Source organism: Mauremys reevesii, unplaced genomic scaffold, assembly GCF_016161935.1.
Source record: "Mauremys reevesii isolate NIE-2019 unplaced genomic scaffold, ASM1616193v1 Contig34, whole genome shotgun sequence".
NCBI lineage: Eukaryota > Metazoa > Chordata > Testudines > Geoemydidae > Mauremys > Mauremys reevesii.
The window spans coordinates 331,090-470,562 of record NW_024100845.1 but is presented as its reverse complement, the minus strand read 5'-3'; the positions used below and the strand labels follow the sequence as shown (position 1 = coordinate 470,562).

Here is a 139,473-nt window from a genome sequence, read left to right as displayed (position 1 = left end):
AGGACCAGCCAGAGCTGTTCTGTTAGTCCCACCAGGCAGCCTTTAGAAATCTCCCAGAATGCACTGGTTCCGGGATCTTTACCAGGGAATGGGACAGTGGGGACCTACCCAGAGGGCATTGCCACGGAAAGGGTTTAGGGCAGCACTGGGGCAAATCCCAACAATTCCTTATACAAATCTGCCTCATTAGGAGGGGCCCTGAGGCATCCCCAGAATATAGGACATGCCCACGCCTGCCTGCATGGGGCCCTCCCGCACCTGAATCGATCAGCCTGCTTGGGCCCTCCCCCGCCTTTGTCAGCTTGACCCCACCTACATCATTCTGCATGGAAGTGCCACTCACACCCCTGCCCCCACCCTCACTGGTGTCCTCCTGCATCCTCGGTCTCCTCTTCCCTCTTTTTCACCGGACGAAGCCACACCCAGTGCTGGGACCCTACCAGACATGAATAGTGCTCCACAAAACTGGGACTGTGGAGCTTCCAACCAGACGAATGGCCTCCCGACGTCTCATGGGGTTTACCGTGGTGCCTAGATCAGCTCAGCCCAACCAGTGAAGTCCCAGGGCTTCAGGGCTGAAATCCCAGCCCATATTGAAACCCTGGTGGCTTCTGGGATTTGTATCACTTTGTTCATTAAACCTCAAAAACAGATTTATTGATTCACCCCCCATGTGACTCCAATGTCCTGTTATGCTCTGTACCACTCATCAATTCACAAATACCAGTAAAGCTTGGTTATAATTGAGATCTCTATCTAATTACTGAAAAGACTGAATCTGAATTGGTAACGAGTCTGATAATGACACACTCCCAGTCTGCACTGATAAGGTTTCATCTCCTTGGTGGCCCTAATGTCACAAAGTGATTAGGACCAACAGTTATCTTGGATGAAAAAACGAAAAGCTCCACACCCCTCTCAACCATTCAAATTCAAGTTCCCAAATCCTTTCTGTTTCTTCAGGAAAAAATCCAGACCCAACTGAACACTCTGAGGGCAGAGCGAGAAAAGCTGCTGGGATTGAAAGTGACTGGAGAGGGGAAAAGCCAGGAGTATCTGGTAGGTGCCTGTTGTTATGACCCAGCAGAGACTGGCAGTGGGAGGTCTGTTTGGAGGCAGATTCCTGTGTGGCCTTGGTGAACGTGGGCTTGTGCGTGTTTCTCCTTGACTATGGATTACTGGGTTAGATTGGTGCATAGACAAGCCCTAAAGTTCCATTTCAGCTGATCAGTTAATGTCTAGCTCTTGTGACTTGCCCAGAAATCCCCCCCAAGTGAACTGAATGTCCCCGTGAGGTGCTGTCCACTGGGTCTGGTCATTTCGTGCATTAACATGTTTGTTTCTTTTTTCTCCTCTGGTGTCTCTGTCAGCGTAGTGCTGAGTCCTGCCTCCTGCTGCTCTGGGTCTGAATTCCCAGAGACCATGAATGACATAATATGCTAACATGACAGACATGGAAACCTCCCTTTCAGAGATACAGGGGCTGAAGGGGAAGCTGTGAGAGAATCCTCTCCCTAGGGTAAAGTCAAATGTCAGAAATCTTAGGATTTTCAACTAAGTTTTCCCTCCTGCACACTCAGCTCTCCGTGAAAGGACCTTAGGCTCCATCCATGTCCCTGACCAGCCCTTGCCCTATTTCATACAGAAACAAACACAAACCGAAAAGCAGAAGATTGTGTCTGAATTTCAGCAACTGCGGCAGTTCCTGAAGGAACAAGAGCGACTCCTGCTGGCCCAGCTGAAGAAGCTGGATGAGGAGATTGTGAGGATGCAGAATAAAAATGTCAGTAAACTCTGCGAGCAGATTTCCCATCTCAGTGAGCTGATCAGTGAACTGGAGGGGAAGTGTCAGAAGCCAGCGAGTGAATTCCTGCAGGTGAGACAGGGAGAAACAGAGGCGCCGATTCCGTGGGTGCTTAAGGGCTAGAGCACCCATGGAAAAAAATTAGTGGACGCTTAGCACCCATTGGCAGCCAGCTCCTCCCTCTGTCCCCAGCGCCTCCTGCCCATCAATCAACTCCTCCCCTTCCCTCCCAGCGCTTCCCATCTGCCTCAGTGGTAAGAGGGAGGGTGGAGGTGTGGCATTGGGGAAGGGGCGGAGTCGGGGCAGGGCCTGGGGTTGAGCACCTCCAGGGACAATTAGAAGCTAGCACCTGTGGTTAGAACCATCCCAGATCCCCACACAGGGAAGGGAGGGCTCCTGAATCATAAGCACTGGAGCCAGCGGTCAGAGATCTGAGTGTAACTCGGCGTGTGCATTCCTGACATGTGAGTGACTATTGTTCTTTGCAGAGTTACAGACAGAGATCTTAGAGATGGAAAAGCCCCATTAGCTCAGGGAATCCATGGCCCTGGGGTCAGGGCAGGGCCTCTCTTCCCCATATTTGCAAAATCCCTTCCCTGGGATCCCCTGTGTGCATCAAATGGAACTTACAGACTTTCTTCTCTCTCTCTCTCCCTCTCCCTCCCCTCTAGGATGTCAGAAGCACCTTGAGCAGGTACGTAGCTCCCTCTCACTCCCCCTCGCACTTCACAATACTGGAAAGGGCTTAATGGTGATGTTAGCACTGCATCTCCCAGGGCTGTACAGCAAAATGTGTGGGGAAGGTCACAGTCTAGATACAAATCTCTCTGAACAACTTCATCCGGAGGTTCTCACCATTGCAGAGAAAACTCTGGGATTCTCCATTCAGTGGGAAGGACTGACCTCAAGTATTTCCCAGAGATGTCACCTCCCTGGGGGACTGGCCTCCTCAGGATAATGGAGATGGAATATGGGCCTGTCACTCCTGGGGCCCTGGTTACCATTCAGCCCAGGCCAGCAGTGGTCAAGAGTCTTTCCCGCCTGAGGACCGTTTGGAGACCTGTGTGGAATGAGCTGGGGAGGTGGGAGTTCGTGCCTCAGTCTAGTTCCTAGGGGACAGATTTCTGCAGCTGGGAGAAACAGAGGAATTCTAACTCCAGGCCCATTAGAGCAGCGACTCCCTAGCAACCACTTATAATGAGTCTCACAATGAACTGTAATCACATGAAATTGTTTCTCTATAGGTGTAAGAAGAGGAAGTTGCAGCAGCCAGAGGAGATTTCTCCTGAATTGGAAGAGCAAGTCAGTGGTTTCTCCCAGAAAACTATTGCGCTACTGGAGGCTCTGAGGAAGTTCAAAGGTACCTAGAAGGGATCTAGGAGGGGAAACAGGGATAAGTGTCTTAGACTGTGGAAAGAGAATGGCTCTGGTCAATTGGTTCATAATTACATTATGCTTCCATTTAATGTTTGGATGAGAATACCACACAGTTAGGATCCAAGACACTCAGACTGATTAATTCAACCCGTTATTTGTTCCAAAACCATGGCTTGCCATTACAATTACTGTTAAAGTAAGAAATGACAGACATACTGAAAGAAATACTGCCCAGTTACCTTCTCCTGGGGCATAGGCAGGTCATGATGCATTTCTCCTATGATGCTCCTTACAATGTCTGACATATTATACACATCCAGAGTATATATTTATTAGTTCTTTTCCAATCCCCTTTGAATTTTATTAATAGGAAGTATCCTGTATAACTCAAACACTACACATGCATGTGTGTTATGCATTGTAAGTATCTTCTAATTGGCAGGGCTTTTGCTGTCCAAGCTATTTTCAAGTTATTCGCTTTCTGATTGATTCATTACCAGTCATTACACACTGATGTGCATGGTCACTTTGACCCTTTTCTCCACATGGGATTTTTGGACTTTGCTAACTGCTCCTGGGCAGCACATTGTGGGCAGGGCCGGCTCTAACATTTTGGCGCCCCAAGCAAAAACAAGGAGCGCTGCCCCCTCCGAAAGGCCACACCGCCAAAGGCCCAGCCCCGAGCGTCACCCAAGCCCCGCCCCGAGCATTGCCCTGCCCAGTCCCCACCCTGAGCATTGCCCGCCCAAGTCCCGCCCCAAGCATCCTGTCGCCCAAGGCCCCGCCCCGAGCGTCACGTCGCCCAAGGCCCGCCCCAAGTGTTGCGCCATGCCACCCAAGTCCCGCCCCTGAGCGTCACATCACCCAAGTCCCGCCCCTGAGCGTCACATCACCCAAGTCCCGCCCCGAGCGTCACATTGCCCAAGTCCCGCCCCGAGCGTCACGTTGCCCAAGTCCCGCCCCTCAAGTGTTGCGTCGTGCCACCCAAGTCCCCGCCCCAGCCGAACACCGCCCAAGTCCCGCCCCCAACACCGCACCAAGCCTCCTAAGCCCCGCCTCCCCCCAGTGCCGCCTGGCCAAACAAAACAAAAAAACAAAAAGAAACCCCGAGTCCCGCCCCCTCCCAAGGTGCCGCCCCAAGCACGTGCTTGGTAGGCTGGTGCCTGGAGCCGGCCCTGATTGTGGGTGTCTGGTGTCTTTAAGCACATTGTGTGGTTGAAACATCTCTTTATCCCACAGAGGAACTTATGAACACATCACTTAATAACAAGGTCACTTAAGGAAACATTTCCCTTATGTCAAATACAATGATTTCTGAAAATCTTACTTCATCATATAACAGAAAAGGTTCTACCAATCCCAAAGGATCGGACACATTACGCCCCAGGTTAACAAATGTTTCAGATCTTACCCAAATACACGCTACAGCCATTTCTTGTTAATGAATCTACACTTTATTAACAAACAAAAGAGAGAGAGTATGGTTAAAAGATCAGTATACACACAGACATGAGTCTGATTCATCGAGGTTCAGATTCATAGCGGAGATGGCAAGCTTTCTAGCTGTAAAGAGTTCTTTCAGAAATAGTTCATAGTCCAGTGTCCAATATCACCTTGAGGGCGTACCAGCATAACTGGGACCTCAACCTTGTGACTCAAACTTCCCCTGATGAAACCTAAGCAGATCTGGGATGACAGAATCAGAACCCAAGGGTCTTTTCTACAATTTCATGTCTTTTGACAAGTTGGGAATTCACAAGGTTGTTGGGTCCATTGCTGGGAGATGCCTGAATGAGAGAGGAAAGAGGTTTCAGACCTTTTCACATTAAATACCTGAGAGTGTCTCCGTCTCTTTCTGTGTCATGATGAAAACACAGATCTAGGAGATCAGAGTGATGATACTGTTATACATATGAAGCCTGAAATCTGACCTCTCTTATCCTTTCCCCCTACAGACACTCTGCCGTCTGCACTGGAGAGAAAAAGAGGGGAACCACTCGGAGCACACAGACAGGGTGAGATTGCAGCCTCTTCCCAGCACTGGCCCCTCTCAGCGACCCCACCCCTGCTCCTCTTCCCCCGAGACCCTGCTCCTGGCCCAGCCAGAAACCAGAGCCGGGCTCCCACCCTGGGAACCCGAGTGGCGCTGTGGAGCCCTGCACCCTCAACCTGCCCTGGGTGGAGCACCCCGGGGAGCGGGGACATGGGACGGGGGCTGCTCTCAGGCCCCCCAGAGACCCACCCAGGACAGGTGGAGGGTCAAGGGCTCTCCCCAGCAGGCAACGCTCCCAGACTGGCCAGGGGTCAGGGCTTGGTGGGAAGAGGAGTAATGGGGCAGGGCCACAGAGTGGACGGGGCCACCAGTGGTGGGATCTCGTGCCCCACCCCCAACTTCTACCAAGGGTCCGGAACTCCTGGGGAGATCCCAAGCCAACATCACACATTCCAGGGAGCGGGGACCTGGGCTGGGGGCTGCTCTTAGGACCCCCAGAAACCCACCCAGCAGAGGTGGAGGATTAGAAGCTCTCCACAGCAGCCAAGTTCTCAGCCTGGCCAGGGGGCAGGGCCTCAGCAGGATGAGGGGGAGTGGGGCAGGGCATAGAGGGGGTGTGGCCACAGGTGGTGAGACCTCGTGCCCCCCACAGCAACTTGTACCAAGGTTGCAGAACTCGTGGGGAGATCCCAGACTGACATCACACAAACACTCCTGACACCAACCTTAGTGCTGAGTTCATGCCCACACTGATGAACAGAAACACTCGCTGAGCAGCACCTGAACAGAGCTCTCTGCCCTGAGGGCTGACACATCCCTCTGGTTTACCCTAGTGGAGAGGTCTCCCCATCGCTGTTCTCCAACATCCTGCCTTTCCTGTGGGCAGGGCTGGGATCTCCCATTGGAGCAGCTCACTGCTTCCTGGATTGGGGAGATGCTCTCCCTGTGATGCTGCCAGCTTCTCCCTTCTCTCTGGGCTGGGGATGGGGCTCCCCCACCCAATGCCACCTCCTACTCTCTGATGTTAAACGGCTCTTCCCCATTGCTGCACCTTCCTCTCTGGTCCCCAGCCTGGGAGTGGAGGCTGCATTAGGGGAGGGAACTTCCCTCTGGGGTATAAAGCTGGTACCGGCCTCCTCTGCTCCCTGCTCAAGAAAAGCTTCTGACGCCTTCCTGGCTGTGTCTGTGCCCCTGGGAATGGAGCAGCCCCAGCAGAGGCAGCAGGGAGCTGATGCTTCTGGAAGCAAATGAGAAACACACTAGGCCCTGGTCTATGCTAAGGGGGCGGCGGGGGGTTGAGCTGAGATGCTGCCCCTCCCCCATCAACTCCGCTTCCGCCTCTCGCGGTGGGGGAGAGAGCTCGGGGATCGATTCATCTTGTCTAGACTAGACTCTATAAATTGATCCCCGATAGATCGATCACTACCCTGAGGAGCTGCAGTGACATCCCTGCTCAGTCTCAGGTGCCCAGGACAGAGGCAGCTCCCTGGGATTCAGGCCTGTCCCAGCCAGGACAGGGCTGCTGGGGAATGTGAGAAATGGTCCCAGCCTCCCCCAGGGCCGAGCTCTGCCCCTAATGCTCTGATTGTCTCTCCCCAGCGAATGTGACTCTGGATCCAGACACGGCTCATCCCATCCTCGTCCTGTCTGAGGATCGGAAAAGTGTGAGATGGGTAGACGCACGACAGCGACTGCCCAACAACCCTGAGAGATTTGACTATTTGGAATGTGTGCTGGGCTGTGAGGGATTCACCTCGGGGAGACATTGCTGGGAGGTGGAGGTGGGGGATGGGCCATACTGGGCTGTGGGGGTGGCCAGAGAGTCTGTGGGGAGGAAGGGAGGGATCAGCCCTAGCCCTGAGGAGGGGATCTGGGCTGTGGAGCGATGGGGGGGTCACTTCTGGGCTCTCAGCTCCCCTGTGACCTCCCTGCCCCTGAGCCGGGCCCCCAGCAGGATCCGGGTTTGTCTGGACTGTGACCGGGGGCAGGTGACATTGTTCGATGCTGGTGACAAGGCCCCGATCTTCACTTTCCCGCCGGGCTCCGTCCCTGGGGGGAGAATCCAACCCTGGCTCTGGGTGGGGGGATCCCAGCTCAGCCTGTGTCCCTGAGACACGCAGGGGAGGGGCGGGGGAATATCTCACTGGGAGCCCGGAGATCAGCCTCTCTAGCCTCACACACCGTTGTCTCTGTGACCTCTCCCTGTGGACTTTCTATCATCCCGTCTCTATGACCCTGGAGGCTGCTGCGTGGTAGAGAAGCCAATCCCATCACTGCCCCAGGGACTGTGCAGCCTGTTTGCCACTGTCCTCTAGAGCCAGGAGAACTCTGGGGATCCTGGGTCAGACAGTGCCACTGAGACATGGGAGCGAAGTGCATACTGGGAATGGAAAAATGGGTTTCTCTAGCCAAGTAATCCTATCCCCTATGGCCTGGATGACTCCTGTCTACCCAACCTCTGGCCTCTTAGCTCTATGGCCCTTCGAAGCTCCTCCCTCTGCCCCCCCACCCCAACAGCTCCAAGTATGGGAGGACAAAAGGGGACTTGGAGCAGATGTGGGGGCTACAGAGTCATAACTGGTGGAGGGGCTGGGGGCAGAATTGATTTGAGGTTGTGGGGCAGTATTAATGTGGGGCTGGGAACAGGCATATCGGGGGGGTGGGCAGGAACACAGAATTAGTTAATTGGGATTTGGCATTTTGGGAAGAAGCTGGAAGCTCCGCACCAGCCGGGAGCCTGGGAGAAGGAGACCCAGGGACTGTGGAGTGTGCATTCATCTCAATATCCAGTAGAAATGAGTGACTAGCGTAGATACTTCCTAGGTCGATAAAAGATATTTTACCATCAATGTAGTAAATCCACCTCCAGAAGACACAGTAGTTAGAGCAACAAAGAATTCTTCCCTTGACTTATCTGCATCTACATCAGGTGTTAGATTGACCTAACTACATCACATGTGGTGTGAAAGTTTTCACAGCTCTAAGTGATGTAGCTAGGCTGACCTACCAGGTCTCAGGAAGAATATAGCTACTACAGCAGAGCTACAGCTGTGTCACTGTAGTGCCATAGTGTAGATGCATCCGGAAGTGTTTTTTCCATCGCTCTAGTTTATCCCCCTTTCTCAGAGGCTGTAGCAAGGTCACTGTTGTGTATTTGGTTGTCATGGTTTTGTTGCTATGGCAACTGAGTTAGATTATTATGGGTTAGCTCAACCGGTTTCAACCGGTTGAGGAGCTCTCTGTATATATGTAAATAAAATGGAGGTTTTGGTTAGCTGCCTGCTCTCTGGCCTCAAGTGATTGCTTCCTACACCGGCTGCCCCAAGGATATAACACTGGCGACGAGGGTGAGACTCCGGTGCTGCTCCAGTAACAGAAGGAAGTAGAAGTCAAGGTAAAGACCAAACAAAGGAAAAAAGCTGCTTCTTTGCACTGACTGTGAAAGTGAAACTAAAAATCATGGCTACTCTGACCAGGCCCCTGGAGCCTTTTGATGAGAATACAGAGCAGTGGCATGTGTATACTGAGCGTTTTGAGCTTTTTGGTATTGCAAATGACATTACAGAAGCGAAGAAGGTGCCAATATTCTTAACTGTTGTAGGGGCTAAAACCTACTCTCTGCTACGCAGCTTACTACACCCTGTTAAGCCTGAGACTAAATCTTACAGTGACATTGTGGAAATCCTGGGGTCTCATTTCTCCCCAAAACCACTGGTAATTGCTGAAAGATATAGGTTCCACAAAAGAGACCAAAAAGAAGATGAAACTGTTGTACAATTTGTAGCCATTTTAAAAAAGCTAGCAGAACACTGTGAATTTAAAGAAATGTTACATGATGCCCTGCGTGACAGGTTAGTGTGTGGCCTGTACAGTGAAGCTATACGGAAGCGCCTACTGACAGAGGCTCAGCTTACCTTACAGAAGGCTGTTGATATTGCTGTCTCCATGGAACTGGCTACAAGGGAGGCACAATACATCGGTGCACCCCCTAGGGTGCAAAAAGTGTCACAAGAACCGACCCACAAAACTGTGCAGAGTCAAGAATGTTACCGCTGTGGTAAGCCGGGTCACCAGGCATCAGAATGCTGGTGTAAGGACCTGGTGTGTCGACACTGTGGCAAAAAGGGACACATTGAGTGTGCCTGTAAACAAAAGAAAAAGAGGCCTGTGGTCTGGCCGACAAAAAGAGGAACCCTGCATACCCTAGAGCAGACTCAGGATGATCAAGGTGACACCTCATCGCAAGAGGAAGTGCCACTGCATGTTTTGTCTTTGGCAATGGGCTCACATGAATACTGGGTAACCCGTTATTGGATGGCAAACGATACGCATGGAACTGGACACCGGTGCAGCCGTCTCACTGATCTCCGAGACTGTGTATAAAGAAAAGCTACAGCATCTTCCGCTTAAGGCAACAAAAACTGTTCTGAAGACGATACGGGAGAAGCTGTGCCTATGCTGGGCACTATTGATGTTAAGGTGGAGCTCAATGGACAGGTGGCTAAATTGCCACTGTTTGTGGTGAGAGGTAACTACCCAGCCTTAATGGGTAGGTCTTGGCTTGGGAAGATTCAACTGAACTGGGCAGAAGTGCACCGGATGACTAAAGAAGAAACCAGTCTAACCCTATACTAAGGAAACATGCTGCTGTTTTTGGAGATGATTTGGGAAGTATGAAGGGAATCACTGTGACATTGAACATTAAACCTGGCAGTCCACCAAAATATCTGAAAGCCCGAACTGTGCCATATGCCATCAGGCCAAAAGTTGAAGCAGACCTGGAGCGCCTGGTCACCAATGGAGTCCTAATACCAGTTACCCATAGCTCATGGGCCACTCCTATCGCTCCAATCGTGAAGAAAGATGGCTCTCTCCGATTTGCGGTGATTTTAAAGTCACTGTCAACCCAGTGTTGTGTGCAGAGCAATACCCACTTCCCGCATCGATGACCTCTTCGCAGGCCTGGCTGGGGACAAAAGTTCAGTAAGATTGATCTGAGTCAAGCATATTTACAGATGCATCGCCGATGAAAAGTCCCAAGAGCTGTTGACTATTGTGACTCATAAGGGGCTTTATCGATACTGTCGTCTACCCTTCGAATAACATCTGCTCCGCCCTGTTCCAGAGGGCTATGGACCAGATCTTGTGTGGCTTGTCAGGAGTTCAGTGCTATCTGGATGATATCCTGGTCACTGGAAGAAATGAAGAGGATCACTTAAAGAATTTAGAGGCTACCCTACAAAGACTGGAAGAGTATGGCCTACGAGTTCGCAAAGACAAGTGTGAATTCTTCAAGCCCTCTGTTGAATATTTGGGACACATCATTGATTCTGCAGGTCTTCATAAGGCCCCTGCAAAAGTTAAAGCTATTGTGGAGGCTCCCCACCTCGAAATGTAAGCCAGCTGCGCTCGTTTCTAGGACTCCTGAACTATTATGGAAAGTTCATCTCACAGTTAGCCACACTGCTAAAACCACTTCATGAGCTCCTTGGGCAGAACAAGGCCTGGAAGTGGACTGAAGCCTGTGATGTTGCGTTTAACAAAGCTAAGGATGCATTGCTAAATTCTGAAGTTCTAACGCACTTTGATCCATCCTTACCACTGCAATTGGCCTGCGATGCCTCCCTTATGGAGTGGGAGCAGTCGTGTCACATATTATGCCTTCAGGAGAAGAGAAACCTATTGCTTTTGCTTCACGCACTCTAAGCAAAGCAGAAACTAACTACGCCCAAATCGAATGTGAGGCATTAGGAATTGTTTTGGAATTCGGAAGTTTCATCAGTACCTGTTTGGGCGAAAATTTACTCTTCTCACAGACCATCGACCTCTGACATCAATTTTGGACCTTACACAGGCATTCCCCATTAGCTGCTAGTCGTATGCAACGTTGGGCATTGTTACTTTCAGCACACACATATGAAATCAAATATCGGAAATCCACTCTACGGCAATGCAGATGGCCTCTCAAGGTTGCCTTTGCCGGTCAAACACCACGATAGTGCCCACAAGGAAATCTTCTACTTTGAACAGGTAGAGAATACACCCATCACTGCTACTCAGATAAAGAAGGCAACTCGCGTTGACCCAGTATTGTCCCACGTTATGGACCTGGTGATGCATGGAACATCTCGACAAACCTCTCCGGTCTCATCCGACCTTGTTCCCTACATGTCCAAGCGGACGGAGTTATCGGTCCAATCTGGTTGTTTGTTGTGGGGGAGACGTGTCATTATTCCACCACCACTGAGATCACAGATGTTAGAACAGCTACATTCCGGTCACTGTGGAATAGTGCGCATGAAGGAAATTGCACGAAGCTATTTTTGGTGGCCTGGACTGGACAGCGCTATTGAAGAGAAGGCAAAGCTTGTATGTCATGTCAGGGTGTGAGGAATGCACCCCAGTGGGCACCCCTACACCCATGGGACTGGCCTGAAAACCCATGGCAACGTATTCACGTTGACTTTGCTGGCCCCTTGAAGGAAGCATGTTCTTGGTGGCAATAGATGCCCATTCTAAATGGCCAGAAGTCTCTATAATGCAGTCCACTTCTGCAGAGAGTACTATCCAAAAACTACGAGGACTCTTTAGTCGCTTTGGTCTGCCAGAACAACTTGTGGCGACAACGGACGCAGTTCGTTTCTCAGGAGTTTCAAAATTTTATGAAAGCAAATGGGATACACCACATCACGTCAGCACCATATCATCCGTCCACCAACGGATTAGCTGAAAGATTTGTGCAGACAATGAAAAACGCTTTGAAATCAGCAAGGGGACATCACTCCATTCAAAAGCGACTGATACCTTTTTACTTTCCTACAGAAACACACCTCATGCTACGACCCACGCATCTCCGGCCTTTCTAATGATGGGACGACAGCTGCGCACTTGCTTTGATCTGCTGAAACCTTCTGAACCCCGACAAATTGTGCAACATCAGCAGCAATATCAAGTCATCAGACGGGCACCCAGAGCAAAAGACCGAACCTTTAGCCCGGGACAGCCAGTTTTGGCTCGGAATTATACTTCCAGAGCTAAATGGGTTCCGGCCACAGTCATCACTCAAACAGGACCTGTTTCCTACACAGTCCGGACTGCAGAGAATCTTACCTGGCGGCGACATGTAGATCAGCTGTTGCCAGGTCATGCCAGTCCTCAGGACCCATCTGCAGTTGAGGGGTCTGACTTCACCTCTTCTGGTGAGGGATCGAATCACGAGTCACCTGTTTCTGACTGTTCTCCTCCATTACTGCCGGCAGCTGAGATACCCCTTTGCCCAGCACGAGCTGATACCCACTCCTCACCTGTTCGTGCTGCGGACCCTGAGCCCCTAGTGCTTTCGGGTGCAACAACACCAGTAGTTCGCCGTAATCCACCTAGAGACAGAAGACCTCCTCATCGGCTGGATCTTTAGCTAGGGCGAACCCACGGTTATGGGGCAAAATAATCCCCAGGGTTTAGCCGGGAATGGAGGCAGTCTACCCTCCTTCTCTAGTCTAGTGTGTGTTTTATTTAGGGGATGTTCTTATTAGGGGGGGAGGAATATGTTGTGTATTTGGTTGTCATGGTTTTGTTGCTATGGCAACTGAGTTAGATTATTATGGGTTAGCTCAACCGGTTTCAACCGGTTGAGGAGCTCTCTGTATATATGTAAATAAAATGGAGGTTTTGGTTAGCTGCCTGCTCTCTGGCCTCAAGTGATTGCTTCCTACACCGGCTGCCCCAAGGATATAACAGTCACCAGCAGAATTCCATGGTTTGCAACGGGGGTTAGGTCGATCTAGCTGTGGCACTCAGAGCACACAAAGTTTCACAGCCCTGAATAACATCCCCAGGTTGATCTAAGTGTTAAGTGTAGAGCAGGCCTAAGAGGGGTTTCCCTGGAGCTGGCTGAAAACACAGGGGCTGAGGGACTGGCTGGCAGCTTGGTGTGCGTGAGGCAGAAAGCCAAGAGAACCAGTCCTGAGGGTGATCCCAGCAGGAAACTGAGTGATAGAGCTTGCTTCAGGCACAGAGTTCCCCAGAGAGGCAGACATGGAGTTCTGAGTAAAGAAACTGCTGGCTGCTGTTTGTTTGTACTGTGTTCAGCACACAGGAATGTGTGGATATTGTTTGTAAATAATAAAGATTGCACCAAAGAAATACCTGACTCCTATAATAAATTTCTCCTGCCAATGGAAGAACCTAGTAAGGCCCCAAACACTGGCAAACTGCTCAGGTCAAAGGAGCAATGGTACAACCCGAGTCAGAATCTAGACCTGTGGAGTCAAATGCGTTGGTGGGAAACATTTGCAGGGAGCTCCAGCAGCAAAGAGCCCGTGCAGAGGAGCAATTGCTGCTAACTGTGGACTTGAGCACGTCCAGATTTGTGTGCAGAGCAGTCCCCATTGTCCCTTTTCTCCGGCCTGATACTTCTCTGCCCAGAGTCAGACAAAACCCAAACATGGAGCCCTTGTTTGTATTTCCCCCCAGCAGACCCAGTTAACACAGTGATAATGAACTCGGTATTGGCCCAAGGAGACAAAATGACAGGAAGAGACTGGGGCAGCTGGAACAGGGTGGGGGACTGGGGTGGGGAATGGGTTGGATTGTTACTTTACCTTTTGTGGTTGGAGTTTTACACAATTAAAACCTAAACTCTTCTTTCTAGCTCTTAGCTCATGTTTTGAAGGGGCTTGGCTGTGACCTTTAGATTGCGATGACATAAATCTTAGAAGATTTACTATAAAATCACCCTTCAGCTCAAGGTTTGCCCCGGCGGTTCACGAAGCCCAGTTTGGGAACCACTGATCTAGGAGTTCCTTTTCAACAGTACAACAGAACCGGCTCCAGCCCCACCCACTAACCTGAGAAAATTACACACACACCTGGGCACCTCTAGAGGCAATACTTCCCCTCTCGCAACCACGGAGTCTGAGTGTAGAAAAGAAACTTTTAATGAAAGGAGAGAAATCACACGGCATTCTTTTGGGGGAAACGCTGCAAGCTGGATTAATAAACATAAAACCATGAGCAAAAAACCACCCTGAAATACATTGGGCAGTGACCTTTTGTCTCATGTTTTAATTCAAGCAACCAAAAGTTCCTTTAACATGCCCACCCCTTCTACCTCTGCAGCACTCACATTGAAGACGCAGAATGTAGAGGTGCATCTGCAGAGTTCGCCTCTCACCCTGGTGGGGGACAGGGGGTGCATCTTGCTTGGTCCACTGTCCAGGCATTTGCTCTGGCACCAGATGCCTTGCCAGCCACTCACAGCTCTACTCAGTGGTTTCCCCAGGAATTGAAATTGGGCGGGGGTTCGAATTTACAGGACGGGTGTCAGGACCAATGAGATATATAAAAGCAATATGAATAAAGTAAATGTTTTGTTAGGATGATGCAAATTTAACATAAGAATAATGCAAGTTACACCAAAACGCATAACATGTCTAGATTTCTAAAAATATATAAGTTAAAAAACATTAATTTAAATTGACTTTTGAAAAGTAAGCCATCATGGGATAAGAGGGAAGTTTTCTTATGGATCAATAACTGGTTAAAAGATCGGAAACAAAGGGTAGGAATAAATTATCAGTTTTCAGAATGGAGAGAGATAAATAGTGGTATCCTTGAGGGGTCAGTACTGGGACCAGTCCTATTCAACATATTCATCTGGAAAAATGGGTAAACAGTGAGGTGGCAAAATTTGCAGATGATACAAAACTATTCAAGATAGTTAAGTCCCAGGCAGACTGTGAAGAGTTACAAAGGGATCTCACAAAACAGGGTGACTGGGCAACAAAATGGCAAATGAAATTCAATGTTGATAAATGCAAAGTAATGCACATTGGAAAACAATCTCAACTATACATACAAAATGATGGCATCTGAATTAACTGTTACCACTAAAGAAAGAGATCTTGGAGACATTGTGGATAGTTCTCTGAAAACATCCACTCAATGTGCAGCAGCTGTCAAAAAAGCAAACAGAATGTTGGGAATCATTAAGAAAGGGATAGATACTAAGACAGAAAATATCATATTGCCTCTCTATAAATCCATGGTATGTGCACACCTTGAATAGTGTGTGCAGATCTAGTCACCCCATCCCAAAAGAGATATATTGGAATTGGAAAAGGTACAGAGATGTGCAACTAAAATGATCAGGGATATGAAACAGGAGGAGAGATTAAAATGACTGGGAATTTTCAGCTTAGAAAAGAGATGACTAAGGGGGATATGATAGAGGTCTATAAAATCTTGACTGGTGCGAAGAAAGTGAATAAGGAAATGTTATTTAATCCTTCACATAACACAAGAACTAGCAGTCACCCAATGAAATTAATAGGCAGCAGGTTTTAAAAAAACAAAAGGAAGTACTTCTTCATACAATATAAAGTCAACCCAGGGAACTCTTTGCCAGAGGATGCTGTGAAGACTAAAACTATAACAGGATTCAAAAAAGAACTAGATAAATTCCTGGAGAATAGGTCCATTAGTGACTATTCGCCAGGATGGGAGGGATGCAACACCATGCTCTGAGTGTCCCTAGCCTGTTTGCCAGAAGCTGGGAATGGGCAACAGGGGATGGTCACTTGATGATTACTTGTTGTGTTCATTCCCCCTGAAGCACCTGGCCTTGACCACTGTTGGAAGACAGGATACTGGGCTATATGGACCATTGGTCTGACCCAGTATGACCATTCTTATGTAAAAATTAATTATAATAATAAAAATGTTTAGTACAGAAACTCCCCAACATAATGACCTCTCAAGATAGCAACAATGAGATAACGACCTTGGCAAATAATGCATTTTAAAAATCTTGGCCTACTAGGAAACATATTTATATAAGCTTCCATTCCCAGTCACAAATCTAGCATTCTGGAGCAAAGTGACTAAAATATAGTCCAACAAACAAATGTTTATTTAATGTGCCCCTCGCTTATCCCTCCACGGCACCCCGCTCTCCAGTGTTGTCTTTAGTCAGTGGAGACTCAGAGTTCAGAGGTGCTTTCACATGAGTACACCTTCCAGGTGGAGGACAAGAAGGCACTTTACATGTTCCTCCAGCTGCTCACTGTTTGCTCTGGCCACGGCTGTTTGTTGTGCCACGGTTCACTCCACCGCTCTGTTGCCAATGGCCCTGCGCAATCACCTTCTGCTGCCACCTGCCACTTTGACCTCTGTGAGTTGGTCTCTTGAGGTTCCACCAGCTCTCAGTGATTTCAGCTGAGCTCTCAGTGGGGGAACCTCACTGCTAGTGCAGTCTGGGCTGTCTCTTACACAAAAACCTTGTACCCACAGGAACACTGTCCCCACAACAGGACTAAGCACTTAGACCTGATTGTCAGTGATTTCAGCTGCAGTGGTCACTTAACAGAATGTAACAGGCTGGTGTGGCTCCCCTCCTCCCCAGGGAGGGTTGAGCCCCAGACACCAGAAGGGGCGGGGCTCCAGAACAGTGAGCCCGCCCCTCAGAGGGTCAGGTGGCGAACCGGAAGCATAAAAGCCGGCCACCAGAGCTCAGTCGGAGCCCAGCCACCGTCGGGAGCAGACATGCCCGAGAGGGCTCGGGACTGGGAAGCTGCTGCAGCCCAGAGCAGTTGCCCGGACTGGCTGGAGCTTCCCCTCACTCGCTACTGGGAGGACCCGCTGGAGCTTCCCCGTGCTACCTACGAGGCGGAACCGCCGGAGACTTCACCTCTCCCTTGCTGTTACCCCGAGGAACCCCCGGAGCAGAACTGGCTGGACTTCCCCGAGGAACTGCCGGATCTACCCCCCAGCCCAGGCTGCGAGGAGCCCATGCTGTTGGACTTCCCGGGAGCAGACACCCCGGACCAGGTAGGCCCCGAGGGGGGAAATGGAAGTGGCCCGGGGGCAGCCGACCCCAGTCAGGCTGCAGATTAACCAACGCCCATGTAAGTGTGTTGCGGTCAGGATCCCCACTGACCGTCAGTGGTGGTAGCCGCTGTCTAGGGCCCCAGGCTGGGACGCAGTGGAGTGGGTGGGCCTGCGTCCCCCCTGCCACCCCACTCGCGGGTGGCAGTCTTCCCCCCTCACCCCAGTGCTCAGCCTTGCAGCAGAAGGCCTGAGCCCTAACTGTCTTTTTGTATTGTTGCTCGGCCTTGAAGAAACAGGGCAGGACCCGAGTAAGAACAACAGGCCGGTGTGGCTCCCCTCCTCCCCAGGGAGGGTTGAGCCCCGGACACCCACCTTTACACAGAACAAAAGACTATCTATGGAGCCTAATCAGCTCTCCTTTTAAACAGTGGAGAGGGACAGGTCCCCACCCTCTCTCTTGATGCCTTCAAATCATCACAGACTAAGTACAGTTCTACTGCCCCTTACTCATACAATAAAAAAAACATTTCATCCCCCATTTCCCCCACATTCAAGTGGTTTGTAACCCAACCCCAGCCAAAATCTATCACTTGGACAACACAGCTCTGTTTGCTGGATACCTAGGTAGATTAGGTGTGAATGTAAATATAATCTGGCCCTGAAGCTTTTCCCCGCAGCCCCAGCTCATCACTCGCTGTCAGGGAGAGCTCATTTAGACTTTGCTTACAAACCATCATTTGAAATTATTAGGTTGGCCAACATCACCAAAATGAACGCACTGACATCATAAAAAACAACAGCTGTATAAGGAAGCAAGGAAGCTAGTCTATGTTCATACTTTTCAAATCTATTGCATTTTTTCAGATACACATATTTTATCATACACTCTATAAGCTTTTAAAGTGTGCATTAATGTTTCAGTTTATATTCAGATTTCCAAACAGTCACTAAATTGGTATGTAACTAGCTCACCAAACTGGGGGGGGGGGGGGTTTGGGGCAATGCAGGGGGGGTTTGGGGAAATCACTGTTCCCCAGCATCCAGGTTCTTACCACCACCAGCAGCTGCCTCCAACACCTGTACGTTCACCAACCAGCCCTGAGAACTACGACCCTTACCCTCTGCACTCAACCCCCATCACCATGCAGTATAGGCATCCTGAAGTGCAGCAGTCATTGCACAGCACTCCAGACAGGACACCTGTGACCTGTACAGTTCCCCACCCCACCCCCCTGCCCTTTTAGGATACCAAAATGTTGTGTGTCTGTCAGTAAAATAATTTTTTTTTCAATAAATAAATTCTTGGCTTTGAAAACAGTCTTTATTATCGCAGAAAGTCAAAGATACTTTAGCCCAGGAAAGAAACAGGCACTGCAAATCAGCTTAGGAAACACACATTCCTACTAACATTATAACCACTGCACTTTACTCCCATGCAAGGTACCAAACATTACTGTTGCTTTTCAGCCTCAAATTCCTCCCTCAAGGCATCCCTAATCCTTGCAGCCCTGTGCTGGGCCTCTCTAGTATCCCTGCTCTCTGGCTGTGCAAATTCAGCCTCCAGGCATTGAACCTCGGAGGTCCATGCCTGACTGAATCTTTCACCCTTCCCTTGACAAATATTATGGAGGATACAGCACGCGGATATAACCGCTGAGATGCTGCTTTCCCCCAAGTCTAGTTTCCCATACAGAGATCGCCAGCTGTCAGAACTGGAGAGAAAAAGGGGAAATCCCTAGGACCATTCAGACAGGGTGAGATTTTAGGAGAAGATTGTCTTTAAATTAGGAGAAAATTCCAGTGCAAACATCTCCCTGGGATTGTAGCTAAAGTTACCAACCAAAGCGACAGTGGCCAGGACACAAAGCCCTAAAACTAGCCCATTTAGCAGTGAGGTGATCCAGGGGCACTGGAACAGGGTAGACCAGGGGCCATGGTGGTAAGGCCACTGAGCTCTGCCCATTTTTTACATGGGCACAGTTTGGGGGCAGGAGGCCACTGCAAGCCTTGAGCATGCGCGGAGTGTCACAGGCAGTGGTTGTGCAGGGCAGGGCAGGGCAGCTGATCAGCTCCTCCCCATGAGGAACAGCCCCTGCCCGCGGTGCCAGCTCCTTCACAGTGCCAGCCCCTCTCAGTGGCCCCACCCCTGCACAGGCTGGGGGAGGGGCTGACTTTAGGGTGCACAGGCTGTGCTGTGCTGGGGCCCTATGTCCTGCCCCCAGAATGGGGGTGGATTTCACCTCCCCAACCCCCCTGCACTGCATGTGCAGAGAACCCAGTTTTGGGGTGCAGTGACTGGCACTCAGGGTGTCTGACCAAGTCACTCAGAGATTGATCCAAAAGCCTTTTATGTGAGTGGGAATCTTTCCTCTCCTTTCAAGAGGCACCAGATCAGGGCGTGGGATCTTCTTGTGCCTTGGGGTCTCTGCTTGCAAAAGAATTTTATTAACACTCAGGTTATCGGCATCTCTAGGGAAGTGGCTGGTGACAGTTTCTCAGTCATTGTTTGACACCAAGTACTAAGATCCATTGTACTTTGAATTATAATTTTGATGGTTCAACCCCCAGTGAGTATCCAATCAGCATCTTCACTGACATGAGCTGTGAATATCTAAAGGACACAGCCCTGAGCACCTGCCCCTTTGCCTTTCTCACCACCGCTGGATTTCAGTGTCTGCTCCCAGGTGTCTGCCCCCCCAGACTTTCCCAGGCCCCCTCTGTCTGTCCCCAGATCCCCTCCTGCAGCCAGGCTGGACAAGTGGCCTGAGAGCCTTGGGGACAGGAGATCTCTGGTTAGCCCATCCCCTGTACAGCGCAGGAGCCCCTGCACCAGCTCCCCCACACCCACTGCCATCTGCAGAGAGCCAGGAGTCCCCGAGAGCTGGGGAGACTGTGCAGGGAAACAGAAGCAGGAGCCGCCAGGCTAAGAACAGGTGTGACGGCTGCTCTCTTGGCCAGCGCACCCTGCACTGGACCAGGGACCCCTCTGTTTGTCCCACACCCTGTGCAGTGCAGGACCCCTCTTGCCAGCTCCCCTCACACCCGCTGCCCTCGGCCATTGGGCCCCAGCCCTCACCTGGTGGGGAGGAGCTTGGTCTCAGTACAGCACTGAGTCCCTGGCCTCTCTGCTGGGACTGACAAACAGGGAGAAAATGGGGGCAGGCCTTGCTGGGTGTGGTTGTGTTACAGGGTCACCTGCCCCACTAGGGCCCAGGCTGAGATCCCAGCACATTCCACAGGCCCCTGAGCTCCCATCAGATGGACTTTCAGCCAGGGCCGGTGCAAGTAAGTTTCGCACCCTAGGCGAACTTCCACCTTGCCCCCACCCTCCGCTAACCCCGTCCCCGCTGCAGCTAACCAATGCACCCTACCCAGGGTGCCCCCCTCTGCAGCTACCCCCCGCAGCAGCTAACCCCGCCAGGGGAGCTTGCCCCAGTTCACCTCGGCTCCGCCTCCTCCGCTGAGCACGCCGCATCGTGAAGGGAGGCAGAGTGGTGGTGATCTGGGGCTGGGAGCAGTTCCTCTGTGCATCCCTCCCCTATTACTGCAGGCAGCCCTCCCCGCGCGCTCCCCCACCCAGCTCACCTCCATTCCACCTCCTCGTCTGAGCAGCTTTTACACACCCCCAACCACTAGGCGCCCTAGGCGGCCGCCTAATTGGCCTAAATGGTTGCACCGGCCCTGCTTTCAGCCTCAGTCCGTGTGGTGGGTGGGAGGAATTGGGTTATTGCCCTGGGGGAGGGAGGAGATTTACCTGCTCACAGACAATTTTAACAGTTCTAAAGCTTCAACTTTTTGAATCTCAGTGTCCAGTGTCATTAAATAGTTCTGGTCTGACAGAAATATTCTCTGATCCCCCCCACAATTTCCCAGAGCTGTGAACATTTAAACTGGTAACAATTGGGATGAAATGCTGAAACCGGGATTTTTGTGCAACTGTGAAAGTTTACAATAAATATAAAAATTGCTTAAAATGAGCATTATGTATCAAAATTATATAGTATAAAACAAGAAAGTATCCCACCAATTCTGACTATCGCTCCTTAGACACACAGACCCTGCTCCTGCAGGCTCATCCTCACAGGGAGAGCTGACGTCCATATGAAGCCCCAGTGACCCTCCCCACCAGCACAGGGGCTGATTGCCAGACGAGAGCCCTAGTGGTAAATTTTTCACCACAACCTCCAGGGCTGTAATTTTACAGATAGGCCCCTTCCAACTGAACAGAGAGCAGGAGTCAGTTCCAAGAAGGGAAACACCCCCTTGCTGCTGCAGGCGGGGCATAGTGTGAATTCAGGAATTTGAAGCAAAAACTGTTACAAACTGCCCAGAGGGAGCCATGGCTGCAGAGAACCCCGTGGAAAGTCTCCAGAAGGAAGCGACATGTCCTGTCTGTCTGGAGTATTTCACAGAACCTGTCATCCTGGAGTGTGGGCACAATCTCTGCCGAGCCTGCATCAGCCAGTGCTGGGATGGATCCGCTACAGCCGCCTCCTGCCCTCAGGGCAGACAAACTGTGCAACAGGGAAACCTCAGGCCCAACAGGCAGCTGGCAAACATGGTAGAAATCGCCAAGCAACTGAGTTTACAGGCAGCAAAGGGAACAGGAGGGGACGGGGTTTGTGGGAAACACCAGGAGGCTCTAGAACTGTTCTGTGAAGAGGATCAAACTCCTATCTGTGTGGTGTGCGACAGATCCCGGGCTCACCGCGCTCACATGGTGGTTCCCATACAGAAGGCGGCCCAGGAGTACAAGGTAGGGAACTGCTGTCCTGTCTAATGGATAATAACCTGTAATTCAAATCCAAAATTAATAGCATCACAAGTTTCCTGATACTAGTGTATCTGTGTCACTCAGCTGTGTGTAGCCTTCATTGCATGAAAGAGGCTGTACAAATTAATGATACTCCAGCCTGGCAAGAAAGGCAAGAGAACGATTTAAAAATTGTCTGATGTGGGAAAGTTTTCTCTGAGCAGCTGAAACCTTTTCAAACCCAGCTCCCACCAGTGAATTAAGGGAACTCTCTGCAGACCGGAAGTCATTAAATGCCCAGTGAGGTTTGATTCACAAGAGCTGCAGGCCAGTCTATGTGGGAGCGCTGCCTTCAGACCGGAGAAGGGGGAGTTACAAGCTGTGGCTGTTGTTACTGACTGTGTCACAGTGTTTATTATTGTTATTGGCATCCCAGCAGCCCCTACAGCCCCCAGATGAGATCTGACCTCAATTGTGGGGGGCCCTGTAGAAAACCCAGTGAGAGACAATCCCTGCCCTGAGCCATTTACAGTCTAACTCAGAGTTGGGCAAACTGCAGCCTGTGGGCTACATCCGGCCATAGGCCCATCCTGCTCGTCCCGTGATCTCCTGACTGAGGAGGCTGGACCCTCCCCCTCCCATGTTGTTCCACCCCCTGGTCTAACTGTACAAGAGAGACAAAAGGTGGGAGGGGAAATTGAGGCACAAAGAGGGGAAGTGACTTATCCAAGGTCACTCAGTAGGTCAGTGTCAGAGCTGGGTATAAACCCCCATTTTTCCATGTCCAAGCACCAGTGCCCTAACCACTAGGCTACACTGTCCCCCTCAGGAGCACGGAGCAGTGATGACGTGGACAGTAGGAGAAAAAGACTCCTTGAGAAAAGCCCCAGACTTACCAGGGAGACGAGGTTTCCCACGGGGAATCTGAACTCCTGTGTTGCTCCATGAAGGGTTAAACTTAGATGCTACCGGTTTGCACGAGAGGAGATCACTGGGCTAAACACTGTGTGGGACCCCAAGCACCTTCAGTCCACACACAAAAGGGCTCTAGACAGCTCAGGTCCATGCCAAGTACCACTGGGATTACACTGGATTGTAGCAAAACTAACCCCAGGCTGGAGCTGACCGGTGCCAGTCTGACCTGCTCTGATGTGTATGTAGGCAAGGACCAGCCAGAGCTGTTCTGTTTGTCCCACCAGGCAGCCTTTAGAAATCTCCCAGAATGCACTGCTTCCGGGATCTTTACCAGGGAATGGGACAGTGGGGACCTACCCAGAGGGCATTGCCACGGAAAGGGTTTAGGGCAGCACTGGGGCAAATCCCAACAATTCCTTATACAAATCTGCCTCATTAGGAGGGGCCCTGAGGCATCCCCAGAATATAGGATATGCCCATGCCTGCCTGCATGGGGGCCTCCCGCACCTGAATCGCTCAGCCTGCTTGGGCCCTCCCCCGCCTTTGTCAGCTCCACCCCACCTGCATCATTCTGCACTGAAGTGCCACTCACACCCCTGCCCCCACCCTCCATCCTCGGTCTCCCCTTCCCTCTTTTTCACCGGACGAAGCCACACCCAGTGCTGGGTCCCTACCAGACATGAATAGTGCTCTACAAAACTGGGATTGTGCAGCTTCCAACCAAACGAATGGCCTCCCGACGTCTCATGGGGTTTGCCCCGGTGTTTAGACCAGCTCTGCCCAACCAGTGAAGTCCCCAGGGCTTCAGGGCTGAAATCCCAGCCCATATTGAAACCCTGGTGGCTTCTGGGATTTGTATCACTTTGTTCATTAAACCTCAAAAACAGATTTATTGATTCACCCCCATGTGACTCCAATGTCCTGTTATGCTCTGTACCACTCATCAATTCACAAATACCAATAAAGCTTGGTTATAATTGAGATCTCTGTCTAATTACTAAAAAAGACTGACTCTGAATTGGTAACGAGTCTGATAATGACACACTCCCAGTCTGCACTGATAAGGTTTCATCTCCTTGGTGGCCCTAATATCACAAAGTGATTAGGACCAACAGTCATCTTGGATGAAAAAACGAAAAGCTCCACACCCCTCTCAACCATTCAAATTCAAGTTCCCAAATCCTTTCTGTTTCTTCAGCCAAAAATCCAGACCCAATTGAAGACTCTGAGGGCAGAGCGAGAAAAGCTGCTGGGATTGAAAGTGACTGGAGAGGGGAAAAGCCAGGAGTATCTGGTAGGTGCCTGTTGTTATGAAGCAGCAGGGCCTGGCAGTGGGAGGTCTGTTTGGAGGCAGATTCCTGTGTGGCCTTGGTGAACGTGGGCTTGTGCGTCTTTCTCCTTGACTATGGATTCCTGGGTTAGATTGGTGCATAGACAAGCCCTAAGTTTCCATTTCAGCTGATCAGTTAATGTCTAGCTCTTGTGACTTGCCCGGAAATCCCCCCCAAGTGAACTGAATGTCCCCGTGAGGTGCTGTCCACTGGGTCTGGTCATTTCGTGCATTAACATGTTTGTTTCTTTTTTCTCCCCTGGTGTCTCTGTCAGTGTAGTGCTGAGTCCTGCCTCCTGCTGCTCTGGGTCTGAATTCCCAGAGGCCATGAATGACATAATATATTAACATGACAGATATGGAAACCTCCCTTTCAGAGATACAGGGGCTGAAGGGGAAGCTGTGAGAGAATCCTCTCCCTAGGGTAAAGTCAAATGTCAGAAATCTCCCTCCTGCACACTCAGCTCTCTGTGAAAGGACCCCAGGCTCCATCCATGTCCCTGACCAGCCCTTTCCCTATTTTCATACAGAAACAAACACAAACCGAGAGGCAGAAGATTGTGTCTGAATTTCAGCAACTGCGGCAGTTCCTGAAGGAACAAGAGCGACTCCTGCTGGCCCAACTGGAGAAGCTGGACGAGGAGATAGTGAGGATCCGGAATGAAAATGTCAATAAACTCTCCGAGCAGATTTCACATCTCAGTGAGCTGATCAGTGAGCTGGAGGGGAAGTGTCAGAAGCCAGCGAGTGAATTCCTGCAGGTGAGACAGGGAGAAACAGAGGCGCCGGTTCCATTGGTGCTTAAATGCCAAAGCACCCATGGAAAAAAATTAGTAGGTGCTTAGCACCCATTGGCAGAAAGCTCCGCCCTCTACCCCCAGTGCCTCATGCCCACCGATCAACTCCTCCCCCTCCCTCGCAGCACTTCCCATCTGCCTCAGTGATAAGAGGGAGGGTGGAGGTGTGGCATTGGGGAAGGGGCGGAGTCGGGGCAGGGACTGGGGTTGAGCACCTCCAGGGACAATTAGAAGCCAGCACCTGTGGTTAGAAACATCCCAGATCCCCACACAGGGAAGGGAGGGCTCCTGAATCATAAGCACTGGAGCCAGCGGTCAGAGATCTGAGTGTAAGTCGGCGTGTGCGTTGCTGACATGTGAGTGACTATTGTTCTTTCCAGAGTTACAGACAGAGATATCAGAGATGGAAAAGCCCCATTAGGTCAGGGAATCCATGGCCCTGGGATCAGGGCAGGGCCTCTCTTCCCCATATTTGCAAAATCCTTTCCCTGGGATCCCCTGTGTGAGTCAAATGGAACTGACAGTCTTTCCTCTCTCTCTCTCTCCCTCTCCTTCCCTCTAGGATGTCAGAAGCACCTTGAGCAGGTACGTAGCTCCCTCTCGATCCCCCTCGCACTTCACAATACTGGGAAAGAGCTTAATGGTGATGTTAGCACTGCATCTCCCCAGGGCTTTACAGCAAAATGTGTGGGGAAGGTCACATTCTAGATACAAATCTCTCTGATCAACTTCATCCTGAGGTTCTCACCCTTGCACAGAAAACTCTGGGATTCTCCATGCAGTGGGAAGGACTGACCTCAAGTATTTCCTAGAGATGTCACCTCCCTGGGGGACTGGCCTCCTCAGGATAGTGGAGATGGAATATAGGCCTGTCACTGCTGGGGCCCTGGTTACCATTCAGCTCAGGCCAGCAGTGGTCAAGAGTCTTTCCCGCCTGAGGACCGTTTGGAGACCTGTGTGGAATGATCTGGGGAGGTGGGAGTTGGTGCCTCAGTCTAGTTCCTAGGGGCCAGATTTCTGCAGCTGGGAGAAGCAGAAGAATTCTAACTCCAGGCCCATTGGAGCAGCGACTCCCTAGCAACCACTTAGAATGAGTCTCACTATGAACTGTCATCACATGACATTGTTTCTCTCCAGGTGTGAGAAGAGGAAGTTGCAGCAGCCAGAGGAGATTTCTCCTGAACTGGGAGAGCAAGTCAGTGGTTTCTCCCAGAAAACTATTGCGCTACTGGAGGCTCTGAGGAAGTTCAAAGGTACCTAGAACGGATCTAGGAGGGGAAACTGGGATAAGTGTCTGAGGCTGTGCAAAGAGAATGGCGCTGGTCAATTGGTTCATAATTACATTATGCTACCATTTAATGTTTGGATGAGAATGCCACACACTTAGGATCCAAGACACTCAGACTGATTAATTCAACCCGTTATTTGTTCCAAAAGCATGGCTTGCCATTACAATTACTGTTAAAGTAAGAAAAGACCGACATACTGAAAGAAATACTGCCCAGTTATCTTCTCCTGTGGCATAGGCAGGTCATGATGCATTTCTCCTATGATGCTCCTTACAATGTCTGACATATTATACACATCCAGAGTATATATTTATTAGTTCTTTTCCAATCCCCTTTGAATTTTATTAATAGGAAGTATCCTGTATAACTCAAACACTACACATGCATGTGTGTTATGCATTGTAAGTATCTTCTAATTGGCAGGGCTTTTGCTGTCCAAGCTATTTTCAAGTTATTCTCGTTTCTGATTCGTTCATTACCAGTCATTACACACTGACGTGCACGGGTCACTTTGACCCTTTTCTCCACATGGGATTTTTTGGACTTTGCTAACTGCTCCTGGGCAGCACATTGTGGGCAGGGCCGGCTCTAACATTTTTGGCGCCCCAAGCAAAAACAAGGAGCGCCGCCCCCCTCCGAGCGTCACGCCGCCAAAGGCCCAGCCCCCGAGCGTCACCCAAGCCCCGCCCCCGAGCATTGCCCTGCCCAGTCCCCACCCTGAGCATTGCCCCGCCCAAGTCCCGCCCCCCAAGCATCCCGTCGCCCAAGGCCCCGCCCCCGAGCGTCACGTCGCCCAAGGCCCCGCCCCCCAAGTGTTGCGTCATGCCGCCCAAGTCCCCGCCCCCTGAGCATCACATTGCCCAAGTCCCACCCCCCGAGCGTCACCTTGCCCAAGTCCCGCCCCGAGCATCACGTCGCCCAAGTCCCCGCCCCCTCAAGTGTTGCGTCGTGCCACCCAAGTCCCCGCCCCAGCCGAACACCGCCCAAGTCCCTGCCCCCCGAACACGGCACCACGCCTCCTAAGCCCCGCCTCCCCCCAGTGCCGCCTGGCCAAACAAAACAAAAAAACAAAAAGAAACCCCGAGTGCCGCCCCCTCCCAAGGTGCCGCCCCAAGCACGTGCTTGGTAGGCTGGTGCCTGGAGCCGGCCCTGATTGTGGGTGTCTGGTGTCTTTAAGCACATTGTGTGGTTGAAACATCTCTTTATCCCACAGAGGAACTTATGAACACATCACTTAATAACAAAGTCACTTAAGGAAACATTTCCCTTATGTCAAATACAATGATTTCTGAAAATCTTACTTCATCATATAACAGAAAAGGTTCTACCAATCCCAAAGGATCGGACACATTACGCCTCAGGTTAACAAATGTTTCAGATCTTACCCAAATACACGCTACAGCCATTTCTTGTTAACGAAACTACACTTTATTAACAAACAAAAGAGAGAGAGTATGGTTAAAAGATCAGTATACACACAGACATGAGTCTGATTCATCGAGGTTCAGATTCATAGCAGAGATGGCAAGCTTTCTAGCTGTAAAGAGTTCTTTCAGAAATAGTTCATAGTCCAGTGTCCAATATCACCTTGAGGGCGTACCAGCATAACTGGGACCTCAACCTTGTGACTCAAACTTCCCCTGATGAAACCTAAGCAGATCTGGGATGACAGAATCAGAACCCAAGGGTCTTTTCTACAATTTCATGTCTTTTGACAAGTTGGGAATTCACAAGGATGTTGGGTCCATTGCTGGGAGATGCCTGAATGAGAGAGGAAAGAGGTTTCAGACCTTTTCACATTAAATACCTGAGAGTGTCTCCGTCTCTTTCTGTGTCATGATGAAAACACAGATCTAGGAGATCAGAGTGATGATACTGTTATACATATGAAGCCTGAAATCTGACCTCTCTTATCCTTTCCCCCTACAGACACTCTGCTGTCTGAACTGGAGAGAAAAAGAGGGGTACCACTCGGAGCACACAGACAGGGTGAGATTGCAGCCTCTTCCCAGCACTGGCCCCTCTCAGCGACCCCACCCCTGCTCCTCTTCCCCCGAGACCCTGCCCCTGGCCAGGCCAGAAACCAGAGCCGGGCTCCCACCGAGGGAGCCCAAGTGGCACTGTGGAGCCCTGCACCCTACACCTGCCCTGGGTGCAGCACCCCGGGGAGCAGGGATATGGGACGTGGGCTGCTCTCAGGCCCCCCAGAGACCCACCCAGGACAGGTGGAAGGTCAAGGGCTCTCCCCAGCAGGCAACACTCCCAGCCTGGCCAGGGGTCAGGGCTTGGTGGGAAGAGGAGTAATGGGGCAGGGCCACAGAGTGGGCGGGGCCACCAGTGGTGGGACCTCGTGCCCCACCCCCAACTTCTACCAAGGGTCTGGAACTCCTGGGGAGATCCCAAGCCAACATCACACATTCCAGGGAGCGGGGACCTGGGCTGGGGGCTGCTCTTAGGCCCCCCAGAAACCCACCCAGCAGAGATGGATTAGAAGCTCTCCACAGCAGCCAAGTTCTCAGCCTGGCCAGGGGGCAGGGCCTCAGCGGGATGAGGGGGAGTGGGGCAGGGCATGGAGGGGGTGTGGCCACAGGTGGTGAGACCTCGTGCCCCCCACAGCAACTTGTACCAAGGTTGCAGAACTCGTGGGGAGATCCCAGACTGACATCACACAAACACTCCTGACACCAACCTTAGTGCTGAGTTCATGCCCACACTGATGAACAGAAACACTCGCTGAGCAGCACCCGAACAGAGCTCTCTGCCCTGAGAGCTGACACATCCTTCTGGTTTACCCTAGTGGAGAGGTCTCCCCATCGCTCTTCTCCAACATCCTGCCTTTCCTGTGGGCAGGGCTGGGCTCTCCCATTGGAGCTGCTCACTGCTTCCTGGATTGGGGAGACGCTCTCCCTGTGAGACTGGCAGCTCCTCTTTTCTCTCTGGGCTGGGGATGGGGCTCCCCCACCCAATGCCACCTCCTACTCTCTGATGTTAAGCAGCTCTTCCCCAGTGCTGCATCTTCCTCTCTGTTCCCCGGCCTGGGAGTGGAGGCTGCATTAGGGGAGGGAACTTCCCTCTGGGGTATAAAGCTGGTACCGGCCTCCTCTGCTCCCTGCTCAAGAAAAGCTTCTGACGCCTTCCTGGCTGTGTCTGTGCCCCTGGGAATGGAGCAGCCCCAGCACGGGGAGCAGGGAGCTGAAGCTTCTGGAAGCAAATGAGAAACTCACTAGGCCCTGGTCTATGCTAAGGGGGCGGCGGGGGGTTGAGCTGAGATGCTGCCCCTCCCCCATCGACTCCGCTTCCACCTCTCAGGGGGGGGGGGGGACCGAAGTTGATGGGGAGAGAGCTCGGGGATCAATTCATCTTGTCTAGACTAGACTCTATAAATTGATCCCCGATAGATCGATCACTACCCTGAGGAGCTGCAGTGACATTTCTGCTCAGTCTCAGGTGCCCAGGACAGAGGCAGCTCCCTGGGATCCAGGCCTGTCCCAGCCAGGATGGGGCTGCTGGGGAGTGTGAGAAATGGTCCCAGCCTCCCCCAGGGCCGAGCTCTGCCCCTAACGCTCTGATTCTCTCTCCCCAGCGAATGTGACTCTGGATCCAGACACGGCTCATCCCAAACTCGTCCTGTCTGAGGATCGGAAAAGTGTGAGACGGGGAGACACGCGGCAGCGACTGCCCAACAACCCTGAGAGATTTGACACTGAGCCCTGTGTGCTGGGCTGTGAGGGATTCACCTCGGGGAGACATTGCTGGGAGGTGGAGGTGGGGGATGGGCGATACTGGGCTGTGGGGGTGACCAGAGAGTCTGTGGGGAGGAAGGGAATGATCAACCTTAGCCCTGAGGGGGGGATCTGGGCTGTGGGGCAGTGGGGGGGTCAGTTCCGGGCTCTCACCTCCCCTGAGACCCCCCTGCCCCTCAGCCGGGCCCCCAGCAGGATCCGGGTTTGTCTGGACTGTGACCGGGGGCAGGTGACATTTATCGATGCTGGTGACGAGGCCCCGATCTTCACTTTCCCACCAGGCTCCGTCCCTAGGGAGAAAATCCGACCTGGCTCTGGGTGGGGCCATGGGGATCCCGGCTCAGCCTGTGTCCCTGAGACACGCAGTTAGGGGAAATATCTCACTGGGAGCAATGAAATCAGCCTCTCTAGCCTCACACACCCTTGTCTCTATGACCTCTCCCTGTGGACTTTCTATCACACACCCTTGTCTCTGTGACCCTGGAGGCTCCTGCGTGGTACAGAAGCCAATCCCATCACTGCCCCAGGGACTGTGCAGCCTCTTTGCCGCTGTCCTCTATGATCCAGGAGGACCCCGGGGATTCTGGGTCAGACAGTGCCACTCCAACATGGGCGGGGGGGGGGGGGGGAGGGAAGATCCCACTGGGAATGGAAAAATGGGTTTCTCTAGCCAAGTAATCCTAGTCCCTATGGCCTGGAGGACTCCTATCCACCCAACCTCTGGCCTCCTAGCTCTGTGATCCCTGGAAGCTCCTCCCCCTCCCTCCCTGCAGCATCAGGTATGGGAGGGGTAGGTGTGAAGAACTTCTGGGGGTGCAGGAGGAGAAAAGAGGTTTTACCATCAATGTAATAAATCCACCTCCAGGAGAGGCAGTAGTTAGAGCAACAAAAATTTTTCCCATGACCTATCTGCATCTACATCAGGGATTAGATTGACCTAACTACATCACACAGGGTGTGTAAGTTTTCACAGCTCTGAGCAATTGTCATATCTATAAAGGGAAGAGAACAGCCCTCCTGTGTACAATACTATAAAATCCCTCATGGCCAGAGACACCAAAATCCTTTTTTACCTTTAAAGGGTTAAGAAGCTCAGGTAACCTGGCTGACACCTGACCCAAAGGACCAATAAGGGGACAAGATACTTTCAAATCTTGGTGGGGGGAAGTCTTTTGTTTGTGCTCTTTGTTTTTGGGGTTGTTCGCTCTTGGGACTAAGAGGGACCAGACATCAATCCAGGCTCTCCAAAACTTTCTGAACCAGTCTCTCATCTTTCAAACTTGTAAGTAACAGCCAGGCAAGTCGAGTTAGTTTTATTTTTGTTTTCTCAACTTGTAAATGTTCCTTTTTGCTGAGACGATTTTACCTCTTTTTGCTGTAACTTTGAACCTAAGTCTAGAGGGGGTTCCTCTGGGCTATATGAATCTGATTACCCTGTAAAGTATTTTCCATCCTGATTTTACAGAGATTATTTTTACCTTTCTTTTTTTAATTAAAAGCTTTCTTTGTAAGAACCTGATTGATTTTTCCTTGTTTTAAGATCCAAGGGGATTGGATCTGGACTCACCAGGAATTGGTGGGGGAAAGGAGGGGGGATGGTTAAATTCTCCTTGTGTTAAGATCCAAGGGGTTGGATCGGTGTCCAGGAACTTGGTGAAAAAAATCTCTCAAGGCTACCCAGGGAGGGGAAAGTTTTGGGAGGAAAGGGGGTGTTCCAGACTGAGGAATCTGGATGGTGGCAGCGAAACAAGATCTAAGCTGGTAGTTAAGCTTAGAAGTGTTTATGCAGGTCCCCACATCTGTACCCTAAAGTTCAGAGTGGGGGAGGACCCTTGACAGCAATGTACCTAGATTAACCTAAGGATAAGGGGTGGGCCAGTGGCTAGAGTGGGAGAGCTACAATGTTACAGCTGTGTCCCTGAAGTGCCCTAGTGTAGATGCTTTCTACATTGACTGAAGTGTTTTATCTATCGCTCTAGTTAATCCCCCTTTCTGTGAGACCGTAGCCAGGTCACCGGCAGAATTCCATTGTCTGCACCAGGGGTTAGGTCCATCTAGCTGTGGCGCTCAGAGCACACAAAGTTTCACAGCCCTGAATAATGTCAGTGTTAAGTGTTGAGCAGGCCTAAGAGGGGTTTCCCTGGAGCTGACTGGAAACACAGGGGCTGAGGGACTGGCTGGCAGCTTGGTGTGAGTGAGGCAGAAAGCCAAGAGAACCAGTCCTGAGTGTGATCTCAACAGGAAACTGAGTAACAGAGTTTGCTTCAGGCCCAGGGTTCCCTGGAAAGGCAGACTTGGAGTCCTAAGTAAGAAAACTGCCGGCTGCTGTCTGTTTGTACCATGTCCAGGGCATAGGAATGTGTGGACATCGTTTGTAACTAATACAGATTGCACCACAGAAATACCCGACTCCTATAATCCATTTCTCCTGCCAATGGAAGTACCTAGTAAGGCCCCAAACACTGGCTAACTGCTGAGGTCAAAGGAGCAATGGTACAACCCGAGTCAAAATCTAGACCTGTGGAGGGAAATCTATTGGTGGGAAACAGCTGCGGGAAGCTCCAGCAGCAAAGAGCCCATGCAGAGGAGCAGATTGCTGCTAATTGTGGACTTCAGCATGTCCAGCTTTGTGTGCCGAGCAGTCCCCATTGTCCCTTCTCTCTGGCCTGACACTCCTCTGCCCACAGTCAGACAAAACCCAAACGAGGATCCCTGGCTCGTATTTCCGCCCAGCAGAACCAGCCCAGACAGTAATAGGGGGTAGCTGTGTTAGTCTGTATCCACAAAAACAACGGGGAGTCCAGTGGCACCTTAAAGACTAACAGATTTCATAGAATCACAGGGTTGGAAGGGACCTCAGGAGGTCATCTAGTCCAACTCACTGCTCAAAGCAGGACCAATCCCCTGCTAAATCCCCAAATCTCTAAATGGCTCCCTCAAGGATTGAACTCACAACCCTGAGTTTGATGTATTTGGGCATAAGCTTTCGTGGGTAAAAAAACCACTTCCTCAGATGTATGGAGTGAAAATTAGATTCAGGCATTATTAATCATGAAGAGAAGGGAGTTACCACCCAGTGATTATGGGGTCAGTATTGGGCCAAGGACAAAGGCCACATCAAGGACTGGAGACATCACCATTATCACCTGGCTCTGCACAGACTGGCCTAGGGTCGGTGGGGAGGGTCAGTGAGATGATTGTCAGACAAACTGTGTCTGAGCGTGTCCATCCATCTCCTTATCCTCTTCTCCCAGGATCCGGCTGCAGAGGGAAAGGTTTGCCCAGTAGCGAATGCGCTAAATTACCCAGGTTCTGTTCTCTATGCTGTACGAAGTCACTGATTCTGTCTGGGCCTGAATTTCCCCTCTTCTAAAAAGGGGGAAACAGCCCTTCCCCATCTCACAGCAGCAGAGGCATTCTATGGGTGTGGGAGATGGGGGAAGAGGGCACATGGGGTCATGTGTCCCCCAGATTTGCTGCCTGTCTTGTAGTGACCATGGTCACAGAAACTGAGCATGTTGAGCAACATCAGCTGAAGGCGCTGCCCTCACTCTGCCCCTTCCCCCCAACACTGCAGGCAGGTTGTCTCTGCACAGCAGCATGGTGAGGCTAAGCCCATTGGCATTTATGAGGTGCTCAGACGGTGCAGGGATGGGGGCCATATATGGACCTGCAAGTGCTAGAAGTGCAGCTGTTTCCTCTCCACATCAGCTCACAAAAACATCACATTGGAGTTGTCACAAACTTGCCTGATTTCACACTGACTCTTTCACTAACTGGTGTTTCTCTTAAAACCCCAGCTCCTGGAATCCTGTGATTATGTGATGATCTCAGCTCTCACATTAACAAAGATCAGTGTCTTGCTCTCATGACTGAGTAGAAAGGGTTGAGAATGTGACCAGAGCAAATCATGAATGCTCCGAAACAAACAAAAGCTCCAGAATGTAGTTTTTTAGAAGAAAATTCCTCATGTTTCCTTCAGCCAACCTCAAGATTTTTGATTATGTGGTGCTGGCAACACTGCCTTGGCATTGAGCAGTTTGTTTTCAGGTCTCTTGTCTCCAGCAAAGGCTCTAAGGACCTAAACATAAAAATGAACACCTATGCCAGTGCAGGGTGGGAGGCGCTAAGGGGAGAGGAGAGCGGTGCTGGGAGCAGAGCAGCCCCAGCCAGAGCCAGAGAAGCCCAGCCCAAGGAGCTGAGGTGGAGGCCGAGCATCCACAGCGCTGAGGCAGAGGGGAGCTGCACCTGGGGCAGTCTGGAGCTGGGTGCAGTGAGCAGCTGGGTAGAGTGAGGGTGACCCTGAGCAGAGAGCCTGGTGCAGGGAGATGCCCCCAACCAAGGGGCCTTGCATACCAGACTTGGAGGAGCATAACCCTGACAGGAGGAGATGGATGCTGGGAAGAAGAGTCCTGCCACCTAGAGCCTGAGGGCATGTGGCCACCACTAGAGCACGTGTCCAACCTGCAGCGCCCCTGCAGCACAGCCAGGGCCTCTAAGCAACAGTCTGTGAACTGCCCTGACATTCGAGAGATTCTGGTTGTGGTTCCCCCTATGCCCACAGAGCGGGGTGACATGTTTTCCTTTCATCTTTCCCATTTTTTTTCTTTTTAAATTACTTGCTGTTTAATAAATTGTATTTGTTCTGAACTCTATGCAATGGTCAGGGAAGAGATCAGGGACGCTTGCAGAGTGGAGAGAGCACCCCACAGAGGGGACACCCTAGCCCCTGTCCTGAGTGACCATGACAAGGCTGGGGGTTGAGCCCCACAGTAATCCTGGGCCCAGCCTTGTTGGGGTTACAAGAACTCTCCCACACAGAACAGTGGAAGGGCAGACCTCGAGGTCAGGCAGGTCTCTGGGTAAAGGGAGTGGGAGCGAGGACTCAGATCCTTTCACTCTCTGATTCCACCGGGGTGGTGCATAAACCAGGAAAGTTCCCCACAATAGCGGGACTGTTTTCCCCCACTTTTTTAATGTGCACATCTAATGGTTTTTCAGAAAAATTAATTACGTATTTTAGGGAAAAGTGTCAGAGCGGCCACCAGCGAGAGCTGCTGGCTGCACTCTGACACCACAAAAATTTGGTCGTGAGAACCCGTGGGCTAGATGATCGATTTGTGATGATCCCTTCTGATCCTAACATCTGTGATGCTAACAGAAGACAGACACAGAGAGGGGAAGCGCAGATCGGTAGGTTGATCGCTAGGACCCAGGAGCAGCCGGGGGGCGGCTCCGGGCAGCGAGCGCTGGGCTCCGGCCCGGCCGCAGGAAGTGACTCGCAGCCGCTGCGGTGACTCTGGCTCCCAGGCTCCTGGCGAGATCCCCGAGCCCCGGGGGGCGGCTGGTGCTGGGAGCCCGGAGCCCTGGCTGCAGCCGGGAGAGGGGAATCTCCAGCAGGGCCCTTCCCGCTGCTCCCCCCCAGGAGCCTCTCCCAGGGCAGAGCCCCCAGCCCGGCCCGGCCCCTGCCCCGGGGGCCCCGCTCGGAGGGAAGGTGAGAGAGACCCGCCCCCCCCCCCCGGCACCCCCGGGCTGCAGGGGGAGGTTTGGCCCCAGGCTGCTCCCCGCGGAGCTGGCTGCGATTCCCGCCCGGGGCCCGGGAAAGCTGCCGCCAGCCCCGGTGGGGGCGAGGTGGTGGGAGCCCGGCTGGGGGTGGGACAGACACACGTGGGGGGAGCCGGAAGGGGACTGAAGAGGGGCGGGGGGATTGAGGGGGGGCAGGGACGGGTGCGGCCGGGGGCAGGAGGGGGGGCAGGGGGCAGGTGGCACCGAAGGGAGGATGGGGCATTGTAGGGGAATCAGGGCCTGGGGGGAATGATGGGGCCGAGGAAGGAGGCTGGACTGGAGGGAAGATGTGGGGTCACTGCGGGGAAGGGGATGTGGGGTGGCGGGGGTGGGAGGAGACAGAGCAAGAGCAGACTTGGGGGGAAGGGGCAGGGACAAGGCTGAGGGTGGGAGAGATACAAGGCAGCTCCCCGCCCCACGGGGTAAGGGCGGGGGAGGAGGGTGCCCTGCCCATCAGCCAGTGGGGATTTGTTCCCCCAGAAATGGCCAAACCAGCAGTGGGGGGAGGGCAGAGTGACCATCTGTCCTGACTTGGGCAGGACAGGCCTGAAGTGCAGAGTTCAAGTCCCGATCCTGGGCTGAATGACTCTGGGACACCATTCGTCCCGGATTCCCGGTGCCAGGGCTCTGCGCCTGCCCCAGGCTCAGGGGTAGCGCCAGCCTGTTCCCTGTGGGCGGGGCTGAGGTGAGCTACGAGGCCCCGCCCCTTACTCCTCCTCCTTCCCTGAGGCCCCTCCTACTGGCCAGGCCAGAAACCAGAGTCAGGCCATAGCAAGAGCCCCCCAGGGACCCTAGGCTGCTTTGAGGAGCCCCAGAGCCTCCCCCTGCCCTGGGCAGTGCACGCTGGGGGGTGGGGATACAGTCTGGGGGATGTTCTCTCGCACCCCCGTCTGGGCTCCCTGAGCAGCTCAGGTCATTCCATGGCGGCGCTAGGCTCTGCCGACGACGGGGAAGAGGAAGGTGATCACCCTAGGGATAGGGGGCGGGCAGACAACTTCCCCCGCAGGGCCAAGAATTTACAATGCAAATACCACCCCACCCCCTCACACACACACACCCTGCTCCCAAATTTCATATTTGTGTTTAAAGACAATCTCATCATTTGCGGGAGTCTGACTCCTGGGCTGACAGGAGTAAACAGGGGCTGGTCTGATTTCAGAGCAGGATTCGGTGTCCAACCAGAGTCACTGTGAGCCACAAGGAGTGGAATTGGGGTTTGGCTTGGTTCAGTGGCACTCGTGTTCTTTTCTTGTTCAGAACAGTCCAAAAATGTTTCTGTTACCAGGCAGTGCCCCAGAAGAGGGGTGGGTGGGAGTGAGCCCTGTGGCTTGCTTCAGTGGGGAACTGAATTTGGGGCATGGGGCCTACCTCAAGTGGGGCAATTGGAGGGAGGAGCTGCCCCAAGGGCTGAGGACAGGTGAGAAGAGGCCCCGTCTAAAGGGAAGAAGAATTGAGCAGCCTTTTTCCTGGCTCTTGAAGAATTAATGTTAACTTCTGTTACCAGGGAGCCACACATTTCTCCCCCCTTCCTCCTGCTCCTGTGGGCTGCCCCCTTCTCTTCTCCTTCTACTGGGACAGGCCATTCTGGTAGCGATCACATGCCTGGGCGTTGTCTTGTTTTATAATGAGTGAGATCAGAGTAGGTTTTATTTTATATTGTCAAATATTGAGCTGAAAAATTGCTGAAACTTTATTTTAACTGGCAGCCTTTTTTTCCCCCTGAGTTTCATTCAGGTTGACCCAGTAAGAGAAAAATTATGGTTCATGTCTGGTTCCAGTTCCATTTAAAAAAAAACCGGTTCAAACTGGTTCTCCGGTTCTGTTCTGGTGTGAGTCCAGGTGGGCAAATGAAATCTGCAGCTGCTGAACTGTGCCTGGGATCTGCTGGGGCAGCCCAGGGAGGCCCAGTCATGGGAGGGCACCTCTGTTTACTGCTAAGCAGAGGAGGCTGGTGTCCCTCTGTCTCTCCCTGCTCATGATATTAGAGCCCAGGAGTTAATTGAGCTTCCTGGGTCAGTTGATGTTGTGTCCTCCCTTGTGATCCTGGAGCCCAGACTGAGCAGCTGCTGCTCCCCCAGGGGGTCTGTGCTGGGGAGAGACCTTCATTAAAGTCCTCTCTGTGCCCAACCCTGGGCTTTTCCCACACCAACTCCTGAGCCGGAGCTTGCAGGGGAGGAAAGAGAACAAAAACACCTTCAAAACCAGACTCCAAGGAGAAACTGTAGAATTGGAATTAATTTGCAAACTGGACACCATTAAATTAGGCTTGAATAAAGACTGAGAGTGGATGGGTCATTACACAAAGTAAAAACTATTTCCCCATGGTAGTTTTTTTCCCCTACTGTTATTCACACCTTCTTGTCGACTGTTGGAAATGGGCCTTCCTGATTATCACTACAAAAGTTATTTTTCTCCTGCTGATAATAGCTCACCTTAATTGATTACTCTTGTTATAGTTGGTATGGCAACCCCCATTTTTTCATGTTCTCTGTGTGTATATATATATCTTCCTACTGTATTTTCCACTGCATGCATCTGATGAAGTGAGTTCTAGCCCACGAAAGCTTATGCCCATATAAATGTGTTAGTCTCTAAGGTGCCACAAGTACTCCTGTTCTTTTTGAGGGAAAGTGCTGGGGCTAGGCAGGAAAGTGACTCTGCACAAAGGGCCTGTTTCAGGGACTTGCTGGTGAGTTTGTACCGGAGTGGGAGGGGCTCCCCATGAATCTGTGGATCCCAGAGCTGCTGTCCTGAGTGACACAGCCAGGGTCACACTGGAGAGCAAACGCCCATGGGAACGGGACAGTCCCCAGTTCTCCGAGGGAGAGGGAAGGAGACAGGAAGGGGAGGGGTGAGACCGAAAGGGGCAGCAGGAGCAAGAAGTGGGGAGGGAGGTTCCCAGCCCTGCCCGGATCCATTCCCTGCAACTCCCTGGGCCGACTGACTCTCCTGGGAACAAGGGGAGGAGCTGACAGAGGAGAAGCCAGGTTCTGCCCTGGCCGAGTCACCATGCTGCTGGGGGGACGTGCTGCCCTCGGGGCCAATGTCGGGGGGGATCCCCCAAGTGGCTCCTTTGATTCTGCTCCTTTCTAGACTTTGTCTTAGTGACTCTGTCCCTGGGAGGGTTTAAAAGTGTCTCAGGGGGTTCGTGCTGATGGGTCTGTGTTGTAATAAAGGGACTGAGGGTTTTCCCAGCGTGGCAGAATCCAGAGCGTCTGTCTGTAGGGAGAGGGGGTGTGACATGGACTCTAGCCCCTTCTGAAACCTCCCCCATCGCCCCTCTCGCCCCGACAGGCTGAGGAATCACGTCAACGTTTCATTCCAGATCATCCTGTTTTCCAGGGGACAGGGAAGGGAAATGGTTGTGATGGAGCCAGCTCAGGTAGGGGATTTCCAGGGAGTTGCAGGAGGGGGTGATATAGAGCGGGAGGGACAGGAAAGACACAGGATGAAGCAGGGAGGCGACAGAGTGTGTAAACCCTCTGTGACACATTGAACCTGGGCCTGATTTTCTAAAAAAGGCCCATTGGCAGGGGGGGATTCCCCCATTTCTGAAACAGGAAACACCTCACTGGGGAAAGCTGGGAAAACTGACCAGACTCCCAGTGCTGGAGCCTGGACTCAGTACCCAGAAACTGCTGTGAAATATGAAGGGAAGCTGTTGGGATTCCTGTCCCTGTCCCCGGCTCAGAGCTCCGCTTCCCGTATCAGCCTGTGGCTGGCAGGCGTGTGGGAAATGAGAAGACCCTGCCCTGCTCCGTGTGCTTGGGGACAAGGAGCTCTCACCTTCTCCCACCACCTGAACCCTCCTGGCTGCTCTGGGGAGGGGGGAAGAATTCTGCTTTTCTGGGCCTCCTCCCCTGTAAATAGTGGGATTGTGGCTGGGGCAGCAGGTGCTGAGTGGGGGACTCTTGTTGTTCCAGATGCCGGTGACCTTCGAGGAGGTGGCTGTGTATTTCACCCAGGGGCAGGGGGCTCTGCTGGACCCCACTCAGAGAGCCCTCTACAGGGACGTCATGCAGGAGAACTACGAAATGGTGATCTCGCTGGGTAAGGGATTCCCATCCTCTCGGTTATTAGAAGCTGTGGGGTCTGTGTGTCTGACTCTGGTCAGGTTCTTCCCTGGTCAGTTAGATTTGAGGAGCAGGGTCACGTAGTCCACAGCGCCATTGTGAGAGACTTTCATCTCCACACCCCCTTCGAGGGAACAGAAGAGTCAGAAGCCTAATGGACAGGCTAATTCATCCCCATCTCCCCAGCTGTCAAGGGGCCAGAAACAGGGGATTGCCCTGCCTGTGTTATTTCTCCTTCATACACCGTTCACCTTGCTCCATCCGTGGGGAGGGCTCTAGGTTCTGCAGGCTTGGAAACAGGCAGGAGTTTAACATCCGAGCTATGTGTGTGTTGGCAAGTCCCCCAGAGCACATCTACCCTGAGACCTCCTAGTGAGGATGTAACAACACCTCCGCGCCCTCAGAGTCTGAGTTACCACAATCCCATGTAGGGTCAGGTTAATCTCAGGGAATGTTCCTTGTCACAAATACTCTACCAATGCTCCATGTGCCCTGAGTTTGCCTGATTTCATCCCTGCTCAGGATTCCCCATTCCCAAACCTGACCTGATTGCCCGGCTGGAACGAGGGGAAGAGCCGTGGGTCCCAGATCTCCAGGCCAATGAGGAAAGGGAGAGCCCGAGAGGCACCCGCACAGGTGAGGAGTCAGGGAAACTGAGACAAAAACATGGTGAGTGAAGGAAAAAACTGGGGCTCCCAAAATGTGCCATGAGCGAGAGCTCCCAGTTCTGCCTCATCTCACCCAGATGAGGGCTGCAGTCAGCAGATGTCATATTATCAAGTAAAATTCAGTCACAGCTTCCCACTCATCCTGTTGGCTGTCGGGAATTTCCTCCCTGACTTTCCTTCCCTGGGAGTGTTGGGGTGGGATGTGGAGGCAGAATCCAATGTCTCCATCTCCCAAACAATTACTGCGTTGTTTGTTACCCCTGTGCTATTCCCCTTTCTGTCCTATCTCCTCGGCACAGGCAGTGACTCCTGTCTGGATTCTCTCTCTCCCAGCAGGTGACAGGACAGTGGGTGAGAACAAGGAGGAGAATCATTGGCAGGAAGATCCTGAGAAAGTGGAACTGCAGGGGATATTTTTGAGAAGAGCTGAAGGGAATTTTTCCCAGTGCTTGGAACAGGGAAACGTCTGGGGAGATGGACACAGATCAGAGATGCAGCTGGGAAACTATCCCAGGAAGAAACTGGACGAATCCATTCAAGGTGGCGGAGGATGGAAGGATCCCAAGGAAACCACAGTCCAGCAGACAAGTCACAATGAAGAGAAACCCTACAAATGCCTTGACTGTGGGAAAAGTTTCCGTTTCAGTGCAAACCTGCTTAAACATTGGAGAACCCACACAGGAGAGAAGTCCTACGAATGCTTGGACTGTGGGAAAAGCTTCAGCGAGAAGTCAAACTTTATTATACATCGGAGATTGCACACAGGAGAGAGACCGTATAAATACCTGGAGTCCGGGAGAAGTTTTAGTCAGAGGTCACTCCTTCTTGCACATCAGAGACTGCACACAGGAGAGAGACCCTATAGATGCCTTGAGTGTGGGAAAAGTTTCAGTTTGAAATCAACCCTTAATAGACATCAGAAAACACACACGGGAGAGAAACCGCATAAATGCCTGGACTGTGAGAAAACTTTCAGTCAGCGCTCAAACCTTATTAAACATAGGGGAATCCACACAGCAGAAAGACCATATAAATGCTTGGATTGTGGGAAAACATTCGGTCAAAGCTCGTACCTTGTTAAACATCGGAGAATCCACACAGGAGAGAGACCGTATAAATGCCTTGAGTGTGGGAAAAATTTCATTCGTCACTCAAACCTCACTAAACACAGGAGAATCCACACGGGCGACAAGCCCTATGAATGCAATGACTGTGGGAAAAGTTTCATTGAGAGAACAAAACTTACTAGACATCAGGCAATCCACACAGGAGAGAAACCCCATAAATGCTTGGATTGTGGGAAAACTTTCAGTCAGAAGTCACAACTTCTTATACACGGGAGACTGCACACAGGAGAGAGACCTTATAAATGCCTTGAGTGTGGGAGAAGTTTTAGTCAGAGCTCAAATCTTGTTACACATCAGCGAACCCACACGGGAGAGAGACCTAATATATGCCTTGAGTGTGGGAAAAGGTTTAAGCACAGTTCATCCCTAATTAATCATAGGAGAATCCACACAGGAGAGAGACCGTATAAATGCCTTGAGTGTGGGAAAAGTTTTATGGAAAGTTCATCGCTTACTAAACATGGGAGAATCCACACGGGAGAGAGACCCCATAAATGCCTCGAGTGTGGGAAAGGTTTTATAGAAAGTTCATCCCTTACTAAACATGGGAGAATCCACACAGGAGAAAGACCCTATAAATGTCTTGAGTGTGGGAAAAGTTTCAGTTTGAAATCAACCCTTAATTCACATCAGAAAACCCACGCAGAAGAGAAACCCCATAAATGCCTGGAGTGTGGGAACACTTTTGCTAGGCACTCATCCCTTATTAAACATGGAAGAATCCACATGGGGGAGAGACCTTATAAATGCTTTGACTGTGGGGAAAGCTTCAATAAGAGCTCAGCGCTGACCAAACATCAGAGAATCCACAAGGGTGAGAGACCCTAGAGATAGCCTTACTGCAGGAAAAGATTCCAGTTGACTTCACACGTCACTGACCCACACAACAGAATCTGGGGGAAGCTTTATTTGGTGCTCCCGGAGTATCAGACACCTGCAAATCCACACAGGGAAGAAACCTCTCAGAGGTTCTTAGTTTGGAAAATGCTTCAAGTGGAGCTAACACCGTGTTGGACATCAGCAGGGAAATTTTTTGAGTGCCCTGACTGGGGCTGGCCATGGTGACAAACCCATTTTCTCGTTCCCACACACATCAGGGGCATTTGGCTCCCAAGGATCCAGCTGCCTGTCGCTGGGGTGAGGATCCAGCAGCAGCTGAGCATCAGCTGGTCAGTGACCCTCTGGCTCTGCCTGGTCTAAGCAAACCCCAGGCAGAGGAGGTGAAGCCCCCATCAGCCCCTCCTCCGTGCTGCAGCCCTGGCTGCTGAGCTGATTGGCCACAGGTAGGGAAAGGCTCCAGCACCCATTGCTGCAGGGGCTCTAGGGTCCCATGGCGGCTGGGCAGCTGCGGGGACTCTGTCTCAGAGCTCTGAGGTCCCCCCACCATTTGTGGCTCGGAGCTCTTGGGCCCTCTGCCGCCTGTGGCATCCGGGAGCTGTTGGGGGGCTCCAGCCGCCCACAGTGACTCAAAGCCCTGGGGGCCAATCACGGCAGCGGGAGCTGTGGGACACCCACACAGCCTGCAACAGCTCAGAGCTCTGGGGGGCAGCTCTCGGCTGCCATGGGTGACAGGGGACCCCGCAGCTCCAAGCCGCCACGGGCTGAAGTCACAGAGGTTTCTGGAAGTCACAAATTCCGTGACTTCTGCGAATCCATAACAAAATCGTACCTTTACTTACGTGTTCTGACCCCCTCCCGTTCGCAGGGTGATCATTAGTGCCTGAGTTCCCCCTTTGGGGCCAGATTGTCTCATTCCTAGATAGTCTCACATTACTCCAGGCTGTGCTGAAAAGCATTTAGGTGTTTGTATGTTTTCTCCCTTATGGACCAGAATTAACTAGATGCTAAAAAAGTGGGAGCAGGGACAGTAAAATGTGGAGTTTTAGCTTCTGTGCTAGTTTAGGGCAATGGGGTGAGTCTGAGGGATTCCCTCCTTCCCCCAGCACTGTCACATTCCACTCTCGATAGAGCAGCCTCTATCCAAGCGATGGAGAGTTTTATCCTGTCTCCATCCTACCCCTCCACCTTCCAAGGTGTCACTTACCACCGTGTCCCTGGCTCTCCATGCCTGGGAATCACAGTTTTGATGTCTATGATCTTAAGTCAGGCTCCGGAGTGCTGGAGAAGGAAGTGTCACACACCTGGGAGTGGGCGGGGAAATCCCAATGAACCCCAAAGCACAGTTTGACCTTTCAGAATTTATAGCCCTGTTTCCATCTATTGGTAAAATTGCTTCCTGATTTTTTCTAGGATAATCCAGATTATTTTTAGATGGGAAGGTTTTTTGTCTTTCTCTCTCATTCTTTAATTATATTGATGCTAAAGCTTTTGCCACTAATGCAACCAAATAATGAGGTGAGAAATGATGCCTTTTTGGCCACTTCAGAAGAAAATTAGGTACCTTTTTTCCCCTTGATTTTGAGTTTTAAGGGATTCTCTGAGATTTCACTTTATGAATGTGAAAGTGTTTTATAACCCACCCAAACATCGAGAATCCAGAAGGGTCTGTGGGTTTTTCTCTCTTCGTGAAGGCCGGTAGGTCGCGTACTTTGATACTCGTTTCGTTTGACAGGATGTAGCTCAGATTTGTTGAGGAATTCACGAGACAAATGGTCATTTGCCAAAATCGTCCTTTTTTAGATTTTATTCTAATCTTTAACTAACCCTTTGTCATGAGATTTTTGTGTGTGGTTTGAACAATGACAGTGTTCAGTATCTCTCAGCAGAAAGGCTGATAGGGCGAGCTAAAGTCACACTGCGAGAGGCTGAGACCGAAACGAAGTTATTGCCTCCCCGCAGAGATGTGAGATACCATCGGGAACGGGAGAAGGTGGGGGGAACAGAGCTGGGGAACTGCTGGGTTTGCTCCTCAGAGACAGATGGCTGAAGCTCAGAACTGTGAACTTGCTGCAGAGAGAAACTAGAATTGGACTGTGAGTGTCGTATGTAGCTGCACCTGAGCTCTAAAGGCCCATGAACAATATCCCAAAAAGAATGATGGAGGAGGGGCAGCATCTCCCTATTGCTGTGATGCCGAGGTTGAGCGCAGGCGAGAAGGGAGCCAGGGATGTCAACGGGCCCCGGGCCAGCCTTGAAGCCAGGCCGACACCCAGCATTGAGGCAGAGGGAGATGGGGAACCTGACAGCGCAGCTGGTCACTGTGACACGGCATCCCATTTCTTTATAGAGATACTATTATGATATGGTTATGGCATAACTGTGATGTATTTTAAACAAGATAGGTCATGTGAGATATCATTGAAAAGGTTATGATTTCCTGAACATGATTATGCTATTTGTATGCGTGTATCATTTTTGTATCTTAAGTTAGGAATATTGACTGTGTATCTGTATTACAAATGTGTTTACACCTGGAGAACGCCCACCAAACGAAAGATTCAATCTAAATGGCAGGCTGGGAAGTGCCATTAAAGAGAACAATAGGTTTTCCACAAAGCTAATCTCCCACCAGGGAGCCTTCCTGAGAAAGCTTCAAACCACCTCCAGGTCATGGCTGCTGTGATGCTACAGGGTCATGTGACCAGATCACCTAGTACTGGACTCCATCTTGGAAAACCAGTGTTTTTCCACTGAAAGGTGAGGGAACCAAGCTTGGCGACAAAGGGTTCCCTTCATATGCACAAGCTATTTAAGGCAGGGGAGTGATGACATCATTGTTCTCCCCTTACTCCCTGCCCAAAGGAGACTCTGGGGAACAAGGATTGAACTGAAAGAAAGTGCTGAACCCAGGCTAGAGGGGTTTCTAGCCTGTGAAAGGAATACCTGAGAATTTTAAGCTGCAAACAAGGGCAGCTGACCCCTTAAGAATCTCTGAAACTGGCTTAAATCATCATTTAGGGTGAGAAGTTGCTTTTCATATCCAATCTCTTTAGTATATTAAGCCTAGATTGTGTTTTGTTTATTTGTTAGGTAATCTGCTTTGATCTGTTTGCCATCCCTTGTAATCTATCTTTTGTAGTTAATAAACTTGTTTTTGCTTTATCAAAAACCAGTGTGTGTGGAAGACATAACTTGGGGCAGAAAGCTGTTGTATATTCCTCTCCACATTGAGGGAGGGGGTGAATTTCAGGAGCGTACACTGTACTGTCCCTGTGCAGTGCAGGATGGTATAATTTTTGTTTTAAACTCCAGAGTGGGGTGCGTGCCTTAGGAACTCTCAGGTGCCTCAGCTGTGCCTTCCCATGCGGAGCTGATCACAGAGTCTGTATGAACTTCAGCTGGGTGTGTCCCTACCTGTACGTGTGCTGGCAAAGTGCAGACTGAAGCTTGGGAGAGGGCTTGGCAGGCTGGTCTCAGCAATACAGTGTATAGGGAACACAGGCTGGTTGGATAGGGGGGCTCAGTGGTACCCCAGTTCCAGATGGCACCCCGGGAGGAACCTGTCACAACCCCCTCCCCATCTACCGCAGTGTCCTGAGAGAGACTGTCTCTGCCCCACTCACCCCACACTGCATCCCTCTTGTAACTAACCCCCTGTACCTCATGTTAACCACTTCAAGACGGTTATGATATATTGTACATAAAGAATGTCCGGTGAGGAATCATTGGAAAACTGATGATCTGCTCAACATTATGCCGTTGAAATGTGTGTAACACCAGTGCATGTAGAATCGTGAGATTTTACTGTACGTTTGTTACTAGGGTGACCATATTCCAGGTCCCCAAAAAGAGGACACTGAGGGGGAGGGAGCTGGGGGAGTAGAGTTGTGGGTGCTGGGGGGGTGCGGCGGGGGTATTCATGAGGTGAAGGCAGTGTCGGTCACCGTCACAGTGGCAGGGTGCTGGCACAAGCCCAGAACGCAACGACAGGCATCAGTCGGCCTACTTGTGGGACCCCCTCCCCAGGGCTGGGAGCTGGGACCTGGGTGGGTGGGATCTGGCAGCAATCTGTCAGCTGTGGATGCAGGGGGATGGACCAACTGGGGAGGTGACCGATCAGGGCTGTTTCTGAGCTGCAGTCTGTCTGCTCTGCGGACATTTGCTGTTATGGGAAAACCCACTCACACAGAGGAAGCAGGCTCATAAAAGAGGTTCTGTCTGGGAAAACCCAGACATATGGTAACCCTATTTGTTACTGAAATATTTTGTAGTTCTGGGGAATGCCCATAGATTAACTCCTCAGAGACGAGAAAGGACCGACCCTCGGTGTTAGAAGGCTATCGTCTGGCCATCCACCAATAGGAAGAAGGGGGTAAACCAAGACATGTACAGTTCATCTGAAGGACAGTTTGGAGCTCACATAGGCCATGGAGTTGCCTGACTCCATGATCCAGCAAAGACTTTTCCACTATAAAGGGTCTGAGTCTAAGAAGGGGGGCGGAAAGACCTCTGGCCACCTCCCCTCCCACATCTCTACTTACAGTTGCAAGATCACATGAAAGACAATAGGGGCATCATTGAACTGGGGGGAGTGGTCCTAGCTGGAAGGCTTCCCAGTGAGCAGGGACTGCTGAAAGCTTTGGTGTGAGAGAAATCCTTTTGCTTGTAAAGGTGTGTCTACATGCCAAGCCAAAGTCTACATATATTCGGTTGACTTACAGCCACCACAGTAATTACTGCAGTAGCTGATGTCCACACTACCCTCCTTGGGTCAGTGGGGTGTATCCTCACCAGGAGCACTTCCACCTACCTAAGAGGGGCAGTGTGGGGAGCTGAGAGCCCGGGCTCTCAGCTCCAGCGGCAGCTCCCTCCTAGGAGTCTGACTGCCCCACAAGCTCTGGGTGGGCATCACCCCTCTCCACTCCCCATTCCCTGCAAAGAGCAGGATAAGCCACCTGGGGCTTCTTGTCCCCACAGCGTTCCCCTCCCAGTTTGACACCAGATCATTGAAAGATGCTCTGAGTACAGTCTTTCAACCAGTTGTGCACCCACCTTATAGTAATTTCATCTAGATGAATGAATTCCTCCCTGCTGGTCAGAACTGAGTCTGACCTGGCTGCCCCCGGTTCCTTCCCCCACCATCAGAAAGCAGCAGTTGTCCCCAGTGCGTTCCCAGTACTTACTGCACATTGGGTGCTGCTAGGGTGGCCAAGCGCCCGGTTTTCGACCAGAAAGTCCAGTCAAAAAAGGGGACCTAACAGTTTGTGGTCAGATCTACTGACTGGACACCCAAAGTCTAGTTACTGTGGGTTGGGGGGCACTGGGTCATCACACACACCAGACCCTACTCAACCGGGGCTGCCTCCTACCGGCAGTGGGCAGCTGCAACTCCCAGCCCCGGCTCCACAGGCAAGTCCCTCCTGACCCAGCCAGGGAGGGGGAGAACCTTGGGGAAAGAGGCAGAGTTGGGGCAGGGCCTCGGGGTAAGGGGGGGGAGGTGGGACCTCAGGGGAAGGAGGTGAGGCAGGGGACGTTCCAGCATTCCTGCTGGAGTGTCCGGTTTTTAAATATTGCCAAGTTGGCAACCGAAGTAGCTAGCTGAGAGGCTGGGAAAAATATGAACAAACACACAAATATCACTTTTCACAGCAGCAGACTTAACTAGCTAGCAATAAAGAAATTATGATTTTGATGGGTCTCTGGGTAAGGGAACTGTTTCCCCTCACTGAAACTTAGTGGGGCAGGGAGTTGGTTGGCCCTCCCCTGGCACCAAAAGAAAGGGGAAGGTGAATGGGAAATCAAGATCCTGAAAGTGACAATGGGAGGGCTCAGCACTCCAGGTCAGCCTGATTGACAGGGCAGGCAGGCTAATGAGGGAGTCAGGAGCCTGGGGTCCCATCCGCTGTGTGAGCTGGAGCTGGCTGGGCCGGAGCAGGGCAGGAGCTGCTAAGGAGAGAGCAGAGTGGTGCTGGGATCAGAGCAGCCCCAGCCAGATCCAGAGAGGTGCAGCCCAGGGAGCTGAGCTGGAGGCAGAGCAGCAGCAGCAGGGGTGAGGCAGAGGGGAGCTGGGGCTGGAGCAGTCCAGAGCTGGGTGCTGTGAGCAGCTGTGGAGAGCAAGGGGGGACCCTGGGCAGTGGGCTTGCAGGCTGGACTAAGAGGCAGATCGTAACCATGACCGGGGTCGATGCTGGGAAGAAGGGTCCTGCCACCTAGTGCCATAGGGGGCAGGTTTGTATAATTTTTGGTGGTGCCCCCCCGCTCCCGCCCTGTAAAACCTATATAAAATGAAGCTACAACGCGTCAGTGCCACAAGATTACAAGGGTCAATTAAAAGTGGAAAGTCAGAAGCAGCACTTGCCTACTTCAATATACAGTATTATATTTTGTTGCACCTGTTGTGATGAAGTGGGAATGTTCTTAATATTTTCTCTGAATACTGTGTGGGTGCCTCAGTTTCCCCTGCAAGATGCCAACTGAACGTCTTGGGGACAAAGAGATCAGGTGGCCTCCTTGTCCGGAAGAGAGACAGAGGCCAGAGGAGGGAGTGTCAGTTTAGAGCTGGCTGGGGAAATGGGGAGAGACCCAGAACTTGGTTCTGGGCTCCCCACCCCGCAAGATGGACCTGACAGAGGGGTTCTGTTTTCTGTACCAACAAGCTCTGTTTAAACTGTGTTCCCGTCATCTAACAAATCTTCAATTTTAATGTCTGGCTGAGAGTCACATCTGACTGCGGAGTTGGGGTACAGGGACCTCTGGTTGCCCCAGGACCCGCCTGGGCAGACTCGTTGTGGAAAGTTAATACTAACAACCGGTTCCCTCCTCCTCACCCCAGGAGGGGATCATGCCCACCCCCTGGGGACTCCTGCCCCATCCAACACCCCCATGTTCCTTGACAGCCCCCACCCCGGGACCCGTGCCCTATCTACCCCCCTTCCCTGTCCCCTGACTGCCCCTTGCCACCCCATCCAACCCCTTCTCTCATTCCTGATGGCACCCCGGGACCCCTGCCCCATCCAACCACCCCTTCCTTCTATCCCCTGACTGTCCCTGGAATCCCTACCCCTAACTGCCCCCCACCACCCCATCCAACCCCTGCTCCTTCCTGACTGCCCCCCCAGACCCTTGCCCCCATTCAATCCCCCTGTTCCCTGCCCTCTGACTGCTCTGACACTAATCCACGCCCCCACCATGCCGAACTCCCCTGCTCTCTATCCAACACGCCCTCCCTGCTCCCTTACCGTGCTGCCTGGAGGTGGGGGCCGGGGCAGGAACGGCGCCGCCCGGCCGGAGCATGGGGGCCGGACCCCGGGCAGGAACCGCACCGCCCGGCCAGACCCCGGGGGCCGGGGCAGGAGCCGCGCCGCCCAGCCGAGCTCGCGGCAGGACCCGGGGGCCGGGGCAGGAGCCGTGCCACGCTGCCCTGCCCGGTGAGGTCGCAGCTGGACCCCGGGGGCCAGGAGCCGAGCTGCGCCACGCCGCCCAGCCCCAGGGTCCGGCCATGACCTCACCCAGCGGTGCGGCGCCTGGAGCCCTCCTCCCGCTGGCACCCCCGCCCTCCAGCCTCGGCCCCAGCTCAAACTCACCTGCAGGAAGCCTCTGCTTTCTTCTCACCCCTCCCAGGCTTCCCGCATGAACAGCTGTTTCGCGGGAAGCTGGGGAGGGGGAGGAGAAGCCGGAGGAGCATTCAGAAGAGGTGAGCTGGGGCTGGGGGAAGGGTAGGGAGCTGCTAGAGCTTTTATTAAATTTAAAAGCCCTTTTGGAACTAGTTGTTCCTCCAGGAACAACCGGTTCTAAACGGGCTTCTAAATTTAACAACCGGTACGAACCGGCTGCAGCTCACCACTGGGTGAGAGGCGGGGCGGGCGCTCCAAGCAGGGGAGAAATCTAGCTCCAAATATTGGTGGAGCAGAGCCCCTGACTTTGAATATTCCTGGGGCTTTAGCCCCAGGAGCCGATATAAGTTGGGGCCCATGGCCACTGCCAGAGCAACTGTCCAACCTGCTGCATCCCTGCAGCACAGCCAGGGCCTGGGATGTGCAAGAAACGAACTGTGAACTGCCCTGACATTCCAGAGACACTGGTTGTGGTTCATCCCGCAGAGCAGGGTGACGTGTTTTCCTTTCACCATTCCCATTTTTTTTATTGCTTGCTGCTTAATGAATTGTATTTGTTCTGAACTCTATGCAATGGTCAGGGAAGCATCCAGAGTGGAGAGAGCACCCCAAAGTGGGGACACCCTAGACCCTGTCCTGGGGGTCGAGCCCCACAGGAATCCTGGGTCCAGCCTTGTCCGGATTACGAGGACAAGTGTGGAAGGGGAGTCCTCGAGGTCATTCAGGTCTCTGGGTGAAGGGAGTGGGAGCGAGGACTCAGATCCTGCTGCTATTCCACTCCTCCAGGGTGGTGTATAAGCCAGGAAAGTTCCTCACAATAGCGGGACCGTTTCCACGCTTATTTCTGTGCATATTTATTGGTTTTTCCTAAATTTAATTAAGTATTTTAGGAAAAAGTGTCAGAGCGGCCACCAGCGAGAGCCACCAACTCTTAGGCCACCAACAATTTTGTCGTGAGAGCCCCTGGACTAGATGATCGGTGATGGTCCCTTCTGATGTTCCAGTCTGTGAGTGCAAGGGCTTGTCTACACGGGCAAGATTAAAGCGCTGCTGTGGCATAAAAGAGGTTCTGTCTGGGAAAACCCAGGCAAAAACTCACCTCCATGAGGGGCATAGCTAGGAGGACCAGATAGCTGAGAAAAAACAGGACAGGGGTAAGGAGTAATAGGAGTGTATAGAAAAAAAGTCACAAAAAACAGGGCTGTCCCTATAAAAACGGGACACCTGGTCACCCTACTCCCAGCGCTGGTTCGCTGTCTACCTGGCGCTTTACAGAACTGAAACTTGCGGTGCTCAGGGGGGTGTTTTTTCCCCACCCCGAGTGAGAAAGTTGCAGCGCTGGAAAGTGCCAGTGTAGCCAAGCCCAAAGAAGCCTGGACAGAGAGAGGCAAAGCGCAGTGCGGGGATATCGCTAGGACCCAGGAGCGGCCGGGAGGCGGCTCCGGGCAGCGAGCGCTGGGCTCAGGCCCGGCCGCAGGAAGTGACTCGCAGCCGCTGCGGTGACTCTGGCTCCCAGGCTCCTGGCGAGATCCCCGAGCCCCGGGGGGCGGCTGGTGCTGGGAGCCCGGAGCCCTGGCTGCAGCCGGGAGAGGGGAATCTCCAGCAGGGCCCTTCCCGCTGCTCCCCCCAGGAGCCTCTCCCAGGGCAGAGCCCCCAGCCCGGCCCGGCCCCTGCCCCGGGGGCCCCGCTCGGAGGGAAGGTGAGAGAGACCCGCCCCCCCCGGGGATCAGAGGTGCAGGGGGTGAGGGCAGGCGGGGGGAGCGGGGTGGGTGCTGGGGACGGCTGGGGGCGGGGACGCACTGAAGGGAAGATGGGGGGGATCGGGGGGCTGAGGGGATCGAGGCTGGAATGGGGGAAGATGTGAGGGGGGCACTGCGAGGGAAAGGGGGGGATGTGGGGGGACTGGCTGGGGAAGGGAGAGACAGGCAGGGAGAAGGCAGCCGGGTAGGGAGAGAGACAACGGCAGCTCTTTCGGCCCTTGGGACGCGAGATGTTGAGGGGCTGCCCTGCCCAGCAGCCAGTGGGGATTTTTTTTCCTCCTGAAACTGGTGAAACAAGGGGACTAACCCCTCAGGGCTCAGCAGCTACAAGGCAAATTTACACCCACGCACTCACACTCTTACTTCATTATTTTAAGGCAGACCCATGCTTTTGGGGTCTGTCTCCTGAGTGTTGGGGGCTGCCCAGGGCCCTGGTCTGATTTCCGGGCAGGATTCAGATCTCAGCCAGACCGGAGTCACTTCTGGCTCTGGCAGGGGTGAGTGCGGATTGGGCCAATGAGATCAGTCCCTGCCTGTCCGGGGGGGCTGCAGGGGCAGGACAGGGAGGTTCAGAGGGCCATCAAGGGGCTCCAGTTCTGGCTAAGGGAGAGTAGGAGGCAGGTGTGTGTCTCTCCTTGCTCAAATTATTACAGCCCAGGAGTGCAGCCCCGCCCCCTCAAAAGCTGCTGCCTCCTCCATTTTGAGCTGGGAGCCCAGACTGAGGTGCTGCTTCTTATCCGGTGGAGTCTGGGCCTGGGCGAGACCTTCATCAAAGCCCCTTCCCTGCCCAGCCCCTGTGGGAACTTTCTCCATGGCTGGAACCAGCTCCAGGGGCAGCCCCGGGCTCTGCTGACACCAGCCCCAGATCTGCAGCCTGCCGGTGATGGGGGGACCTGGGGGACAAGGCTGGGGCCGGGCAGGACAATGACTCTGCAGAAAGGGCCCCTTTCCAGGACCTGCTGGTGAGTTTGTACTGGAGGGGGAGGGGCTCCCCCTGTGCCTGCGGCTCCCAGATCTGTTGCTCCTTGCACAGCCAAGTTCAAACCCATCAGTCTACTGAAGAGCGAATGCCCATGTAACTGGGGCAGAATCAGTTCTCCCAGACAGAGGGGATAGAAACAGAGAGTGACCACACTGGAAGGGGCAGCAGGAGCAGTAAGCGGGAAGGGAGGTTCCCAGGTCCCAGCCCTGCCTGGATCCATTCCCCAGAGGCAGACTGACTCTCCTGGGCACAAAGGGAGGAGCTGAGAGAGGAAAAGCCAGGTCTTGTCTCTCTTGAATCACTGGGCTGCTCGGAGGGTGGGGGGATGTGCTGCCTTTGGGGACAGTGTCGGGGGAATCCCCCAAAGTGGCTCCTTTGATTCTGCTCTTTCTCTAGCATTCAGCCCAGGGATGCTCTTACTGGGACGATTTAAAAGTGCCCCAGTGAGTTTAGTTCTGCTGGGAGGGGCCTGGCCTGGATGGTAATGAACTAACAGGGTTTCTTCCCAGCATGGCAGAGTCCCGAGTGTCTGTCTGCAGGGAGATGCTCCTGAGGGCATTCTGCACCCCCAAAAATAAACATTTTGTGCACAGTATTTTAAAATTCTGCAATTGTTTTTGTCAAATAAATGTGGAGGCTCCAGCCTGGCATTGGGGAGCACAGGCCACCGGCTGCACAGAGGTGGGAGATCACTCTGCAGCTCCCCCTTCCAGGACACGGACTCAGTGGTGACGCTGCACCCAATCCTGACACAGTGCAAGGACCGGGCCTGCCCCAGAAACACCCCAGGGCCCTGCCCCCCATGCCAGGTGGCAGGATCCCAGTGTGGAGGGGCTTGGTGTGGGTGGGGAATCCAGGTGTGGGTTGAGAGGGTCCTGTGTGGAGCAATCTGGATGGCTCAGTGGAGGATCCATGTGAGGGGGGATCTGGATGCACAGGGGCTTTTGGGGGATTCTGGGTGGAACGGTAAGGGGACTCTGCAGTGGGGTCCAGGTGAAAGTGGTTAGGGCTCAGCAGGGTGAGGTCTGAGTGGGGGTCGAGGATGGATCTCAGCCAGGGGGTCTGGGTGTTGGAGGCTTAATGGGGTCATCCAGATGCTGGGGAGTGGGATCAGTAGGGTTGTGATCCAGGTGTATCTAGTTGGGGCTCAGTAGGATGGGGATCTGGGTGCGGGTGGCTCCTTGGGGTGGTCAAGGTGCAGGAGGAGTGGGTGTGAGGGGGTCTGGATGGGGGAGCAGCTCCCTGCATAGCCATCCATCCCCCTGCAGCTGAGGAGCGATGGGTGCAGGAAGCATGGGTGGGAGGGTGAGTTTTCAGAGCTTTCTACACAAGGGGATAAATCTGGGGGTGCGTCTGACATGGCCCCAGGTGCTGTGCTGAGTAGCATGACTTCTTTTGTGGCTTCTCTTTGCTTCCCCATCAGAAAGTAATTTTTCTGCGGGGAAACAAAGAAATATGTGGGGCACATAAATTCTGTGCACACGTACTTGTGCAGAATCCCCCCAGGAGTACGGGAGAGAGGCTGGGGGGAATTGGGATGTGAAATGGACTCAAGCCCTTTCTGTAACCTCCCCTCTCACCCTGACAGGCTGGAGAATCACATCCAGGTTTTGGTCCAGATCGGCCCGTATTCCCACGGGAGAGGGAAGGGAAATGGCTGTGTCGAAGCCAGATCAGGTAGGGGATTTTCAGGGAACAAAAGGGAGGGTTGTTGTGGAGGGGAAGGGGCAGGAAACACACAGCATGAGGCAGGGAGGGAGGGGCCAGAGTGTGATAAACCTGCTGGGACAGGTTCAACTTGGGCCTGATTTTCCAAAGAAAATGGTGAGGTATGTGTGTGTGCGGGGGGGACATTCCCCTATTTCTGAACCAGGAAACACCGCCCTGAGCAGGGCTGGGAAAAGTCCAGAGTCCCAGTGCTGGAGCTTGAACCTATTAGCCAGAGGCTACTGTGAAATACAAAGGGAAGCTGTCAGGATTCCTGTCCCCGGCTCAGAGCTCTGCTTCCTGTATCAACCTCTGGCCAGCAGGTGGATGGTAAATGAGAAGACCCTGCCCTGCTCCATCTACTGGGAGGGACAAGGAGCTCTCAGTTTCTCCCCACCCCCTGAAGCCACCTGGTTGCTCTGAGCAGGGTGCGGGTGAGATTCCACTCCTGTTGTCCTCCCAAAGCTTCTGAGATGTTTATTTTTTCTTCTTCCTTTCCTGTGTGACTAGTGGGATTGTTGCTGGGGGACTCTTGTTGTTTCAGATGCCGGTGACCTTCGAGGAGGTGGCTGTGTATTTCACCCAGGGGCAGGGGGCTCTGCTGGACCCTGGTCAGAGAACCCTCTACAGGGATGTCATGCGGGAGAATTATGAGACTGTGACCTCACTGGGTAAGGGACGCCTGTGCCCTCGATTATTAGAAAGTTTTGGGACTGCATTTCTGACTCCGGTCAGGTTCTTCCCTGGTCCGTTAGATTGAAGGGGAATGGGTTCCATAATCCACAGCTGCCGCGTAAGAGAGAGAGTTGCATCTTCAAACCCCCTTCAATGAGACCAGGGTGCTAAAACCTAATGGATGTGCTAAACCATCCCCCAGCTTTCAAGGGGATAGCAGCTGTGTATTATCCTGTCTGTATTGTTTCTCGGTTGCAAACAGAATCCCTGGTCACCTCCCTCCTTGGGAATAGCTCCAGCCATGGGGAGGGCTCTGGGCTCTGCAGGGGTTTAACTCCAGAGCGGTGTGTTTATCTGCAAGGCCCCCAAAGTGCACAGATCCTGGGAACTGCTAGTGAGGGCGTAACAATTCCCCCCCCACCTCCCCAGATGACTGCCTCCCCCAAGAGGGCTCAGCTGTGTTCCCGTCTCCTTGGATTCCAAATTCTCTCAGCACAGCACGGGAACAGGTTCAATTCATAGAATGCCCTTTGTGACAGACACTCTCCCAATCCTCCACACACCCTGATCTGGGCTGATTTCCCCCCCCGCACAGGATTCCCCATTCCCAAACCTGAGCTGATCACCCGGCTGGAACGAGGGGAAGAGCCATGGATCCCTGATCTCCGGGCCTGCGAGGAAAGAGAGATACCAAGGGGCACCCACACAGGTGAGGACGCAGTGAAACTGACAGAGAAATGATCCGGCGAGTGAAGGAAAAAGTTGAGAAACTCAAACATGTGCAATGAGCGAGCGCCCTTAGTTCTGCCTCGTCTCAGCCAGGGCAGGGCTGGAGTCAGCAGATATCGCTCACGACTTTCCACCCATCCTGTTAGCTGCAGGAGTTTCCTTCCCAACTTTCCTTCCCTGTGAGTGTTTGGGTGGGAAGTAGAGACAGAATCCAATTGCTCAGTCTTCACAGCTTTAGCGTGTTGGGTTTTTGAGCTATTCCTCTTTCTCCTGGAGTGTGTCTCTCTCCCAGCAGGTGCTGAGCGAGGGAGTGAGAACGAGGAGGAGAATCAACATGAGGAAGTTCCTGGGGAAGTGAAACCACAGGGGACCTTTGAGGGAAGAGCTGAAGGGAATTTTTCCCAGTGCTTGGAAGAGGGAGAAGCCTGGGGAAATTGGCACAGGTCAGAGAGGCTGCTGGGAAACCACCCAGAGAAGAAAGTGGATGAAACTATTATATATGGGGGTGGAGACAAGGATCCCACAGCCCAGCAGACAAATCCTCAGGAAGAGAAGCCGTACCACTGCCTCCAGTGTGGGGAACAATTCATTCTGAGATCACAGCTCATTACACATCAAACAGTCCATACTGGAGAGAAACCCCATAAGTGCCTGGACTGTGGGAAAAGTTTTAGCCGTAGCTCACACCTCATTGGACATTGGAGGACCCACACTGGGGAGAGACCCTATAAATGCCTCCACTGTGGGAAGAGTTTCACTGAGAGCTCACACCTTATTCGACATCAGAGGATTCACACGGGAGATAAACCTCATCAGTGCCTGCACTGTGGGAAAAGTTTCATTCAGAAAACAGACCTTCTATCACATCAGACAATCCACACAGGAGAGAAGCCCTATAAATGCTTGGACTGTGGGAAAAGCTTCAATAACCGCTCAAACCTTACTAAGCATCGGCAAATCCACACAAGAGAGAGACCTTATAAATGCCTGGACTGTGGGGAAAGTTTCAGCCACAAATCAGACCTTACTGAACACTGGCGAATCCGGAGAGGAGAAAGACCCTATAAATGCCTCGATTGCGGGAAAAGTTTCACACAGAGATCAGGCCTTGTTACACATCAGAGAATCCACACAGGAGAGAAACCCTATAAGTGCTTAGACTGTGGGAAAAGTTTCACACACAGATCGGCCCGTAATAGACATCAGACAGTCCACACAGGAGAGAGACCCCATAAGTGCTTGGAGTGTGGGAACAATTTCACACGGAGATCAGCCCTTATTACACATCAGGCAACCCACACAGGCGAGAGACCCCATAAGTGCTTGGACTGTGGGAAAAGTTTCCCACACAGATCATCCCTTATTAGACACCAGGCGAGCCACACGGGAGAAAGACCCTATAAATGCCTCGACTGTGGGAAAAGTTTCATGCACAGATCAAACCTCATCTTACATCAGAGAATCCACACGGGCTATAAACCTCATGAATGCCTTGCTTGTGGGAAAAGCTTCAGTAAGAGCTCAAACCTCACTAAACATCGGAAAACCCACAAGGGTGAGAGCAACCCTATGAATAGCTTGACTGCAGGAAAAGATTCAATCCAAGCTCACACTTCAGCGATACAGACAACAGTGGGACCTTGAGTGTGGGGGCAGCTTCATTTGGTGCTTCCATTGTATCAGGCATCCGCAAATCCACACAGGGAAGAAACCTCTGAGATGTTCTCAGTGTGTAAAATGCTCCATGTGGAGCTAACACCATGTTAGACATCAGAGCAGGGAAATTCTCTCAGGGTCTTGACTGGGGCTGGCCATGGTGACAAACCCATTTCCTCGTTCCCACACACATCAGGGGTGTTTGGCTCCCAAGTGTCCAGCTGCCCGTCGCTGGGATGAGGATCCAGGAGCAGCCGAGCATCAGCTGGTCAGTGACCCTCTGGCTCTGCCTGGTCTAAGCAAACCCCGGGCAGAGGAGGAGAAGCCCTGATCAGCCCCTCCTCCCTGCCGCAGCCCTGGCTACTGAGCTGCTGGGACACAGGTGTGAGGAAGGAAGAGAGAGAAACTCCTCCAGCCGCTTCCTCTGTCTGGCTGAAGTTCCCTTCTAGAAACAAGAAAGTTACTACAAAAATAATAAAATCCTATGTACAAGAATAAAAGCAGTCTTCCTGGAAAGATTGGACAGCGCAGCGCTCAGGGTGAGAAGACAGCAGAAGCTGTGACTTGGATCCTGTGGCGGTGAGAAGGAACTGAAGATGTGGTCGGTCTGTCCCGCCCCTTATCGCCTGGGGTGAACCCACAAGCTGGGACAAGGTCACATGCGTGGACCAATGGACGCTCCTACTTTGAAAAGCTGTGTCTCCTGGCACAGTGTAGGTGCATAATCCTCATGGAATACAATAGGGACTATCACTCGAAGAAGAAAGATACTTGGGCCAGGCCCCAGCTTCACTCTAGACACCTGTCATCCCCCACCCCATCTTCCACCATCCCCTGGGCTGGGCTCCCCACTGACCTGGAGCTGTTTCCTGCAGGGGGAGTGTCCATGGGGTTGGTAACTCCTCCCCTCCCCAAATTGCCCAGGGTGCTGGGTTCTGGGGGATTAAGGGTTAAGGGACAAGGATGTATTTTGGAAGGAAACTAGACATTGAAAGGTTGGGGCTGGAGGAACTGGAACCAAGGGAGCTGGGTGCTGGGATATCGAGTGTTTGGGGATGATGGGATAAGAGGTGAGGGAGAGCAAAGGGGTAGAGAGATGCTGCCTCTCCTCACTCACCCCCTCTGCCGCTTCTCCCTGCCTCCTCTGCATTCAGACAGCGCCACTGAGCGGGATTGATTCCCACAGGGCCTTTTGTGGGAGGCCTGGAGATCCCCCTCTGCAACATCAGCCTCGGAGGTTCTCTCTGTGGTAGGAAATGTGGTTGGGATTAGCCAGCGCATCAATGTGACCCTCCACCAGATTCCTCCGGGGCTGCGGTGGGGAGAGAGGTGACAGGACTGGGGCTGGGTTTGGGGAGGGGCGCCCTGCGACAGGGCCGAGCCACCACGGCTGAGGCCAGGCCAGGTGGCTGTGGCTGGGGCCAGGCTACGCCCTGCCACCCTGGCTGGCATTGGGATAGGATAGGGGTGCCCTGGCCATGGCATAGCTGGGGCTGAAGGCCACCCCGGCAGGTCTGCGCTGCCGCATAGTTGGGGCCAGGTGAGGGGCATCGTGGCAGGTCCCCAGGCGGGTTCCCTGAGCACCTGCACAGAGCTAAATAGGTTGTTGTGCAGCCTTAGGTGGGGACAGTGAAATGTGGTGTTACCTTCTGTGCTATTTCAGGGCAATGGGGTGAGTCCAAGAGATTCCCTCCTTCCCCCAGCACCGTCACCCTCCACACGACGCAGCAGCCTCCGTCCCAGCAATGGAGAGTTTTATCCTGGCCCCATTTTACCCGCTGCCTCCCAAGGTGTCACTTACCACCGTGTCCCTGGCTCTCCGTGACAGCAAGTGTCCAAATCCAAATGAATCTGAAGGCACATTTTGACCTTTCTGATCTTATAGCCCGGTTTCCATCTCTTGGGGTACGTCCACACTACCCGCCGGATCGGTGGGTAGCGATCGATCTGTCGGGGATTGATTTATCGCGTCTCGTCTAGACGCGATAAATGGATCCCCGCCGCGTTCCCCGTCGACTCCGGAACTCCACGAGGGTGAGAGGCGGAAGTGGAGTCGACGGGGGAGCCGCAGCCGTCGATCCCGCGCCGTGAGGACGGGAGGTAAGTCGATCTAAGATATGTCGCCTTCAGCTACGCTGTTCTCATAGCTGAAGTTGCGTATCTTACATCGGCACCCCCCCACCCCCAGTGTAGACCAGCCCTTGGTAAAATTGCTCCCAGTTTTTGTCCAGGCTAGTCCAGATCATTTGTAGATGGGAAGCTGCTTTGTTTTTATTATTAGGATGATGCTGAAACTTGTGTAACTAACATGACAAAATAATGAGGCGAGAATAGGGTGACCAGATGTCCCGATTTTAAAGGGACAGTCCTGATATTTGGCACTTTGTCTTATCAGGCACCTATTACCCCCCACCCTCTGTTCCAAATTTTCACACTTGCTGTCTGGTGAGAAGTAAAGCAGGTTTAGCCATTTTAGAAGAAAATGGGTAAATATATTGTCCTGATTTTGAATCTGAAGATTCTCTGAGATTTCACTTTATGAACATGTTTTTTGTGGGTTTTTCTCTCTTCCCGACCACCGATTGGTCACTCATTTGGGTATTAGTTTAGCTTGACAGAGTGTAGCTCAGATTTATTGAGGAAATCACAACACAAGTGGTCCTTTGCCAGAATAGTCCTTTTAAAATGTATTTTGACCTTTTTCTACCTTTTGTCACAGGATTTTTGTGTTGTTAGAACCATGGTAATTATCAATATCGGCACAAACATGGAGATTGAGCGCTAGATTTACACTCAGAGACTGAAACAGGGAATGAAGTTACTGCCTGATCCCTGCAGAGATGTGAGATACCATTGGGCCGGGGAAAAGACGGGGAGAACAGAACTGGAAAATGTCTGAGTTTGCTCCTCAGAGCCAGACAGCTGTGAACTCGCTGCATCAGAGCCAGAGAGAGACTAGACTTGGCCTGAGAGTTGTGTGAAGTTGTCCCTAAAATCTACATGGCTCTAACGACACCCCAAGAAAAATGACAGGGGAGGGGGCAGCGTCTCCCTATTGCTGAGATGCTGCGTGGTTGGGCGCAGGCAAGAAGGGAGCTGGGGATGTTAGGAGACCTGGGCAGCCTTGAAGCCAGGCCGAGCCTCAGTGATGGGGGCAGATGGAGATGGGGAATCTGACAGCCCTGCTGGTCACCCCCCTCCCCACTCACCCCTCTAACCTGAGCTCTTTGGATTCCCTGCTCCTGGGGTTTTTGCTTTTGTGAGAGGCTCCCAGCGCCTCTTGTGGCTTCTCTGCGCTTTTCACACAATGTGTAGATCTTGCCGGTCCATGGGGGAGTTGGGTGCAGCAGTGTGCTGGGCTGGGACTGGACTGGGCTGGGCTGGACTGGGCTGGGCTGAAGGTGGGGAAAGGAGTCTGTCTTTTGCTTGTCCTTTGGAATAATAAAGGACAATTTAGTTTCTCCCACTCCCAGTCTCCGTTGTTTTGCGTGAAATGGCTGCCAACTGCAGAGGTGAGGTTCAGGACCGGCTCTAGCAGCAGCAAAGCAGGCACATGCTTGGGGCGGCACATTTCCAGGGGCGACATTCCGGCCGACATCTTCAGAAATTCCAACATCAAGCCCCAGCTCTCGGGCAACAACGTGTCAACCAACTGCCTGGATGTGGCGGGCAGTGGCCCTCCTGGCTACTGCTACAAAGTCTGCCTGACCCCGAAGTCCGCCAAGGCGACTTCATGTTCCTAAAGCCCGAGTCCCCCGAGGAACAACGAGAAAGCCGGCGAGAACTTACCAGGGCTGGGAAGGAAGCCCAGTGTGGCCAGTAACACCGTCAGTGCCACCAGCCAGGTAACCCTGCGCTGCAGTACAGCCGGTGGGGCTCAGTGAGACGCACCGGGAGAGAGAGCCATGAAAATACCCCTTCAAGGGTTAGCCTGGCTTTCCCCTTTCTTCTCTCCCATCCCCCTGAAAACGAATCTGAGCCAGGAGAAATCCTTTCATTCAGGCACAACTTTTTAAAGACAATGACCCGACCCGTCAGACAGCAGGCAAGTCTCCAGCGCGCGCCTTGCCCATTTCAGTTAATGATTTGGGGAACGTCAGGCTCATTTTAAGTGAGCAAAAGTAGCAGAAAGTGCTCAGAAACAGCAGCCCAGCTCCTGTTAAGACTGAAATACGGAGCATGCCCAGGAAAGCCAAGGGCTGTCTCAAGCGATAACTGTCCCCTTGTGAGGGCTCTCGCTTAGCCTCCGATTGCGGCTGCACAAGCCCCTCGCCTTCCTTCAAGAGACCCAGCTGTGACCCCGGGGCAGCAAAGCACACGGTGATTTAAGCCTCTTGAAATGTCCCTCTCTGTTCTGTATTTCCCCTCCGCACATATCGTGGGTGTCACGAATTACTCAGGCGCTCTAATGGCCCATGAGGTTTTCAGCTCCTCTGTCTCAATAAGAAATTCAGGCAGATACTCCCAGCTCAAGCAGATTCAGAGGCAGTCATTGCCCAATGCCACATCAGTGCTGCACCCAGTCCAAACCCCCCCCCAAAAACAGCATTGCAAAGTGCAAATGTGTAAAAGCCAAAAAAGGGGGGGGGGTTGCTTGGGGTGGCAAAAAACTTAGAGCTGGCCCTGGGAAAGTGAAAGGTGAAGGCGATGCAGACGTGGTCTGGAATGGAAATGCACAGTGAGGTCACCCAGCCAACCTCACCCCTGCCCTGTCACAGGCTCCTCAAACTTCCCATAGAGATAAAACTCTGAAATCTTGTGCCCCTCTCCCTGACTCCAGTACAAATCAGAAACAGTCTGACTGCACCATCGGGCTCATCCTCCTTTCCCTCCCCTGGTGTTAATCAGGAGGAATCTCACTGGAGTCCCGTGACCTGTGTACACCAGTGTGAAGTTGTGAGAAGAGAATCAGACTACTGGCCTCTAGGTCTGTTTGCAGGAGATACACTCGGGTTGTGATCCCTGAGCTGGGTTTCCCAAAACCCTTGTTCTCTCAGCCTTACCACCAGTGTTCCCGCTAATATTTCCCACCCATGTGCAGAATGAATTTTGTTCTGTGCACTGGTATGGAGGTGATGTGTGACACATCGCCTTCATATCAGTGCACAGAACAAAATTCATGTGGTGGGGGTGGGGCCAAGGGATTCATAGTGTGGATGGGGTGGGGTGCAGAGTTCGGGTTTGGGGGGTGCAGCAGAGTGCTCCAGGGCTACATCAGCAGTAGAGGTCTCCCCCCTCCCTGCTCTGTCTCCTTGCAGCAGTACCTGGGTTTCAGGGCTGTGGCCACAGGATAAGCTCCCTGCACCCGCCCCTGCAGGTCCAGGCCGGGGCTAGGTTCAGGGAGGGGTGCCCCATGACAGGGCTGCGCCACCTGGGTTTGGGTCAGGCCACCCCAACTGCGGCTGGGTCTGGGCCAGGCCAACATGGCTAGGTCTAGACTGGGCTTTCCTGGCCGCAACTGGGTTCAGGCCGGGCCACCCCAGCTGCGGCTGGCTCTGAGCCGGGCCATCTGGGTTCTGGCTGCGCTGCCCTGGTGGAGGCTGGCTCCAGGCTGGGCCGCCTGGGTTCGGGCTGGGCTCGGCCATCACAGCTAGGTTTGGGCTCGGCCACCACAGCTGTGTCCAGGCCAGGCTGCAGCTGGCTGGGCCACCTGGGTTTGATTGGGCCACCCTGGCCCTGGCTGGCTCTGGGCTGGGCCGTCCCAGCTGGTTCCAGGCCGCGCTGCACTGCCCAGCCCTCTCCTGGGTCCAAGCCAGGCCACCCAGGTTCGTGGCTGGTCCATGCCGTCCGGGTTCGGCAAATTGCACCAAATTTCATGGTGCCCTAGGCAGCTGCGTGCTGCATATGTGGCAGCACCAGCCCCAGCAACCAGCCCTATCCCCCGGCTGGTCCCGACACAGGCTGCGCTCGTAGGTGTCAACTTTCTCCAGCGCCAGTGGGTGCCTGCACCTCCCTGCCCCTGGGGTGCCGGGGCTGTGAACTGACAGGCCCAGAGCTGCTGGCTGAGGCTCACCTGTGGGAAGCCCAGAGGCACAAATTAGGCACTGGAAAAATGACATTCCTTTGTCTAGGGTGAGGTGTCCCACAGAGTCAGTGTCCCCAAGAAATGTGTCCCCTGCTGCTAGGGCTCAGGGCAGCCTCTCTAGGATCAGGAGCTCTCACCCCCGTGCGCTTGAGGATTTCGGGGAGTCTCTGGAACAATCCCCAGTCTCCATCAGAAACGCCCCTTCTCCCCCCGCCCTGGGGTCGGGATGTCTCTTTTCTGTCCAGTCACTAACAGGGAGGCTTCTATGCACGATGCCCCCTTAATGCGGGCAGAAGCTGCTGGAGCCCAGGGGCGGTGGGGCCCCAGAGGGCAGGGTCTGGGGCAGGGGGGCTGCAATTCGCTGGGTTGATCGCTAGGACCCAGGAGCAGCCGGGAGGCGGCTCCGGGCAGCGAGCGCTGGGCTCCGGCCCGGCCGCAGGAAGTGACTCGCAGCCGCTGCGGTGACTCTGGCTCCCAGGCTCCTGGCGAGATCCCCGAGCCCCGGGGGGCGGCTGGTGCTGGGAGCCCGGAGCCCTGGCTGCAGCCGGGAGAGGGGAATCTCCAGCAGGGCCCTTCCCGCTGCTCCCCCCCAGGAGCCTCTCCCAGGGCAGAGCCCCCAGCCCGGCCCGGCCCCTGCCCCGGGGGCCCCGCTCGGAGGGAAGGTGAGAGAGACCCGCCCCCCCCGGCACCCCCGGGCTGCAGGGGGAGGTTTGGCCCCGGGCTGCTCCCAGCGGAGCTGGCTGCGATTCCCGCCCGGGGCCCGGGAAAGCTGCCGCCAGCTCCGGTGGGGGCGGGGGGAAACCCAGGAGTGAGGGGGCCCGAGGCGAGAAAAATTCCCCCCAGATGGGCTGAGCCAGCAGCAGTGGGGCAGGGGAGCCAGTCCTGGCCCTGCAGAACAGGCCCATGGAGGGGGGGATTCCCCCATTTCTGAACCAGGAAACACCCCCCTGGGCAGGGCTGGGAAAACTGAGCAGACTCCCAGTGCTGGAGCCTGACCCCATTGGCCAGAGGCTGCTGTGAAATACGCAGGGAAGCTGTTGGGATTCCTGTCCCTGTCCCCGGCTCAGAGCTCTGCTTCCCGGATCAGCCTGTGGCTGGCAGGTGTGTGGGAAATGAGGAGACCCTGCCCTGCTCCGTGTGCAGGCGGACAAGGAGCTCTCACCTTCTCCCACCCCCTGAAGCCTCCTGGCTGCTCTGAGCAGGGGCGGGGGAGGATTCTGCTTCTCCAAACTTCGTCCCCCATGATTAGTGGGATTGTGGCTGGGGCAGCAGGTGCTGAGTGGGGGACTCTTGTTGTTTCAGATGCCGGTGACCTTCGAGGAGGTGGCTGTGTATTTCACCCAGGGGCAGGGGGCTCTGCTGGACCCCGCTCAGAGAGCCCTCTACAGGGACATCATGCAGGAGAACTACGAGACGGTGACCTCGCTGGGTAAGAGATTCCTGTCCCCTCAGCTATTTTAAGCCATGGGGTCTCCATGTCTGACTCTGCTCAGTTGGATTAGGAAGGAGTGGGGTCACATAGTGCCGTGGTTCTCAGCCAGGGTCCTCTGTGTGGCTGCGAGAAGGTTTCAGGGAGGCCACCAAGTGATTTGCCGAGGCCCAGGGCACAAAATGGAAGCCCCACTGCATGGGGCTGAAGCTGAAGCCTGAGCAACGTAGCTTTACGGCGCCCCGTGTCGTGTGAGACCCTGGGTAATTGCCCTGCTCCCTACCCCCTAATTCCGGCCCTGGCTTTTATACGCAAAAACCAGTTGGAGGTGGGCCGTGGCGTTTTTATACCATGTTGGGGGAGGAGGGGCCTCAGACAGAAAAAGTTGAAAACCCCTGGTGCAGTCCACAGCTCCACTGAGAGAGAGACGTGCATCTCCACACCCCCTTCAAGGGAACAGGGGAGGCAGAAACCTAATGGACAGGCTAATTCGTCCCCATCTCTCCAGCTGTCAATGGGCCAGAAGCAGGGGATTGCCCTGCCTGTGTTATTTCTCCTTCACACTCCGCTCACTGGCCCTCTTGGGACTAGCTCCGTCCATGGGGAGGCTCTCAGGGCTGCAGGCTCAGGGGGGCTGGGAGAGTTTGTACAGTGGGGGGTGCTGAGAGCCATTGAACCAAACTGTAAACCCTGGATATAATGGAAACCACTTCAAGCCAGGAGGTGCGGCAGCTCCCCCAGCACGGTTAGTCCCAGCACCTACGTGCTGCTTTGGAAATATGCAGGAGTTTAACACCAGAGCTGTGCGTGCCAGAAAGTCCCCCAGACGCAACTACCCTGAGACTTCCTAGTGAGGACGTGACACCACCACCTCCCCACCCCCAGATCCCTCCTGCTCCCAAAGGGTCTGAGTTACCACAGTCGCTTGTAGGGCCAGGTAAAACTTAAGGAATGTTCCCTGTGACAAATACCCTGCAAGACTCTGGACCTTGCGTGATTTCAACCCCTGTGCAGGATTTCCCATTCCCAAACCTGACCTGATCGCCCGGCTGGAACGAGGAGAAGAGCCGTGGGTCTCGGATCTCCAGGCCGATGAGGAAAGGGAGAGCCCAAGAGGCACCTGCACAGGTGAGGAGTCAGGGAAACTGAGACAGAAACATCTCGAGAGTGAAGGAAAAAGCTGGGACTCCAAACATGGGGCAGAACTGAGGACCCTCGCTCACAGCACATCTCACCCAGGTCAGGGCTGCAGTCAGCAGGTGTCATATCATTAAGGCAAATATCAGTCACGGCTTCCCACCCATCCTGTTAGCTGTCGGGAATTTCTTCCCTGACTTTCCTTCCCTGGGAGTGTTGGGGTGGGATGTGGAGGGAGAATCCAATGTCTCCATCTCCCCAACAATCACTGAGTTGTGTTTTCCCTCTTTGCTATTCCCCTTCCTGTCCTTTCCCCCCAGCACAGGCAGTGACTCCTGTCTGGCTTCTCTCTCTCCCAGCAGGTGATAGGACAGTGAGTGAGAATAGGGAAGAGAATCAGCAGCAGGAAGGTCCTGAGCAAGTGGAACCGCAGGAGATGTTTTTCAGAGCTGAAGGGAATTTTTCCCAGTGCTTGGAACAAGGAAATGCCTGGGGAGATCGACACAGATCAGAGATGCAGCTGGGAAACTATCCTGGGAAGAAACAGGATGAATCTCTTCAAGGTGGTGGAGGACGCAAGAATCCCAAGGAAACCACAGTCCAGCAGACAAGTCACAATGAAGAGAAACCCTACAAGTGCCTTGAGTGTGGGAAAAGTTTCCATGTCAGTACATTCCTTCTCAGACATTGGAGAACCCACACAGGAGAGAAATCCTATAAATGCATAGACTGTGGGAAAAGCTTCAGTGAGAAGTCAAACTTTATTGTGCACCAGAGACTACACATAGGAGAGAAACCATATAAATGCCTTGAGTATGGGAAAAGTTTTAGTCAGGGGTCACCACTTATGGCACATCACAGATCCCACACAGGAGAGAAGCCCTATAAATGCTTAGACTGTGGGAAAAGCTTCAGTAAAAAGCCCCGTCTTGTTATACACCAGAGAGTGCACACAGGAGAGAGACCATATAAGTGCCTTCAGTGTGGGAAAAGTTTCAGTCAGAGTTCAAACCTTACTGTACATCAGAAACTGCACACGGGCGAGAGACCATATAGATGCTGTGAGTGTGGAAAAAGTTTTAGCAAAAGTTCATCCCTTATTCAACATGGGAGAATCCACACAGGAGAAAGACCTTATAAATGTCTTGAGTGTGGGAAAAGTTTCAGTTTGAAATCAACCCTTAATATACATCACAAAACCCACTCAGGTGAGAAACCCCATAAATGCCTGGACTGTGGGAAAACTTTCAGTCTCCGCCCACACCTTAATAAACATAGGAAAATCCACACAGGAGAGAGACCTTATAAATGCCTTCAGTGTGGTAGAGGTTTCATTCAGCACTCAAACTTTATTAGACATACATGTCTGAAGATAAGAGAGAAACACTATAAATGCCTTCAGTGTGAGAAACTTTTCAGTGCGGGATCGGACCTTATTAAACATGAGAGAACCCACACCAGCGAGAAACCGTATAAATGCTTGGACTGTGGGAAAACTTTTGGTCAGAGCTCATACCTTACTAAACATAGGAAAATCCACACAGGAGAGAGACCTTATAAATGTTTTGAGTGTGGGAAAAGTTTCATTTATCAATCAGTCCTTATTAAGCATCAGAGAATCCACACAGGTGACAAACCCTATAAATGCCTAAACTGTGGGAAAAGTTTTGTTGACAGAACAAAACTTACTAGACATCAGGCAATCCACACAGGAGAGCAATCGCTTAAATGCTTGGACTGTGGGAAAAGCTTCATTCGGAAGTCACAACTTATTATACACCAGAGAGTTCACACCGGAGATAGACCCTTTAAATGCTTTGAGTGTGGGAAAAGTTTTGGTCAGAAGTCACATCTTACTACACATCAGAGAACACACACAGGAGAAAGACCTTATAAATGCCAGGAGTGTGGGAAAAGTTTTGTTTATAACTCAAAGCTTACTACACATCAGAGAACCCACACGGGAGAGAGACCCTATGGATGCCTTGAGTGTGGGAAAAGATTTATGGAAAGTTCATCCCTTATTAAACATGGACGAATCCACACGGGAGAAAGACCCTACAGATGCCTCGAGTGTGGGAAAAGTTTTATGGAAAGTTCATCCCTTACTCAACATGGGAGAATCCACACAGGAGAAAGACCTTACAAATGCCTCGAGTGTGGGAAAAGTTTCAATATGAAATCAACCCTTAATACACATCACAAAACTCAACACAGGAGAGAAACCCCATAAATGCCTGGAGTGTGGGAAAACTTTCAGTCTGCGCTCACACCTTACTCAACATGGGAGAATCCACACAGGAGAGAGACCTTATAAATGCCTTGACTGTGGGGAAAGCTTCAATAGGAGTTCAGAGCTCACCAAACACCAGAAAATCCACAAAGGTGAGAGACCCTAGAAATAGTTTGACCGCAGGAAAAGATTCAATTTGACTTCACACATCAGTGATCAACACAACAGAGAGACCTTGAATGTGGGGGAAGCTTCATTTGGTGTTTCCGGAATATCAGGGATCCACAAATCCGCACAGGGAAGAAACATCTGAGACGTTCTTAGTGTGGAAAATGCTCCAAGTGGAGCTAACCCTGCATTGGACATAAGAGACTCCTCCATACAGCAGGGAAATTCTCTGAGTGCCCTGATTAGGGCTGGCCATGATTGCAAACCTATTTCCTCGTTCCCACACACATCAGGGGTGTTTGGCTCCCAAGGATCCAGCAGCAGCTGGTCAGTCACCCTCTGGCTCTGCCAGGTCTAAGCAAACCCCAGGCAGAGGAGGAGAAGCCCCGATCAGCCCCTCCTCCCTGCTGCAGCCCTGGCAGCTGAGCAGAGAGGCCAAAGGTGGGGGAAGGAAGAGAGAGAAACTCCTCTGCAGGCTCCCTGTTTGGCTGAAGTTCCCCCCTCTTCCTTCCCCTCCCAACCGGTATCTCCCTGAGGAGAGGAGGAGAAGGACACTTAGCACAAGCCCCATCTTCACACTAACCACTAGTCCCCACCCCTCATCTTCTATCACTCCCTGGGCTGGGCTCCCCCACTGACCTGGAGCTGTTCTCCGCAGGGGCAGTGTCCCTGGGGGCTGGTAACTCCTCCCCTCCCCGAATCCCCCAGGGTGCTGGGCTCTGGGGGATCAAATATTGAGGGACCGGGAGGATGGATTCTGGGGAGGGAACTGGGATCGAATGGTTGAGGCTGGTGGAGCTGGGAAGCAGGAGGAGCTGGGTGCTGGGGTATTGGGGATGATGGGATAAGAGGCAAGGGAGAGCACAGGGGCAGAGAAGTGCTGCCTCTCATCACTCACCCGTTCTGCCCCCTCTGCATTCAGACAGTACCACTGAGAGGGGCTGATTCCCACAGAGCCATTTGGGGAAGGCCGAGAGATCCCACCTGTGCTTCCAAGCATCTGTCTATGGTAGGAAATGTGGTCGGGATTAGCCAGTGCATCTCTGTGACCCTCCACCAGAGTTCCTAGTGTAACCTCACCCTGATCATCTTATGTGTAAGGCTAAGATTTTGTCATGTATATTTTTAAGAAAAGTCATGGACAGGTGACAGGCAATAAAGAAATATTCACAGCCTCCAGTGACCTGTCTGTGACATTTACTAATAATATCCGTGACAAAATGGGGTGGGAAAAAGCTGCAACACCCATTGCTGGGGCTCTGAGGTCCCCTGGCAGCTGGGCAGATGCGGGGGCCCTGGCTGGGAGCTGCATGGGCCCCCTGCCACCCGTGGCTGGGAGCTCTGGGACCCCAGCCCCCACGACGACTCAGATCTGGAGGCCACCCCTGAGAGCCAGGTGCTGCGGTGTACCCCATGGCCTGCAGCAGCTCAGAGCTCCGGGGGGCAGCTGTCGGATACTGTGGGCAGCAGGGATCCCCCTGCTGCTCAGAGCCGCCACGGGCTGAAGTCACAGAGGTCTCTGGAAGTCACAGATTCCGTGACTTCCATTACCTCCGTAAAAACACTGAAGCCTTATTTATGTGTTCTGACTCCCTCCCATTACCAGAGTGATCGTTAATCCCTGAGTTCCCCCTGTGGGCCTGGATGGTTCGTTCCCAGATAGACTCACGTTACTCCAGGCCCTGCTGAACAGCATTTAGTGTTTGTACATTTTCTGCCTTATGCACCAGAATTAACTAGATGCTAAAAACATGGGAGAAGAGACAGTAAAATGTGGTGTTACCTTCTGTGCTATTGCAGGGCGATGTGGTGAGTCTGAGGGTTTCCCTCCTTCCCCCATCACTGTCACCCTCCACTCTGCAGCCTCCGTGCAACTGATGGAGAGTTTTATCCTGTTACTGTTCTACCCCTTCACCTCTCAAGGTGTCACTTACCACCATGTCCCTGGCTCTCCATGCTTAGGAATCACAGTTCTGATGTCTGTGATCCTAAGTGAGGGTACGTCTACACTACGGGATTATTCCGAATTTGCATAAACCGGTTTTGTAAAACAGATTTTATAAAATCGGGTGGAGCGCGGCCATACTAAGCACATTAAATCGGTGGTGTGCGTCCATGGTCCGTGGCTAGCGTCGATTTCTGGAGCGTTGCACTGTGGGTAGCTATTCCCTAGCTATCCCATAGTTCCCGCAGCCTCCCCCGCCCCTTGGAACTTCCGGGTTGAGATCCCAGTGCCTGATGGGGCAAAAATCATTGTCGCGGGTGGTTCTGGGTAAATGTCGTCAGTCACTCCTTCGTCTGGGAAAGCAACGGCAGACAAGCATTTCGCGACTTTTTCCCCTGGATTGCCCTGGCAGATGCCATAGCATGGCAATCATGGAGCTTGTTTTGCCGTTTGTGACTCTCACCGTATGTGTACTAGATGCCGCTCACAGAGGCGATTCAGCAGCGCTACACAGAAGCATGCTTTTGCTTTTGCATGACAGCAGAGATGGTTACTAGCCATATTGCACCATCCAAACCCTTCCATAAATTGGAACTGAGGATGATCATGGCTACCAGTCCTTTTGTACCATTTGCTGCTAGTGCCCCTGGCCAATCAGCCAGGGGCGCAAAAGCCAAGATTGGTTACTAGCCATATTGCACCTTCCATCGTTTTGTACCATTAGCTGCTGTCATAAGTGCCCCTGGCCGATCAGCCAGGGGCGCAAAAGCAAAAATTGGGAATGACTCCCTGAGTCAATCCCTCCTTTTTGGTATCTAAAAATAGAATCAGTGCTGCCTAATATAGGCAAGTGTGCTAGAGAACCACCGTATCATAGAACCAGAGAGCACAGCTGCTCTGTGTCAGAGCCTGCAGAAATTATCTGTATGCTATTCACAGGGGGTGCTCCTGTAACAACCCCACCTGTTGATTCCGTTCTTCCCCCAGCCTTTCTTGGCTACCATAGCATTGTCCCCCCACTTGTGTGATGAATTAATAAAGAATGCAGGAATAAGACACACTGACTTGTTAGTGAGAAATGAGTGGAAGGCAGCCTCCAGCTGCTATGATAGTCCATACAGGACATTAAGCAGTGTGTAGGAGAGAAGCCCAGCATCCCACTGCTAGTCCAGGGGCAACTGAATCTTTTATTTACACATGAAGGGTGGGGGCTGATGGAGCTCAGCCCCCTGTTGCTATGATGAGGATGGTTACCAGCCATATTGCACCATCCATCCACCAGAAAAAATTAGGGCCAATAGGCTGATGACGAGGACGGTTACCAGTTCTTTTGTACCATCAGCTGAGGCTGATCATGAGGATGGATTTCTAGCTTTTTGCACGATCAGCTGATGCTGATGATGAGGATGGATTTCCATCATATTGTACCATCAGCCGCCCATGGCGGGGAGGAGCAAGGATGTTGGTGTTGAGTGCTGCACTATCGTCTATCTGCAGCATTCAGTAAAGATAGGGTGACATGTAAAAGAGTCAGAGGATTGTTTTACCTTTCGCTTCTGGGGGTGGGTGGGGGGTGGGTGAGTAGATTGCCAAGCTATGCCCTGACCCGCGGACACTGTGTTTGACCCTAGAAGCATTTGGAGCTCAGCCGAGAATGCAAATAATTTTCGGAGGCTGCAGGAACTGTGGGATAGCTTCAGTCCTCCAGTCCATGCGCATCCATTTGATTCTTTGGCTTTCCGTTACGCTTGTCACGCTGCAGTGCGCTGAGTCCCTGCTATGGCGTCTGTCTGGAGATTTTTAAAAAAGAATTCTGAATTTCATCTTCTGTAACGGAGCGCTGATAGAACGGATTTGCCTGCCCTTACAGCGATCACATCTGCATGGTCCATGCGGGAGCTCTTTTTTTATTTTGATTTCGGACTGCATCGCCACCCGTGCTGATCGGAGCTCCACGCTGGGCAAACAGGAAATATTCAAAAGTTCGCGGGGCTTTTCCTGTTTACCTGACCACTGCATCCGAGTTCAGATTGCGGTCCAGAGCGGTCACTGGTGCACTGTGGGATAGCTCCCGGAGGCCAATACCGTCGATCAGCGTCCACACTAACCCTAATCCGATATGTTAATACCGATACTAGCGTTACTTCTCTCGTTAGGGAGGAGTACAGAAACCGGTTTAAAGAGCCATTAAAATCGATATAAGGTGCCTCCTAGTGTGGACGGTTTTGGCGTTAAATCCGTTTTACGCTCCTAAAACCGATTTAAACGCCTAGTGTAGACCAGGCCTGAGACTCCAGAGGGCTGGAGAAGGAAGTGTTACAGATCTGGGAGGGGGCGGGGAAATCCCATTGACTCTAAAGCATAGTTTGACACTTAAGATCTTTCAGAGTAGTAGCCGTGTTAGTCCGCAAAAAGAACAGGAGTACTTCTGGCACCTTAGACACTAACAAATTTATTGTAGCATAAGCTTTCGTGGGCTACAGCCCACTTCATCGGATGTGTGTAGTGGAAAACACAGAAGGAAGATATATACACAGGGAACATGAAACAAATAGTGATTAGTTAAAAGAAAGCTGGGGTAAACAAATAATCTTGTTTTGCTAAAATAGGCCTGGTCAGCAAATTGCCAGGTGTTGGAGCTAAGAACTAAATAATTGTGTCTTATTCAAAGTTGCAAATTGAACAAAGGATCCCTGTTCCTATTGCGTCAGTCTCTTCTGTAGGGAACATTCTTCCCACAGATCCAACCTTGAGTTTATGAAAAGTTGGCACGTCTGTATAAGATATGGCATCCTTTCACCTCCCTTCCCAGGGACAAGTACCTGCCTTAAGACATAAAGGGGACAATCTTTATTGTCATATACTTTCACTGTTTCTTTGCTTTAACCCCTAGGAATGTAGCTGGTGGACAATCAATGGAGTTGCTCCATTCCTATGGACCCCAAATCAGAATTCAACATAGATATTTTATACTAATAACATTTTATCAAAGTATTAATTAAATGTTAACTTGCTAACTTGAGACCATGGGCGGAGATATTATGTAACCTTTTAACCATTGGCTAATGTGCTATCTTGTCTTGCTGCAAAACCTATCCCTGGGTGTGGAACTGCCTAACCCGCCACTTTCCCCGCCCGTGGAAAATCTACATATTCTATTGTAATCTGTTCGTTGACAGTGTCTCTGAGCCTAATAAGCCAGGTGACACTCCGCCAGTGCTGTGTGTAATAAACTCCTGTGCTTGGCCTCTACACGGTGTGGATTTATGTCCTTCACTTCACGAGACAAAGGATAATTTGCCAGAATAGTCCTTTTTTAGATTTTGTTATTTTAATCTTTATCTAACATCTTTTGTCATGAGATTTTTTTCTGTGGTTTGAACGATGACAGTGATCAGTATCTCCCAGCACCACCACTGATGGTGCGAGCTAGAGTCACAGTGCAAGAGACAGGGGAATGAAGTTACTGCCTGGTCCCTTCAGTAATGCGAGGTACCATTTGAAGGGGGGTGGGGAACTGAGCTGGGAAACTGCTGGGTTTGCTCCTCAGAGCCAGATGGCTGAGGCTGAGAACTGTGAACTCGCTGCATCAGAGCCACAGAGGGACTAGGCTTGGCCTGTCAGTGTCATTTGAAGATGCCCCTGAAATCTAAAGGACCATGAATGATGCCCCAAAAAATAATGGGAAGGGGCAGTATTTCCCTATTGCTGAAATGCCGTGGTTGGGTACAGGCTAGAAGGGAGCCGGGGATGTCAACAGACCTGGGCAGCCTTGAAGCCAGACCGACCCGCATCACTGAGGCCAGAGGGAGATGAGGAACCTGACAGCCCAGCTGATCATCCCAATCCCCATCTACCGCAGTGTCCTGTGTTTTGATGACAGAGATTCTCTTTGCCCCACTCACCCCACACTGATCCCTCTTGTGACTAACCCCCTGTGCCCCATGTTCCCCACTTGCGTATGGTTCTGATATGTCGTGTACTAAGAGTGCCTGGTGGGGGATCATTGGACAAGTCATGATCTGCTCAATATTATGCCAATGAAATGCATATAACACCACTGCATGTAGAATGATGAGATTTTATTGTATGTTTGCTACTAGGGTGAGCATATTCCAGGTGCCCAAAAGGAGGACAGTGATGGGGGGTGGGAACCTGGGGCAGGGGAGACAGTTATGGATGCTGGAGGGGGTGCGGTGGGGGTACTCACGAGGTGAGGTCAGTGTCGGCCACTGTCACAGTGGCAGGGCAGTGATACAAGCCCAGAACGCAGTGACAGCCATCCGTCAGCACCTACCTGCGGGACCTCCTGCCCAGGGCTGGGGCCTCGGTGGGTGGGATCCGGCAGCAATCAATCAGCTGCAGCTGTAGGGGAATAGACCAATCAGCTGTGGATGCTAGGGAATAGATTAATTGGGAAGCTGACCAATCAGGGCTATTTCTGAGCTGCAGCCCCTCTGCTCCGCAAACCCCCTGGACATGTTGTTGTTATAGGAAGACCCTGCTCAGACAGAGAAGCAGGTTCAAAAAAGTGGCTCTGTCCAGGAAGACCCGGACGTATGGTAACCCTGTTTGTTACTGAGAGATGTCGTCGTTTTGGGGAACACCCACAGACTAGCTCCTCAGAGACCACAAAGGACCCACCGTTGGTGTTAGAAAACTATTATCTGACCATCCACCAGGAGGAAGAAGGCGGTAAACAAAGACATTTACAATTCACGTGAAGGACAGTTTGGAGCTCACATACGCCATGGAGTTGGCTGATGACATCCCCCAGCAAAGACTTTTCTGGTATAAAGGGGGCGGAGGGCAGGAGGGAAGGCCTCTGGCCACCTCCCCTCTCCCATCTCAACTCCCACCAACAAGATAACTTGACAGACAATAGGAGCATCGTTGAACTGGGGAGAGTGGTCCTCACTGGAAGGCTTCCCAGCAGGGACGGCTCCAGACCCCAGCACGCCAAGTGCGGACTTGGGGCGGCATGCCGCGGGGGGCGCTCTGCCAATCACCGAGAGGGAGGCAGCTGGCTCCGGTGGACCTCCCACAGGCATGCCTGCGGAGGGTCCGCTGGTCCCACGTGGCTTCGGTGGCTGTGTGGGACCAGCGCACCATCTGCTGGCACGCCTGCGGGAGGTCCACCAGAGCTGCGGAACCAGCGACCGGCAGAGCGCCTCCCGCGGCATGCCGCCCCTGCTTCCCAGTGAGCATGGACTGCTGAAAGCTCTGGGGTAAGAGAAATCTCTTTGCTTGTAATGGGGCATCTACACTTCAAACCTAAGGCGACCTACCAGTATATTAGGTTGACTTACAGCCACCACTGTAATTACTGCAATAGCTGATGTCTATGCTACCCTCCTGGGGTTGCTGGGTCGTGTCCTGCTGAAGAGCTCTTCCACCAACCTAAGAGGGGCCATGTGGGGAGCTGAGAGCCCAGTTTCTCATCTCCAGCGGCAACTCTCTCCATAGGTGCCAACTTCCCCTCTGCCCGGGGGGTGCTCAACCCTCATTACACCCCTTCCCCAAAGTCCCCATCCCACCCTGCCTTTTCCCACTCCAGCCCTGCCCCCTTCTCCCATGCCTCTTTTCTGCCTCCTCCCCGAGTGAGGTGGGGGGAGAAGGAGGCCAGGAGTGGGGAGCTTGGCTGCCCGTAGGTGTGGAGCACCTGCTAATTTTTCCCTGTGGGTGCTCCAGACCCTGTTCTCTGTAAAGAGTGGGGGAAGCCAGCTGAGGCTTCTCACCCTGCCCCCACCCCACCCTCTGATGGGAGTGTGGAAAAGCCACCTGGGGCTCCTCCCCACGCCCCATCATTCCCCTCCCAGGTTGACACCAGACCATTGATAACTACTTGGAGTACAGTCCTTCACCCAGTTGTGCACCCACCTTATAGTAATTTCATCTAGAGCAGTGAATTCCTCCCTGCTGGTCAGAACTGGGTCTAACCCAGCTATCCCATTGTTACTTCTCCCACCATCAGAAAGCAGGAGTTGTCCCTCACATGTTCCCAGCACTTATTGCACGTTGGGTGCTGATGCCAACTGCCAGCTGCAGCGCTTCACTTCCCGCTACCAGTGAATGTGAGGAGGATGGGGAAAGCACCCTCCCCCCACACTCAACAGCGGCGGGAAATGGAGCAATGGGGCCCCAGCCATGTTGCTCAGGGAGGGAGGGGGTTAGAGAAAGGTTCCCCCTCCCACTGCACTCACCCGTGGTGGGCAGTGGAGTGCTGCAGCTGGGAGCTGGCTGAGGCCGGGCTGCTCAGCTTCCCGCTGGGGGGTGGGGGGGAACCTTCCCCCAAGCCCTCTCCCCCGAGCGACATAGCTGGGGCCAAGACAAGGGAAGCGGAGCGCCCTGCTCCAGGTCCCCACTAATCCCCTTGGCCATGCTGGACCTCTGGGGCCCCTAAAAGTGCCCCCACAGTTCCTGCCTCCCAGACACTTGGGGGGGAGGCCTGGAGCCCCACAAAGTCCCCCCCCCTGCAGGGGGGCTGCACAGAGCACCCAAATGGCTAGGGACAGCCCTGGGAGCAAGGACTCCGATTCTTCTGCTATTCGATTCCAGCGGGCTGGGGTGTACAAGGAAAGTTCCTCAAAATAGCAGGACCCTTCTCCCGCTTATCTCTGTGCAGGGGTCAGCACCACCATGGTGCACGACAGACACTGGTGGTGGGCAGGAGGGGGCTCTGGGCTGAGGCAGAGGGTTGGGGTGGGGGAGGGGCTACAGGCGCTGGGCTGGCAGTGTGGGTTCTGGGGTGGGGCCAGACACAAGGGGTTCAGGGTGCGGGATGGGGCTCTGGGTTGGAGCAGTGAGGGGTGAGGGCTCTGGCTGGGGGTGCAGGCTGTTGTGTGGGGCTGGGGATGAGAGATTTGGGGTGGAGGAGGGAGCTCCAGGCTGGGGCTGAAGGGTTCAGAGTGTGGGAAGGAGCTCAGGGCTGGGACAGGGGATTGTGGCATGTGAGAGCTCCAGCCGGGGGTGCAGGCTCTCGGGTGGGGCTGTGGGTGAGGGGTTTGGGCTGTAGGAGGGTGCTGGCACTGAGGGTTTCAGAGGGGGATCAGGGCTGGAGCAGGGGGGTGAGGGCTCTGGGGTGGGGTTGGGCATGATGGTTTGGGGTGCAGGATGGTGCTCCAGGCTGGGACCAAGAGGTTTGGAGGGTGGGAGGGGGATCGGGGCTGAGGCAGAAGGGTGGGGCACAGGAGATGTGTTCAGGCTCCATGCAGCGCTTACCTCAAACAGCTCCTGGAAGCAGCAGCATGGCCCCCTCTGGCCCCTACTGGAGCTGCCCTGTCCTCAGGTGCCACCCCCACAGCTCCCATTTGCCGGTTCCCAGCCAATGGGCTGAGAGCCACGGAGTCAGCGCTCAGGCAGGGGGGACAGAGGCAGCGTGCAGAGCCGCCTGGCCGTGCCTCTGTCAGCAACAGCAGGGACAGGGAGCCGCTTGTGGGGAGCGGCCCCCATGGACATCATAATTTTTACCGTGTAGAGACACGTTGCTGAGCCCGGCGGACGTGCACAGCTCCTGGGTTTTGGTAAAATTAATTACTTTAGGGGAAAGTGTCAGAACGGCCACCAGCGAGAGCTGCTGCCCACACTCTGAGGCCACCAACATTTTAGTCATGAGACCCCCGGGGCTAGATGATGGTGATGGTCCCTCTCCGATCCTAAAGTCTGGGAGTGGAACAGGAGCCGGACCCAGAGATGCTGCAGCGCGATCCCTTCAGCGCTAGGACCCAGGAGCAGCCGGGAGGCGGCTCCGGGCAGCGGGCGCTGGGCTCCGGCCCGGCCGCAGGAAGTGACTCGCAGCCGCTGCGGTGACTCTGGCTCCCAGGCTCCTGGCGAGATCCCCGAGCCCCGGGGGGCGGCTGGTGCTGGGAGCCCGGAGCCCTGGCTGCAGCCGGGAGAGGGGAATCTCCAGCAGGGCCCTTCCCGCTGCTCCCCCCCAGGAGCCTCTCCCAGGGCAGAGCCCCCAGCCCGGCCCGGCCCCTGCCCCGGGGGGCCCCGCTCGGAGGGAAGGTGAGAGAGACCCGCCCCCCCCCCCGGGCTGCAGGGGGAGGTTTGGCCCCAGGCTGCTCCCAGCGGAGCTGGCTGCGATTCCCGCCCGGGGCCCGGGAAAGCTGCCGCCGAGGGTGACCAGTTGTCCCGATTTTACAGGGACAGGCCCAATTTTTGTTTCTTTTTCTTTACTAGGCTCCTATTGCCCCCCACCCCCATCCCGATTTTTCACACTTGCTCTCTGGGCACCCTACTGCTGCCAGCCCCGGTGGGGGTGGGGCGGAGCCAGCCTGGCCCTGCAGAACAGGCCCAGTGGGGGGAGGGAAATTCCTGCATTTCTGAACCAGGAACATCCCCGCCCCCACAGGGCTGGGAAAACTGACCAGACTCCCAGGGCTGGAGCCTGACCCCACTGGCCAGAGGCTGCTGTGAAATACGCAGAGAAGCTGTTGGGATTCCTGTCCCTGTCCCCGGCTCAGAGCTCTGCTTCCCGCATCAGCCTGTGGCTGGCAGGCGTGTGGGAAATGAGGAGACCCTGCCCTGCTCCGTGTGCTGGGGGACAAGGAGCTCTCACCTTCTCCCACCCCCTGAAGCCTCCTGGCTGCTCTGAGCAGTAGGGGTCTGAGTTTGTTACTCTGGCCTCCCAGAGCTTCAAGTTCTTTTCCTTTTCCTGTGACTAGCAGGTCTGTGGCTGGGGCAGCAGGTGCTGAGTGGGGGACTCTTGTTATTCCAGATGCCGGTGACCTTCGAGGATGTGGCTGTGTATTTCACCCAGGGGCAGGGGGCTCTGCTGGACCCCGCTCAGAGAGCCCTCTACAGGGACGTCATGCAGGAGAACTACGAGACGGTGACCTCGCTGGGTAAGGGAGTCCCGTCCCCTCAGCTATTTTAGGCCATGGGGTCTGCGTGTCTGACTCTGCTCAGTTGGGGTCACATAGTGCTGTGGCTCTCAGCCAGGGGCCCCTGTGGGGCTGCGAGCAGGTTTCAGGGGGGCCCCCAAGCAGGGCAATAATTAGATTTGCTGAGGCCCAGGGCACAAAATGGAAGCCCCACTGCATGGGGCTGAAGCTGAAGCCTGAGCAACGTAGCTTTATGGCGCACCTTGTCGTGTGAGACCCTGGGTAATTGCCCTGCTCCCTACCCCCTAATGCTGGCCCTGGCTTTTATACGCAAAAACCAGTTGGTGTGGCAGAGGTGGGCTGTGGCGTTTTTATACCATGGGGGACGGGGAGGCTCAGACAGAAAAAGTTGAGAACCCAGGTGCAGTCCACAGTTCCACTGTGAGAGAGACGTGCATCTCCACACCCCCTTCAGGGGAACAGGGGAGGCAGAAACCTAATCGACAGGCTAATTCGTCCCCGTCTCTCCAGCTGTCAAGGGGCCAGAAGCAGGGGATTGCCCTGCCTGTGTTGTTTCTCCTTCACACTCCGCTCACTGGCCCTCTTGGGACTAGCTCCGTCCATGGGGAGGCTCTCAGGGCTGCAGGCTCAGGGGGGCTGGGAGAGTTTGTACAGTGGGGGGCGCTGAGAGCCATTGAACCAAACTGTAAACCCTGGATCTAATTGAAACCACTTCAAGCCAGGAGATGTGGCAGCTCCCCCAGCACGGTTAGTTCCAGCACCTCCGTGCTGCTTTGGAAATAGGCAGGAGTTTAACACCAGAGCTGTGCGTGCCAGAAAGTCCCCCAGACGCATCTGCCCTGAGGCTTCCTAGTGAGGGCGTGATAACTCCCCAGCCCTACCCTGAGATGTCTGCTGCTCCCAAAGGGTCTGAGTTGCCACAGTCGCTTGTAGGGCCAGGTAAAACTCAAGGAATGTTCCCTGTGACAAATACCCTGCAAGACTCCGGACCTTGCATGATTTCACCCCCTATGCAGGGTTCCCCATTCCCAAACCTGACCTGATCGCCCGGCTGGAACGAGGAGAAGAGCCGTGGGTCTCGGATCTCCAGGCCGATGAGGAAAGGGAGAGCCCAAGAGGCACCTGCACAGGTGAGGAGTCAGGGAAACTGAGACAGAAACATCTCGAGAGTGAAGGAAAAAGCTGGGACTCCAAACATGGGGCAGAACTGAGGACCCTCGCTCACAGCACATCTCACCCAGGTCAGGGCTGCAGTCAGCAGGTGTCATATCATTAAGGCAAATATCAGTCACGGCTTCCCACCCATCCTGTTAGCTGTCGGGAATTTCTTCCCTGACTTTCCTTCCCTGGGAGTGTTGGGGTGGGATGTGAAGGGAGAATCCAATGTCTCCATCTCCCCAACAGTCACTGTGTTGTGTTTTCCCTCTTTGCTATTCCCCTTCCTGTCCTTTCCTCCCAGCACAGGCAGTGACTCCTGTCTGGCTTCTCTCTCTCCCAGCAGGTGACAGGACAGTGATTGAGAACAAGGAGGAGAATCAGCAGCAGGAAGGTCCTGAGCAAGTGGAGCCGCAGAAGAGGTTTTTGAGCAGAGCTGAAGGGAATTTTTCCCAGTGCTTGGAACAAGGAAATGCCTGGGGAGATCGACACCGATCAGAGATGCAGCTGGGAAACTATCCTGGGAAGAAACTGGATGAATCTCTTCAAGGTGGTGGAAGATGCAAGAATCCCAAGGAAACCACAATCCAGCAGACAAGTCACAATGAAGAAAAACCCTACAAATGCCTTGAGTGTGGGAAGAGTTTCCAGGTCAGTACATTCCTTCTCAGACATTGGAGAACTCACACAGGAGAGAAGTCCTATCAATGCATAGACTGTGGGAGAAGCTTCAGTGAGAAGTCAAGCTTTATTGTGCACCAGAGACTGCACACAGGAGAGAAACCCTATCAATGCCGCCTTGAGTATTGTAAAAGTTTTAGTCAGAGGTCACCACTTATGGCACATCACAGATCCCACACAGGAGAGAAGCCCTATAAATGCTTAGACTGTGGGAAAAGCTTCAGTAAAAAAACCCATCTTGTTATACACCAGAGAGTGCACACAGGAGAGAGACCATATAAGTGTCTTCAGTGTGGGAAAAGTTTCAGTCAGAGTTCAAACCTTATTGTACATCAGAAACTGCACACAGGCGAGACACCATATAGATGCTGTGAGTGTGGAAAAAGTTATAGCAAAAGTTCATACCTTATTAAACATGCAAGAATCCACACGGGAGAAAGACCCTATAAATGCCTCAAGTGTGGGAAAAGTTTTATGGAAAGTTCATCCCTTATTAAACATGGGAGAATCCACACAGGAGAAAAACCCTATAAATGCCTGGACTGTGGGAAAAGTTTCAGTCAAAGCTCACACCTTACTCAACATGGGAGAATCCACACAGGAGAAAGACCCTATAAATGCCTTGAGTGTGGGAAAAGTTTCATTTATCAATCAGTCCTTACTAAGCATCAGAGAATCCACCTAGTTGACAAACCCTATAAATGCCTTGACTGTGGGAAAAGTTTTGTTGTCAGAACAAAACTTACTAGACATCAAGCAATCCACACAGGAGAGAGACCCTTTAAATGCCTTAAGTGTGGGAAAAGTTTTATGGAAAGTTCATCCCTTACTAAACATGGGAGAATCCACACAGGAGAAAGACCCTAGAAATGCCTTGACTGTGGGGAAAGCTTCAACAGGAGCTCAAAGCTCACCAAACACCAGAAAATCCACAAAGGTGAGAGACCCTAGAAATAGTTTGACCGCAGGAAAAGATTCAATTTGACTTCACACATCAGTGATCAACACAACAGAGAGACCTTGAATGTGGGGGAAGCTTCATTTGGTGTTTCCGGAATATCAGGGATCCACAAATCCGCACAGGGAAGAAACGTCTGAGACGTTCTTAGTGTGGAAAATGCTCCAAGTGGAGCTAACCCTGCATTGGACATAAGAGACTCCTCCATACAGCAGGGAAATTCTCTGAGTGCCCTGACTAGGGCTGGCCATGATGACAAACCTATTTCCTCATTCCCCCTCACATCAGGGGTGTTTGGCTCCCAAGGATCCAGCAGCAGCTGGTCAGTCACCCTCTGGCTCTGCCTGGTCTAAGCAAACCCCAGGCAGAGGAGGAGAAGCCCCGTTCAGCCCCTCCCCCCTGCTGCAGCCCTGGCAGCTGAGCAGATAGGCCAAAGGTGGGGGAAGGAAGAGAGAGAAACTCCTCCGAACGCTCCCTGTTTGGCTGAAGTTCCCTCCTCTTCCTTCCCCTCCCAACCGGGATCTCCCTGCCATGGAGAGGAGGAGAAAGACACTTGGGCCAGGCCCCATCTTCACTCTAAGCACTGGTCCCCACCCCCCATCTTCTACCACTCCCTGGGCTGGGCTCCCCCACTGACCTGGAGCTGTTCCCTGCAGGGGGAGTGTCCCTGGGGGCTGGTAACTCCTCCCCTCTCCGAATCCACCAGGGCGCTGGGCTCTGGGGGGGGTCAAATATTGAGGGAGCAGGAGGATGGGTTCTGGGGAGGGTACTGGAATAAAATGGTTGGGGCTGGTGGAGCTGGGAAGCAGGAGGAGCTGGGTGCTGGGGTATTGGGGATGATGGGATAAGAGGCGAGGGAGAGCACAGGGGCAGAGAAGTGCTGCCTCTCATCACTCACCCCTTCTGCCCCCTCTGCATTCAGACAGCACCACTGAGAGGGGCTGATTCCCACAGAGCCATTTGGGGAAGGCCAAGAGATCCCTTTTTTGCTTCCGAGCATCTGTTTATGGTAGGAAATGTGGTTGGGATTAGCCAGTGCATCTCTGTGACCCTCCACCAGATTTCCTAGTGTAACCTCATCCTGAGCATCTTATTTATGTGTAAGGCTAAGGTTTTGTCATGGATATTTTAAAGAAAAGTCATGGACAGGTGACAGGCAATAAAGAAATATTCACGGCCTCCCGTGACCTGTCTGTGACATTCATAGGCTGCGAGTTCTATGGGCCCGTGGGGCCAATGCTCCAGCAATATTCCCGAAGGTGGGCCCAGCTCCACCAATGTTTGGCCCCCGGGCCCTGTGCTTTGGAGGTCCCCGTGCCAGGGGTCGGCAGTGTGGGTGCTTTCACCTCAGGGGCAGCTCCCCCCAGCCCCGGAGAGGCCCCAGCGCTGACTCGGCTCACAGCCCATTGGCCAGGAACCCCAGCCAATGGGAGCTGCAGGGGGCGGTGCCGGAGCTGCCTGGCCACATCTCCACAGCAGGGATGGGGTGGGAGCCACAGGCAGCAGCTCTGAGCCCTGGGCAGAGCGAGCAGCAGGGTCTGTTCCTGTCGGACTGACACAGCCACTGAGCCGGGGGGCTGTGGGGGCAGCCAGACACACGGACACAGCCGGGGGGTTGTGGGGACAAACAGACACAGAGACACAGCCAGGGGGTTGTGGGACAGACAGACACAGCCAGGGGTGCTGGGGACAGACAGATGGAGCCGTGGGCGGGGAAAGGAGCAGCAATGGGCACCCCAGGGCTGGCATAAAATACACAGGATGGGGGGAGCTTCCTGAGGGGACTATAGCAACACCCCCGCAGAGCAGACCCAGGTTGCGGCTGGCTCCGCCCATCACAGCCCCCTGCCCCACAGAGACCCACACAACCCTCTGCCCCCTCGAGAGACTCCCAATGACCCCTGTACCCCTGTCACTCCTCTCCAGAGAGCCCGCCCCTTTGTGCCAGCCCACTCCCCTCCCCCACTGCCTCCCCTCCTCCAAAGCTCCCTACAATTTCCCCCTTTGCCTTCTGCCCCCCAGCCCAGCCCATTCCATTGGCCGGGAGGCTCCCAGTCTAGTGGCTGGCAGGGCCCATGGGAGCTGCACCTGAGGCAGGGCGCCTGCTTGCAGATGCAGACCTGCCTGGCTGTGCCTCCACAGCACAGGGAGGGGGAGCCACAGCTGAGCAAGCCCTGGTCATCATCATCACAGGCCCAGTAATTCTCTGGATATTTAATTTCACTGAGGCGAGAAATTCAGTCTGCTCTTCCTTTCCAGACAGTTTGTGACTTTTCCGGTAAGAAAAAACTTACAATTTCTTTGCCAAGAAGTCCATTTATATTTTTTCACTTGAGAAGTACAGTATATTTCTGGTTGTTCATAAGCTCATTTATTTTGTTATCTCAGTTTCATAGGCAATTTCAAAAGTCACATGAATTGTACCTGTTTTTTTACATTGGTCCAAAAAAACATGGAAGATGTGCAGATTTTTATTTCTGTGGGCCAAACCACCCTGTATAGAAATGTAAGTGTTGGAGCCAGAAAAGCTCTGCAAGGGTAAGGGTCCCTCAGGAAATTGTCCTCAAGTCATTCATTCTTCTGGGCATTCCATTCTACTGTTCCCTCCTATAGTGATAGTGATCAGTGTTTCCACCCACAGGGAGAGACATAAGACTCGGTCAACACTGCAGTGACTCTGCCTCTACCCTTGTTCTCTGTCTGCTCCCTCTACCAGCCCCTTTGGTCTCCCTAGAATTGCCCCTCCCATTACTCCCTCTGGGTCTTCTCTCTCTGGAGCGTCTAATGAAGTAAAGTCTGTCATGACAGGTTCTTATCTCTGTAATGTATTTAATTTTGATGTGTTTATTGTTAGTTAATGCACTACGGGAGTCCCCTTCAGCCCTCTGTATAAGTTGATCCTGTTCTTTCCATATGGTTTGCCCATAGGGTTTTCTGCAGCCCTAGGGCAGCCAGCAATAACCCCTGTGCTTTTGCAATGGGTGAGGGAAGGGGACCATGGGTTCCCTATTTATGTGATTTGCAAGAAGTGTTATCATTATTCAAGGTACCAAATGTGTTTAAATGATATAAGTGCCTTGTAAAAGCCCAAAGCAAGCTCATTTTCATTTCTCATATCATCTCATATACAGTATACACACATTTTTCATTAATTATATGAGTTGAATTTATTATTATTATTATTTATTAGCTAGGTTACTGGTTTTTTTTCAGTGTGGCAAAATGTGTGCAATTTTATGGGTTGAATGATTGAATGATATAATACCCACCTGCCCGCATTGTCTGTCACTAAGTCCAGTAATTTTGTCAAGTGTTTGTCACACAACATGGTGGTGCCTACCCCTACCTTGTGCTTCAGTGGGTGATGGGGTCCAGGGCAGCCTGGGGCATTAGCGGGGGGCCTGGCACTGGCAGCAGCGAGTGACCTGGCCCCAGCCCACTCTGCTCTACCTCGCCAGCTCCCGGCATTGCTCAGGGGCAGGGCCTTCGGGGAAGAGGTGGAGTGGGGGCGGGGTGGGAAGAGGCTGGGCGGAGCAGGGTTGCTCACTGCTGTCAGCGCCAGGCACCCCGCTAACCCCCCAGGCCACCCTGAACCCCACGTCCCCTTGAAGCATAAGGTAGGGGTTGGCATCCTATGGGTGGGACGGATCCACTTGGGCACCACCAAAAATTATACAAGCCTGCCGCCCATGATGGGGTCGCTGGGGCATGTCCTGCTGAGGAGCCCTTCCACCGACCTAAGAGGGGCCATGTGGGGAGCTGAAAGCCCAGTTTCTCATCTCTAGCGGCAGCTCCCTCCATAGGCGCCAACTTCCCCTCTGCCCGGGGGGTGCTCAACCTTCATTCCACCCCTTCCCCAAAGTCCCCATCCCACCCTGCCTTTTCCCACTCCAGCCCTGCCCCCTTCTCCCATGTCCCCACCCTGCCTCTTCTCTGCCTCCTCCCCGAGTGAGGTGGGGGGAGAAGGAGGCCCGGAGTGGGGAGCTTGGCTGCCCGTAGGTGTGGAGTACCTGCTAATTTTTCCCTGTGGGTGCTCCAGACCCTGTTCTCTGTAAAGAGTGGGGGAAGCCAGCTGAGGCTTCTCACCCTGTCCCCCCTCCCGCGCCCTCTGATGGGAGTGTGGAAATGCCACCTGGGGCTCCTCCCCACCCCACATCATTCCCCTCCCAGGTTGACCCCAGACCATTGATAACTACTTGGAGTTCAGTCTTTCAACCAGTTGTGCACCTACCTTATAGTAATTTCCTCACTAGAGCAGTGAATTCCTCCCTGCTGGTCAGAACTGAGTCTAGCCTGACTATCCCATTCTTACTTCCCCCACGGTCAGAAAGCAGGAGTTGTCCCTCACATGTTCCCAGCACTTATTGCACGTTGGGCGCTGATGCCAACTGCCAGCTGCAGCGCTTCACTTCCCGCTACCGGTGAGTGCGAGGTGGTTGGGGAAAGGATGACCCTCCCCCCCCGCACTCACCGGCGGCGGGAGGTGGAGCAATGCGGCCCCAGCCATGTTGCTCAGGGAGGGAGGGGGTTAGAGAAAGGTTCCCCCTCCCACTGCACTCACCCGCGGTGGGAAGTGGAGTGCTGCAGCTGGGAGCTGGCTGAGGCCGGGCTGCTCAGCTTCCTGCCGGGGGGTGGGGGGGGGAACCTTCCCCCAAGCCCTCTCCCCCGAGCGACATAGCTGGGGCCAAGACAAGGGAAGCGGAGCGCCCTGCTCCAGGTCCCCACTAATCCCCTGGGCCATCCTGGACCTGTGGGGCCCCTAAAAGTGCCCCCCACGGCAGGGAGGCCTGGAGCCCCACACAGCCGGCCCTGCACAGAGCACCCAAATGGCTAGGGACAGCCCTGGGAGCAAGGACTCCGATTCTTTTGCTATTCGATTCCAGCAGGCTGGGGTGTAAAAGGAAAGTTCCTCAAAATAGCAGGACCCTTCTCCCGCTTATCTCTGTGCAGGGGTCAGCACCACCATGGTGCACGACAGACACTGGAGGTGGGCAGGAGGGGGCTCTGGGCTGGGGCTGGGGGTGGGGGGGGGGGAGGGGCTACAGGCGCTGGGCTGGCAGTGTGGGTTCTGGGGTGGGGCCAGACACAAGGGGTTCAGGGTGTGGAATGGGGCTCTGGGTAGGAGCAGGGGTTGGCTGTGGGGGGGGGGGTGGGCTCTGGCTGGGGGTGCAGGCTGTTGTGTGGGGCTGGGGATGAGGGATTTGGGGTGGAGGAGGGAGCTCCAGGCTGGGGCTGAAGGGTTCAGAGAGTGGGAAGGAGCTCAGGGCTGGGACAGGGGATTGTGGCATGTGAGAGCTCCAGCCGGGGGTTCAGGCTCTGGGGTGGGGCTGTGGATGAGGGGTTTGGGCTGTAGGAGGGTGCCGGGCTGGAACAGGAGGGTGAGGCCTGGGGGGGTGAGGGCTGTGGGGTGGGTTTGGGGATGATGGTTTGGGGTGCAGGATGGTGATCCAGGCTGGGACCAAGAGGTTTGGAGGGCGGGAGGGGGATCGGGGCTGAGGCAGACGGGTGGGGCACAGGAGATGTGTTCAGGCTCCATGCAGTGCTTACCTCAAACAGCTCCTGGAAGCAGCAGCATGCAGGGCCGGCTCCAGGCACCAGCCTACCAAGCACATGCTTGGGGCGGCACCTTGGGACGGGGCGGCGCTCGGGTTTGTTTTTGTTTTTGTTTTGTTTGGCCAGGCGGCGCTGGGGGGAGGCGGGGCTTAGGCAGCGTGCTGCCGTGTTGGGGGGGCGGGGACTTAGGCGGCAGGACGCTCGGGGGGGCGGTGATTTGGGCGACGAGACGCTCGGGGGGGCGGGGACTTGGGCGACGCGACGCTCGGGGGGCGGGGACTTGGGCAGGGCAGGGAAATGCTCAGGGTGGGGACTGGGCGGGGCGCCGCTCGGGGGGCGGTGCCTTGGGCGGCCTGATGCTCGGAGGGGGGCGGTGCTCTTTGTTTTTGCTTGGGGCGCCAAAAATGTTAGAGCCGGCCCTGGCAGCATGGCCCCCCTCTGGCCCCTACTGGAGCTGCCCTGTCCTCAGGTGCCACCCCTACAGCTCCCGTTTGCCCTGGTTCCCAGCCAATGGGCTCAGAGCCACGGAGTCAGCGCTCAGGGAGGGGGAACAGAGGCAGCGTGCAGGGCCGCCTGGCCGTGCCTCTGCCAGCAACAGCAGGGACAGGGAGCCGCTCGTGGGGAGCGGCCCCCATGGACATCATAATTTTTACCGTGTACAGACACGTTGCTGAGCCCGGCCGACGTGCACAGCTCCTGGTTTTTTGGTAAAATTAATTATTTTAGGGAAAAGTGTCAGAACGGCCACCAGCGAGAGCTGCTGGCCACACTCTGAAGCCAACAACATTTTAGTCATGAGACCCCCTGGGCTAGATGATGGTGATGGTCCCTCTCTGATCCTAAAGGCTGGGAGTGGAACAGGAGCCGGAGCCAGAGATGCTGCAGCGCGATCCCTTCAGCGCTAGGACCCAGGAGCCGCCGGGAGGCGGCTCCGGGCAGCGGGCGCTGGGCTCCGGCCCTGCCACAGGAAGTGACTCGCAGCCGCTGCGGTGACTCTGGCTCCCAGGCTCCTGGCGAGATCCCCGAGCCCCGGGGGGCGGCTGGTGCTGGGAGCCCGGAGCCCTGGCTGCAGCCGGGAGAGGGGAATCTCCAGCAGGGCCCTTCCCGTGGCTCCCCCCCCAGGAGCCTCTCCCAGGGCAGAGCCCCCAGCCCGGCCCGGCCCCTGCCCCGGGGGGCCCCGCTCGGAGGGAAGGTGAGAGAGACCCGCCCCCCCCCCCCCGGCACCCCCGGGCTGCAGGGGGAGGTTTGGCCCCAAGCTGCTCCCAGCAGAGCAGGTTGCGATTCCCGCCCGGGGTCTGGGAAAGCTGCCTCCGAGGGTGTCCAGTTGTCTCAATTTTACAGGGACAGGCCCAATTTTTGTTTTTTTTCCCTTTAGTAGGATCCTGTTACCCCCCCCCCCTTCCGATTTTTCACACCCTACTGCCGCCAGCCCGGGTGGGGGCAGGGCGGGAGGAGCTAGCCCGGCTCTGCAGAACAGGCCCACTGGGGGGAGGGAAATTCCTGCATGTCTGAATCAGGAACCTCCCTGCCCACATAGGGCTGGTAAAACTGACCAGACTCCCAGGGCTGGAGCCCGACCCCACTGGGCAGAGGCTGCTGTGAAAGACGCAGGGAAGCTGCTCGGGTTCCTGTCCCTGTCCCCGGCTCAGAGCTCTGCTTCCCGCATCAGCCTGTGGCTGGCAGGTGTGTGGGAAATACGGAGACCCTGCCCTGCTCCGTGTGCTGGGGGGACAAGGACCTCTCACCTTCTCCCAGCCCCTGAAGCCTACTGCCTGCCCTGAGCAGTAGGGGTCTGAGTTTGTTACTCTGGCCCTCTCAGAGCTTCGAGTTCTTTTCCTTTTCCTGTGACTAGCGGGTCTGAGGCTGGGGCAGCAGGTGCTGACTGAGGGACTCTTGTTGTTTCAGATGCCGGTGACCTTCGAGGATGTGGCTGTGTATTTCACCCAGGGGCAGGGGGCTCTGCTGGACCCCGCTCAGAGAGCCCTCTACAGGGACGTCATGCAGGAGAACTACGAGACGGTGACCTCGCTGGGTAAGGGATTCCCGTCCCCTCAGCTGGGGTCTGCATGTCTGCCTCTGCTCAGCTGGGGTCATATAGTGCCATGGTTCTCAGCCAGGGGCTCCTGCGGGGCTGCGAGCAGGTTTCAGGGGGGCCCCCAAGCAGGGCCAGAATTAGATTTGCTGAGGCCCAGGGCACAAAATGGAAGCCTCACTGCATGGGGCTGAAGCTGAAGCCTGAGCAACGTAGCTTTATGGTGCCCCGTGTCGTGTGAGACTCTGGGTAATTGCCCTGCTCCCTACCCCTGAATGCTGGCCCTGGCTTTTATGCGCAAAAACCAGTTCTCGTGGCAGAGGTGAGCAGTGGTGTTTTTATACCATGTTGGCGGGGGGGGGGCTCAGACAGAAAAAGTTGAGAACCCAGGTGCAGTCCACAGCTCCACTGTGAGAGAGACGTGCATCTCCACACCCCCTTTGAGGGAACAGGGGAGGCAGAAACCTAATGGACAGGCTAATTCGTCCCCGTCTCTCCAGCTGTCAAGGCGCCAGAAGCAGGGGATTGCCCTGCCTGTGTTATTTCTCCTTCACACTCCGCTCACTGGCCCTCTTGGGACTAGCTCCGTCCATGGGGAGGCTCTCAGGGCTGCAGGCTCAGGGGGGCTGGGACAGGTTGTACAGTGGGGGGGCGCTGAGAGCCATTGAACCAAACTGTAAACCCTGGATATAATGGCAACCACTTCAAGCCAGGAGGTGCGGCAGCTCCCCCAGCACGGTTGGTTCCAGCACCTCCTTGCTGCTTTGGAAATAGGCAGGAGTTTAACACCAGAGCTGTGTGTGCCAGAAAGTCCCCCCAGACGCATCTGCCCTGAGGCTTCCTAGTGAGGGCGTGACAACTCCCCACCCCTACCCTGAGATGTCTGTTGCTCTCAAAGGGTCTGAGTTACCACAGTCACTTGTAGGGCCAGGTAAAACTAAAGGAATGTTCCCTGTGAGAAATACTCTGCAAGACTCTGGACCTTGCATGATTTCACCCCCTGTGCAGGATTTCCCATTCCCAAACCTGACCTGATCGCCCGGCTGGAAGGAGGAGAAGAGCCGTGGGTCTCGGATCTCCAGGCCGATGAGGAAAGGGAGAGCCCGAGAGACACCCGCACAGGTGAGGAGTCAGGGAAACTGAGACAGAAACATCTCGAGAGGGAAGGAAAAAGCTGGGACTCCAAACATGTGCTGTGAGCGAGGACCCTCAGTTCTGCCCCATCTCACCCAGGTCAGGGCTGCAGTCACCAGGTGTCATATCATTAAGGCAAATATCAGTCACGGCTTCCCACCCATCCTGTCAACTGTCGGGAATTTCCTCCCTGACTTTCCTTCCCTGGGAGTGTTGGGGTGGGATGTGGAGGCAGAATCCAATGTCTCCATCTCCCCAACAGTCACTGTGTTGTGTTTTCCCTCTTTTCTATTCCCCTTCCTATACTTTCTCCCCAGCACAGGCAGTGACTCCTGTCTGGATTCTCTCTCTCCCTGCAGGTGATAGGACAGCGAGTGTGAAGAAGGAGGAGAATCAGCAGCAGGAAGGTCCTGAACAAGTGGAGCCGCAGGAGAGGTTTTTGAGCAGAGCTGAAGGGAATTTTTCCCGGTGCTTGGAACAAGGAAATGCCTGGGGAGATCGACACCGATCAGAGATGCAGCTGGGAAACTATCCGAGGAAGAAACTGGATGATTCTATTCAAGGTGGTGGAAGATGCAAGAATCCCAAGGAAACCACAGTCCAGCAGACAAGTCACAATGAAGAAAAACCCTACAAATGCCTTGAGTGTGGGAAGAGTTTCCGTGTCAGTACAATCCTTCTCAGACATTGGAGAACCCACACAGGAGAGAAGTCCTATCAATGCACAGACTGTGGGAGAAGCTTCAGTGAGAAGTCAAGCTTTATTGTGCACCAGAGACTGCACAAAGGAGAGAAACCCTATCAATGCCGCCTTGAGTATTGTAAAAGTTTTAGTCAGAGGTCACCACTTATGGCACATCACAGATCCCACACAGGAGAGAAGCCCTATAAATGCTTAGACTGTGGGAAAAGCTTCAGTAAAAAAATACATCTTGTTATACACCAGAGAGTGCACACAGGAGAAAGACCATATAAGTGCCTTCACTGTGGGAAAAGTTTCAGTCAGAGTTCAAACCTTATTGTACATCAGACACTGCACACGGGTGAGAGACCATATAAATGCTGTGAGTGTGGAAAAAGTTATAGCAAAAATTCATCCCTTATTCAACATGGGAGAATCCACACGGGAGAAAGACCCTATAAATGCCTCGAGTGTGGGAAAAGATTTATGGAAAGTTCATCCCTTATTCAACATGGGAGAATCCACACAGGAGAAAGACCTTATAAATGCCTTGAGTGTGGGAAAAGTTTCAGTTTGAAATCAACCCTTAATTCACATCAGAAAACCCACTCAGGTGAGAAACCCCATAAATGCCTGGACTGTGGGAAAGCTTTCACTCTGCGCTCACACCTTAATAAACACAGGAAGATCCACACGGGAGAGAGACCATATAAATGCCTTCAGTGTGGTAGAGGTTTCATTCAACACTCAAACTTTATTAGACATACATGTCTGAAGACAAGAGAGAGACACTACAAATGCCTTCAGTGTGAGAAACTTTTCAGTGCGAGATCGGACCTTATTAAACATGAGAGAACCCACACTGATGAGAAACCATATAAATGCTTGGACTGTGGGAAAACTTTTGGTCAGAGCTCATACCTTACTAAACATAGGAAAATCCACACAGGAGAGAGACCTTACAAATGCCTCGAGTGTGGGAAAAGTTTCATTTATCAATCAGTCCTTATTAAGCATCAGAGAATCCACACAGGTGACAAACCCTATAAATGTCTTGACTGTGGGAAAAGTTTTGTTGATAAAACAAATCTTACTAAACATCAGGCAATCCACACAGGAGAGCGATCACATAAATGCTTGGACTGTGGGAAAAGCTTCATTCAGAAGTCACAACTTACTATACACCAGAGAGTTCACACCGGAGATAGACCCTTTAAATGCTTTGAGTGTGGGAAAAGTTTTGGTCAGAAGTCACATCTTACTACACATCAGGGAACACACACAGCAGAGAGACCTTATAAATGCCAGGAGTGTGGGAAAAGTTTTGTTTATAACTCAAAGCTTACTACACATCAGAGAACCCACACGGGAGAGAGACCCTATGGATGCCTTGAGTGTGGGAAAAGTTTTATGGAAAGTTCATCCCTTATTAAACATGGACGAATCCACACGGGAGAAAAACCCTACAAATGCCTCGAGTGTGGGAAAAGTTTTATGGAAAGTTCATCCCTTACTCAACATGGGAGAATCCACACAGGAGAAAGACCTTACAAATGCCTCGAGTGTGGGAAAAGTTTCAATATGAAATCAACCCTTAATACACATCACAAAACTCACACAGGAGAGAAACCTCATAAAATGCCTGGAGTGTGGGAAAACTTTCATTCTGCGCTCACACCTTACTAAACATGGGAGAATCCACACAGAAGAGAGACCTTATAAATGCCTTGACTGTGGGGAAAGCTTCAATAGGAGTTCAGAGCTCACCAAACACCAGAAAATCCACAAAGGTGAGAGACCCTAGAAATAGTTTGACCGCAGGAAAAGATTCAATTTGACTTCACACATCAGTGATCCACACAACAGAGAGACCTTGAATGTGGTGGAAGCTTCATTTGGTGTTTCCGGAATATCAGGGATCCACAAATCCGCACAGGGAAGAAACATCTGAGACGTTCTTAGTGTGGAAAATGCTCCAAGTGGAGCTAACCCTACATTGGACATAAGAGACTCCTCCATATAGCAGGGAAATTCTCTGAATGCCCCAACTAGGGCTGGCCATGATGACAAACCTATTTCCTCGTTCCCACACACATCAGGGGTGTTTGGCTCCCAAGGATCCAGCAGCAGCTGGTCAGTGACCCTCTGGCTCTGCCTGGTCTAAGCAAACCCCAGGCAGAGGAGGAGAAGCCCCGTTTAGCCCCTCCTCCCTGCTACAGCCCTGGCAGCTGAGCAGAGAGGCCAAAAGTGGGGGATGGAAGAGAGAAACTCCTCTGCAGGCTCCCTGTTTGGCTGAAGTTCCCCCCTTTCCCTTCCCCTCCCAACCGGGATCTCCCTGCCATGGAGAGGAGGAGAAGGACACTTGGGCCAGGCCCCATCTTCACTCTAAGCACTGGTCCCCACCCCCCATCTTCTACCACTCCCTGGGCTGGGCTCCCCCACTGACCTGGAGCTGTTCTCTGCAGGGGGAGTGTCCCTGGGGCTGGTAACTCCTCCTCTCTCCGAATCCCCCCAGGGTGCTGGGCTCTGGGGGATCAAATATTGAGGGACCGGGAGGATGGGTTCTGGGGAGGGAACTGGGATCGAATGGTTGGGGCTGGTGGAGCTGGGAAGCCAGAGGAGCTGGGTGCTGGGGTATTGGGGATGATGGGATAAGAGGCGAGGGAGAGCACAGGGGCAGGGAAGTGCTGCCTCTCATCACTCACCCGTTCTGCCCCCTCTGCATTCAGACAGCACCACTGAGAGGGGCTGATTCCCACAGAGGCATTTGGGGAAGGCCGAGAGATCCCACCAGTGCTTCCGAGCATCTGTCTATGGTAGGAAATGTGGTCGGGATTAGCCAGCGCATCTCTGTGACCCTCCACCGGATTTCCTAGTGTAACCTCACCCTGAGCATCTTATGTGTAAGGCTAAGGTTTTGTCATGGATATTTTTAAGAAAAGTCATGTACAGGTGACAGGCAATAAAGAAATATTCACGGCAGCCCGTGACCTGTCTGTGATATTTACTAATAATATCCGTGACAAAATGGGGTGGGAAAAAGCTGCAACACCCATTGCTGAGACTCTGGGGTCCCGTGGCAGCTGGGCAGATGTGGGGGCCCTGGCTGGAAGCTGCATGGGCCCCCTGCCACCCGTGGCTCGGAGCTCTGGGACCCCAGCCCCCACGACGACTCAGATCTGGAGGCCACCCCTGAGAGCCGGGTGCTGCGGTGTACCCCATGGCCTGCAGCAGCTCAGAGCTCCGGGGGGCAGCTGTCGGATACTGTGGGCAGCAGGGGACCCCAGCTGCTCAGAGCCTCCACGGGCTTAAGTCACAGAGGTCTCTGGAAGTCACAGATTCCGTGACTTCCATTACCTCCGTAAAAACACTGAAGCCTTACTTCTGTGTTCTGACTCCCTCCCATTAGCTGAGTGATCGTTAATCCCTGAGTTCCCCCTGTGGGCCTGGATGGTTCGTTCTCAGATAGACTCACATTACTCAAGGCCCTGCTGAACAGCATTTAGTGTTTGTACATTTTCTGCCTTATGCACCAGAATTAATTAGATGCTAGAAACGTGGGAGAAGAGACAGTAAAATGTGGTGTTACCTTCTGTGCTATTGCAGGGCGATGTGGTGAATCTGAGGGTTTCCTTCCTTCCCCCATCACTGTCACCCTCCACTCTGCAGCCTCCGTGCAACTGATGGAGAGTTTTATCCTGTTACTGTTCTACCCCTTCACCTCCCAAGGCGTCACTTCCCACCGTGTCCCTGGCTTTCCATGCTTAGGAATCACAGTTCTGATGTCTGTGATCCTAAGGGAGACTCCAGAGTGAGACTCCAGAGGGCTGGAGAAGGAAGTGTTACAGATCTGGGAGGGGGCGGGGAAATCCCGGTGACTCTAAAGCGTAGTTTGACACTTAAGATCTTTCAGAGTAGTAGCCGTGTTAGTCCACAAAAAGAACAGGAGTACTTCTGGCACCTGAGAAACTAACAAATTTATTGTAGCATAAGCTTTCGTGGGCTACAGCCCACTTCATCGGATGCATGTAGTGGAAAATAGAGAAGGAAGATATATACACAGGGAACATGAAACAATGGGTGTTACCACACACATTATAAGGAGAGTGATCAGTTAAGGTGAGCTGTTGTCAGGAGGAGAGAAAAAGAACTGTTTGTAGTGGTAATGAAAATGGCCCATTTCCAGCACTTGACAAGGAGATATAAGGAACTGGGGTGGGGGCGCAGGGGTGGAGATCAGCATGGGGATCTTGTAGCCCTGTTTGCATCTACTGGTGAAATTGCTTCCCGGCTTTTTCTAGGCTAGTCCAGATCATTTGTAGATGGGAAGACTTGTGTTTCTTTCTCTTTCTTTTAGTAAAATGATGCGAAAACTTTTGCAACTAATACAACCAAATAATGAGGCGAGAAGTGAACCCGGTTTAACCGCTACAGAAGAAAACGGGTACATTTATTTTCCTGATTTTGAGTCTTAAAGGATTCGCTGAGATTTCATTTTATGAATATGAAGGTGTTTTATAGCGCACTCTGAATTGTGGCTTTTTCTCTCTTTGTGAAGGCCATTTAGTCACATACGCTGATATTTAATTCAACAGGATGTAGCTCAGATTTACTGAGGATTTCATGAAGGGTTAAAATCCATGTGCCTTTTATATAACAACCTGGTATATGGATTGTGCCAGCTCTTTCTCAGACCCAAAGTCCAGAGTTCGGTCAAGAGACCAGAGGCCTAGTGAATAGTGATTAGCTAAGAGAAAGCTGGGGTAAACAAATAATCTTGTTTGGCTAAAATAGGCCTGGTCAGCAAATTGCCAGGTGTTGGAGCTAAGAACTAAATAATTGTGTCTTATTCAGAGCTGCAAATTGAACAAAGGATCTCTGTTCCTATTGTGTCAGTCTCTTCTGTAGGGAACGTTCTTTCCACGGATCCAACCTTGAGTTTATGAAAAGTTGGCACATGTCAGTATAAGATATGGCATCGTTCCACCTCCCTTCCCAGGGACCAGTGCCTGCCTTAAGACATAAAGGGGACAATCTTTACTGTCATATACTTTCACTGTTTCTTTGCTTTAACCCCTAGGAATGTAGCTGGTGGACAATCAATGGAGTTGCTCCATTCCTATGGACCCCAAATCAGAATTCAACATAGATATTTTATACTAATAACATTTTATCAAAGTATTAATTAAATGTTAACTTGCTAACTTGAGACCATGGGCGGAGACATTATGTAACCTTTTAACCATTGGCTAATGTGCTATCTTGTCTTGCTGCAAAACCTATCCGGGGTGTGGAACTGCCTAACCCGTCACTTTCCCCCGCCCGTGAAAAATCTATATATTCTATTGTAATCAATCGATTGACAGTGTCTCTGAGCCTAATAAGCCAGGTGACACTCCGCCAGTGCTGTGTGTAATAAACTCCTGTGCTTGGCCTCTACACGGTGTGGATTTATGTCCTTCACTTCACGCGACAAAGGATAATTTCCCAGAATAGTCCTTTTTTAGATTTTGTTATTTTAATCTTTAACATCTTTGTCATGAGATTTTTTTTCTGTGGTTTGAACAATGACAATGATCAGTATCTCCCAGCACCACCACTGATGGTGTGAGCTAGAGTCACAGTGCAAGAGACAGGGGAATGAAGTTACTGCCTGGTCCCTTCAGTAATGCGAGGTACCATTTGAACGGGGGGTGGGGAACAGAACTGGGAAACTGCTGGGTTTGCTCCTCAGAGCCAGATGGCTGAGGCTGAGAACTGTGAATTCGCTGCATCAGAGCCACAGAGTGACTAGGCTTGGCCTGTCAGTGTCATTTGAAGCTGCCCCTGAAATCTAAAGGACCATGAATGATGCCCCAAAAAATAATGGGAAGGGGCAGTATTTCCCTATTGCTGAAATGCCGCGGTTGGGTACAGGCTAGAAGGGAGCCGGGGATGTCAACAGACCCGGGCAGCCTTGAAGCCAGACCGACCCGCATCACTGAGGCCAGAGGGAGATGAGGAACCTGACTGCCCAGCTGATCACCCCTCTCCCCATCTACTGCAGTGTCCTGTGTTTTGATGACTGAGATTCTCTTTGCCCCACTCACCCCACACTGATCCCTCTTGTGACTAACCCCCTGTGCCCCATGTTCCCCACTTGTGTATGGTTCTGATATGTCGTGTACTAAGAGTGCCTGGTGGGGGATCATTGGACAATTCATGATCTGCTCAATATTATGCCAATGAAATGCATATAACACCACTGCATGTAGAATGATGAGATTTTATTGTATGTTTGCTACTAGGGTGACCATATTCCAGGTGCCCAAAAGGAGGACAGTGATGGGGGGTGGGAACCTGGTGCGGGGACAGTTGTGGATGCTGGAGGGAGTGCGGGGGGGGGTACTCACGAGGTGAGGGCAGTGACACAAGCCCAGAACGCAGTGACAGCCGTCTGTCAGCACCTACCTGCGGGACCTTCTGCCCAGGGCTGGGGCCTCGGTGGGTGGGATCCGGCAGCAATCAATCAGCTGCAGCTGTAGGGGAATAGACCAATCAGCTGTGGATGCTAGGGAATAGATTTATTGGGAAGCTGATCAATCAGGGCTATTTCTGAGCTGCAGCCCCTCTGCTCTGGTCATGTTGGTGTTATAGGAAGACCCTGCTCAGACAGAGAAGCAGGTTCAAAAAAGAGGCTCTGTCCAGGAAGACCCGGACGTATGGTAACCCTGTTTGTTACTGAGAGATGTCGTCGTTCTGGGAACGCCCACAGACTAGCTCCTCAGAGACCACAAAGGACCGACCGTTGGTGTTAGAAAACTATTATCTGACCATCCACCAGGAGGAAGAAGGGGGTAAACAAAGACATTTACAATTCATGTGAAGGACAGTTTGGAGCTCACATATGCCATGGAGTTGCCTGATGACATCCCCCAGCAAAGACTTTTCTGGTATAAAGGGGGCGGAGGGCGGGAGGGAAGGCCTCTGGCCACCTCCCCTCTCCCATCTCAACTCCCACCAACAAGATAACTTGAAAGACAATAGGGGCATCATTGAAATGGGGAGAGTGGTCCTCGCTGGAAGGCTTCCCAGTGAGCATGGACTGCTGGAAGCTCTGGGGTGAGAGAAATCTCTTTGCTTGTAATGGGGCATCTACACTTCAAACCTAAGGCAACCTACCGGTATATTCGGTTGACTTACAGCCACCACAGTAATTACTGCAATAGCTGATGTCTGTGCTACCCTCCTGGGGTTGCTGGGGCGTGTCCTGCCGAGGAGCCCTTCCACCGACCTAAGAGGGGCCGTGTGGGGAGCTGAGAGCCCAGTTTCTCATCTCCAGCGGCAGCTCCCTCCATAGGTGCCAACTTCCCCTCTGCCCGGGGGGTGCTCAACCCTCATTCCACCCCCTCCCCAAAGTCCCCATCCCACCCTGCCTTTTCCCACTCCAGCCCTGCCCCCTTCCCCAAAGTCCCCACCCCTGCCCCGCCTCTTCTCTGCCTCCTCCCCGAGTGAGGTGGGGAGAGAAGGAGGCCAGGAGTGGGGAGCTTGGCTGCCCGTAGGTGTGGAGCACCTGCTAATTTTTCCCTGTGGGTGCTCCAGACCCTGTTCTCTGTAAAGAGTGGGGGAAGTCAGCTGAGGCTTCTCAACCTTCCCCCTCCTCCCCCCGCCCTCTGATGAGAGTGTGGAAATGCCACCTGGGGCTCCTCCCCACGCCCCATCATTCCCCTCCCAGGTTGACACCAGACCATTGATAACTACTTGGAGTACAGTCCTTCACCCAGTTGTGCACCCACCTTACAGTAATTTCATCTAGAGCAGTGAATTCCTCCCTGCTGGTCAGAACTGAGTCTAACCCGACTATCCCATTGTTACTTCTCCCACCATCAAAGCAGAAGTTGTCCCTGACATGTTCCCAGCACTTATTGCACGTTGGGTGCTGATGCCAACTTCCAGCTGCAGCGGGTGGGCAGTGGAGTGCTGCAGCTGGGAGCTGGCTGAGGCCGGGCTGCTCAGCTTCCGGCCGGGGGTTGGGGGGGAACATTCCCCCAAACCCCGTCCCCCGAGCGACATAGCTGGGGCCAAGACAAGGGAAGCGGAGCGCCCTGCTCCAGGTCCCCACTAATCCCCTCGGCCATGCTGGACCTCTGGGGCCCCTAAAAGTGCCCCCCACAGTTCCTGCCTCCCAGACCCTTGGGGGGAGGCCTGGAGCCCCACACAGCCCCCCGCCCTGCAGGGGGGCTGCACAGAGCACCCAATGGCTAGGGACAGCCCTGGGAGCAAGGACTCCGATTCTTCTGCTATTCGATTCCAGCGGGCTGGGGTGTAAAAGGAAAGTTCCTCAAAATAGCAGGACCCTTCTCCCGCTTATCTCTGTGCAGGGGTCAGCATCACCATGGTGCACGACAGACACTGGTGGTGGGCAAGAGGGGGCTCTGGGCTGAGGCAGGGGGTTGGGGTGGGGGAGGGGCTACAGGCGCTGGGCTGGCAGTGTGGGTTCTGGGGTGGGGCCAGGCACGAGGGGTTCAGGGTGTGGGATGGGGCTCTGGGTTGGAGCAGGGGGTTTGGATGTGTGTGGGGGGGTGAGGGCTCTGGCTGGGGGTGCAGGCTGTTGTGTGGGGCTGAGGATGAGGGATTTGGGGTGGAGGAGGGAGCTCCAGGCTGGGGCTGAAGGGTTCAGTGTGTGGGAAAGAGCTCAGGGGTGGGACAGGGGATTGTAGCATGTGAGGGCTCCAGCCGGGGGTTCAGGCTCTGGGGTGGGGCTGTGGATGAGGGGTTTGGGCTGTAGGAGGGTGCTGGGACTGAGGGTTTCAGAGGCGGATCAGGGCTGGAGCAGGAGGGTGAGGCATGGTGGGGTGAGGGCTCTGGGGTGGGGTTGGGGATGATGGTTTGGGGTGCAGGATGGTGCTCCAGGCTGGGACCACGAGGTTAGGAGGGCGGGAGGGGGATCGGGGCTGAGGCAGAAGGGTGGGGCACAGGAGATGTGTTCAGGCTCCATGCAGCGCTCACCTCAAACAGCTCCTAGAAGCAGCACCATGCAGGGCCGGCTCCAGGCACCAGCCTACCAAGCACGTGCTTGGGGCGGCACCTTGGGACGGGGCGGCGCTCGGGGTTTGTTTTTGTTTTGTTTGGCAGGCGGCGCTGGGGGGAGGCAGGGCTTAGGCGGCGTGGTGCCATGTTGGGGGGGCGGGGACTTGGGCGACGCGACGCTGGGGGGGGTGGGGACTTGGGCGACGTGACACTCAGGGGGCGGGGACTTGGGCGGCCTGATGCTCGGAGGGGGGCGGTGCTCTTTGTTTTTGCTTGGGGCGCCAAAAATGTTAGAGCCGGCCCTGGCAGCATGGCCCCCCCTCTGGCCCCTACTGGAGCTGCCCTGTCCTCAGGTGCCACCCCCACAGCTCCCATTTGCCGCGGTTCCCAGCCAATGGGCTGAGAGTCACAGAGTCAGCGCTCAGGGAGGGGGCAGCGTGCAGAGCCGCCTGGCCGTGCCTCTGCCAGCAACAGCAGGGACAGGGAGCCGCTCGTGGGGAGCGGCCCCCATGGACATCATAATTTTTACCGTGTAGAGACACGTTGCTGAGCCCGGCGGAGGTGCACAGCTCCTGGGTTTTGGTAAAATTAATTATTTTAGGGAAAAGTGGCAGAACGGCCACCAGCGAGAGCTGCTGCCCACACTCTGAAGCCACCAACATTTTAGTCATGAGACCCCCTGGGCTAGATGATGGTGATGGTCCCTCTCCGATCCTAAAGTCTGGGAGTGGAACAGGAGCCGGACCCAGAGATGCTGCAGCGCGATCCCTTCAGCGCTAGGACCCAGGAGCCGCCGGGAGGCGGCTCCGGGCAGCGAGCGCTGGGCTCCGGCCCGGCAGCAGGAAGTGACTCGCAGCCGCTGCGGTGACTCTGGCTCCCAGGCTCCTGGCGAGATCCCCGAGCCCCGGGGGGCGGCTGGTGCTGGGAGCCCGGAGCCCTGGCTGCAGCCGGGAGAGGGGAATCTCCAGCAGGGCCCTTCCCGCTGCTCCCCCCCAGGAGCCTCTCCCAGGGCAGAGCCCCCAGCCCGGCCCGGCCCCTGCCCCGGGGGCCCCGCTCGGAGGGAAGGTGAGAGAGACCCGCCCCCCCCGGCACCCCCGGGCTGCAGGGGGAGGTTTGGCCCCAGACTGCTCCCCGCGGAGCTGGCTGCGATTCCCGCCTGGGGCCCGGGAAAGCTGCCGCCGAGGGTGACCAGTTGTCCCGATTTTACAGGGACAGGCCCAATTTTTGTTTTTTTTTTCTTTACTAGGCTCCTATTGCCCCCCACCCCCATCCTGATTTTTCACACTTGCTCTCTGGGCACCCTACTGCAGCCAGCCCCGGTGGGGGTGGGGCGGAGCCAGCCTGGCCCTGCAGAACAGGCCCACTGAGGGGAGGGAAATTCCTGCATTTCTGAACCAGGAACATCCCCGCCCCCACAGGGCTGGGAAAACTGAGCAGACTCCCAGGGCTGGAGCCTGACCCCACTGGGCAGAGGCTGCTGTGAAATACGCAGGGAAGCTGTTGGGATTCCTGTCCCTGTCCCCGGCTCAGAGCTCTGCTTCCCGCATCAGCCTGTGGCTGGCAGGTGTGTGGGAAATGAGGAGACCCTGCCCTGCTCCGTGTGCTGGGGGGACAAGGAGCTCTCACCTTCTCCCACCCCCTGAAGCCTCCTGAGTGCTCTGAGCAGTAGGGGTCTGAGTTTGTTACTCTGGCCCTCCCAGAGCTTCGAGTTCTTTTCCTTTTCCTGTAAATAGTGGGATTGTGGCTGGGGCAGCAGGTGCTGAGTGGGGGACTCTTGTTGTTTCAGATGCCGGTGACCTTCGAGGAGGTGGCTGTGTATTTCACCCAGGGGCAGGGGGCTCTGCTGGACCCCGCTCAGAGAGCCCTCTACAGGGACGTCATGCAGGAGAACTACGAGACGGTGACCTCGCTGGGTAAGGGAGTCCCATCCCCTCAGCTATTTTAAGCCATGGGGTCTGCATGTCTGACTCTGCTCAGTTGGGGTCACATAGTGCTGTGGTTCTCAACCAGGGGCCCCTGTGGGGCTGCGAGCAGGTTTCAGGGGGGCCCCCAAGCAGGGCCAGAATTAGATTTGCTGAGGCCCAGGGCACAAAATGGAAGCCCCACTGCATGGGGCTGGAGCTGAAGCCTGAGCAACGTAGCTTTACGGGCCCCCTTGTCGTGTGAGACCCTGGGTAATTGCCCTGCTCCCTACCCCCTAATGCTGGGCCTGGCTTTTATGCGGAAAAACCAGTTGGTGTGGCAGAGGTGGGCAGTGGCATTTTTATACCATGTTTGTGGGGGGCGGCTCAGACAGAAAAAGTTGAGAACCCCGGTGAAGTCCACAGCTGCACTGTGAGAGAGACGTGCATCTCCACACCCCCTTCAGGGCAACAGGGGAGGCAGAAACCTAATGGACAGGCTAATTCGTCCCCGTCTCTCCAGCTGTCAATGGGCCAGAAGCAGGGGATTGCCCTGCCTGTGTTATTTCTCCTTCACACTCCGCTCACTGGCCCTCTTGGGACTAGCTCCGTCCATGGGGAGGCTCTCAGGGCTGCAGGCTCAGGGGGGCTGGGACAGGTTGTACAGTGGGGGGCGCTGAGAGCCATTGAACCAAACTGTAAACCCTGGATCTAATGGGAACCACTTCAAGCCAGGAGGTGCGGCAGCTCCCCCAGCACGGCTAGTTCTAGCACCTCCGTGCTGCTTTGGAAATAGGCAGGAGTTTAACACCTGAGCTGTGAGTGCCAGAAAGTCCCCCAGACGCATCTGTCCTGAGGCTTCCCAGTGAGGGCGTGACAACACCCCCCCCCTACCCTGAGATGTCTGCTGCTCCCAAAGGGTCTGAGTTACCACAGTCACTTGTAGGGCCAGGTAAAACTCAAGCAATGTTCCCTGTGACAAATACTCTGCAAGACTCCGGACCTTGCATGATTTCACCCCCTGTGCAGGATTCCCCATTCCCAAACCTGACCTGATCGCCCGGCTGGAACGAGGAGAAGAGCCGTGGGTCTCGGATCTCCAGGCCGATGAGGAAAGGGAAAGCCCGACAGACACCCACACAGGTGAGGAGTCAGGGAAACTGAGACAGAAACATCTCGAGAGTGAAGGAACAAGCTGGGACTCCAAACATGTGCTGTGAGCGAGGACCCTCAGTTCTGCCCCATCTCACCCAGGTCAGGGCTGCAGTCAGCAGGTGTCATATCATTAAGGCAAATATCAGTCACGGCTTCCCACCCATCCTTTTAGCTGTCAGGAATTTCCTCCCTGACTTTCCTTCCCTGGGAGTGTTGGGGTGGGATGTGGAGGCAGAATCCAATGTCTCCATCTCCCCAACAGTCACTGTGTTGTGTTTTCCCTCTTTGCTATTCCCCTTCTTGTCCTTTCTCCCCAGCACAGGCAGTGACTCCTGTCTGGATTCTCTCTCTCCCAGCAGGTGATAGGACAGTGAGTGAGAAGAAGGAGGAGAATCAGCAGAAGGAAGGTCCTGAGCAAGTGGAACCGCAGGAGAGGTTTTTGAGCAGAGCTGAAGGGAATTTTTCCCAGTGCTTGGAACAAGGAAATGCCTGGGGAGATCGACACCGATCAGAGATGCAGCTGGGAAACTATCCTGGGAAGAAACTGGATGAATCTATTCAAGGTGGTGGAAGATGCAAGAATCCCAAGGAAACCACAATCCAGCAGACAAGTCACAATGAAGAAAAACCCTACAAATGCCTTGAGTGTGGGAAGAGTTTCCTTGTCAGTACATTCCTTCTCAGACATTGGAGAACCCACACAGGAGAGAAGTCCTATCAATGCATAAACTGTGGGAGAAGCTTCAGTGAGAAGTCAAGCTTTATTGTGCACCAGAGACTGCACAAAGGAGAGAAATCCTATCAATGCCGCCTTGAGTATTGTAAAAGTTTTAGTCAGAGGTCACCACTTATGGCACATCACAGATCCCACACAGGAGAGAAGTCCTATAAATGCTTAGACTGTGGGAAAAGCTTCAGTAAAAAAACACATCTTGTTATACACCAGAGAGTGCACACAGGAGAGAGACCATATAAGTGCCTTCACTGTGGGAAAAGTTTCAGTCAGAGTTCAAACCTTACTGTACATCAGAAACTGCACACAGGCGAGAGACCATATAGATGCTGTGAGTGTGGAAAAAGTTATAGCAAAAGTTCATACCTTATTAAACATGAGAGAATCCACACGGGAGAAAGACCCTATAAATGCCTCGAGTGTGGGAAAAGTTTTATGGAAAGTTCATCCCTTATTAAACATGAGAGAATCCATACAGGAGAAAGACCCTATAAATGCCTGGACTGTGGGAAAACTTTCAGTCAAAGCTCACACCTTACTCAACATGGGAGAATCCACATGGGAGAAAGACCCTATAAATGCCTCGAGTGTGGGAAAAGTTTCATGGAAAGTTCATCCCTTCTTAAACATGGGAGAATCCACACAGGAGAAAGACCCTATAAATGCCTGGACTGTGGGAAAACTTTCAGTCAAAGCTCACACCTTACTCAACATGGGAGAATCCACACAGGAGAAAGACACTATAAATGCCTTGAGTATGGGAAAAGTTTTGTTGTCAGAACAAAACTTACTAGACATCAGGCAATCCACACAGGAGAGAGACCCTTTAAGTGCCTTGAGTGTGGGAAAAGTTTTATTCAGAAGTCACATCTTACTATACACCAGAGAGTTCACACAGGAGAGAGACCCTTTAAATGCCTTAAGTGTGGGAAAAGTTTTATGGAAAGTTCATCCCTTACTAAACATGGGAGAATCCACACAGGAGAAAGACCCTATAAATGTCTTGAGTGTGGGAAAAGTTTCAGTCAGCGCTCAAACCTTAATAAACATGGGAGAATCCACACGGGAGAGAGACCTTATAAATGCCTGGAGTGTGGGGAAAGCTTCAACAGGAGCTCAAAGCTCACCAAACACCAGAAAATCCACAAAGGTGAGAAACCTTAAGAATAGTTTGACCGCAGGAAAAGATTCAATTTGACTTCACACATCAGTGATCAACACAACAGAGAGAACTTGAATGTGGGGGAAGCTTCATTTGGTGTTTCCGGAATATCAGGGATCCACAAATCCGCACAGGGAAGAAACATCTGAGACGTTCTTAGTGTGGAAAATGCTCCAAGTGGCGCTAACCCTGCATTGGACATAAGAGATTCCTCCATACAGCAGGGAAATTATCTGAGTGCTCTGACTAGGGCTGACCATGATGACAAACCTATTTCCTCATTCCCTCTCACATCAGGGGTGTTTGGCTCCCAAGGATCCAGCAGCAGCTGGTCAGTCACCCTCTGGCTCTGCCTGGTCTAAGCAAACTCCAGGCAGAGGAGGAGAAGCCCCGTTCAGCCCCTCCTCCCTGCTGCAGCCCTGGCAGCTGAGCAGATAGGCCAAAAGTGGGGGAAGGAAGAGAGAGAAACTCCTCTGGATGCTCCCTGTTTGGCTGAAGTTCCCCCCTCTTCCTTCCCCTCCCAACCGGGATCTCCCTGCCATGGAGAGGAGGAGAAGGATACTTGGGCCAGGCCCCATCTTCACTCTAAGCACTGGTCCCTGTCTGTTACAGCTGTCCCCCAACCTTCTGTTTTTGCTGAGTGGCCGCCCCCCCGGCCATGGAACTAACAAAAGTCACGGCCTGGCCCTGCTGTTCATGGAAATGACTTGTGCAGACTAACTGGAGCCATTGCTCTGCTCAGGGAGGGGGGCTTTTGGCTCCTTTGTTCAGACCTGGTCTCCGTGTAGAGGTGCTCTGCCCAGGAATGCAAGACCTAAAGTGGCCACATAGCTGAGTGTATGAGTCATGCCTGTGGCCTAGAACATGCCCAGACACGCGTATGCCTACCTGGAGTTTTTCCCTGCCTCCTCTCCTCCCTGTAACAAGGGGTTGTTACTGGCGGGAAAGTGCCTAAGTTTGCCTTTATAACCAGACATTTTCTGATCAGACTTCGGAGAAGGTTCTTGCTTTGCCACCTGGTCTGATCAGCTAGGGGTCTTTGGGGGGCCCTCTCCCCGCTCTCATTTGTTTTTGAGCGTACCCCCGTTTTAAACTCCCCTCCCACAAACAACGAATTTTGCCTGGAGATCTCCTGATTACTGTAAGCGAATCGAGTCCTCTCTGCGTCCTCTGATGCTGAAACTGCTGATCCTGCTGCTGCTGCTTTGGGGATTGGTAAGAACTCCCTCTTGCAAACTCCCCCTGTCTTGGCTGCTGGCTCTGTTTCCCCAGCAGACAGATCTAAGCTAACTCCCTGGTCTGTGCTGCTAAAAATAAGCCTGTGCCTCTGCTAAGCTGTAACTCCCTGAACTCTATCCTGGGCTAACACCACTCTGCCCTCTGGAACTACCCCTAGTCTAAGGTGCACCCATTACGTTAGGTTTAGCCTTTAGTCTAGATAAGTTGTAATTTCATTTTGCATAGCTGTGGTTAAGTTAGGTTTAGCATTGTACTCTGTAAGTTAGGCTTAGAGAATTGTTGCATTGTGTTTTGTTACTTGCTAATTTGTGTAGTCTTGGTTAAGTTAGGTCATAGATAAGATTTTGCTGTGTTCTGTATAATTGTGTTTGTCTGTCTTCCCACTGTCAGCCCCCCTCAATTGTATTGCTGAAGTCTAGCATCCAACCCCATTGGTTACCCTTTCTTCTCTCTAATACACCTCACATTCTACATTTACACCACTGAGACACATTTTTACCTAGAATTGTTTGCTATTTAACATATTTTATCCATAGCTGTTAGTTGGTTACATGCTGCTGTAACACGTCCCTTGCATAGAAAATTGTTAGCTACCTGTTACATCATATATTTCTGTGTTAATTGGTTACCCACTGTATTGTATCCTACTGTATTGTACCCCACTATTGAAACCCCCTATACTGTTCACCAAAAGAAAACCCCTCCCCAATAATCTACCTTAACAAAACCCATACCCCTCACTATTGAATTTTCTCTGTTTTTTGCATTTTCTCAATAAAGTTTATTTTGCACCCCACCAGTGCAGTAATTGTCCCACAAGATCCCCTACTTGCTGGCAGGGTCAGTCCCCACTCCCCATCTTCTACCACTCCCTGGGCTGGGCTCCCCCACTGACCTGGAGCTGTTCTCTGCAGGGGGAGTGTCCCTGGTAACTCCTCCCCTCTCCGAATCCCCCAGGGTGCTGGGCTCTGGGGGATCAAATATTGAGGGACCAGGAGGATGGGTTCTGGGGAGGGAACTGGGGATAGAATGGTGGGGGCGGGTGGAGCTGGGAAGCAGGAGGAGCTGGGTGCTGGGGTATTGGGGATGATGGGATAAGAGGCGAGGGAGAGCACAGGGGCAGAGAAGTGCTGCCTCTCATCACTCACCCCTTCTGCCCCCTCTGCATTCAGACAGTACCACTGAGAGGGGCTGATTCCCACAGAGCCATTTGGGGAAGGCCAAGAGAGCCCACCTGTGCTTCCAAGCATCTGTCTACGGTAGGAAATGTGGTCGGGATTAGCCAGCGCATCTCTGTGACCCTCCACCGGATTTCCTAGTGTAACCTCATCCTGAGCATCTTATGTGTAAGGCTAAGGTTTTGTCATGGATATTTTTAAGAAAAGTCATGGACAGGTGACAGCCAATAAAGAAATATTCACGGCCTCCCGTGACCTGTCTGTGACATTTACTGATAATATCCGTGACAAAATGGGGTGGGAAAAAGCTGCAACACCCATTGCTGGGGCTCTGGGGTCCCGTGGCAGCTGGGCAGATGTGGGGGCCCTGGCTGGGAGCTGCATGGGCCCCCTGCCACCCGTGGCTCGGAGCTCTGGGACCTCAGCCCCCACGACGATTCAGATCTGGAGGCCACTCCTGAGAGCCGGGTGCTGCGGTGTACCCCCATAGCCTGCAGCAGCTCAGAGCTCTGGGGGGCAGCTGTCGGATACTGCAGGCAGCAGGGGACCCCAGCTGCTCAGAGCCGCCACAGGCTGAAGTCACAGAGGTCTCTGGAAGTCACAGATTCCGTGACTTCCATTACCTCCGTAAAAAAACGGAAGCCTCACTTATGTGTTCTGACTCCCTCCCATTAGCAGAGTGATCGTTAGTCCATGAGTTCCCCCTGTGGGCCTGGATGGTTCATTCCCAGATAGTCTCGCGTTACTCCAGGCCCTGCTGAACAGCATTTAGTGTTTGTAAATTTTCTGCCTTATGCACCAGAAATAACTAGATGCTAAAAACGTGGGAGAAGAGACAGTAAAATGTGGTGTTACCTTCTGTGCTATTGCAGGGCGATGTGGTGAATCTGAGGGTTTCCCTCCTTCCCCCATCACTGTCACCCTCCACTCTGCAGCCTCCGTGCAACTGATGGAGAGTTTTATCCTGTTACTGTTCTACCCCTGCACCTCCCAAGGCGTCACTTCCCACCGTGTCCCTGGCTCTCCATGCTTAGGAATCACAGTTCTGATGTCTGTGGTCCTAAGTGAGACTCCAGAGGGCTGGAGAAGGAAGTGTTACAGATCTGGGAGGGGGCGGGGAAATCCCATTGACTCTAAAGCATAGTTTGACACTTCAGATCTTTCAGAGTAGTAGCCGTGTTAGTCCACAAAAAGAACAGGAGTACTTCTGGCACCTTAGAGACTAATACATTTATTGTAGCATAAGCTTTCGTGGGCTACAGCCCACTTCATCGGATGCATCTAGTGGAAAATAAAGAAGTTATATACACCGGGAACATGAAACAATGGGTGCTACCACACACATTATAAGGAGAGTGATCAGTTAAGGTGAGCTGTTGAAAAAGAACTGATTGTAGTGGTAATGAAAATGGCCCACTTACAGCACTTGACAAGGAGATATAAGGAACTGGGGTGGGGCGGGGAGGGGTGGAGATAAGCATGGGGATCTTGTAGCCCTGTTTGCATCTACTGGTGAAATTGCTTCCCGGCTTTTTCTAGGCTAGTCCAGATCATTTGTAGATGGGAAGATTTGTGTAAAGAGCTGGCTGGGGCTGGGCTGCTCTGCTTCCCACTGGTAATTATGCAAAAACTTTTGAAACTAATACAACCAAATAACGAGGCGAGAAGCGAACCCGGTTTAACCGCTACAGAAGAAAATCTTAAAGGATTCGCTGAGATTTCATTTTATGAATATGAAAGTGTTTTATAGCACACTCTGGATTGTCGCTTTTTCTCTCTTTGTGAAGGCCATTTGGTCACATACGTTGATATTTAATTCGACAGGATCTAGCTCAGATTTACTGAGGACTTCATGAAGGGTTAAAATCCATGTGCATTTTATATAACAACCTGGTATATGGATTGTGCCAGCTCTTTCTCAGACCCAAAGTCCAGAGTTTGGTCAAGAGACCAGAGGCCTAGTGAATGTGATTAGCTAAGAGAAAGCTGGGGTAAACAAATAATCTTGTTTTGCTAAAATAGGCCTGGTCAGCAAATTGCCAGGTGTTGGAGCTAAGAACTAAATAATTGTGTCTTATTCAAAGTTGCAAATTGAACAAAGGATCCCTGTTGCTGTTGTGTCAGTCTCTTCTGTAGGGAACGTTCTTCCCACAGATCCAACCTTAAGTTTATGAAAAGTTGATACATGTCAGTATAAGATATGGCATCCTTTCACCTCCCTTCCCAGGGACCAGTGCCTGCCTTAAGACATAAAGGGGACAATCTTTATTACCATATACTTTCACTGTTTCTTTGCTTTAACCCCTAGGAATATAGCTGGTGGACAATCAAAGGAGTTGCTTCATTCCTATGGACCTCAAATCAGAATTCAACATATATATTTTATATTAATAACATTTTATCAAAGTATTAATTAAATGTTAACTTGCTAACTTAAGACCATGGGTGGAGATGTTAAAAGGTTACATAATCTTTGGCTAATGTGCTATCTTGTCTTGCTGCAAAACCTATCCCGGGGTGTGGAACTGCCTAACCCATCACTTTCTCCACCCATAAAAAAAATCTATATATTCTATTGTAATCCGTTCATTGACAGTGTCTCTGAGCCTAATAAGCCAGGTGACACTCCGCCAGTGCTGTGTGTAATAAACTCCTGTGCTTGGCCTCTACACGGTGTGGATTTATGTCCTTCACTGCACGCGACAAAGGATAATTTGACAGAATAGTCCTTTTTTAGATTTTGTTATTTTAATCTTTATCTAACATCTTTGTCATGAGATTTTTTTCTGTGGTTTAAACAATGACAGTGATCAGTATCTCCCAGCACCACCACTGATGGTGCGAGCTAGAGTCACAGTGCAAGAGACAGGGGAATGAAGTTACTGCCTGGTCCCTTCAGTAATGCGAGGTACCGTTTGCCGGGGGGTGGGGAACTGAGCTGGGAAACTCCTGGGTTTGCTCCTCAGAGCCAGATGGCTGAGGCTGAGAACTGTGAACTCGCTGCATCAGAGCCACAGAGTGACTAGGCTTGGCCTGTCAGCGTCATTTGAAGCTGCCCCTGAAATCTAAAGGACCATGAATGATGTCCCAAAAAATAATGGGAAGGGGCAGTATTTCCCTATTGCTGAAATGCAGCGGTTGGGTACAAGCTAGAAGGGAGCCGGGGATGTCAACAGACCTGGGCAGCCTTGAAGCCAGACAGACCCGCATCACTGAGGCCAGAGGGAGATGAGGAACCTGACAGCCCAGCTGATCACCCCCCTCCCCATCTACTGCAGTGTCCTGTGTTTTGATGACAGAGATTCTCTTTGCCCCACTCACCCCACACTGATCCCTCTTGTGACTAACCCCCTGTGCCCCATGTTCCCCACTTGTGTATGGTTCTGATATGTCGTGTACTAAGTGCCTGGTTTGGGGGGGGGGGTCCATTGGACAATTCATGATCTACTCAATATTATGCCAATGAAATGCATATAACACCACTGCATGTAGAATGATGAGATTTTATTGTATGTTTGCTACTAGGGTGAGCATATTCCAGGTGCCCAAAAGGAGGACAGTGATGGGGGGTGGGAACCTGGGGCGGGGAGGACAGTTGTGGATGCTGGAGGGGGTGTGGTGGGGGTACTCACGAGGTGAGGTCAGTGTCGGTCACTGTCACGGTGGCAGGGCAGTGACAGAAGCCCAGAACGCAGTGACAGCCGTCCGTCAGCACCTGCCTGCGGGACCTTCTGCCCAGGGCTGGGGCCTCGGTGGGTGGGATCCAGCAGCAATCAATCAGCTGCAGGGGAATAGACCAATCAGCTGTGGATGCTAGGGAATAGATTTATTGGGAAGCTGACCAATCAGGGCTATTTCTGAGCTGCAGCCCCTCTGCTCCGCAAACCCCCTGGACATGTTGGTGTTATAGGAAGACCCTGCTCAGACGGAGAAGCAGGTTCAAAAAAGAGGCTCTGTCCAGGAAGACCCGGATGTATGGTAACCCTGTTTGTTACTGAGAGATGTCGTCGTTCTGGGGAACACCCACAGACTAGCTCCTCAGAGACCACAAAGGACCGACCGTTGGTGTTAGAAAACTACTATCTGACCATCCACCACGAGGAAGTAGGGGGTAAACAAAGACATTTACAATTCATGTGAAGGGCAGTTTGGAGCTCGCATATGCCACGGAGATGGCTGACGACATCCCCCAGCAAAGACTTTTCCACCATAAAGTGTCTGAGTATAAGAAGGGCAGGGAAGGGTAAGGCCTCTGGTCACCTCCCCTCCCCATCTCTACTCGTAACAAGATCACTTGAAAGACAATAGGAGCATTATTGAACTGGGGAGAGTGATCCTTGCTTCCCAGTGAGCATGGACTGCTGAAAGCTCTGAGGTGAGAGAAACCCCTTTGCTTGTAAGGGGGCATCTACACTTCAAATCTAAGGTGACCTACCAGTATATTAGGTTGACTTACAGCCACCACAGTAATTACTGCAATAGCCGACGTCCACACTACCCTCCTTGGGTTGCTGGGGCGTGTCCTGCCGAGGAGCCCTTCCACCGACCTAAGAGGGACCGTGTGGGCAGCTGAGAGCCCAGTCTGTCATCTCCAGCGGCAGGTCCCTCCATAGGTACCAACGGGGAGTGCTCCAGCCCCACCCCTGAATTTCCCTTACCCCACCCCTATTCCACCCCTTCCCTAAAGTCCCCATTTCACCCTGCCTTTTCCCACTCCAGCCCTGCCCCCTTCTCCCATGTCCCCACCCCTGCCCTGCCTCTTCTCTGCCTCCTCCCCTGAGCACACCACATCCCCGCTCCTCTCCCTCCCTCCCAGAAAGTCCTAAGCGCCACCAAATAGCTGTTAGGTGGCGGGGGAGGGAGAGAAGCACTGGGAGGGGGAGGAGCAGGGATTTAATGTGCTGGGGGGTGGGGGGGAAGGAGGCCAGGAGTGGGGAGCTTGGCTGCCAGTGGGTACGGAGCACCTGCTAAATTTTCCCTGTGAGTGCTCCAGACCCTGTTCTCTGTAAAGAGTCGGGGGAGCCACCTGGGGCTCCTCCCCGCCCCCCATCATTCCCCTCTCAAGTTGACACCAGACCTTTGATAACTACTTGGAGTACAATTTTTCAACCAGTTGTGCACCCACCTTATAGTAATTTCATCTAGACCAGGGGTAGGCAACCTATGGCGCGGGTGCTGAAGGCAGCGCACAAGCTGATTTTCAGTGGCACTCACACTACCCAGGTCCTGGCCACCGATCCGGGAGGCTCTGCATTTTAATTGAATTTTGAGTGAAGCTTCTTAAACATTTTAAAAACCTTATTTACTTTACAGACAACAATAGTTTAGTTACATATTATAGACTTATAGAAAGAGACCTAAAAACGTTAAAATGTATTACTGGCCCGCAAAACCTTAAATTAGAGTGAATAAATGAAGACTCGGCACAGCACTTCTAAAAGGTTGCCAACCCCTGATCTAGACCAACAAATTCCCCCCTGCTGGTCAGAACTGAGTCTAACCTGCTGTCCCCTGATTACTTCTCCCTACATCGGAAAGCAGAAATTGTCCCTCACATGTTCCCAGCACTTATTGCACGTTGAGTGCTGATGCCAACTCCCAGCTGCAGCGCTCCGCTTCCCGCTACCGGTGAGTGCGGGGAGGTTGGGGAAAGGATGCCCCTTACACTCACCGGCGGTGGGAAGTGGAGCAACGTGGCCCCAGCCCACTCCGCTTCCCTTGCCTGGGGCCAGCCATATCACCCGGGGGAGTGGAAAGGGGGTAGAGAAAGGTTCCCCCCCCCACACACACACACTCACCGGCGATGGAAAGTGGAGTGCTGGGGCTGGGCTGCTCAGCTTCCCACTGGTGAGTGAAGGGGTGGGGGATACCTTCCCCCAAGCCTTCCCCGCCCCAAGCAACATGGCTGGGGCTGGGGCCAGGGCAAGGGAAACAGAGTGGGCTGCTCCAGGCCCCCACTAATCCCCTGGGCCACATGGGACCTGTGGGCCCCTAAAAGTGCCCCCCCACATCTCCTGTCTCCCAGACACTTGGGGGGAGGCCTGGGGGGCTGCATAGAGCACCCAAATGGCTAGGGACAGCCCTGGGGCCAAGGATTCAGATTCTTCTCCTATTCAATTCCACCAGGGTGGGGTGTACAAGGAAAGTTCCCCAAAATAGCAGGACCCTTCTCCTGCTTATCTCTGTGCAGGGGTCAGCACCACCATGGTGCAGGACAGACACTTCATGGTGGGCAGGAGGGGGCTCTGGGCTGAGGCAGGGGGTTGGGGTGGGGGAGGAGGTACAGGCTCTGGGCTGGGAGTGTGGGTTCTTGGGTGGCGCCAGACATGAGGGGTTCAGGGTGCGGGATGGGGCTCTGGGTTGGAGCAGGGGGTTTGGATGTGGGGGGGGGGTGAGAGCTCTGGCTGGGGGTGCAGGCTCTGGGGTGGGGTTGGGGATGAGGGGTTTGGTATGTAGGAGGGTGCTGGGACTGAGGGTTTCAGAGGGGGATCAGGGCTGGAGCAGGAGGGTGAGGCATGGGGGGGGTGAGGGCTCTGGGGTGGGGTTGGGGATGATGGTTTGGGGTGCAGGATGGTGCTCCAGGCTGGGACCAAGAGGTTTGGAGGGCGGGAGGGGGATCGGGGCTGAGGCAGAAGGGTGGGGCACAGAAGATGTGTTCAGGCTCCATGCAGCGCTTACCTCAAACAGCTCCTGGAAGCAGCAGCATGCCCCCCCCCCGGCTTCTACTGGAGCTGCCCTGTCCTCAGGTGCCACCCCCACAGCTCCCGTTTGCCGTGGTTCCCAGCCAATGGGCTCAGAGCCACGGAGGCAGCACTCAGGGAGGGGGAACGGAGGCAGCGTGCAGAGCCGCCTGGCCGTGCCTCTGCCAGCAACAGCAGGGATAGGCAGGGGCGGCTCTACCTTTTTGGCCGCCCCAAGCAGTCATGCGCGGGAGGTGCCCCGGAGCCGCGGACCTCCCGCGGGCATGACTGCGGAGGGTCTGCTGGTCGCGTGGCTCGGCTGGACCTCCCGCAGCTGCGGACGGTTCGCAGGTCCGCTTGAGCTGCCGCAGTCATGCCTGCGGGAGGTCCAGCTGAGCCGCGGGACCAGCGAGCCGTCCGCAGGCATGACTGCGGCAGGTCCGCCGGCCCAATCTGCCGCCCCCCCGGGAAAGTGCCGCCCCACGCGCGTGCTTGCCGCACTGGGGTCTGGAACCGGCCCTGGGGACAGGGATCCGCTTGTGGGGAGCGGCCCCCATGGACATCATAATTTTTACCATGTACAGACACGTTGCTGAGCCCGGCGGACGTGAACAGCCCCTGGTTTTTGGTAAAATTAATTATTTTAGAGAAAAGTGTCAGAACGGCCACCCGCGAGAGCTGCTGCCCACACTCTGAGGCCACCAACATTTTAGTTGTGAGACCCCCTGGGCTAGATGATGGTGATGGTCCCTCTCCGATCCTAAAGTCTGGGAGTGGAACAGGAGCCGGACCCAGAGATGCTGCATTGTGATGGGTTGATCGCTAGGACCCAGGAGCAGCCGGGAGGCGGCTCCGGGCAGCGAGCGCTGGGCTCCGGCCCGGCAGCAGGAAGTGACTCGCAGCCGCTGCGGTGACTCTGGCTCCCAGGCTCCTGGCGAGATCCCCGAGCCCCGGGGGGCGGCTGGTGCTGGGAGCCCGGAGCCCTGGCTGCAGCCGGGAGAGGGGAATCTCCAGCAGGGCCCTTCCCGCTGCTCCCCCCCAGGAGCCTCTCCCAGGGCAGAGCCCCCAGCCCGGCCCGGCCCCTGCCCCGGGGGCCCCGCTCGGAGGGAAGGTGAGAGAGACCCGCCCCCCCCGGGCTGCAGGGGGAGGTTTGGCCCCGGGCTGCTCCCCGCAGAGCTGGCTGCAATTCCCGCCCGGGGCCCGGGAAAGCTGCCGCCGGCCCCGGTGGGGGCGAGCCAGACCGGGCCGGGACAGACCCACGTGGGGAGGGGGAGGGGAGTGAGCCGGGGTCACGTTACCACGCGCTGCCCCCGCCCCCAGCTGGTGCTTTGTGGTCCCAGCCCCTGCCCGCGCCGGAGGGGACAGAGGTTGCTGCTCGGTGCGATCTGCTGGCCTCGCTCTGCCCGCACCCCGCGGCTGACCAGGAGCTCCCGGCTGCGCCTGGGGGCGAAGGGAGGAAGCGGGGGGCTGCCCCGCCCCGCAGCCAGAGGGGGGTTCTTTTACCGCAACTAGCCAGTGAGGCTCCTGGGGTAGCTGCAGGGGGAGGAGAATAAGAGGTGCGGGGGGTGAGCCGGTTGCAAAAATAGGGTGGGGAGGGCAGAGCAGAGGGGTTTTCCTCCTCCGTTTGGCAGAATCTCAGCTCCCATTTCCCAGGGCCGTGTCCTGAAAGCCTGAGTGCATCACAGAGGCTGGACAGGGCCCCTCTCCCCTCTAAGATGTTACTGAGGTGCTAAAGGAGACTTGATCCAGTGAAATAGTTACAGACCGATTCCGATTTCACACCTGTAGCAGAGAAAACTGCCAGATGCAAAAAGCTGTTTACTCTCTAACTGAACTCAATCAACCTTAAACTGTAATAAAGCGTAGGGAAACCAAGCTTAGCCTAGTCCCCTTAAAACTTAAAGTTTGAAAAGAAACAAAGTGCGGCCTATTAGTAGTTAATAGCCGTGGTAGATGGGTAGCATGGATACGTTATTGAAGATGGAGACAATGAAGAATATCATAGAAGATCAGGGTTGGAAGGGACCTGAGAAGGTCAACTTGTCCAACCCCCTGCTCAAAGCAGGACCAATCCCCAGACAGATTTTTACCCCAGTTCCCTAAATGGCCCCCTCAAGGATTGAACTCCCAACGCTGGGTTTAGCAGGCCAATGCTAAAGAAGATGAATTGCCTTTTTATAGGGCATTGGCTGGAAATCCTTCCTCTTAGGCCCAAATTTCATCCTTCCCCCTCAGAAATATTAGGGTACACTTACCCCAGAGGCTAGTGTGTATGTGTGTATAGATGAGAGACAAATATACGTCATCTTTGCTTTTCTGGGGTAAAGGGTTCCCATATAGGTACCTGTATTTTGCGTTAGCTTAACATAAAGGGGTTTGGCCTCCACGTCTCTTGCATTACAGCCAAACTTATTTTGAATATAAATCTATAAAGCTATTACATCAAATACTCAAATGTATAAGAAAAGAGAGATCTGTGCAAGCAAGAAGATTAATCCTTAGGGCTGCATGTAGGAGAAGGGGAGGGGCTTCCCCACCCAGCAGCCAGGGGGGAATTTTTTCCCTGGAACTGGTTAGACAAGCATGTGAGGTGAGGAGACTGTCCCCTCAAAGCTCAGATGCTACGAGGCAAATATCCACAGGCAGCCTCCTACCCTTCCCGCACACCCTGCTTCCACTTTATTATTGGATTTAAAAATAAAAAAGGAGACACTCCTGATTTTGGGTCTGTCTCCTGAGTGTTTGGGGCTGCTCGAGGCCCTGGTTTGATTTCCATGCAGGATTCAGATCTCAGCCAGACCCCTTGTCAGACCAGAGTCACTGCTGGCTCTGGCAGGGGGTGAGCGCAGATGGGTCAATGGGATCAGCCTCTGCCTGCCTGTCCTGGGGGCTGCAGGGACAGGACAGGGAGACTCATCCTTATCTGCTGCCACCAAAGGGCTCCTGTTATTGCTAAGGGAGAGGAGGGTGCTGGTGTGTGCGTCTCTCCCTGCTCATGTTATGAGAGCTCTGGAGTTGAGCTCCCTGGGTCAGAAGCTGCTGCCTCCTCCATTTTGACCGGGGACTCCAGACTGAGAAGCTGCTTCTTACCCAGCAGAGGAGAGACCTCTGTTAAAGCCGCTCTGTGCCCAGCCCAGGTGAGGACTTTCTCCGGTGGCTGGGACCAGTCCCTGGGGCAGCCCCTGGCTCTGCTGACACCAGCTCCTGAGCCGGAGCCTGCAGGTGATGGAGAGACCGGGGGAAAGGGCTGGGGCCGGGCAGGGAAATGACTCTGCCCAAAGGGCCCCTTTCAGGGACCTGCTGGTGAGTTTGGCCTACGTGGAGCGGGGGCTCCCTGTGTGTCTGCAAGTCCCAGAGCTGCTGCCCTCATGGACACAGGCAGGTTCAAACCCTGTTATCAGTGTCAGTAGATGATCTGCCTGATGAGAGCAAAGGCCCACGGCAATGGGGCAGTCGCCCGTTCTCCCAGGGTGAGGGAAGAAGATAAAAAGGGGGAGCATAGAGCCTTGAAGGGCAGCAGGAGCAGGGAGTGGGGAGGGAGGTTCCCAGCTCCCAGCCCTGCCCGGCTCCATTCCCTGCACCCCGGGGCAGTCAGCTCTCCTGGGAAGAAGGGGAGGAGCTGAGGGAGGAAAAGCCAGTTGCCGACTCTGCTGAGCACCGCACTACCTGGGGAGAAGGGGAGGAGCTAGAGGGTTACACGCTAATATCATGGGGAGCCCCCCAAAGTGGCTCTTTTGATTCTGCTCTTTTTCTAGCATTTGGCGCAGAGATGCTGTTCCCGGGAGGGTTTAAAAGTGTCCCCGGTGGGTTTAGTTCTGCTAGGAGGGGCATGACCTGGCAGCATGGCAGAGTCCAGAGCGTCTGTCTGCAGGGAGAGAGCCCTGGAGGGGAATCAGGGTGTGAAATGTACTCAAGCCGCTTCTGTAGCCTCCCCAATCATGTCTCTCGCCCTGACAGGCTGAGGAATCACGTCCGCGTTTTGCTCCAGATCGTCCCGTCTTCCAGGAGACAAGGAAGGGAAATGGCTGTGATGGAGCCAGCTCAGGTAGGGGATTTGCAGGGAGCTGCAAGAGGGGGTGTTGTAGACAGTGCCATAACAGGGGCAACTGAGGCACTTTCCTTGGGTGCGCAAAGCGGCGGGGTGCAGCTCTACTGTGATTGGGGGCGCTTCAGCGGCAGCTCTACTGTCACCGCTTCTTTGGCAGCAATGCAGCGGCGGATCCCTGAGTCCCTATCGGAGGGAAGGACCTGCTGCCAAATTGCCGCCGCCACTTCATTAATTCTTTGGCAGCAATTTGGTGTTGGGTCCTTTTCTCCGAGAGGAACTCGGGGACATGCCGCCGAAGAATGAATGACGTGGTGGCAGCAAATTGGTGGCAGGTCCTTCCCTCTGACAGGGACTCAGGGACCTGCCGCTGAATTGTAGCTGAAGAGCGTGGAGCCGATCCTTGCCTCGGGTGCAAAAATTCCTTGTTACGGCTCTGGTTGCAGAGGAGATGGGGAAGGAAAGACACAGGATGAAGCAGGGAGGAGAAAGAGTGTGATAAACCTGCTGATTTTCTGAGCAGGTCCATTGACGTTGGGGGACACTCCCCCATTTCTCAAACAGGACAAAACATCCATGGGCAGGGCTGGGAACATTTTCCAGACTCCCAGTGCTGGAGCCTGAACCCACTGGCCAGAGGCTGCTGTGAAATACGCAGGGAAGCTGTTGGGATTCCTGTCCCTGTCCCCGGCTCAGAGCTCTGCTTCCCGTATCAGCCTGTGGCTGGCAGATGTGTGGGAAATGAGGAGACCCTGCCCTGCTCCGTGTGCTGGGGGGACAAGGAGCTCTCACCTTCTCCCACCCCCTGAAGCCTCCTCGCTGCTCTGAGCAGAGTGGGAGAGGAATTCTGCTACTCTGGTCCTCCCAGAACTTCCAAGATGATTTTATTTTTTGTTTCTTCCTTTCCCGTGACTAGTACGATCGTGGCTAGGGCAGCAGGTGCTGAATGGGGGACTCTTGTTTCAGATGCCGGTGACCTTCGAGGAGGTGGCTGTGTATTTCACCCAGGGGCAGGGGGCTCTCCTGGACCCCGCTCAGAGAGCCCTCTACAGGGACGTCATGCAGGAGAACTACGAGACGGTGACCTCGCTGGGTAAGGGATTCCCGTCCCTTCAGCTATTAGAAAGTGTAGGGCCTGCATTGCTGAATCTGGTCAGGTTCTTCCCTTGTCAGGTAGACTGAAGGGGAATGGGTTCTATAATCCACAGCTGCCGTGTGAGAGAGACCTGCAACTCCATACCCTCACCAGTGGGATAAGGGTGTCAAACCTAATGGACGTGCTGAACCATCCCCACCTCTGCAGCTTTCAAGGGAGAGAAGCCGTGTATTGTCCCATCGATATTGTTTCTCATTCGCACAGAGAAACCCTGTTCTCCTGCCTCCATGGGAATTACTCCAGCCCTGGGGAGGGGTCTGGGCTCTGCAGGTTTAGAAAGAGGCAGGGGTTTAACTCAAGAGCTGTGTGTGCATCAGCAAAGCCCCCAAAGTGCACAGATCCTGGGAACTGCTAGTGAGGGCGTAACAATTCCCCCCACCTCCCCAGACGTCTCCCTCCCCCAAGGGGGCTCAGGGACTATGTTCCCATCCCCTTGAATTCCAGATTCTCCCAGCACAGCACCGGGACATGGAATGTCCTTTGTGACAGACACTCTCTCAGTCCTCCATGCACCCTGATCTGCTCTGATTTCACCCCCTGCGCAGGGTTTCCCGTTCCCAAACCTGAGCTGATCGCCCGGCTGGAACAAGGGGAAGAGCCGTGGGTGCCCGATCTTGAGGCCTCGGAGGAAAGAGAGATCTCAAGAGGCACCCGCACAGGTGAGGACTGACATAGAAACCATCTGGCTAATGAAGGATAAAGTTGAGAATCCCAGAAATGTGGTATGAGTAAAAGCCCTCAGTTCTTCCTCATCTCACCCAGAGCAGGGCTGGAATCAACTGCTATTGCTCACGGCTTTCCATCCTGTTAGCTGCAGGAGTTTCCTTCCCATCTTTCCTCTCCTCTTAGTGTTTGGCTGGGACGTGGAGGCAGAATCCAGTTACTCAGTCTTCACAGCATTAGCATGTTGGGTTTTCCCTCGGTGCTATTCCTCTTTCTCCCCAGCACAATGACTCCTGTCTGGATTCTCTCTCTCCCAGCAGGTGATGAGAGAGCGAGTGAGAACGTGGAGGGGAATCATCATGAGCACATTCCTGGGAAAGTGGAACCACAGGGGAACTTTGTGGGAAGACCTGAAGGGAATTTTTCCCAGTGCTTGGAAGAGGGAGAAGCCTGGGGAAATTGGCACAGGTCAGAGAAGCTGCTGGTTAACTACCTAAGGAAGGAATTGGATGAATCCATTAAATGTTGGGGAGGAGACAAGGATCCCACAGCCCAGCAGACAAATCCCAAGGAAGAAAAACCCTGTCAGTGCCTCGAATGTGGGAAAGGATTCATTCTGAGATCACAGCTTGTGACACATCAAACAGTCCATACTGAAGGGAAACCCCTTCAATGCTTGGACCGTGGAGAAAGCTTCAAAAACCACTCAGACCTGAATAACTGTGGGATAATCCACTCGAGAGAGAAACCCTATCAAGCCCTTGAGTGTGGGAAATGTCTGAGTTGCAAGTCAGCACTAATGACACACCAGATAAGCCAAACACGAGAGAGACCCTATAAGTGCTTAGACTGTGGCAAAAGTTTCACATGGAGATCATCCCTTGTTCAGCATCAGGCAATCCACACAGGAGAGAGACCCCATAAATGCTTGGACTGTGAGAAAAGATTTATACGTAGGTCAGACCTTGTTAAACATCAGGCATTCCACACAGGAGAGAGACCCCATAAGTGCTTGGACTGTGAGAAAAGTTTCATACAGAGGTCAGACCTTGTTAAACATCAGGCAATCCACACAGGAGAGAGACCCCATAAGTGTATGGACTGTGGGAAAAGTTTCATACAAAGATCATATCTTGCAACACATCAGATGATCCACACAGGAGAGAGACCCCTTAAGTGCTTAGACTGTGGAAAAAGTTTCAGAGACAGATCAGCCTTTGTTAAACATCAGGCAATCCATACAGGAGAGAGACCCCATAAGTGCTTAGACTGCGGGAAAAGTTTCATTCAGAGGTCAGACCTTGTTAGACATCAGGCATTCCACACAGGAGAGAGACCCTATAAGTGCTTGGACTGCGGGAAAAGTTTCATATGGAAGTCAGACCTTGTTAAACATCAGGCAATCCACACAGGAGAGAGACCCCATAAGTGCTTGGACTGTGAGAAAAGTTTCATACAGAGGTCAGACCTTGTTAAACATCAGGCAGTCCACACAGGAGAGAGACCCCTTAAGTGCTTAGACTGTGGAAAAAGTTTCAGAGACAGATCAGCCCTTTTTAAACATCAGCCAGTCCACACAGGCGAGAGACCCCATAAGTGCTTGGACTGCGGGAAATGTTTCATTCGGAGGTCAGATCTTGTTAGACATCAGGCATTCCACACAGGCGAGAGACACCATAAGTGCGTCGACTGTGGGAAAAGTTTCACACAGAGATCATATCTTGTAATACATCAGAGGATCCACACAGGAGAGAGACCCCATAACTGCTTGGATTGTGGGAAAAGTTTCACGAACAGGTCAGCCCTTGTTAGACATCAGGCAATCCACACAGGAGAGCGACCCCATAAGTGCTTGGACTGTGGGAAAAAATTCACACAGAGATCACACCTCATTAAACATGGGAGAATCCACACAGGATCTAAACTTCTGTGACACACGGCCAGAAAGGGTTAAGAAACTTGTAGGCTAATTGACCCAGATTCAACTTTTAGAGACATGTTTGAAAAGTGTTTAAATGGTAATTATGGCTATTCCACGCTAGATAGACTTGAACTTTGAAATGTAAACTTCTTTTGTTGTGGAAGAAACAAGCTCCACTCTCAGGTTGGAAGCAACAAAATCAGAGACAGCTTTATTCAGGACATGCAATTGCAAGGGAAGAACGCAGCTGATAGAGAGCATCTCTGCCTCAGTTTCTCCAAAGGACAAGCAATATTACACAAGCATTTATACATTTTAGCGGCCTGCATTAATTAAAAACATCTGCAGTTTGTTTGTTATGTCCTGCCCATTCCTGTATTCTCTCACTTCTGTTCTCAAAACATCGCTATCTCAAGGCTGGGTCACGCTGACTCTACTCTGCCATCTTCCCACCCGCTTCTGACATGAGCCCTGCTTCTACAGGTCCCACGAGATTAGGCTAAGACTTAGCACATGACAATTGCTCTGTTTCTTACAACTGAGAGGCCTGTATTTAAATCCTTTAACCCCGTTTCCACATTCCCCCCTTTTGTGCTTGTCTTTAGCACAACCAACATTCTGAAACCTCCAATTGCATCATGCCTTGTATTTCTGTTTCTAGCTCAAAAGGATCAGGACTAGCCCTATACAGCTTAGCTGGACATAACGATCATGCATGATTAGTATAAACATAAAAGGCATTTTGTTATTACACTTCTTACAACAACCACATTCCTAGACTAAACAAAAGCAATGCAAGCATTCATGTCCCATTGTAATAATGTTCTGGAGTTGTTTCCCTGCCTTAGTTATGTAGCACGTCACATCATAATTAGTACACAAAGTAAACACTACAGGCTGTATGAAAGCCTGTTTTTCAGTTTGATATATGTTCTGAAGCACATGGATTTGACCCGCTAAGTCAGAAATTTTCTGCACCTGTGGTAGGAGTAAATGCAAATTCTGAAATCGGTCAGGTATTAAAGTGGTCCAATTAAAAGAATTTGATACCTAAGGTCTGGTGGTAGGGCTTTGCCTGCAGGCCAATAAATAATGTAATTTCCTGTGGTCATGGTGAGATTAAAATGCATATCTAGCAACGTGGTGGCCTTAACGTATATGCAGCTCTCATTAGCTTAGAACAGTAACTATCTTGTCAGGGTAGTTCCTTGTCCCATATCTTCCGAAGAAACCTTGTTAAACATTGTGACAGCTTCCCCTGGCTTCAAGTTCCTTAGACACTAAAGCTGCGGGAGTTCCAAGGGCCAAAATGTCCACTGATTCTTGGTTGTCAGCCAAGTCTTAGCTGGGAGCAGTGTCCTTGAACGGGGCCAGCGTCTTATCTTTGGACTGAGCTTGCTATAGTTTTTTTGGTTTGGTTTTGTTTTTTTGGAAGCCCGTTCTGTTCTTTTTCCTTCTCCCCTTCTTGGCTTCTTTTAACCTGCAAAGGAAACTTCCACTCTTCACTCATACACCTTTTCCCAACAATGAACACATACACATTGCCATTATACAGTACTTCAGTCTTATTATTCAATGTAAGCCACATACACCCTTCCAGTAAAATAATTTTATTACAGAGCTTTGGAGCAACAGGCCAGGAGAAGCACACCCACTTTTGAGGAGTTCACTCGGTACAACCTCTGGTGCAGGGGTAGGCAACCTATGGCACGCGTGCCGAAGGCGGCACACAAGCTGATTTGCAGCGGAACTCATACTGCCCAGGTCCTGGCCACTGGTCCATGGGGCTCTGCATTTTAATTTAATTTTAAATGAAGCTTCTTAAACATTTTAGAAACCTTATTTACTTGACATACAATAGTTTAATTATGTATTGTAGACTTATAGAAAGAGACCTTCTAAAAATTGTTTTTTTTTTCTTTGAACAATGACAATTATCAGTATCCCTCAGCACAAACACTGAGGGTGTGAGCTAGATTCACACTGAAATGGGGAAGGAAGTTACCATCTGATCCCTGCAGTGATGTGGGAGATAGCCAGGAGGGGTAGAGGGTGGGAGATTGGGGGGTAGGCAGCTGAGGCTGAGAACTGTGAACTCGCTGCATCAGACCCAGAGAGAGACAGGAATTCTCCTGGAAGTGTCCGGTCAAGTGGTGCCTGAATTGTAAAATGCTGTGAATCCTGCCCAATAGGAATGTTGTGGGGAGGGGCAGCATCTCCTGATTGCTGAGAGGACAAGGCTGGGCTGAGATGAGAAGGAGGCCAGGGATGTCACAGGGAACCTGGGCAGCTTTGAAGCCAGGCAGATTCCTATTGTGGAAGTCAGAGGGACATGAGGAACATGACAGCCCAACCGGTCACATCCTCCCCATCTACAACCATGTCCTGTGTGGGAACGATAGCGACTGTCTCCACACCACCCTGCATCACTCTAACTTGAGCTCTTTGGATTCCCTGCTCTTGGGGTGTTTGCTTTTGTGATGGACTCCCAGCGCCTCTCCTGGCTTCTTGGCACTTTTCTGCCAGTGTGTAAATGTTGCTGGTGCATGGGGGAGTTGGGTGGAGCAGTGGGCTGGGCTGGGGGTGGGGAAAGGAGGTTACCTTTTCCTTGTCCTTTGGAATAATAAAGTACAATGTAGTTTCTCCCACTCCCAGTCTCCGTTGTTTTGCATGAAATGGCTGCCAAGTGCAGAGGTGAGGTGAAAGGTTAAAGCAATGCAGACATGGCCTGGGATGGAAATGCACAGTGAGGTCACCCAACCAACCTCACCCCTGCCCTGTCACAGGCTCCTCAAACTTCCCAAAGAGCAAAACTCACTGAAAAATTGTGCCCCCTTCCCTTACCCCAATACAAATCAGGACCAGTCTGACTGGGCTCCCGGGCTCATCCTACTCTCCCCCATCCCTGGTGCTAATGAGGAGTAATCCCACTGGGGCCGTGTGACCTGTCTACACCAGCGTGAAGTTGTTGTGAGGGGAGAAGCAGACCATTGGCCTCTAGGTCTCTTTGCAGGAGATACACTCACACATTGTGCGATAGTGAGTCTGATCCCTGAGCTGGGTTTCCCAAAGCCCCTGTTCTTTCAGCCTTACCACCACTGTTCCCTCTCATTTTTCCCACCCATGTGCAGAATTAATTTTCTTTTGTGGGCCTATCTGGAGTGGATGTGTGACACATCGCCTTCATACCGGTGCGCAGAGCAAAATTCATGTGGTGGGGGTGGGGCTGAGGGGGTCGGAATGTGGGAGGGGGCTCAGCGCTGAGGCAGAGGGTTGGGGTGCAGGGGTGTGTGGGCTTTGCGGTGTGGCTGGGATTGAGGGGTTTGGGGTGCTCTGGGGCTACGTCAGGGATTGAGGACTCCCCCCAGATCTCTCTACCCACAGCTGTACCTGGTCTGTGGTGGGAGAGGCGCCTTTCCCCGCTGCGGCAGCTCTGAGGCTGGGGCTGCAGGATAGGCTCCCATCACCTGGCCCCCGCAGGTCTGGGCCAGTGCTAAGTTCAGAGAGGGGTGCCCCATTATAGGGCCAGGCCAAGCCACCCTGACCGCGGCTGGGTCCGGGTCGGGCTGACCAGGTTCAGGCTTGGCTGGGCCACGCTGCTGCAGCTGGGTCCATGTCAGGCCACCCGGGTTCAGGGCTGGGCCAGGCCACCATGGCTGGGTTCAGGCCGGGATGCTGCAGCTGTGCCCAGGCCAGGCTACACTGCCGTGGCTGTGGCTGGCTTTGGGCATGGCCGCCTGGGTTCGGCCCGGACTGCCCTGGCTGTGGCTGTCTCCGAGCTGGCTGGATCCATGCTGGCCCCCCCGGGCTCATGGCTGGGCCATGCCACCTGAGTTCAGGTTTGGGGTCGGGCCAGGCCACCATAGCTGGGGCTGGGCCACGGTAGGTGCACCCCAGCCGCGGCAGGTCCAATCCACGTCATAGTAGGGGCTGGGCAGTGGCCCTGGCTATGGCAGGTTGGGCACCGGTCTAGGTAGGGGCCGGGGGAGGGGTGCCCCTCTCCCAGCCTCCGTGGGTCCCCAGGTGGGTTCTCGGCACAGCGTTAAATAGGCTGCTGCGTAGCCACGCAGCTTACAGGGAACTTAGCTCACCATCCGCCTAATCCTACCTCAGTCCCATTGCAATCACTGGGGCTAGGGGCTGAAAGATTGTGGAAATGGGAGGGAATGTTATAGCTGTAATCTCACATGTGTCTTGAAAGGTTATTGTTAATGGGAGCTGCTTCGCTCTCCTGCTTGGACATTTTATCTGGGGCTCCCAGGGACAGAAAGGAGCAAGATTGACCATCATGGCTACCAAACCTGAGACCCAGCATCAGCATGGCACTGTTGGGCTTTCCTCGTGCTGATGCTCAAGGACGACCTGACCAAGGCTAGTCAAGAGTGGGGAAATCTGACGACATCCTCAACTCCATCAGCTTCAGCTAAATCCTGAACTCCCCCTCAGCTGTAAGACTTGGGGGTCTGCTGCCACCCTTCTCCTCATGCATCATTTTCTCCCCCCACCAGTTCTTCTGCTCTCTCTCTCTCTCCTTTTGCCTTCTGTCTCCTGCACGTCTGGCTCAGCCAGCCAAGACAGCACCACATTTTGCATGGGTGCTGGTAGCCTGTGACCAGAGAGGCAGCTCCAAGCAATGCCTCAGTCAGCCCAACGTGGAGAGACGTTTGCCATGTCTCAGTGGGACTGATTTGCCGGCATCCCCATATCAACACCACAGCTCCTTGAACAGGGAGGAAACATCTCCATTTTCAAATGTTGCTGGGAAAGTTGATCCTTGTTAGGTTTAAATCTCAAACTCCCCCGGTGGGAATGACTCAGGGCGGTCAATTTCCTCCCAAACTGAGGGAATCTGGTATCATTCAGTAATTCCAGACAAAAATAATCTGTGAATGTTGAGGAGAATTTATAGCAACATTTGATAATGAGGAAAAATCTGAGACAATTTATACATATTGGCTAAGTCGACAGGAAAAAAGCAAAAATCAGAAAGGTTTCCTCTCAAGTGGGTATTTAAAGGACAAATAAGTTATCTTTATGCACTGATTATATTAGTAATCCTTCACAGAAAGAGATCAACATCTGAGGGAGGGCGGTGCAGTAAAATTCAGTAAGTGAATATAAGGGAAAATGTGTACCGCAATATTTGATTATTGGAGAGAAAAGGGGCAAGATTGGAGGATGTAATATCTGCCTATTAAATAATTCTCTGCGCTAAATGTCCGTGCGTTATTATATGATCTTTAATGAGGGGATCACACACTGCAGCGCTCATTAACACAGGACCCTGCCTCAGTCAGGGTTTATCTACATTTCAAAAATAAAACAAAACAAAAACTCAAGGAAAAGAAGACACTGCAACAAGTCTCAGAGTGGGGGTCAGCAGACTCTGGCTGGGGTCGGGGGCGGGGAGAGGGGCTTGGGCTGTAGAGCTAAAATTAGCAGAGCTGATGCTGGGGTCTGAGATCCTCTCCCCTTGCCAGGTTTCAGAGCCCCGACTCTGCCCAGCCCCGAAGGTGCCCAGGAAGGGGTGTTGTGAAAAGTCCAGCCCTGTCCTGGAACAGGCAGAGGAATGTTAAGGTTGTTCCGCCTTGAAGGCCTCCATGTGCAACAGTCTGTTACTTTTCCCCGAAGTCACGGAACAGTTCAATTTAAACACAGCGGCTGGATCGAGCTCTTCCAGAATCCAATGAACCTTTCAAATGGATTCTTCTGAGGGTGAGCTCCAGACAAAAGTCTATTTCCAGCTCTGAGCCAGGCGACAGGCCCTCTGTTTGCAGGGCAGAGTCCTGCAGCTTTCTCCTCTGCCAGAGCTATGTCTCTGCTAAAATTAAAATTGTGCAGTTCCTGCCCCCTCCGGTGCAATGGAAGGGGGTCACCCCCCTCTCCCCTTAGCTCGAGGGGTCTGTTTACCTGAGATGTAAATACATTCTCAGCCTCTTTCCAAATCCTATGGCAGAAACTCCCACAGAGATTTTTTTTTTACATTCATAATTGATGCAGCAAGCCCAGAGGTGCCGGGGCTCTGAACCGCCCAGCCCAGAGGCACAAATTAAGCACCGGAAAAACGACATTCCTTTGTGTAGGGTGAGGTGTCCCACAGAGTCAGTGTCCCCGAGAAATGTGTCCCCTGCTGCTAGGGCTCAGGGCAGCCTCTCTAGGATCAGCAGCTCTCACCCCCATGGGCTTGAGGATTTCGGGGAGTCTCTGGAACAATCCCCAGTCTCCATCAGAAACGCCCCTTCTCCCCCCGCCCTGGGGTCGGGATGTCTCTTTTCTGTCCAGTCACTAATAGGGAGGCTTCTATGCACGATGCCCCTTTAATTTGGGGAGAAGCCGCCCGTGCCCAGGGGCGGTGGGGCCCCAGAGGGCAGAGTCTGGGGCAGGGGCTGCAATTTGCTGCGTTGATCGCTAGGACCCAGGAGCAGCCGGGAGGCGGCTCCGGGCAGCGAGCGCTGGGCTCCGGCCCGGCAGCAGGAAGTGACTCGCAGCCGCTGCGGTGACTCTGGCTCCCCGGCTCCTGGCGAGATCCCCGAGCCCCGGGGGGCGGCTGGTGCGGGGAGCCCGGAGCCCTGGCTGCAGCCGGGAGAGGGGAATCTCCAGCAGGGCCCTTCCCGCTGCTCCCCCCCAGGAGCCTCTCCCAGGGCAGAGCCCCCAGCCCGGCCCGGCCCCTCCCCCGGGGGCCCCGCTCGGAGGGAAGGTGAGAGAGACCCGCCCCCCCCCGGCACCCCCGGGCTGCAGGGGGAGGTTTGGCCCCAGGCTGCTCCCAGCGGAGCTGGCTGCGATTCCCGCCCGGGGGCCGGGAAAGCTGCCGCCAGCCCCGGTGGGGGCGGGGCGGGGGGAGCCAGCCTGGGCCGTGCAGAACAGGCCCATGGAGGGGGCTGGGAAAACTGACCAGACTCCCAGGGCTGGAGCCTGACCCCACTGACCAGAGGCTGCTGTGAAATACGCAGGGAAGCTGTTGGGATTCCTGTCCCTGTCCCCGGCTCAGAGCTCTGCTTCCCGCATCAGCCTGGGGCTGGCAGGCGTGTGGGAAATGAGAAGACCCAGCCCTGCTCCGTGTGCTGGGGGACAAGGAGCTCTCACCTTCTCCCGCCTCCTGAAGCCTCCTGGGTGCTCTGAGCAGGGTGGGGAGAGGATTCTGCTTCTCTGGGCCTCCTCCCCCATGATTAGTGGGATTGTGGCTGGGGCAGCAGGTGCTGAGTGGGGGACTCTTGTTGTTTCAGATGCCGGTGACTTTTGAGGAGGTGGCTGTGTATTTCACCCAGGGGCAGGGGGCTCTGCTGAACCCCGCTCAGAGAGCCCTCTACAGGGACGTCATGCAGCAGAACTACGAGATGGTGACCTCGCTGGGTAAGAGATTCCCGTCCCCTCAGCTATTTTAAGCCATGGGGTCTGCATGTCTGACTCTGCTCAGTTGGGGTCACATAGTGCCGTGGTTCTCAACCAGGGGCCCCTGTGGGGCCATGAGCAGGTTTCAGGGGGGCCACCAGGCAGGGCCAGAATTAGATTTCGTGAGGCCCAGGGCACAAAATGGAAGCCCCACTGCATGGGGCTGGAGCTGAAGCCTGAGCAACTTAGCTTTGCAGGGCCACATGTGGCGTGGGACCCTGGGTAATTGCCCTGCTCCCTACTCCCTAATGCTGGCCCTGGCTTTTATATGCAAAAAACCAGTTGGTGAGGCAGAGGTGGGCTGTGGCATTTTTATACCGGGGGGGGGGGGGGGGCTCAGAGAGAAAAAGGTTCAGAAACCCTTGTAGAGTCCACAGCTCCACTGTGAGAGGGACGTGCATCTCCACACCCCCTTCGAGGGAACAGGGGAGGCAGAAACCTAATGGACAGGCTAATTCGTCCCCATCTCTCCAGTCGTCAAGGGGCCAGAAGCAGGGGATTGCCCTGCCTGTGTTATTTCTCCTTCACAAAGCACTCACTGGCCCTCTTGGGACTAGCTCCATCCACGGGGAGGCTCTCGGTGCTGCAGGCTCAGGGGTGCTGAGACAGGTTGTACAGTGGGGGGCGCTGAGAGCCATTGAACCAAACTATAAACCCTGGATATAAAGGAAACCACTTCAAGCCAGGAGGTGCGGCAGCTCCCCCAGCACAGCTAGTTCCAGGACCTACGTGCTGGTTTGGAAATAGGCAGGAGTTTAACACCAGAGCTGTGTGTGCCAGAAAGTCCCCCAGATGCATCTACCCAGAGGCCTCCAAGTGAGGGCATGGCAACACCTCACCCCCACCCCCAGATATCTGCTGCTCCCAAAGGGTCTGGGTTACCGCAGTCCCATGTAGGGTCAGGTTAAACTCAGGGAATGTTCCCTGTGACAAATACTCTACCAATGCTCCATGTGCCCTGACGTTCCCTGATTTCATCCCCTGTGCAGGATTTCCCATTCCCAAACCTGACCTGATCGCCCGGCTGGAACGAGGGGAAGAGCCATGGGTCCCGGATCTCGAGGCCGATGAGGAAAGTGTGAGCCCAAGAGACACCCGCACAGGTGAGGAGTCAGGGCAACTGAGAAAGAACCATCTCGAGAGTGAAGGAAAAAGCTGGGACTCTCAAAATGTGCCATGAGCGAGAGCCCCCAGTTCTGCCCCGTCTCACCCAGGTGAGGGCTGCAGTCAGCAGGTGTCCTATCCTGAAAGCAAATATCAGTCATGGCTTCCCACCCATCCTGTTGGCTGTCGGGAATTTCCTCCCTGACTTTCGTTCCCTGGGAGTGTTTGGATGGGATGTGGAGGGAGAATCCAATGTCTCCATCTCCCTAACAATCACTGTGTTGTATTTTCCGTCTTGCTATTCCCCTTTCTGTCCTTTCCTCTCAGCACAGGCAGTGACTCCTGTCTGGATTCTTTCTCCTCCAGCAGGTGATAGGACAGCGAGTGAGAACAAGGAGGAGAATCAGCAACAGGAAGGTCCTGAGCAAGTGGAACCGCAGGAGAGGTTTTTGAGCAGAGCTGAAGGGAATTTTTCCCAGTGCTTGGAACAAGGAAATGCCTGGGGAGATCGACACCGATCAGAGATGCAGCTGGGAAACTATCCCACGAAGAAACTGGATGAATCAATTCAACATGGTGGAGGATGCAAGGATCCCAAGGAAACCACAGTCCAGCAGACAAGTCACAATGAAGAGAAACCCTACAATTGCCTTGACTGTGGGAAAAGTTTCCATTTTAGTGCAAGTCTTATTAAACATTGGAGAACCCACACAGGAGAAATGTCCTATAAATGTGTAGACTGTGGGAAAAGCTTCAGTGAGAAATCAAACTTTATTGTGCACCAGAGACTGCACATAGGAGAGAAACCATATAAATGTCTTGAGTGTGGGAAAAGTTTTAGTCAGAGTTCATACCTTACTGCACATCAGAGAATCCACACAGGAGAAAGACCCTATAAATGCCTTGAGTGTGGGAAAAGTTTCAATTTGAAATCAACCCTTAATACACATCACAAAATTCACACAGGCAAGAAACCCCATAAATGCCTGGAATGTGGGAAAACTTTCACTCAGCACACTCACCTTATTCAACATAGGAAAATCCACACGGGAGAGAGATGCTATAAATGCCTTCAGTGTGAGAAATTTTTCAGTACGCGATGGAACCTTATTAAACATGAGCGAACCCACACCGGCGAGAAACCATATAAATGCTTGGACTGTGGGAAAACTTTTGGTCAGAGCTCATACCTTATTAAACATAGGAGAATCCACACAGGTGACAAACCCTATAAATGCCTCGACTGTGGGAAAAGTTTTGTTGACAGACCAAAACTTACTAGACATCAGGCAATCCATACAGGAGAGAAAGCCCATAAATGCTTGGACTGTGGGAAAAGCTTCATTCGGAAGTCACAACTTACTATACACCAGAAAGTTCACGCAGCAGAGAGACCTTATAAATGCCTTGAGTGTGGTAAAACTTTTATTCATAACTCAAAGCTTACTACGCATCAGAGAACCCACACAGGAGAGAGACCTTATAAATGCCTGAACTGTGGGAAAACTTTTAATCAGAACTCAAAGCTTACTAAACATCAGAGAATCCACACAGGAGAGAGACCCTATGGATGCCTCCAGTGTGGGAAAAGTTTTATTCAGAAGTCACATCTTATTACACATCAGAGAACCCACACAGGAGAGAGACCTTATAAATGCCTGGAGTGTGGGAAAACTTTTATTCATAACTCAAAACTTACTACACATCAGAGAACCCACACAGGAGAGAGACCCTATGGATGCCTTGAGTGTGGGAAAAGTTTTATGGAAAGTTCATCCCTTATTAAACATGGGAGAATCCACACAGGAGAAAGACCCTATAAATGCCTGGACTGTGGGAAAACTTTCAGTCAAAGCTCACATCTTACTCAACATGGAAGAATCCATGGAGGAGAGAGACCCTATAAATGCCTTGAGTGTGGGAAAAGTTTTTTGGAAAGTTCATCCCTTATTAAACATGAGCGAATCCACGTGGGAGAAAGACCCTACAAATGCCTGGAGTGTGGGAAAAGTTTTATGGAAAGTTCATCCCTTACTAAACATGGGAGAATCCACACAGGAGAAAGACCCTATAAATGCCTTGAGTGTGGGAAAAGTTTCTTTCGTCAATCATTCTTTATTAAGCATCAGAGAATCCACACTGGTGACAAACCCTATAAATGCCTTGACTGTGGGAAAAGTTTTATTGTCAGAACAAAACTTACTAGACATCAGGCAGTCCACACAGGAGAGAGACCCTTTAAGTGCCTTGAGTGTGGGAAAAGTTTTATTCAGAAGTCATATCTTACTATACACCAGAGAGTTCACACAGGAGAGAGACCCTTTAAATGCCTTAAGTGTGGGAAAAGTTTTATGGAAAGTTCATCCCTTACTAAACATAGGAGAATCCACACAGGAGAAAGACCCTATAAATGTCTTGAGTGTGGGAAAAGTTTCAGTTTGAAATCAACCCTTAATACACATCACAAAACTCACACAGGAGAGAAACCCTATAAATGCCTGGAGTGTGGGAAAACTTTCAGTCAGTGCTCAAACCTTAATCAACATGGGAGAATCCACACACGCGAGAGACCGTATAAATGCTTTGATTGTGGGGAAAGCTTCAGTAAGAGTTCAGAGCTGACCAAACATCAGAAAATGCACAAAGGTGAGAGACCCTAGAAATAGCTTGACTGCAGGAAAAGATTCAATTTGACTTCAAGCATCAGTGATCCACACAACAGAGAGACCTTGAATGTGGTGGAAGCTTCATTTGGTGTTCCTGGAATATCAGGGATCCACAAATCCACACAGGGAAGAAACCTCTGAGATGTTCTCAGTGTGGAAAATGCTCCAAGTGGAACTGTCATTTCAGGCTCCTCCACAGAGCAGGGAAATTCTCTCAGGGCCCTGACTAGGGCTGGCCATGGTGACAAACCCATTTCCTCGTTCCCACACACATCAGGGGTGTTAGGCTCCCAAGATCCAGCTGCCCATTGCTGAGGTGAGGATCCAGCTGCAGCCGAGCATAAGCTGGTCAGTGACTCTCTGGCTCTTCCCCGGTCAGTCCCTCCTCCCTGCTGCAGCCCTGGCTTCTGAGCTGATGGGCTACAGGTGGGGGAAGGGAAAGAGAGAAACTCCTCCAGATGCTCCCTCTGCCTGGCTGAAGTTCCCCCTCTTCCTTCCCCTCCCAGCCGGGATCCCCCTGCCATGGAGATGAGGAGAAAGACACTTGGGCCAGGCCCCACCTTCTCTCTAGACACCTGTCCCCTCCCCCATCTTCGACCAGCCCCTGGGTTGGGCCACCCCACTGACCTGTTCCCTGCAGGGGGAGTGTCCCTGGGGGCTGGTAACTTCTCCCCTCCCCCAAATCCCCCTGGGCATTGGGTTCTGGGGGATCAAGTATTGAGGGACCCGGAGGGTGGGTTTTGGGGAGGGAACTGGGGATTGAATGATTGGGGCTGGTGGAGCTCAGTGCTGGGCTATCGAGTGTTTGAGGATCATGGGATAAGAGGCGAGGGAGAGCACAGGGGTAGCGAGGTGCTGCCTCATCACTCTCTCCCTCTGCCCCATCTCCCTGCCCCCTCTGCATTCAGACAGCACCACTGAGAGGGGCTGATTCCCACAGAGCCATTTGTGAGAGGCCTGGAGATCCCAACTGTGCTTCCGAGCATCTGTCTACGGTAGGAAATGTGGTCGGGATTAGCCAGCGCATCTCTGTGACCCTCCACCAGATTTCCTAGTGTAACCTCATCCTGAGCATCTTATATGTAAGCCTAAGATTTTGTCATGGATATCTTTAATAAAAGTCATGGACAGGTAACAGGCAATAAAGAAATATTCACAGAAGCCTGTGACCTGTCCGGGACTCTTACTAATAATATCCGAGACAAAATGGGGCGAGAGAAGGCTGCAGCACCCATTGCTGGGGCTCTGGGGTCCCATGGCAGCTGGGCAGATGTGGGGGCCCTGGCTGGGAGCTGGATTGGCCCCCTGCCTCCCATGGCTCGGAGCTCCGGGGCGGCCTTGCCCCCCACAGCGACTCATAGATCTGGGGGCCAGCCCGGTAGCTGAGTGTTGTGGGGTACCCCCACAGCCTGCAGCAGCTTAGAGCTTCGGGGACCCCACAGCTCTGAGCCGCCATGGGCTGACGTCGCAGAGGTCTCTGGAAGTCACAGATTCTGTGACTTCTTCGAATCCGTAGCAAAATCATACCTTTACTTACGTGTTCTGACCTCCTCCCTTTTGCTGGGTGGTCATTAGTCCCGGAGTTCCCACTTTGGGGCCGGATTGTCTCATTCCCAGATAGTCTCACATTACTCCAGGCCCTGCTGTAAAGCATTGAGTGTTTGTACATTTTCTTCCTTATGCACCAGAATTAACTAGATGCTAAAAAAGTGGGAGCAGGGACTCACTCCACTCTCCACAGAGCTGCCTCTGTCCCAGCAATGGACAGTTTTATCTTCCCCTCTGCCTCTCAAGGTGTCACTTACCACCGTGTCCCTGGCTCTCCATGCCTAGGAATCACAGGTTTGATGTCTGTGATCCTAAGTCAGACTCAAGAGGGCTGGAGAAGAAAGTGCCACAGAGCCAGGAGTGGCTGGGGAAATTCCATGGACTCTAAAGCACAGTTTGACCTTACAGATCCTAGAGCCCTGTTTGCATCTATTGGTGAAATTAGTTCCCGGGTTTTTCTAGGTTAGTCCAGATCATTTGTAGATGGGAAGACTTGTGTTTCTTTCTCTTTCTTTTAGTATAATGATGCTAAAACTTTTGCAAGTAATACAACCAAATAATGAGGCGAGAAGTGAAAGTGGTTTAGCCGCTACAGAAGAAAATGGGTAGAATAGTGAGATTTTACTGTATGTTTGTTACTAGGGTGACCATATTCCACGTGCCCAAAAAGAGGACACTGACGAGGAGTGGGAGCTGGGGGGTAGAATTGTGGGTGCTGGAGGGTTGCGGGGGGAGTACTCACGAAGTGAGGGCAGTGTCGGTCACTGTCACAGTGGCAGGGCGCTGATACAAGCCCAGAACACAGCAACAGCCGTCCGTCAGCACCTGCCTGCAGGACCCGCTCCCCAGGGCTGGGAGCTGGGGCCTGGGTGGGTGGGTGGGATCTGGCAGCAATCAATCAGCTACAGATGCAGAGGAATGGACCGATCAGCTGTGGATGCTGGGGAATAGACCAGTTGGGAAGGTGACCAATCAGGGCTATTTCTGAGCTGTAGCCCATCTGCTCTGCAAACCCCCTGGACGTTTGCTGTTATGGGAAAATCACGCTCGGACAGAGAAACGGGTTCCAAAAAGAAGCTCTGCCTGGGAAAACCCGGATGTATGGTAGCTTTATTTGTTACTGAAATATGTTGACGTTCTGGGGAACACCCCACAGACTAACTTCTCAGAGACGACAAAGAACTGACCATCTATGTTAGAAAACTACTATCTGGCCGTCCACCAACAGGAGGAAGGCGGTAAACAAAGACATTTACAATTCATTTGAAAGACGGTTTAAAGCTCACATAGGCCATCACCCAGCAATGACTTTTACACTATAAAGGGTGGGAGTATAAAGGGGGAGGAAGGCCTCTGGCCACTTCTCCTCCCCCATCTCTACTCACAGTAGCAAGATCTCTTGAAAGACAACAGGAGCATCGTTGAACTGGGGGCAGTGATCCTCGCTGGAAGGCTTCCCAGTGAGCAGGGACTGCTGAAAGCTCTTGGGTGAGAGAAATCCCTTTGCTTGTAAGGGGCATCTACACTCCAAACCTAAGTTGACCTTTTTCTCTCCTGCTGATAATAGCTCACCTTAACTGATCACTCTCCTTATAGTGTATTTGGTAACACCCATTGTTTCATGTTCTCTGTGTGTATATATATATCTTCCTACTGTATTTTCCACTACATGCATCTGATGAAGTGGGCTGTAGCCCATGAAAGCTTATGCTCAAATAAATTTGTTAGTCTCTAAGGTGCCACAAGTACTCCTGTTCTTTTTGCGGATACAGACTAACACGGCTGCTACTCTGAAACCGATTATATGGATGTGTATCTGGGTAAGGGGACTGTTGGCCTCTTACTGAAACTTAGTGGGGTTTTTGGTTGGCCCTCTCGCCGTACCAAAAGCCAGGGGAAGGGCCAGTGAGAAATCAATACCCTGAGAGTGGTCCCCAGGGCCAATGGGGAGAGGATACTGCTTTAGGTCAGCCTTGTTGACAGGGCAGGCAGGCCAAAGAGAGAGTCGGGAGCCCGTCCTTTGTGTGAGCTGGAGCTGCCTGCCAGAGAAGGGCAGAGCTAAGGGGAGAGCAGCAACCTGAGTGGGCTGGAGTCAGAGCAGCAGCCTCCACAAGCAGAGAGGTGCAGCCCAGGGAGCCGAGCTGAGGCAGAGGGGAGCTGGGGCTGGGGCAGTCTGGAGCCGGGGGCTGTCAGTAGCTGGGAAGAGTGAGGGGGACCCTGGGCAGAGGGCCCAGCGCAGTGAGATACCCTCTGCCAAGGGACCTTGCAAGCCAAACTTGGAGGGGGAGCATAACTCTGACAGGAAATGATGCTGGGTAGCAGGGTCCTGCCACCTAGAGCCTGAGGGCATGTGGCCATCACTAGAGCATGTGTCCAACCTGCAGCACAGTCAGGGCCTGTGAGGAACAGTCTGTGAACTACCCTGACAATCCAGAGACACTGGTTGTGGTTCCCCCTGTGCCCACAGAGCGTGGTGACGTGTTTTCTTTTCACCTTTCCCATTATTTTTAGTTACTTGCTGTTTAATGAATTGTATTTGTTCTGAACTCTATGCAGTGGTCAGTGAAGATGTCAGGGAAGCATCCAGAGTGAAGAGAGTACCCCGCAGTGGGGACACTGTCACCCCTGTCCTGAGTGATCACAAGATTGGGGTCGAGCCCCTCAGGAATCCTTGGCCCAGCCTTGTCCAGGTTATGGGGACTAGAGTGGATGGGGTGTCCTCGAGGTCCGACAGGCCCCTGGGTGAAGGGAGTGGGAACAAGGACTCAGATCCTTCTGCTATTCGATTCCACCGGGGTGGGGTGTATGAGCCAGGAAAGTTCCCCACAACAGCGGGGCCCTTCCCCCGCTTACCTCTGTGCAGGGGTCAGCACCACCATGTTGCACAATGGACACTTGACAAAATTACCAGACTCAGTGATGGACATTGAGGGGGCTCTGGGCTGGAGCAGGGGGTTGGGTGTGTGTGGGGGGGGTGAGGGCTCTGGCTGTGGGTGCAGGCTGTGGTGTGGAGCTGGGGATGAGGGATTTGGGGTGCAGAAGGGGGCTTGAAGCTGGGACCAAGGGGTTTGGAGGGCGGGAGGGGGATCAGGGCTGGGGCAGGAGTGTGAGGTGCGGGAGGTGTGTTCAGGCTCCATGCAACTTTCCTCAAGCAGCTCCCGGAAGCAGCGGCAGCACAAGTAGGAGCCAGAGGAGGGCTCAGAGCTGTGGAGTCAGCGCTCAGGAAGGGAGAACGGAGGCATCGTGCAGAGCCGCTTGGCCGCGCCTCCACCAGCAACAGCAAGGACGGGGAGCAGCCCCCATGGACTTCAACATTTTTACTGTGGACACTTGTGTCCATGTACAGACATGTTGCCGACCACTGCCTGTGTGCACATCTCATGGTTTTTGCTAAAGTTAATTAAGTATTTTAGGAAATAGTGTTTGAGCAGCCACCAGCGAGAGTTGCTCGCTGCACTCTGAGGGTATGTCTACGCTAAGAATTTAGGTCAATTTAATAGAAGTCAATTTTTTAGAAATCAATTTGATACAGTCGATTGTGTGTGCCCCCACTAAGCGCATTGAGTCGGCGGTGTGCGTCCACAGTACCAAGGCTAGGGTCAACTTTCGAAGCGTTGCACTGTGGGTAGCTATCCCACAGTTCCCACCGTCTCCGCTGCCCATTAGAATTCTGGGTTGAGATCTCAGTTCCTGATGGGGCAAACACATTGTCACGGGTGGTTCTGCATACATGTCGTCAGGCCCCCCTCCCTCCTTGAAAGCAATGGCAAAAAATCATTTCTCGCCTTTTTTCCTGGGTTACCCATGCAGACGACATACCACGGCAAGCATGGAGCCCGCTCAGCTACACAGCAGCATCCCCTTGCCTTCCCTTGTGGACGGCAGACAGTACAATAGGACTGCTAGCCATCATCATCGTCCCGTGGGTGTTCCTGGCCAACCTCGGTTAGGTTGGTCGGGGGTGCCTGGGCAGACATGGGTGCTCCTGGCCAGCCTCAGTGAGGTTGGCCGCAGGGGGGCACCTGGACAAAAATGGGACTGACTCCAGGTCATTCTCTTCTTTAAGTTTCATCTAATGGAGATTCAGTCCTGCCTGGAATATCATGCCAGCTGGAGGCTTCTGCCTCAGGCTGCTCTCCCAGGGCAGCACCACACGGTCGCACCTACCCCAGCCTACCCCTTGCTCCCATGGCTCATGAAGCCTGAACAGTAGTAAGGAGCAGTTCAACTATAGGCTGAGCAAGTGCAGAACAGTGGCAGAATGTGCCTTTGGATGTTTAAAAGCTCCCTGGTGCAGTTTACTGACTCGGTTAGGCCTCAGCAAAACCAATATTCTCATCGTTATTGCTGCTTGCTGTGTGCTCCACAATATCAGTGAGAGTAAGGGGGAGACGTTTATGATGGAGTGGGAGGTTGAGGCAAATCGTCTGGCCGCTGATTATGCGCAGCCAGACACCAGGGCGGTTAGAAGAGCACAGCAGGACGCGCTGTGCATCAGAGAAGCTTTGAAACCAGTTTCATGACTGGCCAGGCTACAGTGTGAAAGTTCTGTTTGTTTCTCCTTGATGAAAACCCACCCCTTTGGTTTACTCTACTTCCCTGTATCAGAGGGGTAGCCGTGTTAGTCTGGTTCTGTAGAAGCAGCAAAGAATCCTGTGGCACCTTATAGACTAACAGACGTTTTGCAGCATGAGCTTTCGTGGGTGAATACCCACTTCTTCGGA

At 53.1% G+C, this 139,473-nt stretch overlaps 5 protein-coding genes, 2 long non-coding RNA genes and 2 pseudogenes across 9 annotated transcripts in view; all 9 read left to right on the top strand.

Moving 5' to 3' along the window:
* Nucleotides 1-7,489, top strand: part of LOC120393831 (zinc finger protein RFP-like) — a 9,102-nt gene extending 1,613 nt beyond the window's left edge. Inside the window, exons 2-8 of the mRNA XM_039518323.1 lie at nt 964-1,059; nt 1,646-1,876; nt 2,476-2,498; nt 3,049-3,164; nt 5,137-5,196; nt 6,774-6,914; nt 7,416-7,489. Of these exons, the coding sequence (XP_039374257.1) occupies nt 964-1,059; nt 1,646-1,876; nt 2,476-2,498; nt 3,049-3,164; nt 5,137-5,196; nt 6,774-6,914; nt 7,416-7,489 (741 nt within the window). The remainder of the gene's footprint in view (nt 1-963; nt 1,060-1,645; nt 1,877-2,475; nt 2,499-3,048; nt 3,165-5,136; nt 5,197-6,773; nt 6,915-7,415) is intronic.
* A 13,835-nt stretch (nt 7,490-21,324) lies between these two features.
* On the top strand, nt 21,325-26,056 carry LOC120393830 (zinc finger protein RFP-like). Its single transcript, XM_039518322.1, has 5 exons — nt 21,325-21,756; nt 23,867-23,962; nt 24,529-24,759; nt 25,358-25,380; nt 25,933-26,056. Exons 1-5 carry the CDS (start codon nt 21,340-21,342, stop codon nt 26,054-26,056), a joined length of 891 nt encoding a protein of 296 aa, XP_039374256.1. The 5' UTR covers nt 21,325-21,339.
* A 13,933-nt stretch (nt 26,057-39,989) lies between these two features.
* LOC120393841 (zinc finger protein 135-like) lies at nt 39,990-59,244 on the top strand. 3 transcript variants are annotated; one of them, XM_039518336.1, is made up of 3 exons: nt 54,779-54,833; nt 55,433-55,546; nt 55,862-59,244. In XM_039518336.1, exons 1-3 carry the CDS (start codon nt 54,800-54,802, stop codon nt 57,208-57,210), a joined length of 1,497 nt encoding a protein of 498 aa, XP_039374270.1. In that variant the 5' UTR covers nt 54,779-54,799; the 3' UTR covers nt 57,211-59,244. The 3 variants fall into 3 exon arrangements, with proteins under 3 accessions (XP_039374271.1, XP_039374272.1, XP_039374270.1); XM_039518337.1 differs by lacking the exons at nt 54,779-54,833; nt 55,433-55,546; nt 55,862-59,244 and adding exons at nt 39,990-40,101; nt 40,470-45,212; XM_039518338.1 differs by lacking the exons at nt 54,779-54,833; nt 55,433-55,546; nt 55,862-59,244 and adding exons at nt 39,990-40,134; nt 40,470-45,212.
* Nucleotides 51,353-54,750, top strand: LOC120393845. Its single transcript, XR_005592138.1, has 3 exons — nt 51,353-51,412; nt 54,044-54,132; nt 54,707-54,750. It is a non-coding gene; the product is annotated as an uncharacterized LOC120393845 (long non-coding RNA).
* Nucleotides 59,245-64,628: 5,384 nt separating the features above from the next.
* Nucleotides 64,629-69,579, top strand: LOC120393838 (annotated as a pseudogene).
* A 9,374-nt stretch (nt 69,580-78,953) lies between these two features.
* LOC120393842 (zinc finger protein 501-like) lies at nt 78,954-82,878 on the top strand. Its single transcript, XM_039518340.1, has 3 exons — nt 78,954-79,005; nt 80,022-80,135; nt 80,504-82,878. Exons 1-3 carry the CDS (start codon nt 78,972-78,974, stop codon nt 81,706-81,708), a joined length of 1,353 nt encoding a protein of 450 aa, XP_039374274.1. The 5' UTR covers nt 78,954-78,971; the 3' UTR covers nt 81,709-82,878.
* Nucleotides 82,879-89,329: 6,451 nt separating this feature from the next.
* On the top strand, nt 89,330-123,149 carry LOC120393843 (annotated as a pseudogene).
* LOC120393844 lies at nt 115,309-119,310 on the top strand. The gene is made up of 3 exons (XR_005592137.1): nt 115,309-115,368; nt 118,215-118,302; nt 119,269-119,310. It is a non-coding gene; the product is annotated as an uncharacterized LOC120393844 (long non-coding RNA).
* Nucleotides 123,150-129,342: 6,193 nt separating the features above from the next.
* On the top strand, nt 129,343-135,621 carry LOC120393837 (zinc finger protein 91-like). The gene is made up of 3 exons (XM_039518333.1): nt 129,343-129,392; nt 130,421-130,534; nt 130,902-135,621. The coding sequence occupies exons 1-3, from the start codon at nt 129,359-129,361 to the stop codon at nt 133,193-133,195; spliced, it is 2,442 nt and encodes an 813-aa protein (XP_039374267.1). The 5' UTR covers nt 129,343-129,358; the 3' UTR covers nt 133,196-135,621.
* The last annotated feature ends 3,852 nt before the right edge of the window (nt 135,622-139,473 follow it).

Excerpts from the sequence above, each read along its gene's own strand:
- LOC120393830 (XM_039518322.1), top strand. The coding sequence starts at position 21,340 with ATGGCTGCAGAGAACCCCGTGGAAAGTCTCCAGAAGGAAGCGACATGT. Across the intron at positions 21,757-23,866 it reads AGGCGGCCCAGGAGTACAAG|CCAAAAATCCAGACCCAATT; the intron begins GTAGGGAACTGC and ends CTGTTTCTTCAG. Across the intron at positions 24,760-25,357 it reads CAGCGAGTGAATTCCTGCAG|GATGTCAGAAGCACCTTGAG; the intron begins GTGAGACAGGGA and ends CCTTCCCTCTAG.
- LOC120393841 (XM_039518336.1), top strand. The coding sequence starts at position 54,800 with ATGCGGGAGAATTATGAGACTGTGACCTCACTGG. Across the intron at positions 54,834-55,432 it reads TGAGACTGTGACCTCACTGG|GATTCCCCATTCCCAAACCT; the intron begins GTAAGGGACGCC and ends CCCCCCGCACAG. Across the intron at positions 55,547-55,861 it reads ACCAAGGGGCACCCACACAG|GTGCTGAGCGAGGGAGTGAG; the intron begins GTGAGGACGCAG and ends CTCTCCCAGCAG.
- LOC120393842 (XM_039518340.1), top strand. The coding sequence starts at position 78,972 with ATGCAGGAGAACTACGAGACGGTGACCTCGCTGG. Across the intron at positions 79,006-80,021 it reads CGAGACGGTGACCTCGCTGG|GGTTCCCCATTCCCAAACCT; the intron begins GTAAGGGAGTCC and ends CCCCCTATGCAG. Across the intron at positions 80,136-80,503 it reads CCCAAGAGGCACCTGCACAG|CAGGTGACAGGACAGTGATT; the intron begins GTGAGGAGTCAG and ends TCTCTCTCCCAG.
- LOC120393837 (XM_039518333.1), top strand. The coding sequence starts at position 129,359 with ATGCAGCAGAACTACGAGATGGTGACCTCGCTGG. Across the intron at positions 129,393-130,420 it reads CGAGATGGTGACCTCGCTGG|GATTTCCCATTCCCAAACCT; the intron begins GTAAGAGATTCC and ends TCCCCTGTGCAG. Across the intron at positions 130,535-130,901 it reads CCCAAGAGACACCCGCACAG|CAGGTGATAGGACAGCGAGT; the intron begins GTGAGGAGTCAG and ends TTTCTCCTCCAG.